Genomic DNA, 102,345 nt, shown 5'->3' on the forward strand with positions numbered 1-102,345 from the left:
CCACCTGACACCAGCTATTTAGCATGTAAGTAGCTCTAAGGAATTGGAGCCGGAGCTCCTCCAACTCCTTACCGATTTGTGAGAGGAAGGAGAAGAAGAGAAAAAAGAAGCGTGACAGTAAATAAACAGTGATGATTAGGAACCCATCATAAGGAGCCGCAGGCAGGAGCCTGGTTGTTTCCGAACCACGCGTTTCCTCAGCTCCTTTGCCTCGTTTCCTGTCCATGGCTGCTTCGCCCAACCTGCACTGGAAAATATAAAAAATTACCCACGCATGGATCGGCACCGCACTATCCGCCAAATAGGAAGGTGAGCTTGTCGACTTCCTGTGTGAAAATCGAGACGTCTTCGCATGAAAGCCCTCTGACGTGCCGGGGATCCCGAGGGAAGTCGCCTAGCACGCCCTCGACATCAGGCTGGATGCCAAACCTTTGAAGCAACGCCTGCACTGCTTCGACAATGAGAAGCGGAAGGCCATTGGCGAAGAGATTGCCCGGCTCCTAACAGCCTTTCATCAAGGAGGTCTTCCACCCCAAGTGGTTGGCCAACCCCGTGCTAGTGAAGAAAAAGAACGGCTCCTGGCGCATGTGCGTGGACTACACGAGCCTGAACAAGGCGTGCCCAAAGGTCCCGTACCCATTGCCCCACATCGACCTGGTGGTCGACTCGACCATGGGGTACGAGGTCCTCTGGTTCCTTGACACCTACTCGGGCTACCATCAGATCGCGATGAAGGAGTCTGACTAGCTCACGACCTCCATCATCACTCCGTTTGGTGTGTATTGCTATGCCACGATGCCGTTTAGACTTAAGAACGTGGGCTCCACATACCAGAGGTGCATGAATCGCTGCCTCGACTACCTGGTCAGGGACACGGTAGAGGTCTACATCGATGACATCGTCATCAAATTTCGCAAGACGGAGCAGCTCATCACCAACCTGAGAGACACATTTGAGTGTCTTCGCCGCTACAACATAAAGCTCAACCTGGAGAAGTGTGTCTTCGGGGTGCCTAAGGGCAAGCTTTCAGGCTTCATCGTCTCCGAGCGTGGCATCAAGGCCAACCTGGAGGAAATTGCCGCCATCAGTAACTTGGGGCTGATCACCAACCTCAAGGGCGCTCAGAAGCTAATGGGGTGCCTAGCCTCCCAAAGCCGCTTCATCTCGCGGCTCAGGGAGCGCGACATGCCTCTATACAAGTTACTAAAGAAATCCGACCAGTTCCGCTGGAACGATGAGGCTCAGGAGGCTTTTGACAAGCTCAAAGCCTTCCTAGCCACCCCACGACCTTGGTCTCACCAACCCCGGAAGAGCCCCTGCTACTCTAAATCGCCGCGACCACACAAGTGGTCAGCGCGATGCTCGTCGTGGAGCACGAGGAGTCGTGGAGTGCAGAGGCCGGTGTAGTTCATCAGCGGAGTACAAGTCCAAGGCCATTTCATATGGTGAAGATGAAGACCAACAGGTCAAAGATGGGCTTGACATCGCCCGGTGCTAGCCAATCCTTGGCTTGCCAGAACTTCAGTTCAACTCCAACCAACTTAAAAGACCGCATCTTCACCAGAACCTTCTAGAAGATGGAAGTACCATTAAGTTAATTCATGGCAGAGCTCGTTGCCCACACCCAGCCTAGGGATCAGCACCCCCAGCCGAACCACCAGCCACACCAGCTTACTGCCGAGCAGCGGGAGGATTACCTCCGCGAGAAGGCGGAATGCCTCGCCGCTGAGGCGGCAGAGCTGGACAACCACCGTGCGCAGTTCGAGCGCGATCATGCCAAGCTGAGCAAACAATGAGGTGAGCCAGTGTGCGGCGCAGCCCGCAACCGCTCATGCCACGTGCATGAGCAAATCATGCGCGACGGGGGCGGTGTCCACCACTTTGTGCGGGCCAGCCAGAACGTGGCCGCCGTGGCGATGATCCTGTGCTCGATCCCTGACCTGCAGGACCCTGAGGGCTTCCATAGTCGTCGTGAGCTCAAGGGGTGGCTTGAGACTGCAGTAGTCCAGCAGGCGGAGAGCTCCCTCTAGCGAAGGCAGGAGGCGAGTAGCAGCCACCGCACACGAAGCACGGGCGGCCCCAGGCTTCGTCCCACATAAAAAATTATATTTTCTAAAAAATTACCCACCACTGTCATTGTGAAAAATATTAAAAAATGAGCTCTAAACCTATATCTAAATTACCGAGCTCAGCTATTATAAAAAATAATCTAAAGTAACCCTGTAATCTTCATCTAATTTAATACACATCATTATAAAGCATAACTTAAAATGTCATTCTAAAATTTTATCTATGTTACCCACGATGTGTCGTTATTAAAAATAACCTAAAATAAACACCTAAATATCAATCTAATATCTTCGTGTGCATCATATAGAAATGTCAAAAAGTAAACTAATATATGATTCTAAATTACCTATTTATGTCATTGTTAATATGAAAATACTAAGTTAAAGTATATACACATGATGAGTGCCACCATTTAGACCATTTATACATGTATGTGAGGAATCGATGAAAAATATTGATTTGTATGCTAAACATAATATATGGAGGATTGGAGGTGTGATACAAAATGGAAAAAGTACGAATATGGGTGAAAACGTGCATAGAGTAATTATTAATTAAAAATCAATCACAACTGGACAAAGATAGGTACATATCTATATAAGTATTATATTGAAGTATTGAAAAATAAGAGAGTAGTAGGTAAACAATTTTGATTATTAGCCCGTGCGGGAGCATGGGTTGATGGACTAGTGTATCTAATAAGAGATTACAGAAGTACGTACTTCTCAAGACAAATACATGCACATGCCTTTTATGTTTGTTGACGCCAGATTTTGACACGTATGGGATCGGCGTCAAAGGAGGAAAGGATTGGCCGATGTTGCGGATTAAAAGGTTATGACTGGGAATTGGTCGATTGGTGCTACAATTGGGAATCGGCCGATTGGCGCTATAGTGTTTTGGGTGGACGGAGTTGGTGGAGATCGGTCAATTGGAAGGCTGGAGCGATTGGGCCAATATGGGCTTAAAGTGGGTTAGACAAAGAATATAGAGGAAGTTTGACCCGTGGGAGTATAATAACCAACTCCGATACGAGTTGTGTTTGTAAATATTCATTTTCATTTAAAATTAGAGATAGATCCTAGTCGGTTAAGAAATCAGTTGTAACATGCTATAAATAGCCATCTTTAGAGATTTGTAAAGAACACATCAATCAATACAAACAACCTACTTTTTCATCATACTTTACTTCAAGTCGGCGACTTCGCCAATACTTCTTCTTTTTCACGAGTTCGTACGGATTGGCTGGGCTGCATCGACACGATCTCCGGCTGATTGGTAAGTTCCGTTTATCGAGTAACATCTAAGCTTTAACTTCAGGCGCATCACTGTCGTTTCATTTAGATTTATTCACAAGTTATCGATATTAACTAGAACTGTAGGTTCTATCTCTTGTTCTAAGTTTTATCACCAGTTATCCAGCTTGAGATTTGAACTATCGGCTTTGTCACTCTTATTTTTATTTATTATTATCGTATAGCCGATTGGATCTATTTCAAGTGCTGCATTCGTAGCTGTGTCTAGTTTACTCTAGTAGTTCTCTTCACAATCGCTACGTGATTATCGGTTGTATCATAACCGTTCATCTTTATAGCAAATCGGTCAATTCGCTGATACGCTTTTCGAGACAGATCGGAACTTTAGCCAATCGAAACCCTGGAATTTAACAGGTTTCTTTTCTTGTCAATCAACAGGTTAGATTGACTGGCACGCCACGTGAATCGCACCAGGGCGATCACCCGAACAGGAGCTAACCAGATTCTCCCGGGTCGTGTGTCCGACGCTGAAGGCCATCGGCCGATTTCTAGCGCCAACAATGTTCTTATAACTAAATACTTTGAAAACTATTGGCGGCAAAAGAATTTAAAAGTTTAACCATATTTTGGTCGAAGCAACAAACATTTTTAACCGGAGCAGAGTGCCTTGGCTATTGGTGGTTAAAGAGTCAAAAGTCTGACATATTTACGCACTATGCCACTACAAACATAAGAACATTACCTTGTTTGCTCGTCGTCTCAGCTAGTACCAAGTCAAATTTCAGAAGAAAAATAATCGTGGAGCCTGAAACTTACAGGAGAGATTACTATCCAATCAATAGTTTCAGACTCGGACACTACACCATTTCTCCAGGAGGAGAAAACGTGTAGAAGTTGTAAGCATTTGCTCATGGTGTGGAATACTCCCGACTATGCTGCTTAGTAAATTGTGGAGCCACGCTTTCAGTTATGGTTGTTGGCCTTGCTCCAACGCTGGACTCATTCACTGCCCATCGGCACGCTTTGCCACTGTACACGACGCTGCAGCTCTCTGGCAGCTCCATGGAGGCAACAATGCGCCGCTTGCCGCCGGGGTGCTCCAACGCCTTGTGCAACAAATTCGTCGTGGGGGCAGGGCAACGACTCAATGTGTAGAAATCGATCGAACCGTGCCCATCCTTAGCAGTGAGAAAAATATATATTGGGGTACTTGTGGCGGTCTATAGCTCATCCGGTGAAACAGGGACTCCCCTTGCTCGAACTTATCAACCATTAGATGTAAAATCGGCGGCTCGGATACTTCATCTCTCTTTACCTTTTCTTCTTCTCCTCTCCCCCCACTCCCCCCCCCCCCCGACTCCCACCGACTCTACCTTCCATCTCCTACCGCCGCCCCATCGTGCCCACACCCATCCAATGTGGGCAGGCTAGGGTCCCGCCGGAGCTCTGCATCGGCCGCCTTTCCTACCCCTTCCGCCGCCGCCGTCGCTGCCATCATCGCCCCCGTCCCGACCCTACCCAACCGCCCTCCACCCCCGCTCGGCTGACAGCGCCCCCGCCGCCGTGCCTCACCGCGCCCGCCACCTCCGCCGCCGCTGCCGTCCCTCCCTCTAGGTCCGCCGGTGAGTTCCTAACCCCGAAAACCCCGAAACCTAACCCCGGCTCCCCTAATCTCGTCGGAATTTGACCAGAGTTGGAGAAGAAATGGTGCACATGGGGGTAGAAAAATTTGGGTGAAGAGGGGTTCTATTTCACCCAGGTGAGCTATAGCTTTCCCTATATAAAATACGGAAGCACACATGGTCCAGTTACTTAATTGGGCATACGGTAATGGCCACTTGGCCTGAACAATTTGCTGCATGCAGGGACTGGGTGCTCTGAACTCTGAAGCCATTTTTTTACCTTTTATTTTGGAATTGTGAGTGCAATAAAGTCTGAATTCTTCTCTTCACGTTGGAACAGTTGTGCTGCCTACGCAGTGCTTCGGCCACGGACAACTTGGCCCGAACGACACTATTGACTGCGCGCCTTCAGCAAACGCTGCGCCCAGCGCAAAACGAAGGAGAAGGGACAAGAAGCCAACGCTGACTCGATCGATCGCTTCTGCCCATTTTATCCCTGCATCGCTCACTTTCAGTTTCAGGACAAGGTGCATCCCCATATCACGATCATTTTCCAGATGCCCCTGTCACAACTGGCACGAAGGTAGCCAACCCAAGGCAAACCTTCCTCCAGAGCCACTAGCACATGTGCTTGCTATGCCCTTACTCTTGATGGGCTTCCAGTGGGGTAGGTTGAGCCAACCTATAGCTATTCTGACCATTGCAGCTGCGGCCATGGACCATCTCCGACTCACCACCTGCGGTTGCCATTTTGCCAAGGGTTGGTGGCGCTAGCGTCCTTCATCGGAGTCTAATGACCACATCGACTTCATGCAAATGGCTTTGCCAATACAGCCATAGTGTAGGTTCCTAGCTAGGAGATGATCCCATAGATAAAGCAGGATTAATATACGCCGATACCAGTTGCTTGAATTTCTGTGGCTACCGCGTGCCCATATTTTGCTTGACGTTCTTGTTCTTTCTAGCACTAGTACGTACTCTCCATTTTTTATTATACAACGCGTACGGAAACTGTCATGCTAGACAAAAAAAAAATGTGTTTGAACTTTGAATCAAATGCACATCAAGGGCTACTTTGGAAGGACGTGGCTGATTAGCTCAGGACAGATATGCCCCTGCGGGGTATTTTGAACTTTTCGAATCCATTCCATGGCCATTCCACCAGAGAGATTTGCTGCCCCCTCTCCTCAGTTGCCGTTTGGAAGCTCTGACGCGGGGCATGCAGCACAGGGAGGGAATATATATCCAGCGGGAGGAATAATAATAGCAAGAGATACAAATAGTAGTGGACTTTGATGATTCAGTTCACACAAATGGTACAATATCATAATACATCCAGCTCATGCAAAACATAAAGAGTTGCATATTTCTCGACATTTTAGTCACAAAACTACACTCTTTAACTTAACCAATACGAGTTTTTTTAAGTAAAAGAAGCCAAGGGCCTTCCCCAATCACTCTCTTCATGCCTTTTGGTTCTCAACACTCATAAATTCTATCAAAATAAACAATAAAACAAAAATTGAGATCAGTGTTAAGGAGATGCAACTAGGTGCAAAGTAAGTTACACATATTTCTTATTCAACGCTCCATCAGTTTCTGCAAAACCATGTGGAGCTATCAAAGTCACAAAACTAGGCGGTACAAAAGGTTCCATGCTTCTTGAATAGCATAAGTACCACAATAGAAGGTGAAGCAATACATGCTTTGAATCTATAGATTAGAAGGAGTAGCAAAACTAGAATAAAAGGTTGGTCATGGATGGCTAGGCTGATATTAGAAAGCAGATAGCAGATTACCAAAGAAAAAACATGTGAATCATCTCTAATCTATGCAGAATTGTCCGGTATGGTAGTGCAGCCACTAAATAACAATTATGGTAGTGTAGAATAGAGAAAAGTGCAACAATTCACCAAAGTATTCAAGCAAAGCACAAACAAGTCATTAGAATACGGCTAACTTACCTTGTTGAATATAAACAGTGGCTAACATCTGGAAACAAAGGCCATTTTGGGCAAAAGAAAATATGAATTATTTGCACACACAAAATATGTATTGGAATTCAAGCATACAAAGAAAATATGTCTAAGTTCAGGCTCAAAAGTCACGAAATGTCATGGCTGTTGTTGGCACTATAGTTCCTTTCATTCTTCAAAAGTTCTGTTTTGTTTCTTCCAAATGAAAGTTTTCTCCCGCCAAAAAAAAGAGAGTTTTCCCAAGGACTAAGTATACTTTCTCAGAACTGACAAAAGAGAAAGCAGTACTCTCTCACAGAGGATAAAAGGATGCATACCAATTGTCATGAGCCATCTATGTTCAGAGTTAATATTAAGGATGCATACCAATTGTCATGAGCCATCTATGTTCAGAGTTAATATTTGATTCAATAACTAAGAAAGAACTTGTTTGACAATATAGTGATTAGTGAGAGTGAGTGTAAATAAGATCACAAGCCAACATCACAAAGATAGCTACTATAATTACAAGCAGGTTTACAACAGTGTACTCACAGTCATTGCTTATCTAGCAACATAGTTACCGTGTCAGATCTAGTATACTGTCAGATTTGGTGGCCCGGCAGTCCACCAGGGGGTTACCCAAGTGGTTTATTTGTAGGAAGAGAGGATCGCGAGACCAAGAACTCGAAGGTGATCACAAGAACACGAGGGACACGAGGGGTTTTAGACAGGTTCGGACCTTCGAAGAGTAATACCCTACGTCCTGTATGCTGGTTGCTTGTATTGCTTGAGAGTTGAGATCGTTGGGTTGCCCTCGGGAGGCGCTCTTGGCCACCTTATATAGGCTGACAACCTAGGGTTATTAGTCGGTTTGAATCTAATCTACTCGGTTGTTACATGGAAGGTAATATGAGTCGGATTATAATACCTATCCCGCAATATCCGGGTTGATTTGAATCGCTCGGCCTCCTTGGCGTGTACTCCAAATATCTTCAAATCCTTGGCCCGCATGTTCTGGTCAGGCGAGCCCACTTGTTAGGACCGAATAGTATCCTAATCGGTGGGGATCCATGGAGTACCCATATCTCTCATATACTAATCTGCAAAGAAAGAATTCCATATTATACACTCCAACTGCTTGGATTTTTTATGTAATCAGTAGAACATCCAGCTGGAGGTCTATTCAAATTACTTGAGCACTTGGATGTACCTATGCTTAATCAGTAGAACAGTGTGCTCTGGATGTACCTATGTTCCAGAGAATAATTTAACCAACAAGTGGCAATAGGTTAAGAGGACTGACATGAGCATCCAAATTAAAAGATTGATGCTTGCAGACAAGTAAACATGGTTTATACATACTGCAAGATTACACATAATTCAAAAATAGGTGGCAATAGATTATACGCTTGCAAGATAATGGGTAGAGCAGCCACATAATTAAAAAATCCAATAACAAGTATATGAAGCAGACAAGGAAATGATTTATACATACTGCAAGATTATACAATTTTTGAGAATAGCTTCAAAAAATGAATAGCCACATGCAACATTCATAGGCTGACCTAAGTATCTTCAAATTACCTAAGCAGATAAAAAATGTTGACTTCAAGTATGAGCTAAAGTGACAAACCATTAAAGCACTTGGATATACTGATTACTGAACCATTAAAGAAGTCGCATGTGAAATGGATGGAATCTGCCTGCGCCACAGGTGAATAATGGAGATGTACGGAAAATCTGAACTTCTACTAAAATAATTGCACATTCAAACTGTTATAATACTTTAGTTTGCAGTAATTTGTGGAGCTGAATTCCTTCTAGAATCGGTGGCACACATATATGGAAGTGTAATGGAAGTCTGAACTTCTGCTAAAATGACATTCAAACTAGTAATACTTTGCATCAGTTTGCATACATTGAAATGCGCTCTTGAACAGAAGTAAGCTTCTTTTTCAAGTAACCCTTGAGAGCAGAAGTAAGCTTCTTTTTCAAGTAACCCTCTACATGCATGTGAAACAAATAAGACCATGCAAACTCAAATCATAGTGACACAAGTTAAGAAACATCACAACAGATGTGCATTCCCATCTGCGAATGCAAGTGGTCTCTACATTAGGGAGGTGCAGCACAACTAGAATTCAAATCAAAGATCTGGCACAGGAATGGAGATGCTAACTTCAAGAAGTCGCATTGTAGGCACGACGAGTACAAATCCTAGGCAAACCCTAGGCAACAGTTGAGGAGGAAGCGGAGAGAACTCATGTTATGGATGTGGAGGCGGCGGTCGAGCTAGAGATCTCGTAGGTCGAGATGTCCAAGATGGCCGGAGATGAAGCGGCGTGGCCGGGATGGAGGCATGGATGACGGAGGATGCACGGAGCGGCTAGGACGAAGACGGAGCGCACGGTCGGGATGGAGATGGAGTGCACGGTCGGGATAGAGATGAGGCGGGACGATGGAGGCGGAGCGGTGCGGCCGGGACATAGCGGCGCCGAGGTGGAGCAGAAGGAAGCCACTCGGGGAAGAGACACCCGAACTCAAGAAGCCACTCGGGGAAGAGACACCCGAACTCGAGAGGTGGGAAAGCGCTGCCCCGAGAAAAAACGCGTGGATAGGATTCTCGTAGCCCCGGGCGCGGACTTCTAAAGGGCATGTTGATTTAGCCCAGTGCCCAGTTTTCCGCGTGGGCTTTCAGCCCAGGGAAAAGGCCAGGTTTCCCGCGGGATTTGGGGTTGACCCAAGTGAGCACGCTCAGCACCTCCTGGTTCCTAATCTTGTGACAAAGTCCACTCCTGTGATTCCGTCATGATAGTATGCAGAAGCGCGCGGCTGCCGGCTGGTACCTGATGTGTGAGTAGGAAAAGAAAAGGTAGGAAATCAAAAAAACAAACAAACTTGGAACCAGGCAGCGCCCGTGAATTCTTCACTAAGCTTAAGCTATTAGCTGCTGCCGTATGATGTGGATAGAATCCTGAACCCTCTCTTATCTGTCAGAAACAATCTAGAAGTACAAATGAGCAAATGCAACCGCTCAAATCACGTCCTGGAGGCCAGCAAAAGAATTGACTGCTTCTCGCACGGAAAATGCGCATCTTTCCTCGATCCAAGCTTTCAGTTTAGGAGCTAGGAAAACGCGAAAAGAACGGGGACAGGATGAACAAAGGAGCTAGGAAAAGTCGCAAGGTGCGCAGCAAATCCCGTGATCCCATCAATCAACACTTCAAGTCCGGGTGACGCGAGGGATGAAACGGTGGATATCAGTACAAACGCACACAACAATTACTAGTATTTGTCTACTGGTAAGTGGTACGGAGTAACTCTTAACTCTAACTCCGACGATCCGTCCACAAAAAAAGCACGAGGAGGAAAATTAACCTACAACTAGCTGGAGTAATACTGTGACCGGGCTTGGTTTAGTGAGGTCGTCGTCTTCGAGGCCCTCCCCTGCCGCTTTCCTCCCCTGGAGAATCGAGAGAGAATATAGCCTGCGGTTTTCCCTGTGCCGCAGTGCGCCCATCCCGCTGGTTTTCGACAGGTCACCAGCAGAGAGCAGAGGCGAGCGAGCGGCCGCCCGGCCGGCTCCAGGGCCTTCGACCCTTCCTTGGGAGATGTACATACACATATCGGAAGGCGATGCTACTGGTACCGTACCAAATCTTGTCAAGCGCGCGCAAAAAATCGCAATTGAGGCATCTCTTTCTCCTTGTCGATCTCCATCCTCCTCCAACAAAAGCATCGGTTTCTGCCATACATTCACAAGGATTACGAACTAATTAACTTACAAGCAGCTGCGCTGGCTACTCCACAGCCGCTGTTCGTCCAAACGAATAGTGCCATGAAGCACCCACAGCAACCGCACCTATAAGCAACCGGCGACAATGATATCCCAAATCAGGCATGCACGACGACAAATGATTGGAGATTTGCGTAGGCCCTGCACGATCGGTGGTTCAAGTGGTCCAAAAAGTGGAGGCCGTGCGGAAAATATGGGATAGACACAGTAGATCCGTGCGTATCAGTGTCTTGACCCAGGGTTATATGCTGGTGGCACCATGGCCTACATGTCGCTGAAGAGCCCATCAACGGTCATAAACTAAGGTTACGGGTAGTAAGCTAGAGCGTGCGCACGGTATTTCTCTTCGCTTTTAGCTTATCCACGTGACGAACAGACCTAATCAACAGATCAGGGTTGCCTCTCTTAGCAAACACAGGTGTTTGCGATGATGATCTACTTCCAAACAACAGCAGGGCAAAAACCTATGATGTAGTGGTACAGAAAACAGAATAGCAACTCTATATGTCTAAATAATGCTTGAAAAGTTGTAATGTCATAACTTACAAACTGTATAATTGCCAAGCAAGAACTCAAGGAACAATGAAAACCTACAATGTCGCGATTTAGGAATGCTCTTTAAGAAAAATATTGAAAATATGAAAGGCCAAGGCTTAAAGATGGTGTATATGAATAGAGTGATAGCTCAATTTTATAAAGTAACAATAAAAAGTTATAATGTCAAAGTAATATTGTAAACCAACACGTAATGGTATAAACTCTTGCTTAGAATGTACGGTTGAACTTGTCAGTTCATGTGGTTTTACAACTTCCACGTCTCATTAAATCTGTAACCACCGTATATTTAATGGCAGTAGTATATTTTTAATGTGTACATGCTCATAAAGTATTTTTGATAAAAAAGATCCACATTTGGAAAGATAACTTGACAGCTCACGTCAGATTCGAGGCTCTGCTCTCCCATTTAATAAGGGAGCAAGTGGTGTGCTGCGACGACCATATTTCTTTTTAAAAAATTAAAATCCTGACAAAACTGTCGTGGCATCTTTAAAGCACACAAAATTGTGCTGAGCGCGCGGTAGATAGGCCTTCCCTTATTGAACCGTTTGTGTGGTCCACGCGGTCCACGCTTCATAAAGGACTGCTACAGCAATGCCTCAGGAAAGCACCACTTCCAAGACATGGGCCCCACGGGAGGACTCGGGCACGCCATTTCCTTCGCTCATTTGATTTCTTGGCTAATGGCTGGCTTCCTTCTACTTGCACGTGAAACGGCCGCCGACCCTTCACCCTGGTTGGCTGATTCGCCGAATGCGGCCCCCACACGTCAGTGGCGTCGCACAGAGGTAAGGGGAGGCGGGTAAGGCATGGCGGGCGGTGATGAAGAATTAAGGGGGGAAATAGCACGTCATGGTGGGACCCATAGCTGACGCAGGCCCACCCTCTGAAGGCTCGCCACGTCGTGAACGTAATCGGCGTCGGGTTGGGCACCGTATGCTGCCTCTGCTGCCTCACCTTTTGCATTAACCTCCTCGTAGACAGGACCTGCTTTCCCGTTACAACCTCTCGAAAATGCTAGCGCCACCCAATATATTATTATTATTTAATTGATATTAGCAGAAGAAAAAAGAACCCGAACTTGTTTTTGCAAGTGGCAGCTCAAAGTATGATTTGAGAGATTACTGCTAATGTTAGCCTTCATGTTTGCTAAGAGACGTATTGAATAAAATAATGTCAAAATAAATATGAACAAAAATAATACCTCTTATTCCTTTGAATAAACCTAGGAATGTGCTAGCGCACATGCCAAGTCTAGATTTTGAATCCGAATGAAAAGGTTTCAACACAAGAAATGTAACCAATTGAGTTACGCTAATTCTAATTTGAATAGTTAGTGATCATAATATATACCCTTGGCTTCAAAATATTTTATATTTGGACAAGATAATTAGTTAAAATAAAGTAATTATCTTGCTCTAAATTAATATATTCAAATATGGATAAGTATTATCCACTAAAGATTAAAGCGATTGACTATTGGAAACACCTTTGCCTGGTGTATAGTGTACCAAAACATAAAAATATTCTCAAATCACTTAAAAAGTAACTGTGTTTACGAAACTAGGGAAGTATAAATGGTGTGCACCAAGTACCTTGCCTTTTTGTTGAGTGGCCATATTTGCACAAGACTCCCACAACACATGGCTAGATGAAGTTCCAAAACTGATATTTTCTATGCACAGAGAGTACATATATATTTTATCGGTTTAAGACTAATTAACCATTCACTTTTAAATACAATATATGCTTTGAAACCGTTCTTAGTTTGCTATAATCCTACGGGCATCTCTTTCTTGATAGGAGAGATTTGTGGTGTACTATCAGCTAATAGTTTTCTTCCCCAATGCTCCTTTTGAAAAACATGTTGTTCTTATCGAAGTAAAATTTTAAAAATGTAATTTTGTTTTGACATTAATTTTTTAATGCATCTCCAGAGCATAATAACCTATAGTGATATAAAAATATTTTCAGCCTTTATATGTATAATATAAACATAATGATTTAAAAAGATTTAATAGTCATAAATTTACAATGTTTGGCTCTACTACATTTTCTAAAATAATATGTATCCACGACTAAAAGCAGTTTCACCATTCACAAATATACGTATTTTTAACATTTAAAAATTTATCTAGAAATATAAATGCTCCTCGACTCCTTCTACATTAGTTTATTTTGGTGATTTTTTGATCGAAGTTAGTAGGGGAATCCCATATCTATTTTTTTATAATTTTTATATTCTAAGCCGTTTAATTCGCTCTCACATGGAGTCGAACCCGAGCCTGCTGGGTGCTACTCAGATGCTCTAACCACTAGGCAGAGGCCCTTTGCTATATGTTGAGGGGTACTGTAATATTGCTTATCCTAAAATTTTATAAATATTTATATTAGTGGACAAATAGAGTAGAAGTAGATTTCAGTTGCAAGAGGCTACTATGATATAGAGACAATATTAACAACTGAGTACATATCATCCTCTCTTCGCAAGATGAACTTATTAAACTGCTAAAATCTCGGTCGACAACCTTACAATCAGTGATTTGACTGATCCAAACGAAAAAACCAGTGGACTGATTGTTTGTCTTGAATGGGTTAAACTATTGTTTTGGTGGACGTAGCCAATAGCCTCCTTACCCGTCTCGCCTTTTTCTCTCCAGATCACATGCCTGCCCCCGTCTCTCTCCCCAAAACGGGGACAGCCCCTTCCCCCCTCACCGAGCCCAGGCCTCCGTGCCATTACTCCTCCACGACGCCAGCGCCCACCTCCGTCGCCCAGCTAAAAATCCCCCGTTCCTCAACACCCGTTTCCGTTTGTCCTTACATGGCCGGTGCTAGACGTCGTAGCAGTCCTCGCCCCCGCTCGCGCATTCCGAATTCCCGCTTCCTTCTCCCCAGATCGCCGCGTCTCCACTAGAGCTGAGCCGATCGATGGATCACGAGCAGCGGCGCCAGCGGCAGCAGCGCAGTCCCAGGGGCAATGCTCCTGGGAGCGGCGGCGGCAGCGCCTCGTCGGGGAAGCACAAGGGGGCCGGCGGCAAGGGCGGGGGCAAGAAGCCGATCAAGGTGTTGTACATCTCCAACCCCATGCGCGTCAAGACCAGCGCTGCCGGCTTCCGCGCCCTCGTGCAGGAGCTCACCGGCCGCGACGCCGACCCCTCCAAGTACAGCCCCGACGAGCTCGCCGGCGTGGGTGGCGCGGGCGCCGAGAACCCCACCGCGGCCGCTGACATCGACTGCGGCGCCGCGCATGGGTTCAGCCCCGGGGGCGCGGCCGCGTCGTGCGACACCGTTGTTGCCAGCCCCAGCCCTGCCGCGGCGGACCACCATCCCGACGACGCCTCCGCCGTGGCCGCGCCGTACGGCGGGGACTACGACGACGACGAGGAGGACGAGGACGGCTTCGGGTCGTCGGAGCTGCTGGAGCACAACTACGCGGTGTTCTCGCCGCCGACGCTGCTCTACGACCACCACCCGCACAGCAAGGTGTGATACCCCGATCAATCGATCCCCCTCGCCACTGCTTGACGCGTGCCCCCCTCTTTGCATGACATGAGCATCTCTTTGTATTGCATGTGCGGCGTGTTATTAGTTAACTGCTAGCTCCAATCCAACTCACAATTCACACTGCATACCGTATGCCAAAGAGCAACCAGCACCGAGGGTGTGTATGGTACTGTGTGGTAATTTGTCTGTGCTTTTGTGTTCTTTTCTTCTGGCTGCTAGTATTCCATAGTTTGTCAAGAACAAGAGCAACTTGATGGGCCTGGGCGTTGTCAATTCACTGTGTTGCAACTTGCAAGTGATGATTTTGGATGTGTTCTATCATCGCCGTCGATCGACCTGCAAGTGTGATTCTCCTTCCTGGATTTCTTTTGTTTTGAAAAATGTTCTCTGATTTTATGGTGGGGATTGCAAGGGGAGGCTTGAGAGGACGCCTTTTTCATGTAGTGCTCACTTTGGGATGGTCAGCTGGCAAGTGCCCGGATCATCAGTATTGCGCACCAGCACTTGGTGTAAGTGAGAGTAGACTAGATGGTGTAGAACTGGCTTTGCTTTGTACACGTTGGTTCAGCAGTAATGCGCGACCCAGTCACACCAGTGTTTAAAAGAATCAGAATTTTCACTAGTGATCAGGCCTTAGGAAATGAGAGTCAGCAGCAAACTGAAACGACTGTAAAGATCAGCCTCTTCTTTTTTCTCACTCGCACTGATTTGGAATCTGAATTCCGTTACGAATAAAGGATGTTACTACATTATTCTCTCTTTTGCCTTCCATTTGTGATGGCCTGCAAATGATTGGGGCCTAATAAGCTGCTACAAGCAAACATCATATTCCTGTATAGTAGTATCATCACGAGTACCGGTCAGGCCCAAACCATAACAAACACCTTCCATCCAGCACAAAGACGATATAGAATTCGGCCCAATACATGTCGTGAAAGACTAGATGATTTCATTAGGAATAGTGGATACAGTTGAACACACTCTTCTGTTTGCCTTCATTTGTTCTTCCTTGGATGATCAAGAGCACTACAAGCAAATTTAGTGTTAGTCTATAGTTTTGGTCGGTCTTTAGCATCCTAAACAACTTGTGATCCTGGCACAACGATATCAATTTCAAGCTAAGTCACACTCAAGTTTATTAGTTTTGCCAATTCACTTTTTATTTTTGATTACTCCTTTTTGGTTTTCCACCACTATTTGATTGAACTTGGGCTGGGGATTGTTACTCATGTTCTCTGATTATTTCGCTTTCATGTTTTTAACATTGCTTCATGCAATTGCCTTTTGTTATTTGATTCTTTCCATCTTTGTTGATTTGTGCTGTACTTTTGTTTTTGTTGGTTCAATTATATTTGATTGATACTGGGTCCGGAATATTGCATAGTGGTGGATCTTTTAAGATCACAGTGGTCCAAGTAATTAGCATTACCTAGGACATGGGTCTCAGCTAGCATAAGTACACTGTTACAGGTACACGGTGATGACACGAATTGATATGCAGTACCCAGAGATTAAACTTTATAAAACTTTCCAGATGGCTTCAATCATTCTGGCCAACTAAGAGTACTGTTCTGTGGTCCTCAATCGTATATGCTGCTGCTTTTCCATTTTAATGATCCATTTGCACCAAGTTGAAAATTGCTCTCTCTCTCTCTCTCTCTCTCTCTCTCTCTCTCTCTCTCTCTCTCTCTCAGATCCATAATGGCTCTATTTTCTTTTCAAATAGAGATCTGTGCAAACGTAACAAATATAGGAAGTACAATACTTCATAATGCATGTACTACACATATGTTTGGACTATAACACCGAATTGCAATTACTAAATACGTTATTTGAAGTCACTGTTCAAAAACTGCTTTGCTGCTTTAGCAGTAAGTAGCTGGCGTGTAGCTTTCTAAAACAACCCACTTTGTTATTTAATCCATCATGTGATATATACTTGCACCCTTTGTTTCAAAAAGAAATCATGCTGATTTGATGCTGAAATTGAAATGTATCTTTTCTACACAGTTGAAATGAACTACCAGGTCCTATGCAGCTTTACTTCATTTCCTTTTTAAAATAAGACAATATAGATTCTGAGGAAAAAGTCTGTGGCAGCTAACTAACTTTTAGGTCTAAAATTCATGACTTATTTGGTAAAAACAGGAACTATTCTTTAAGTAGATATTTCACCCATCCTTTCTTTTAAATTTGTTTCCTTCTGCATTGGCATACGCTTTCAATTGTCTAGTATAACATCATGTGATGCAAATCGATTGGAATGACTTCCCTGATATAAATGGTGTCGGAATTAGGTGCTTTTTATTATCTATTTTAATCTGTTCAAATAGTAGATAAATCATGACAAATTCACTAAACAGAGAAGGCATCTAACCAGGAATATGAACAGTATAATACAACTTGAGTAAGCTATTCTAGATGTACACATACATATGTGTAGCATTCACAATTGTGATTATTGTAATAAAAAAGAACCTGAGCAACAAAGGCATTGTTATGCACACCAGTCAATATTCTAGTGAGAGCTTGTTGATGTAGTTATACAAAGCTCGGTGCATTGCAATGATTTGGCATACTGCAGATGATTGATGCACCTTGGTTGATGTAGTACACGATTGTCGTCACAGAATAATTAGCGAGCAGTAGCGTGATCCCTCCCCATAAACATTATCGGTCTCCTATCCCAGTGCTTATGAGGCCTTCTTGCCTCGGTTATGCACACACGGGGTGCAAGGGCAAAGATTCTGAAGTGTTGGGATGTGCTATGGGCTCAGGTGCGCTGGGTGTCTAACCTTTCGTAGAGAGAAGAGATCCCTCGGCGCCAAGGGAGAAGGGGTTAGAACTTGGATCATTATTGATGCCGCGTAATGGTATGATAGAATCACTCTGTATCGATTACAAGTAAAAATTCAGAGTGAATCGATATGTTGATTGTGTTCTGAATCCTCGTAAATGGCAAAACACCATCTCCATGCACCACATTGTGTCATGTCCCGTACCTATCTTGCCACGTCACGTCAAATTTGAATACAACATGGCACGTGCGCACGTGTGTGGCACACCTTTCTCACTTTAAGACTCTCAATAGGTGCACAACAAATCCATCCATATAATAAGTTGGTTCACCTTCCTCTTAACCTCCCATGTAGGGTTCATACACAAGTACTCTCAACTTTAAACTTGGATGTTGAGATTTTATTGATATAATTAATAAATAATGGGCCAAGCCTAATTAAATCTAACAACCCCTACAAAATTCTAAGGCACATGAAAAATGCTCTTAGTTTCTATGTTGTTTTGATATACCAGCGTTTCAACTAGAGCAGAAGGTACACTTGTGATATACCAATTATCAAATTCCAAGACCTTGTTAGGGTTGAACATCCACCTAGAGCTCAAGCTATACTTTGATCATAAATGGATAATCGACTTAGCCTTGAATTGAAAGTTTGTGCTACCAAGCTTCACTCATGCCCTAACCAGCACTAGGCTTTTGAAAGCAGCTTATAAGTGCTACTCAAGGGCTTTTCCATGAGCTTTTTATAGATCACCTCACCCAATCTCGTAGGTTGTGTGCATGGTAGTTAATTCATACATGTGTGCTATTTAAAGATGCTATGTCGGATAATTTGAAGGCTTAAGCAAGCCAATTAGAGCACATTGAGGTAAAACCAACATGTCATATAGATTAAGAGAGAATTGCATCTCCAATGGAGAGGGACTTTACAATGGTACCCTCCTTCCAGTTAGCCAATAGCGTTTCGTCATCCTACTTTATGAGATCTCCGATCACATAGGATTGATTATCACAATTGCATAACTTACTAAGGTCTCAAGCCATCTCCTTTGATGGCTCATCTATCATATTCCACGTAGGAACTTTTGTGAAAGGACGTGCAAGGTTATACCTATGTAGACATAGTCCAATTCTATTACTCTAGAATATTTTATTTTCTTGCAAACTTTTAACCGTCTTTTGATATGACCAGATGACTTCATTTTGTCTTGAGAATTGTTCACCTTAACAATCATAATTTAAGATGACCTGCTTGCAAAATGTCCATGAATCTGTGCAACCTCCAAGAGTGAATACATATCCACTCAGGGCTTTTATCTCATCTGCATCACTATCAGAAAACTCACCGATCTTTCAAGAGCACTGCAATGATCATCATTCAGATTAGGCTTGAACTGGCTTAGTTTGCTCACAACAAATGAGATATTAGACCTCATAGTGCTAGCTAAATACATTAAGAAGCCAACGATATGGTAATTATCACAACAATGACAGTCTCTTGAATTAGATAAAACTGGCTTAGCTTGCTCACAACAAATGCCAATATCAGGCCTCGTAACGCTAACTGAATCAATTGATCCAATGTGATCCTTCGGTTCTTCCTCAATATCACACTGAAATTACACAATGTTTGAGTCAGCTTGAGGGCACTGCTAAAGCAATTTAAGACCTTCTCAACATATTGGGATTGCATGAGGGTAACCTCACCATTACCTTATCTCTTAAGCTTAATGTTCAAGGTAACATCAACCACTCCTTGATCCTTCATTTCATTATTTTGAGGAAAAAAATTCTTTAACCTCCTTAAATCATATTAAGATTAGTCCCAAATATCAGTATGTCATTGACATATATACACAAGACCCCTCCCAACCCCCACCATAGTAAGTGTTGTCGGCTTCGTTCACATTAAAGCCCACACATGTTAAATTATGTCGCACTTTTTATGCCATTGATTGGGTGCTTGTTTAATACCATACAAATACTTCAATGAATTACACGTATTTCCTGATTAACCTATCACTACAAATCCATGTGGTTGTTCAATGTAAATTTTCTAGTTAACTCTCTATTAAGAAAAGCCATATTAACGTCCATTTGGTTAACCATAAGACCTTGTATAGATATAGTGAGAGTAGTACTCGAATGGTGGTCAATTTGACAACATGCGAGTACTGAGTAGGTAATAAAAAAATACTTGTCTTCCTTCTAGGTGTTACCCTTGGCTATAGGTCCCGCCTTGTGCTTCTCAATCGTATCAAAGCTTCACAAACACCCACTCAACTCCTACGGGTTTCCATCAATCAACATTATTCCAAGTTGCAATAGACGTAATGGAATCCATTTCACTCGGGACCGCTTCATTCCAATGCTCAAGTTCTGGATATGCATAAGCCTTCACAATGGTTCTATGGCTATCATCTACGAGGTACACAATGGAGTCATCACCAAAAGACTTTGCAAGCCATTGTTTCTTGCTCTTTTGAGGCCCTTCATTGTCTTAATCATTTTGATTTTCCTCAAGTGGGGTTGTTCAAAGTGTTCTATCAAGCATGTTGTTCAAGGGTTAAGATGGGTTCTTGACTAGATGAGCTAGGTGTCTCCATTGGAAAACTATTCTCTAATAATGTGACATATCCATGCGACCAACACGCATGCTAGTTACTCCAAATTTCATTATATAGAACTTATTTCCAATGTTATGAAAGGCGTAACCTAGAATGATACAAGCAATGATTTTCTATCCAAACTTACACTTTGAAGTGTAAGTTGACCTTTGCCGAACAAGCCAAGTGCGTAAATACGAAAGTGTTAGCCTTTCTTTTTTTCCATTTCTCAAATAGGCTCTCTTTATTCTTTGTGGGAACCTTATGTAGTCAACATAACCTCAACCATCCATTTGTAGGAAAGAACCGCAATTTCTAACATGGTGTTAACCATCTCAGTTAAGTGTCATTATTCTTTTTAGCCACACTGTTTGGCTTGGGAAAATAGGACGGCATCATCTCATGGATTATACCATGTTCCTCACATAATGAAGTTTACTTATTCGAAAAGTACTCAATGATCCAATCTAACACGTTTGATCTTTCTCTCAAGTTGGTTTTCCACCTCAACCTTAGAGATTTTGAAATAGTGTAATGTCTCATTGTTCCTCTTTAGAAGTTACACGTAACACAACCTAGTCGAATCATATAGCGTAGTGAGCTATGTATTTCCATCACCGTTCATCTAGCATAGACCCGTATGAACTAGTTCTAACGATGCCAAGTTCCTCACTTATGCAGTCTTGTGAGGCTTACGAGGTTGCTTTAATTGCACATATATTTGACATTTAGAACCTTTAAGTATGATGAACTTTGGGATTAAACGCATCCTGGCTAGGCAGATCATAAACCAAGATACAGATGAAAAAGTCAAGAATGCCACACATTAGGCTCATTATCATTACATGCATGATTAACCACTTTATTGCACATGGCTGACACAGATAAGTAGAACAAGCATTTGAACTCATAGCCTTTACCAATAAAAGATCCTAATTTGGATACAATATATTTATTGAACGGACAATACTAATTTATCACCATCTTAACTTAGGAGTTACACGCCGATGAGATTCTGCTTGATGGATAGTGCATGTTACACATTCCTCGGCCACACAACGTTTCATGAAGTGAACATTAGATCAACTGTGTCGACTCCTCGAACAATAGCAAGAGACCTGTTCCCCATCAACGGGAGAACACCCTTGCGACCTGCTAAGAAGGAAATAGGGACTTGTCACCACACATGTTTGTATTGGACCGGTGTCGAACCACAAATTAGGTGAATAATAGCGCTTTCATTTTTTCCTTTTCCTTCTTCTATAATTGGGTTGTTTTAGTTGGCTTTATTTTTTCTTATCAAACTTGATCTTGTTTTTCTTGTGAGATCAGAAGTCCCTTTTACACTAGATCGGCTTTAGAACTCCTTTCGCCACCTCAAGCGCATGTGTCTTTCGTCCTTACCTTCTCTTCGTAGAAACCCAATGAGATCCACCAAAGTCAGTCTCTTGTGTTTTAGAGAAGTGACAAAGTTCCTCCACAGATGAGGATGTTTGGTAATGATGGCACGGGCCATGAATTTATCCTGTAACACACAAGACATTTTGGAGTTTCGACCGAACTAGGAAACAAGTGGGCCAAGCCCAATTAAATTTAACAAATGGTGCAATATCATTGTACTTTATATCAAACTAAGCTTTTTTGGATGTACTATAAACCAAATTGCCAAAATTGGCAGGCTAATTTGTTAAGAGAATGTGCTAGGAGGACACGATGCATCTTAACTACTAAGCTTTGACATAAAATCTATTTGATCTTTTTAAACCAAAACGAAATGCTAACCTTCGATCTTGAGCCAAATAAAGTCAACATTCAAAATAATCTTATTGCATGGTACCTTGTATATAGTCTAAAAATATATTATCTAAATGGTTTATTAATATAGAGTCAAGTGATCAACATTTTCTAAAAAGTAGAGTTTTAAGTGATAAGTTGAAGTAAAAAAAGGGGAGCCAAGCAGGATAGGATTTACCCATACTCAGTAAGTTGGTAACTACTCCCTCCGTTCCAAATTGTAGGTCGTTTTGACTTTTCTAGGTGCATAGATGTTTGTATGCACCTAAATATAGTGTATGTCTAGATGCATACTGAACGGATCTTGATGTCGCCTAGAGGGGGGTTGAATAGGCGTACCCTGAAATTATCGCAACTTAAAACAAGTTTATTAGCAACTTCCGGTATTTCCGGAGATGTTTTCGGAAATTCCGCAACCTACGGAATTTCCGAAGAAATCTACAAAAATATCCGAAGCTGGGACACGACACTTATGCAACGGAATAAAACTCTCTCAGTCAGAAACCGGTACCTCCGGTTTCCAAAACCGGAACCTCCGATTTTGGCTCGGACAAAGAAGACCCCAAACCTATGAGGTGAAACTGAGCTCAATATCAAACCAAACTTGGAGAGTATGCTCACAGGGTGTTTCTCAGCAGGTTCACAAATTTCCTGCACTCCACAAACACTCATACCCGAGTAGATCAACCAAATTCACAAGTTTAATAATGAATGCAAATGAGATCAAACCAGCAAAGAGACACGAGGGTTTGTTTCACCGAAGTTCCGATTCACCGCTGTGAATCCTACATCACCGTTGAGGAGCCCATTGGAATACGAGTCTACTCAACTCCCTTCCAATATGCCGGGTCTCTTATGACTTTTTTCCTTATGGAGGCAAGGCCGCAACCTTCACAAACTTGCCGCTGCTCACCACACCTTTGGGAGCCAGCCGGCGATGCCTAGCAGTGTAGGAGGTACACCTCCAAGAATAACAAATGCTTCACTTGAAACTTGACAAAGCAAACTAGTGCTCAAGGACTGAGTGTTCTACTAATGCTCACGAATGGCTCCTCTCTACTACCCAACTCACAGGATCTAGCAAAAATTGCACAACCTCACAAAGAGGGGTTGGGAAGAACTATTTTGGCTTTAGTTTAGCTTAGAACAGGCAGGAAGCACACAAGCAAGAACTACTGGTTTCCCAAAACTACAACCTCCATTTTTTCAAACCAACTAGCCGTTAGAGACACGTGGCACTCAAAACTGGAGCCTCTTGTTCCCAAAACTGGAACTTTCTGTTTTGCCACTGCTTGACTGGTCGTGTACGTGTGGCTTTTGTGTCTCTCATCAACTCACGTAGGAAACTTCAGAACTGAGACTTTATCAAATAACCATGTGATACATCCCTCTTGATAGTACGGCATACCTATACTCAAGATCAAAATATAAACACAACATTCCTTTACTTGAGCTTTATCATCATGAACCATGCCATACTTGATTAATATATCCACTTGAGAGCTGCATCTATTTTTATCTCTTTGGTTTGAGAACGTCAACCTTGAGCTAGGGACTTGGACCAATATTCAACACATATGAATGAAATCCAATTCTAGATCACAAGTCATCCTTTTATATGACTCAATAAACATTTGATGCATCCTATTGCTATACTCAGTAAGGCTTGACTTCATACCTCAAAATCCTCCAAGCACTAGCCACTTCACCCTAGCAAAGCTCGTGGCTCAAGCCACCACTTGACCAAACCTCGCTTAGTACTTCGTTGCTAATCCCTTGCTTGATTTCTTCATCCAACCGTTGCCACATTGAGTCTAGCTTTGTTTTGACATCAATAAAGAAAACCACTTGAGATCGTATCTTCTTTTGACTTCAATATCCCATTTGTTGCTAACAAGCTTCTCATTTTATTTAGAGATCGAAGAATAACCCAATGCCATCATGCCTTTATCTTCACCTTTATTTGCTTGTCAGATATCATATATAAACATCATGGGATCACACATAATATTCCTTCTTGTGACATTCTAACTTCAACACAAGCAATCTTGCAATATGAGGCTATCAACCAAGCCTCAAACTCATCTTTAACACCATTGCTTGCTTTTCATGCTTAGATGAACAATGTCATGTATCACACTTATTCTTTTCACCATATGAGCCATTTAATAGAATCTTTCCCATAAAGATTATTCATTAATAACATTACACCTGCTCACATGCTTCACAAGTTCATTGGACCTTTAATCTAGTTGTCATTCAACACACCAAAACCCACTAGGGGCCTAGATGCTCTTTCAAATACAAACATCTATAAACCTAGAAATGCCAAAATGACCTACAATTTGAAACAGAGGGAGTAATTATGCTAAAGATGAGGTTAGAGTCCAGTGCGAAATTGTGCCCTGCAATCTTCATGTGAAAGCGATATGTATCTACTTAGGTGAACATCCAAGATCACATATGATATCAGAGATCTAACGAAGTTTGTAGATGAGATTTAGCTTCAGTCATCCCTGAGGCATCACTACATAAGCTCCTACCCAGAATTGCAACACTAGCTCAGGCAAAGTGCGCTGACTCTGTAATAAGACCAATTAGATTACTTTTTTTAATAAAGAATCATCCCTACTTTTATGTAAGCAAATAATAGTTCGGTACATGCACACACCAGTCATCTTGCTAGGGTTACCAACTGACGCTGGAGCGCAGACAAAAATGACAACAAAAGCCTGAAGCTATCCGAAGATCCAGAATCTAAAACTTATGAAAACATGTAGGAAATCTATACAACGGCGAGGTGAATGATGCTACATGAAGTCATCTTCGTGTACTCAGCCTCCTAAGGTCCCCCAAAATTCCTCTAGTCATGTTCGCATCCTCCCCCAGTATTCGTCGAGTGTCTCTTTGTCTAAATCCCGCAAGTGCAAACGCTATTTCTATAGACAAGCATGCATTTTGCAAAAAACTTCATTAGTTGATTTTGGAAAGATCTTATCAATAGCCATCTTGTTTCTTGTATTCCACGACACCCACACCATTCTAGAAGCAACAAACAGCTTGAAATCTTAGTTTCTGCACCCTAATGGGAGCCAGACTTTGATGAAGTCTTTCAAGGTATCTCGGACCCTATCCCACCCAAGTGCTTCCTTGAAGCAAACCCACACAAACTTAGCTATAATACATTGAAAAAGGATGTAATCTACACCCTTTAGCACCCTACATAAAATACACTTTCGATTGCCCTTTTCCAGTTCTTTCTTCGCAACCTCTGTTTGCGGTCTATTTTGTGAAGTGTGCCACAAGGAGATCGCTCCGATTGGAAGTAGAGATCTTCCTAGTCTATAATCCTTTCAATTTAGTCCATGAAGCCCTTTTTTGCAATCTCCACATTTGTAATCTCTACTTGCCCCATCTTAGTCCTTGAAGATTTTTCATGCCATTTTATACACATTCTAGAAACCTAAAATTTAAATTGATTCGTGCCTTTGTTGATTTGGAAATGCGCAAGTCATAAACTCCTCCAATATAAACATACAAATTCCTTTAGGGTCACATAGTTGTGTGCAATGGCGTCATGGGCATACTTTAGATGAACCCAAAACCCAACAATTGTTCGACCATACCCATGCGCAATACCCGCACCACAAGGGTAGGTATTGGCGAGGGTACTAATAATCATGATATATTATTTGCTTAAAAGAGGCAATAAGTCTACTTAACCCCTGAAGTATCGAGGCTCGGCTGCTTAATTCCCTCAGCTATGAAATGAAGAATTCAACACCCTAAAGTAATCAATACTATTTAAATCACCCCTTGGAGTGGTTTTCAAGATAGCTTTGCTAATATGGCGTGTTACCTTGAGGAAGATGTGGTGCAAGTTTTATGCTAATCAATCAAGCTCACTACTCAATTTAGCAAGGACATATCAACTCATATTTGCAAAATTTACCAAATTTTGGCATGCTGCTCTAGTTGAACGATAAAATCAAATAAAATTTTCCATGAATTGTCTTTTCGCAGTGTCGCCGCTCGTCGGCTCATACTTGCGCAACATGTTGATTGTCTTTCTTGCCCGTCCATTGTGCTCATATGGTTGTGGGCCTAACATGCCATCGATTTAGCTTGACTAACATCCTCTCACTTGTTTGGTGCATATCATGTGAGGGGTGCTCATGGCCACACGCCTCCACCACTTTTGTGCCATTTTCTTGGGTGCTATTGCTCGAAGAACGGAAAGGAGGAAAGAAAGAGATGACATGTCGGGCCATATACCACACAAAGGAAGAGAAGTAATAAGAGAGGGGTAACATGTGAATCATTAGCGCATCATCTGTCACATAGCCTGACACATTAGCAAAACCACTTATAAAAACCACCATAGGGAGTGATCTAGACAGCGGTGAATATTTTGAGGGGTCAAATACCTAGTTTTAGAGTTAAGGGGCTAAAGAAACCAGACCTCAATACTTTGGTGGGGGTTAGTTAGACTTACTCCTTAAAAGAGATACAATCGCATCCTAATATACGTAGGGAGACTTGACCTTGAAGAGACTAATCTCTAAAATTAAGAAAACAACTCAACCTAATCTTGTATCGGACTAAAATGGCATGCCCTAGGGCAATCATGAAACATACTATGAGGTTATCGACTTGCTTAACTTGATCAACACCTAGTTGAAAGTGTGATCGCATGAGAAGTAACCATGCATGAATAGTGCAACAACATATAGTGGAGATTGTCGTGTTTACGCCCACATCAAAAATTGATGGTAGTGATGTCAACTTATGCAGTTGAGGCATCAATCACTCGTTAGGCTAGTCTTTTCTATTGAGAAGGCCAAATAGATTAGTAAGGTTGTTGCTCTAGTTACATAGCTTGTGTTTGATTTGGGATAAGGTGATATGGGGTGACCCCATCCCTATTTTTAGGATCAAATTGTTCCATCCTGTGTTTAGTTGAGGGGATGGATCCATAGTTTTTTGTTTGGTATGAGGCATTGGACCGGATGAGATGCATGGCGTTTTCCACACCATTAGGCGTCGTTAGCCCAGTGAACCACATGTTAGCCTACCATTCCTATCTTCTTTCTTCTAGTATGTGAATCCTAGCATTACATGGCGCAACCACACTTCTTTATCGAAGATGGAGGTCCGTTCGACCTTGTGGCCCGCACCAGCAACAGCTGCCCCTCCTTGCCCTCGCTTGGATGGAGCTTTTGATCTTCCTATCCAGAGCTCAAGCTTGCTCACCAGCACTACCACAACTACCCTCACTCTCACTGGCCTTCCCTGTCAATGCTCAAGATCAAGGTTGCTTGCATGGCACTTGCCTTACTAGAGTAGCTTAGGCTTGAGATCACCCACAACGCTCTCGCGCTAGAGCAGCCTATGTGAGGGACAGAGGAACACAACATTTGCGTGAGACGTAGTGGGATGCCCCCATCCAATTGTTTTGGATGGATTGATCCATCCTGCATCTGGGGGGAATAATCCACTACATGGACGGACTCGTCCTACAAGGACCCACTAAAGTTAAATTAATTATGTGTAATCGTAAAATGAATTACCAGTTCGGCTTAACTAATTTAACCTCGTGTATCCCTAGGATGCACCAAGTACAACCCACTAGCATAATTATAATAAGGATCATGGTCGTGTTGTGTACACAAATATGAGCGAGGACACCAGAATACGCACAACAAAAAGCTGATATAGGTATATATATGAACAACTTGTTCTAGTCTAGTTACACACTATGGTAGTCATGTCCAACCCATGCACTAACGCCCCCGCGTGCAACCCTCAATGGCCTTCGAGGAATGTGCAAAACAACTTACATCAACACCATTAGTGTATTTTATACTAGCAAGACTTACCCATAGTACTATACATTTGGTGGATGCATATGGCAAATTTCAATTTAAAGTAAGTTCTAAAATGCGAGCAATTTGTCAAGTGATTAAGCAAAAGACATAGTATCTAGAATTTACTAATTCAAGCATCATCCAGAGGTATGACTAAGCTTGCAAGTAGTGGTGCGGTGCCACCCTTGCCACAAATCGACTTCTACAGCCTAAGTATGACTAAGCATAAGTGTAATCGTGTAAACATTAAGTCCAACAACCATACTCATCCTAGAATAGGTAAGTTAACCAGAGGTATTCATGCCTAATAGGTTCTACTCATCGCATATGCCTAAACATTGTTATACCCATACACAAACTTTACTCTAATTATAAGACATTCACATTTGAAAAATAGAGTGAGATACATAGGTGCTTGCATGGTATGTGAGAAGCACCACAATGGCTCCAGGCTTGCTTGCTGTTATAGATTCCTGAGGTGGAACCTATATGAACGTACTTACAAATAACAGTGCAAAGACAGATGGCATGGAAGGATGCTCATGGAACCGTACAAGTTTAGACGAGCATCGATGATGTGTGCAAGAAACTAGGGCATAGATTATGTGTATTCATGTTGGTTGAATAGTCCCAAGCACTGATCCAACCGAGAATATCTTAGTTGCTTAGTCACAATAGACTTTAGTTCTACTCGAGGCTTGCGGTCCAACAACGAAAGGTGGTGGTTCAACTGCGGGTTGTGGGAAGTTGTTCATGGTTATGTGTAATTAGATTGAGGGTCCCGGTTTGATTGATCTAGGGAGCGGTCTAACGGATAGCCTCAAGGATGAAGGCTGAAATCTGAACTAAATTGTAGATAATTCAATCTTGGATTTTGAGGAAGATATACTCGTAAGTCCTATGGCATCCTAGAGGTGATCGGAGCTAGTTTGGGAAACTAATTTTGACACGCATCAAGAGATACAATTTTCATAGCATGCATGATAGGGCAAAACTAAGGCTTGGAGCTAGTGTCAATTTGGAATGAAATTGGATTGATTTGAGAGAAATGGAGGCTAATCATGACCAAGCCAAACACAAGTGAGAGCCTCAAATCGGAGTAGAGGGGTGGGGATGAAGATGCTTGCTCATGCCCTCTTCATGGTTCTTAAGATCGATGAGAAAAGTTGGTGAAGGGAATGGTGTTGATGAAGCTTGCTTCCTTCAACCAATGGAGAATATGAAGTTGAAGCCATCAAGGGGAGCCTCCATGATGATCTCCAATGACTTCTTGAGCTTGATCAATGGGGGATAAGGTGAATTTGGCCCTAGGGTTCGTCCCGCATGGTTTCTTATTCTTGAGCTTGAAGGATGTGAGAGAGTGCAAAGGAGTGAGATACAAGTGCCCTGGTTAGGAGAAAGGCTTAGGGTGGGAAAGAGCTCGGGTTGACATGTGGGCCCCAAGGGATGTAAGAGAGGGCAACTGTCTTATGCATGTGAGTAGTGTCTGGTGCGATCGTGGGGTGTGTTGGTCCGCCCGCGTGTGGGTTTGAAGATGACATGGCAGAATTTGACTAAGCAGCGGGGTCGGTCAACAAGTAACGCCACCGGAGGCAAAAAACTTAGAGTTTAGGTCCCTTTTATTAGGCTTTTGCAATGACGTTTTTTTGGACACTAAAGTTCAGCCCCCCCCCCAACCCCCACCACCGCACACACACAATTGTGATGCTAAACATCCCTAATTGGGGTTTTGGTTCCTTAGGCCTCCAAGGCCATGTCAGCTAGGTCTTAGGTAATATATGTCATTAATTGTCCTATGTGGAGGAGAGATAAAAAGTTGCTCGTACTCAAGAGATAGTCTCAAGCACACTTCCCAATTTTGGCAGCTCCAACCATCTTTCTTTATTTTGGGACACAGGTTTGTTTTGAGAAGTGTTTTAGAGTTAGATCGTTGAAGAAATTGTCTCTTATACTATCTCTTTAGATAAATTGATAATGACATGGCAAATAAGAGTTAGCAACTGATGGAGGAGGTCAAGACTCACTTGTCTCCAACCCTCCTTAAAAGTGAACTTGCCCTATCCCTCCTAGTGACTGAAAAAATGCAAGCAATGAAATTTCATAATTTAAATTAAGAATAGTATTGTAGTCTAAATTCAATTCTCATGGCACACATTCGCATTGCTACAGTACATCTGGCAGATGTACACTTTAATTGAAGCATTGGTCCCATCTTGTCATTGGTTACCCTCACACTGGTTGGTTCATTTGAACAAGTAGCCCACTTGCTGCATGAAGTGCTATCAACTGATATATTTTGTTTCAGTTTTTTATACAGTCTCATCTTTTTGTTCCCTGCTGTAGTGCTGTTCAATAGTTACCAAGAGTAACGTTTCTGATGAAATTACACTTTACTGATATCGTTCATAAAAATAAACGCAAAGTGGTAGTTCTAGCATACTGTACATAACACTGTAGCATCCAGTATGTACTACTTGTACATAACACTGTAGCATCCAGTATGTACTACTGTTGTATTTTTGTCTTATTCAGTTGTGTACGTATGTGAAACAAATGTTCCTGAGCAGGTTTTAGAGGGACATGTATTGCCATTTGGTGCTCTCAGGTAGGTAGCTAGGATACTTTGGCAACATCCAAACTAGCTCAAAAGCTGGACTTGTTCCTGATGAAACCAAATTAAAAATATCTGAAATAGTGCTACTTATCAGCAATTTTTTGGGTACGTTGAAAAAACAATAGAAGCCTTAATGGAACATTCTCTGCAAAATCGGCATTACTTTTACTAACTTTTAAAGCTAGGCAATGCTCATAATGATCAATTCGTTAACTCAATTCAGAAAATTCTTGAGCTCACTTGAAAATGCTGAACAGCTAGTGATCATTGGCTCGTTCATCTTGAGTTTTTTGTTTGAAGATACATGCACTTTCATTGAATTGTACATCTTGCTATTCGCTATTTTATTTGCATATACATGTAATATAGGATATAGCAAAGAAAAAAAAAGTGCAAGAGCGAGGGGGCCTCTGCTGATCTGATTTCCAACTGAATGATTATTACTAACCATTAGCCATTTTCCATGTCTTTGCAGTTCCCATTCTGCTAACGGCAGCAGCGAGGTCCGTGCCTTTGAACTTTTACTACACAATACTGGAATGAACCCGTAGGTGAAAATTGGTAGCATAAGTCATGTGTGTTGGGTGTAGTTGGTGGTGCATGTGCACCTTATCTATCTATGTAGTAACTATTTATTCCTAAATTATCCTTGCTTATCTCTGTATGTACCCCAAACTGCTATATACGTGTAGTTAATGAGAAAGGGATCATTTGGGCCAACAAATATACGAGGGTTCTGGTCTGCAATCGGTCGATCGTGTTATTTGTTGCCGGTCGGAGTAGGAATCTCTGGAGTTTTTCCCGCTGTGTCGTTTTGGTTGATAAGCTGATTGTTCGGCCCTCTGATCTGAGCTTTCAGTAATCAACCAGATTTGTCTATGTGGATTCACTGACGAAAAGATAAATGGTTGCAGACATGAGAACCCTTAATTAGATGAAGGGAATTAGCATTACTGTTGCTGTGAACCTTCTCCGTTGCGCTCTTATTAATTCTACGTTTCCATGCATGCGTATGATTGGTTTCGTATTCATAGGTTTACAGCAGCCCCATCTTAATGAAAACCTACATTTTTTTCGGAAACAGAATGGTTTACAGCAGGTGCCGTTGGCAGGTTCAGAAGCTGACCGATGTTGGTTTACCTGCTTTCAGGTTAGAATTAGGACCTGTTTGGTTCCCATCTCCTAAAATTTTTAGCTTCTAACATTTTTAGTCAGTTTTAGGAGCCTTCTAAGAGCTCCTAAAATACTGTTTGGTTCCACCTTCTAAAACTGACTAAAACCAATAAGTACTGCAGCAAAAGAACCAAAATGCCTTCTCCCCTGTACCCCTGCTCCTTCTCCTTCTCCCATCCACCCCCACGCTGCAGGCTCTCCTCTCCTCTCCCATCCGCGCACTTCCCTCCTGCTCCAGCTCGAAGCTTCCGCCATGGGCGAGGGAGAGGACGAGGCCTAGAGCTCCGCCGCGGCGGCGAGCGCGGCAACGAGCAGCGGCCCCAAGGACCCGGGGAAGATCGCGCACAAGTAAGCACTCTCCCTCCTCGCACTCTGCCCCAAGGCGACAAACAAGACTCGCTCCCCACCACCAGCCCAGCCGATGGCGTCCAAGGGGAGCAACGGGCCGCCGGCGTCAGGGGAGCGGGAGGGTGGCCTGGGGCTGGGGGCGGCGGATTCGGTAGCGGGAGCCTCGGTGCTCCGGCAGGTCCAGCAGCTGGAGCCCCGGCGCCGTCGCTGCCTCTGCCGGGTTTGGGCGCGAAGGGCGGCGGATCCGACGGGGGGAGGGCGCGGACGGGGGGCGGAGCTGGGGGGATCCGGCGACGCGAGGGAGCTCCGGGTCCATGCCGCTGCTGTTGCCGATGATGTCGCGGATCCGGTGGCGGACCGGAGCGGGAGGAGGAAGACAGGCCGGGGCTACCTCCGCCGCCGGTCCCGCTCACTAGGGCCTCGTCCTCCAGTCCCGCCGACGGAAGGTCGGGGTGGTGGGGCGCGCGAATGCGGCGGATGGAGTGACGGGGTGGCCGCTAGAGGTTGGAGCGAAGCCGGCAACGCCAGGGAGCGAGGGCGCCAGATCCGACGGCGCGAGGAAGCGAGGCTGGCGAATCCGGCGGGTGGCGTGGAGGAAGGAGGGAGCGGTCGGGATAGACGCGGGGGTGGGGTTACGTGCTGTTGGGAGGGGTAGTGGGGTCCAGAGGGACTTTAGGAGCCTTTAGGAGGGGGTTGAACTCCAAAATTTTTTTACCCCTCCTAAACTTTTTAGGAGCTTCTAGGAGGTGGTGTTTGGTTCTTTAGCTAAATTCTATCCAGATTTTAGCTCCTAAAATACTTTTAGGAGGGTAATCGGGCCTTAAAACTCTCGCCGGTGAAAGGGGAGCTTTATTTTGTTGTGCTTTTGGACCTCCTGTCCTCCTGATACCTTTCTTTGCATGCGTAACACGCCGTGGGGACTCGTGTAATTGCGTTCGTAATCACCGAGGATTTTTCTTTTTGAGAGTGCCGCAGAGATGTTGAGAGTGAGAAACGGTCGAGCTACGTCGACGAACAACGGTCATCCTTCACCGATCCTTTGCCAGGCCTGCCATCGCTAGCTGGTTACTCGGAAGGCGCCACCGGGAAGAAGAGACATCGCATGCGTAGCTTGGCCGGCCGGTCGCTCGGCTCCTCCGGTCCTTGCTCGAATGATGAATTCCATCCCAACAGGTCGCTCCCGTTGACCGTTGTCCCACCGGCGCCACGTCACGCGCGCCTCGCGTACGGTCGCGCCGGTGGGCTGCGCGCGACCGGTTGGGCCACGATCCAGCAGTGGGCCAGCAGGTGAACAGAAAAGAAGTGAATATGGGCTGGAAACGGACCGCGCGTCCCCCCGCCCACGGGCCTTGTTTATGCATCCGCATAGATTCTCTCTCACTCAAAAGAAGAAGAAGAAAAGAGTTTATCGCCAGTGATCATGCTTGAAGCTCTTGATGCTCCGAGCCGACAACAGAAACGGGGCTTTTTGCAAAAAGCCAATTTTCAGTCGAGGTTCTCGTGTTAGGTCGAATAATCGGCTTTTCCCAAGTGCGCAGCTCCGAGCCGACGACGGAAACGGGGATTGTCGCACAAAGCCAGGTTACGCGAAAACACCGATAGCATTTAAGTAAATCGGGAAAGCAGAGACCCTCAAACCTTTTGACATTTTGCGCGAGCTAAAAAAGCCTAAAACCTCTGACCGACTAGAAAAGAAAGAGCAGCAAAGCTGCAGGCGGAAGTGGAGGGACATTATTGACGTCTGGCGCCTCTGCGTGCTGTGCAAAGTGGGCGCAAAAGCGACGGGACAAGGCCCGCGAAACCAGCGGCAAGCTTGCAGGCGAAGTGGACACTGACGTCGACGCCTCTCAGTGCCGGCGCGCCTAGTTGCCGCGGAATCTTCTTCTTTGTTTATGTCTCTCCTTCCTCCTCAGCTGCACTTCCTCGTCGGCTCCTCCTCTGCTTTTTTCGAAGGTAGTGGAGGGAGGAACCTCTTGTAATGCAAGCCATTTCACAAGATAATAATCTAAAATTAGAGGCAAGAGAGTATCTCTCACTTAACAAACACAAACAAGCGACTCTCTTCCTAGTGCATTTTTCTTTTCATTTTAAATAGACCAAGTGCTCTTCTTCAATCTCTGGATAGTGGGTCTGTGAGAGAGAGTAGTAGTAGTATGGAATCATAGAAAACGACCGAGGGGCAGACTCGGGTCAACCTGCACCTATCCCCTCTCGCTTTCCACTCGATTCCAGCAGGCGTGCGTGGCCCAAGTACCCAACCCACCACCTCCACCGGGTGGGCCTCTGCTCCGCCCCACTCCACCACTTTACTAGCACAACAGCCTCGCCGCTCCGGCGCCCCCGCCCCACACGACACGACGCGACGCGAGACGCGGAGCAATACAAAAGTGGACTAGCCGGTTCAACTTCTACCAGCCAACCCCACCAGCGTCAGACCGGGCAGGGCAGGGCAGGCAGAGAAAAAAAGCAAACCAGACGAGACGTCTCGCGTCCCGTCCCCCCGCTGCCGTTCCCCTTCTTCCGCTACCGCTACCGCTGCTGCTGCTGCTTCTACTGCGCTCCGTCGTCCGCGTCCCAGATCCGGCAACCAACCGATCTAGCGGCCTCCAGCATGATGGCGGCGGGGGCGGGGGTGAGGGCGGCGGGAGCCCTGGCGCTTGCGCTCGTGCTCGCGCTGGCGGGGGCCAACTCCGAGGGGGACGCGCTCTCGGCGCTGCGCCGCAGCCTCAGGGACCCCGGCGGCGTGCTCCAGAGCTGGGACCCCACGCTCGTCAACCCCTGCACCTGGTTCCACGTCACCTGCGACAGCGGCAACCGCGTCACGCGCCTGTGAGCCTCCTCCTCCCTCCTCCTCCTCCGAGCTATCACTCGTTCACGCTCTTTGCCCCCTCTACGGTCCCTTCTGAGTTGGGGCCGTGGCTTGTGGGCGGGAACTGGGGAGTTTGATTGGATGCCTGCGCTTGTGTCCTTGTAGGAGCTACCGGTCGCGTTTTAGTTGTGTTGATTGATTGATTCCCATGTCCCAACTTCAGTAAATCGTTGATTGTGAAAACTGTCGTAAATGTGACCAATTAATTCGTGGATTTCTTACCATGCCTGGACTCTCTGAGCTAGAGGTTTGTTTTGATGGGAAAATGGGCGTTGAATTGATGAGTTCCTCAAGTTAGTTTGTGGCTGCAAAAGGAATGACAGCTAGCTAGGTAGATTCACTGCAAAAGGACAAGTAGGAATTAGACATAGAGCTTAATTTGCGAACTGATTTGTGCAGTTAGTGAAGTTGAGTTTGGATGTGTAGTCTAGATTATCCTAAACTAGTCAGAAAATGTTAGTTTGCCAAGTTTATGTGGCTCGTGAAGTTTAGTAAGCAAATTAGAGGACTGTCAATGTTGAGTGGCATTTATGTAGATAACTTGACACAAAGGAAAACTCCATAGATAACGCACTAATCAGAATTACATAGAGGTATTATATATCTCTTTCAATTTCAGAATAATACTCTTTTCTGATTGTTGCTTGGACACCTCTTCAACAGAGATCTTGGTAATTTGAACTTATCTGGTCATCTGGTGCCTGAGCTTGGAAAATTGGAGCATCTGCAGTATCTGTAAGTTCTTACCCAAATGGTATATATCTTGCTAGTTGTACTCAGTAGGAAGCTGGAACTTACCGTCATTATTTTGTTCAACTGCTTTGGTCATATAGTTCTCTATCATTTATAAATACCATTATGCCTATTGAAATGGCTCATGAATCAATTTACTTGCAAACACCAATAACTGGACTAGTGATTAAACTAGCTTTTTCCCACCCTTGATCAATTTTTAGTTTCGATTGTGACTGATATACAGCACATGTGCTCGTCAAATAATGGGTTCTCTGCACATTGGCAGTACCTACTTTATAATAGATGCTTTCATGAAAGCAACTTGTAAGAGCTTTCTTAGAGTTAAGGCGCCTTTGTACCCAGAAAGGCCCATTTTTATATTCTAAGTTCCGTAGTCAGTTTTGAATTTGGCAGTCCGGACTTTGTAATCAAACATCATATTACCACAACCTAAACTATTAAAGCTAACAACTTTGTGAACCTTATCTTTTTTTTCCAGTACTTTTACCAAGCTGGTAGTGGTAGATGTAAACGTTAATTATAGACATATCTTTACTCCTGATGAGCAACATACCTTTATATTTAGAGTAAACGAAGATATATCATGCCTTAAGTTATACTATATAAAACTATAAGTAGATAAAATCCCATTTTTCATACCTCCCTAGTAGGCTAGTATTCTACTGAAACCTGTTTATGATTTATGCTTTTAATGCCTAATTTTCAATTTTAAAATGTAAGTAGGGATCAATTTTCTATGACCTGCAATTTTGTTCATGTTCTATTTGGTTACAGTTATGACATAGAGGATTGGTACAGTTGACTTTTTTCACATAGTTTGACATGTGCCTGTCAATTATTCATCTCCATGAACTATACTAGTATTGACCATTAGCATTGAAACAGGGAGCTTTACAAGAATAACATTCAAGGAACAATCCCGTCTGAGCTTGGTAACTTGAAGAACCTAATAAGCTTGGACTTGTACAAGAACAACATTTCAGGGACAATACCTCCTGCCCTTGGAAATTTGAAGTCCCTCGTATTCTTGTGAGTTTATCTAATCAAATGCTGTTTAAATATTGTGAAATATCTGTCATAGCAAGTAAACATGGATTTGATACTAGTTCTGTTGAAGATAAACGATCCGTCTTTTTTAAATTGTGTCGGGCTGTAGTAGTTCAGGCACTGTGCCTGTGCTGTTCATAATTAGGGATAGTTATACATACGCTGAGCTTTAACTGCAGCTTTGACGTTTATGGTCATTAGTCCAGCAAAGGTTTGCTACGGTTTCCACATCAGTATGCCTTGCTAATACATGGCTGTGCTTTGTAGGCGGCTCAATGGCAATCGTTTGACTGGGCCGATCCCAAGGGAACTGGCTGGAATTTCTAGTCTGAAAGTTGTGTAAGTACAGATCACCTTCAAATGTTTAGTGCTCTATTCGCTCCACATGAATGTTATAGTTGATGATCTACCTTGTTCTTTCAGTGATGTTTCAAGTAATGACCTGTGCGGGACAATTCCAACTTCTGGACCATTTGAACACATTCCTCTGAGCAAGTAAGTTTGATTGCCAATTTCTGTATCTTGTTGGCACACTTTGTATAGATAAATTACACCTCAAAATATCCTTCTTCCAGTTTGAGTGCACTAAGTTCACCCATTAGATAGGTTTCATGTCTGCACCTGCTGGTTCAGCATCATTAATGGCATTTCATTTGTCTTTTGCACTCATTCGTATGTATATGTAATTAATCCTTAAATAACTGATTCAAGATTTACTCCGTGTTGTATTGTTGCAAACATGCCCGAATAATCTGTTTTACCAAAAAAAAAAATAGAGGCCCTTTACTTCCCCTATTACTTTTAGATGATTGATTCGAGAAAATCAAAATGATATGCCTAGAATCTTATCTTATCAATCTGAAAGGGCATCCAGGTCCACAAAAAATATTAGTCTATATCTTGTCTAATTGGATGAGTCCTAGTGCCCTGCACTCGACCTAGTGGCTTCCTGGAATTTGAGAATAATTTACTTGGTCAATCCAAGTTCCAGGCACTTGTTTTTGTCCCTTGTTTGTGCAGTGTTATCATGACATTATTTTATAGTATACATTTTCTTTGATTGGAAGGTCTCTTTTTCTTTTCTGATCATAAGAACAGTAGAACAGGAGTGCTTCTCTGTCCTGGAGAAAGTTGTAGTCTCCAGCATGCATGTTTTATTTTTACTATGGTGCATGTTTTACAAATTAAGCTTATTTTGAGAAACTAATCCAAATGCTTTCCAAAAGAAGTAACTTGTCTGTGTTATGCTTCCCCCCACAGCTTTGAGAAGAACCCACGCTTGGAAGGTCCAGAACTACAAGGCCTGGCCGTATATGACACCAACTGCTAGAAGGCAACATGAACAGAAGACTGGCTAGAGAAAGTAATGGGCGTACAAGGTTACTGAAAATCGGGTGATATAGATTATGTTAGGTCTGGTTCTGCTGCCACTATGTAATCCTTCCTGCATAGCTCTTATTTGCAACTTGCTTTCTGCAAGAAAGTTGCTGTATGTTTTAGCAGAATGCTTTCTGTCCGTGAAAGTACACTTGAAACTGCTTATGACTGAAATGATATTGTCATTTTCCCTGCCACGAGTTTTTGCTTCCTTGTGTTGTATTGACCAAATTTTTGGGAAGTACAACTCATTGTGAATTAGCCTATATCTGACTACCTGTTGTGGCAAATTCATGGAAAGATGTCTTGGTATTGATTGAACATTAAGGTAGTAGATCTTGAAGTTTAAGAGGAGCTGCTGTCTACTGCAAGCTAAACACCATCTACTCTTGTTGGCTTGACTTCACAGTCCAAACAAAGTTTGGCAAACATAGGAAGCTGCACTTGTACAGTGCATAATCATTGAATTGCTGGTAGGTATACAATGTACATTGAAATTGAATTGGTCTGCCAGCAGCTTGAATTGTTCGTCTTCCTTGACCCGAAGTAGATCGAGTTGGTGAATCAAGTCAATACCAGTGTACTCCTGTCCAGTATACTACACTGATGGTGCCAACCTAAGTACCTAACCTGCCAACCGAGTTAATTTTAGGAAACGGAGGAGGAACAGGAGCATTCCCTTCATGCTAACATGCGATGAAAAGGTACGCTGTCATTGTTGGTGGCCGCCGTGACTCCGACCCAGTGTTTGCAACGATCAGGCTGAGGTGTGTGATTTCTACAGCCACCGCAGCCGCGCCGGAACGCAGACAAGAGACAAGCGGCGACGAGGGCGGTGGCGTTGACAGAGGAAGAGGTTTGTCCGAAGAAGAAGAGGAACAGAAGCTACAGAAGCCAACAGGACCCTCACCGTCTCCGTTGGTGCTTCTCTGCGAAAGGCAGGCCCGTAGCCCGGCGAAGGGCGCTGTGGTCCGGAGGAATCTTCTGGGGGCGTGGAATCGGTGGAGGGTAACGCGGGACGCACGCCGGCGAAGGTAGCGGTGGTCTTCGGGCAGCAGCGCAGCGTCGCCGGTCGCCGGATGCATTTGCCGCCGCCGCCGAATGTTTTTGCAGAACAGCCCCTGCTGGTTGCAAATACCACCCTGGTTTGGATCGCAATTAATAATCGCGATCCGGTTGTTTTCAAATTGCCCCCGAGTATTTAAAAAAAAACCCTAATTTGGATCGCGATTAATATTCGCGAAACGATTATTTGCATATTGCCCCAGTTAGTTTCAAATAACCCCCTAATTTGGATCACGATTAATAGTCGCGATCCGATTATTTACACATTGACCCCTAATATTTACAAATGTACCCCTAGTTTGCATCACGATCATTAATCGCGATCCAAATATTTTGCAAATGGCCCCCTGTCTTGGTATGTCTTACTGGCCGTCCACCGCCGGCCGCCGCCGCCGTGCTCGCGGCCGGAATCGGGAAGCTCCTCCGTCACCCTCCCAAACCCCAGCTCAAGCGCTCCGCTCCGTCCCTCTTTGTCTCCCTCAGCAAAAAGACCGGAGGCGCTCGCTTCGTCGGCAGCCGAAGCCGAGGACCTGAGACGAGCGAGCAGCCACAGCTTTGAGCTCGCGCGGAGGCAAGGAATGTCCGCCGGCCGTCGGCCGCCGCGGCCCGCAGGTGCGCACTGCATCTTATCCTTCACATAGCCGACGGCTTCTCGAGCGTGAGCTTAACCTTGCCCTTATTAGGGACGACGGCATCGAGCCCGAAATGAATTCGGCCGTGCTGAGCCACCTCGAGCCCGAAAGGACACGAGGCCGTGGCCGTGCCAGTACGAGCCGAGCGCGGTCGCCAGGCTCTCCACCTGGCAACTAGCCAGCCAACCAACCAGCATCCCCACACCCCCACGGAGCAGCGAGGCATGCTCCTGCTGCGGCGCCTGGCCGGGGCGGCCCGCCGGCGGGGACTCGCGGCGCGAGGCCTCGCGTCGGGGGCCCCGCGAGAGGCGGCGGACGCCGTGGTGGTGGGCGCGGGCGTCGTCGGCCTCGCGGTGGCGCGCGCGCTGGCGATGGCCGGCCGCGAGGTGGTCGTGGTCGAGGCGGGCCCCAGCTTCGGCACCGGCACAAGCTCCCGCAACAGCGAGGTCATCCACGCCGGCATCTACTACCCGCCGCGCAGCCTCAAGGTGCGCGCGCCTCCTTCGTTGCCTCGCCGAATTCAGCACACCGCAGGCTGCAGTGCGCACGGATCCTAATTTTTAGCGCAGCTTCGACTTGAATTGTGAGTATGATTGTGTATGAGTACCGCAAGGTATCATTTCTACCGCACAGAGTTGCAAACTCAGGTGTTAGTAGTATCACTTCCACTTCAGTCAATTGGAAGAGTGTTGCGCAGTGGTGGGGCCACAGGTAACATTTAGTGATGCACCATGGAAATATGGATGTAATGTAGCTATGAAATTCGGTTCCAGATGGCACCTTACCTGACACATTCTTATTCGCGGGTTGAACCTTTTTGTGCTTGGTAGAAATTGGGGCTTGTACGGGTTGCAACACTGGAATCACAGAAATGTGTTGAATTTAGTGATTTGCAGTTGAGCTGTATGAATCATGTCTTCTCTGGAAAGTGCTAGGCTAGGTCTTATTCTGCAGAAAACTAAGATCAGTTCTCACCATGTTAGACAATTGTCAGTGGTCAGAGCGTTTGCACAGGTGCTGTGCTTTGGAATTTTAGACTGTTCCATGAATATCAACATAAGAACTTATGCATCTATTGCTAAATAAATATAACTTCAAAGTGCACAAAAAAAAATTATGCAGAGCCCTATCACATTAGTGTGTTACTGATTCTACCTGCGGGTTGCTTCTTGTAGGCTAGGCTTTGTGTAAGGGGAAAGGAAATGCTCTACAAGTACTGTGCAGAACGAGGGGTTGCACACAAACAACTCGGTAAACTCATTGTTGCAACTGGTGCTGCAGAGACCGGAAAGCTGGATATGCTCCTCAGGAATGCTAATGAAAATGGGGTCAATGATCTCCAGTTGATGGAGGGTTCTCAAGCTATGGAGCTGGAACCTGAGCTTCGTTGTCTTAAAGCTTTACTGTCACCTAGTACTGGGATAGTTGACTCTCATTCATTCATGCTCTCCCTTTTGGTACTTGACCGTCAGATAAATCAGTTCTTGAATTTGAAGTAAAAGCTTTGTTATCACTCTAAATTTGCTCGCGCTGTTATTTATTTTGATTGTTTCTGTGATGCAGGCTGATGCTGAAAACTTGGGAACAACCATATCCTATAACACTGCAGTTATCGGTGGGCAGGTTGGATATGAAGGCCTCGAACTCCATATTTGTGAAAGCAAAGAACTGCAGAACCATCCTGTAGGGTCACATGTGACCCCACAGCTTGTTTTGCTCCCAAAGCTTCTGATAAACTCAGCAGGTTTGAGTGCAGTTCCACTTGCCAAACAATTTCATGGTCTTGACCAAGCATTTGTGCCCAACCCTCATTATGCTCGTGGATGTTACTTCACCCTCTCTCAAACGAAGAGTCCTTTCAGCCACTTGATATATCCTCTACCAGAGGATGGTGGTATAGGGGTCCATGTCACAATTGACTTGAATGGCCAAGTTAGATTTGGCCCAGATGTTGAATGGCTAGATGGTGGAGAGGATCCTGTGTCATGTTTTCTAAATAGGTAAGCCACTGCAAACGTGTCTATGCTTGATATTAAACCATGCCACTGTTTTGAAGCAAGAGTAACCCAAGAAGTGGAATTATGTTTCCTATTCCTTTTCATGCCGGTGAAATTTTCAGGCTCTGTTTAGGCACACACACTTGGTTTCTCAGTCCATAACCAAAGAAGGCTGTAATAAGTTATTCTAGATGCCACCAGTAACTGGCATGCACAGAAGGCCAAAGCTAGTATTCTTAATTTGCCAATACTAGTAGTGCATGATAAAATTTGCAGCAACTAACTAGTGATGGTAAGTTATAGGTATCTGTGCACATAATTGAACCTGTGTTTTCAGTGGAAATTTCAAAATGCAATTGGTTGCAGTATAATGTTTCTAGTGTGTATTACTATTAGCATGATTTATGGAGCCAACACAGTAGAGCTTTTTCGAAATTATTAGGCTGTTTATAACTTGGTCTGTCTTCATCAGATTTGATTACTCAGTCAACCCCACCCGATGTTCTGTATTTTACCCTGTGGTAAGGAAGTATTTCCCAAATCTCAAGGACGGGTCATTGGAACCTGGTTATTCTGGGATTAGACCAAAGCTTTCTGGTCCTGGACAGCCTCCTTCGGATTTTGTCATTCAGGTGCTTTTCTGGTAGCATACGTTTGGAATTTTGATTGGCATCTTCTCTAGATCAGCTCCAAAAAAAAAAAAAAATTCTCGTGCTTTCATGCCCATTCATGACTGATTAAGTTGAACGACTGCAGGGGCAGGATATCCATGGTATTACTGGGCTGGTTAACTTGTTCGGAATAGAATCCCCTGGTTTGACATCAAGCTTGTCCATTGCAGAACACATTGTTTCGAGATATTTGTGATGGGAGTCTCCTAAGTCCTAGATAACACTTCATTGTTGCATTGAAGAATGATGAACCTGGCGTATCAGGACTAGGGTTCACCTTATAAAGTGATCCAGTAAAGAGTATTTTGAGCTGTTTTCTTTTGATCTTTTGGATTCTTGTTGCTGTGTACATGTTGGAATTTGAAATTCGTTGGAAGTTTCAAAGAAAAATCAATACGATCAGGATTGAAGTGGCACGACACTTTTTGGGTATGCAAACCTGACCGATATGTGGTGTTTGTTCGGCAAAATGTAATGTAATCGAATTACGGATGGTAATTAATCATGTTACAGCTGTTTGTTTTCACCCATCCGTAATCAGCTAACGCTGTAATCAAATCTCCATGCTATACAAGCTTCTTACCACCCCTTCCCTCTGTAATCAGAAAACAAAAGTTGTTTTTGCAAATTAGAAGAAACATATTATTTGATTACGTTACCGTAGTTGAACCATCCCATACTATTGTAATAGCTCATTCCATACTTGAAAGCATTGCAATCCCATTCCATTTGCATTTGCATTGCCGTTCTACGAACCAAACACCATGTTCTTATCAGATTAGCTTGCATTTTCAAGAGCGCTTTCAGAATGATAAATAAACAATGCAATGCAATAGCTCTCTTTTGGGTTGTGTAAATTCTGTTAAATCCTCATATTTTGTTATACTTCGATTTGAGCTCTACGATAGACGGGACAACTCCACTTCTAGTCGTGCAACAGAAAATGCGATCAAGCCAACAATTAGGTAGTATTGCCTCTGCGTTGCTTGCTGATCTCCAAATACAGGTCAAGAAACTACAGTTCAAACGTGCAAATTTGGCAGCACCGCAGAATAAAGAACAATGAATGAAGACATGGCCCATTGAATTGAACCATACAGAATCCAATTCCTCATATATATCAAAGTTACTCTTACAGCATATCCTACTTCTGTTTGCCCGACAATTTAACAAAGAGATCTAGTAGCTCTTGCAGAGGGCTAAGAATACAGGCAAGTATTTTAGGATTCAAGAAGAGCTGTCCAACCGCCAGTTTCCAAGTGTTTTAGTTTCCATTTTACCGCCAGTTGCAGTACTTCACTTTTTCTCCCTTTGTCAATCATTCATATCATCTGAAGTTTGAAGAATGAGGGTAAGCAAAAATTAATAGGTCAACACAACAGAAAGGGTTGTGGGCACATTATTACCTCACCGCTTCCTTTGTGCTCGCCACTTATAAACAGGCTGTGATGTTGGATTCACTGTCTCATCTTCACGGAGTTTCCTCTTGTGTCCAGGTTTCTGCCAAGTATTAGATAAGTCGTGAAGAGTGAAACAGTACAAATATTTCTGCACATTCTAAATAAGTAGCAAACAACATTTCAAGAACCATCACAAGCTGCCTGTAAATTGACCCAAAGTAGTTGGTTTATAGATCCCAAAATAGGCCAGTTTAGGCAAACAGCTGCCAAAGCCCAAAATATGAAAGAGACCAACTGATTGACTGGAGTTCAAATTTTATTTTACTTGTAAAGACAGAATATGAAATTTATTCAACAGAGCACAAAAGTACATACAGCAACAACCATTGCCATGTTAAGATGGAAAAAAGCCAAATTCCAACTGACATTCATTGCGTTGTTTTTGTTCCCTTTGATCTAGCAGAGTGAGCAACTAGATTTTTTGGTCTATTCATGGTAACTTGAGGCTGCCAGTGACTTGAAAACAAAGCCCATATGATAGTGAAAGTTCCTTTCAGAAACATGCTGGAAAATGGAGCTAAGACTAAAACTAGTAACCTAGTAGCAAATCATTCAGCCAGCCTCTACAGAATTATCATTTCTTTCCCAAGCGAGTTGAGTGACTGAGTGAGCAACTTAGATCATAATACACCAATAGCATTTTGTCAGACTTGTGGCTACCACCAACTAAAGGAAGGTTACATTCTACTGATACTAAAGAATTTTAGTTCCAAATTGACTGGTAGCATCAACCCGGTCACATATTGTTTCAATTAAACCCTTAAAAAGTAAAACTCAAGCAAACTAAAAATTCAAAATATAACTGATGCAATACCTTCAATTCTTTTTGCAAGGCCATGTCTCCATACAATTTCTCAAGCTTTTGAAGCCTCTGCTTCCTCTCATCTAACTCCCTGTATGAAGAAGCTGTTTTCCTAGAGGGGTGAGGGGAAAAGGCAAGTATTAGACAAGAGCAGATAAGTCTACCATGTAGCCGTCAATGAAATAAACTGCACAATATCATAATCCCATGTCACATATAGAATATGACAACTGATTAGTTTACTGGTTAAATGGACACAAATATGAATAAGACGGACTAAAAAGTGAAAAATGACTCTCCATAAGCATGATGCAAGTAAGTGCAGCTATAAAGGTAACAGTGTAACACATATGCCCTATTAAAAAGAGAAGTGTGTATTACTTCTTTATACGAGAAGGGATGTTGTCAAAACTAGGCATGTTGCTGCTTTCTCCTATCCTGGATCGTATTTCTTTGGCTTCTTCTCTGATACAAAAGAGCAAGCCATCTCAATACTGACACAAGCTTAAATAGCAGACAATTCCAAAATGGTAAGCAAAACGAACACATTAATTATACCTGTCTTCAGCAAAATAAACATGCTTGTTTGGACGCTTGGTATCCAATTCATGAAGTGTTGAGCTTAACTTCTCGATTTTCTATGAAGTGGTCCCATCCAAATTAAAACAGAATACAGCTTCAGCAACAAGAACAAAACTGTAGTTATTTGCTATGAATACTATAGAAGTCATCACAAACCTTTTTTTCACTTTGAATACTCTGAAAGATATATCCCATATCTTTATTTTTCAACAATAGAAGTTCCTCTTCGGTATACTTATTATCTTCAGGCCTAACAAAACGTACAGCAAAGTCAAAATTGAAACATAGGTCCAGACCAAACCTTTACAATAGTGAGTCTGACCGAGGGCAGAGGGACTGCATTGTACATACTTTGGCCTATGAACTCCACCAACAGTCCTATTGTTGATCATCTTAAAGTAGAACTCATCTGGATTCCTGAATGCTGCCTTCTCCCTCAGTTTCTGCAATCAATCACAAACAACAGGCACCTTAGATGATGACAGTTACAGCATCTTAACCATGAACTACCATAAGTACAGTAGAGAGTAGACTAAAGCTGCAGATATTTAAACAGCTAATAACATGCTAAAGGTATCTAAACCTGATACAACACGCAAATTCTCCACTTCCTAAGCACTAGACACAAGCATAAAAAGAAGCAATACCGCGATAATTTTCTCCTTGCGGTGGTAAGCTGTCGCCCGGACGACATAGTCCTTGTGCTTCTCAAGAATCCCAAACTTTTTCCTCGCCTCCCTGCAAAACCCCACCCAGACCCCCAATTCAGCTCCCAAATTTCGACGGACGGCGGCGCCATGCCGCTCAAATTCGAATTACAAAATAGGGAGCATCTGCGGGCGGAGAAACTTACGGCTGTGCACGCTCCTTGTGAGCCCGCCGCGGAATCGCGTTCCGCAGCGACGACATCTTCCTCTCTCTCCTGTTGCTTCCGATGGAGCACGAGGGATCGGCGGAGGAGAGGATTTGGGGGAAGAGCTGCCGGGGAGGAATCAGCCGCAGCCGAGCTAGGGTTCGGGGGGTTTGGCTTTGGGTTACGGTCTGAACCGGCCCATTAAAGGCCCATTTGTATGTCTATTGGTCCTTTTTACACTGCGCGAGCCGTTCGCTCAATTCACAAATCTCGATGTGTCCATGGTTTAATGGAATTTTCTATTCCTTTCAAAAAACCACAAAAAAAGTCTTCCAATAAAATGACAGTTCAGTTTGGTGACGAAATAAATCATAGCCGCAACTGAATTATCTGCATAAATACACGCACAAAAAATGGCCGATGAAACTGTATGCGTGTATTATCCTTCTCTCTGCGCTCTGCTTCTCGGTTACAAATTAAAATTCTGACAGGAAACGAATCTGTCATGTTGCTGATGCTGCTCCTATTTGCATTCCTGATCAAATAATATTTTACAACCAATTTTCAAAGCTGCAACTCCAAAATGCTGCAGTCGATTCGCAACATCTCTATTCTAACCATCTCAGACGGACAATTGGCTGGGAAGTGACGGATTCAGCTCAGGAGACCAGATCCCCACTGGCTCATCTGCCGTTCTAGGCTCCCAGCTCGAGTCTCAGGCTTCAGAATGGAAAGATCTCCTGTTGAGGCTGCAGTATTTTTACCCCTGCCACTGGCGGTGTTGTTGGTCAGCAACTCGGCATCAATACCATGGCGACCATCCTCATACTGCTTTCGGCTGAACCTGTTCGAAGTCAAACACCTCAAACATCAAGCGCCGCACGTCAGGTTTGCCATACACGCAGTATGCAAGCCCGTGTAACGCTTGCTGGACAGAGGTTGTTGAAGGATTCCTGAGACGTCGGTTGTGTTCAAATTTCTCTTGCACCGATTCCCCATAGATAACGTAGTGGTGCAGGTGCTTGTCCCGCAGGTATCGTCCGCAATACTTGTTCATCAACATCCTCCTATGCTTCTCCGCCAACCACCTGCCTGGTGCATCTAGATGCTTCATGAGCAGCCTCTCAGCCAGCACAAGATCCTGGCAACAAAGATGCTCAGATCTTCAGTATGACGTTGGCCCATTGGACAGCGGTAAGATGCTGCAAACGTTATAAGAAGACACAACATACCTGAATCTTCTGGCCAACATATTCGAGTCGCTCAAAACAGAATCTTGGATGCTCAAACTTATGTTTTGACGGGTGCAAAAAGCAGAGCTGCAAGAAAACAAGTCACCATGATGGTATCACTTCTCATATTGCAAAATTAGTGTAAACAACACATATTAAATAATTAAATTTTGACATAATTCTTCCTTGCAAATGAAATCTAAACATAGCTCTCTTAGTTACTAGGTACTACAGAGCTTATCTGTGAACTGAGCTGTGACACTAGAATTCGTAATTTTTCTCTTGAAAACAACACACTAATTGAAGTGGCCAGGCAGGTTTCTCTATTCTATTTTATGAAGAGAATATGGAGAACCATTTGTTTACTACAGTCTACAGAACAGCAACATCTTCCACTCGATGCTCAAGAATTATCAGCCTTTTGATTTCCTTTTCTGATTTATGGTTCATGTTAATTGTTGCAGGAAACAGAGTTTGCAGACATGCTTTGCACATAGTCAAAGGAACGTGAAAGGAATGACACAAGGGAAGAAAAAAATATGGACTAGGAACATCAAATTACCTGTAGACCAAGTCCAAGCTCTATATTCCTTGCTTCTGTGATTTCAGGAATTCTGTCATTCATGGGCAAGGGATATCCTAGGGTGTTCATGACCTTGGGTCTACTGTCAAAATCCCAAATGTTTCCTCTGAAACGATGCATGCCTGGTGGCACACAAGCTCGGAAAAGCCTCGGATGAGCGAAAAGGGCATCTGGTGGTGGCTGCATGAAATTTAACAATTCAAGAACAAAGTAAAGGGTGATGATAAGGAACCAACAATTGTAAGAGCCATTACCCTGTAGGCAGCAACATCCTGCCATGTGAGTTGTCTCTTTTCAAACTCCACTGAGACATAATCAACATCTTCTAGTTGGCGCCTCAATTTTGGCTGACAGCTCTCATCATCAGGGTCCATCCCAAATGCCTCAAAAAGGACTCGATAGACTTCGGGCATCCCAAAGCACAAATATATAGCCCCAAATAATGCCCAGAATACAGCCCTGAGACACAAATAGACATTTTAATAAAATGTACTCAAACAAGCAACGCAGATTGCGGTAAGAAATCCTAAACTCATAAAGAATGTGCAATACAATGCATGGAATCAGCGTGAAGATGTGAAGATAAGACTATGAGCTCCATATTCTCATGGTACTCCGTTTTCTATAGTGGAAAGAGTACATAGCAATACACTATAAGGGATGGAATATAGCAAATAGTGTATTAGTATTATAACATTTAGGCATGCATAGAGACAGCTCCACCATGAAGGCTGCAGACATAGTATTGGACAGGTAACACTGAATTATACAGTGACACAGAGGGGAAATGACTAATCCTTTTCATCCTCCTGTTCATGCTACCATGCTTCAAAGCTAACAAAATACATTCAGAAAGTCGATTACCAATTTGTAAAGAGGTTAACAAGACATAAAGCACTGACAAGATACAGCTATCAGGATATTGTTTTCACTAATTTTGAAGATGCACGACTGTATTTTTTAGGTGGGTGTAGCTAAGCCCAATCTCACTCAAATCTTTACCACTAATATTGTTGTCTCCTGTAAATCGCAATGTAACTACTCAGAAAAAATATGGCTGCTTCATCATGCACACACCGACCAGTAACAAATCAAATTATCTTAGCTTATAGTCAGATACAAGATTCCAATTTCTATGCTTCCAGTAGCACATTTTCAGCATAACAAAGAAACCCACACTTTCAGTAAATGGATAAGAAGACAGAACACTCACTTGGATGGCGGCTCCCGGTCCTTGCGTATCATCTTATCCAAATCATCATAAGGGAACACCAAGTTGTGCAGGCTGGCCGCCTTGAGCCATTTGGGCAACACCTTCTTCCCAATCAGAGCGAACACCCGCTCCCTCATCGGCCCGGGTGATTCCCTGGGGTACCTCTGCAAGAAGAACTCACAGAACGCGAGCTCCAGGACGTACTGGCCCAGGAACCAGAGCCTGGAGTGGCCGTTCCGGACGTGCCGCGTCCGCGTGCGCTCGCAGGAGGGGTCCAGATGCTGGAACGCGAGGTAGAGCAGCACATCGAAATGACGGGCGGGGCAGTCATCACCTTCGCCGAGCGTCTCCGAGGGCGCGAGCGGGTACCCGAGCGCCTGCTTGGCCTCGAGGAGGTACTCGTCCATCCAGGTCCTGTCGGCGGTGGAGAGCGGCGCGGAGGGGAGGCATGAGGAGAGCAGCGGGAGCGCCTTGAGTGACAACTGCGGGCTGCTGAGGAAACGCCGGGTGAGGCGCTCGTCGTCGAGCGGAGGCTTGAGGATGAACCGGCGCGGCGGGTGCTTCTTCTTGGGGGATACGGCCTTCTTCCGCTGCGCGAGCTCCCGGAGGAGGCGGCTAGGGCTGTTCGCCGGCTCCGAAGGGGGCACCGGCGGCGGCGGAGGGGTCTGGTCGGCCGCGACGGCGAGGACGCGGACGCGAAATCGGCGGTTCGAGCTGGGGAGAGAGAGGGGGAGTGGCGTGAGGGTGAGGACTTGGAACGCCATGGCGGGTGGCGCCATTGGTGGTGGCGACCGGCGACCGCGAGCTCCGGCTGGGGTTTTGCGGGGGAATTGGGGCTGGGGAAGAGGAGGAAGAGGATAAGCGGAGGAGAAATACGAGCTGTCCGTTTTGCGATCGATGGCTGTGATGGCTTGGATCAGGGAGCGCTCTGGGAAAAAATATCTCGAGCTAGCCTTCGAAATGACGTGGCAAAGCACACCACTGCTGCAGTGTGATGGCAAAGGAGAGTGCGCATCTGGGCCGTCCATCCCAGGACCAACGGACCTTTCCGCCGTATATCTGCGGCCCAAATTACACACCGTAAACGGATCGTGGATAATAATTCATTTCAGCCCAATAGTTAGCCTCCCTGGGCCCCAGCTGCACCCGTGGGCTGAGCCCTTTGCGGCCGCCGCACTCCTCCCCGTCTTCCCCATTCCACCAGCAGTTCGCCACCGCCACCGCCGATCCACCGGGCGGCGTCCGTCCATGGCGAACCCAAGGAGAGCTATCGCGCTGCACATCCAGACCCAACCGCCGCCTCTCCCCACCACCACCCCACTGCCGCCGCACTCCTCCCTGGGGTCGTCGCTGCTGCATTTCCTGAAGCGGCCGGCGTCCTTCCCGTTCCTCCTTTCCCTCTTCGTCCTCCTCACCTGGCTCTCGCTCCGCTTCCACCGCCCCTCCCCGCCCCCGTCGCTCGGAGGCCGCCCCGCCGTCGTGCACGAACCCCAGGCCAACCTCGTCCGCTTCCCCGCCGAGCTTCACCCCACCCCCATCGCCCGCGACGGGCGCGGGTGGCTGCTCGACCCCGTCGCCGCAGCCCGCGACGCCGGCCTTCCAGGTGAGCTCCCCCTCGACTGAAGCCCCCTTGCTCCTGTGTTTTTTTGTTTGGAGGTGCGCTCCAGTGTGTGTTACAGTCTGAGGACAGCGATTAGATTGGTGATGAGGCAAATCGCCTCCTGCTGATTTGGTAACGAGTGATGGATAATGTGATTGAATGCAGTAAATTGGATTACAATTGAAGTCGATCTGGCTGGATTATAATTGGAATAGATACCACTTTTCTGCAAAACGAGTTCATGTTTATTCTTTGGTATTTAGTGGTGAAAGGAAGAACTGATTTCTGATCATGAGGCTATTGAAACTTGCAGCTAACAGAGATATCATGTGTGGTTTTGAACCTTCCGGAGCCTCTTTGCTATGTCGCTCATAAAACAAGGATATTGGCAGTACACTATTCAGCTTTTGAACTTGTATTTTGAGGGAGCACATGAAATCAATTGCTGAACCTTAGTTTTAGACTTCTAGCATGGTTTTTGGCTGCTATAATGCCATCGAATCCCATTCGTTTTTTGGATGCTATAATGCCATCAAATCCCATTCTAATTGCATTGCGCTGATATCCAAATTTCAAATCAGTTGGATTGCCTATGGATGTCCTAACTCAGTTGTAGGCATGGTCCTAACTGAAGGGATTTTTATGTCAGTTGCCATACTGTCCACATGGTACACTGTGTTCCGTATAGATGTTCTGGAGACTGCCTTGAACCCTTTCCATCTCATCAATTTTATACTAGTTATTGAGAATATAATGTGCACATTATTGGACCAACGGATATGTGAGTTGCTTATTTGACATGCAACTAATTAGAAACATTTACTCAGAATTAAATATATCTGTTTGCTTTGCCCTCAAGTGCCCTATTTGTCCTATTGAATACTGGTTTGCATCCTTTAGACCTAAGTGAGGAAGTGAAGAAAAAGAGAAATTATGCCGTAAAGATTTAGTAACCAGAACTTGATTGTTTTAGCTAACCAAGTTGAAGAACATTTTTCTATACAATGTATTTTCTTCTGTTTCATTTATGCTTTCCTCATATTAGTTTGTGCTATCTCTTGATGTCATTTTTTTGGCCAAGCGGAGGGCCATCAAATGCGCTAATATTGTTTGTTACTGCTTACTACTGTGTCAAACTTGAGACTTTTCTCCCGTGCATGATTGGTAGTCAGAACAAGTTCCTTGTATAAACCGACAACATCCATCACTCCAAAAAGCTTAGCTCATAATCTTGGAGGCAACTATGTTCAGCTCAACTTGACTTCTGTTAAATGCTTATTCTGAATATTTCTATTGATTATATTAGAGATTTTGTTGAAGTTAAACGTAGATATCAATCTTCCACAAGTGTAGAAAAAGTGTGGAACCAAATTCCCTTAGGATAGTTGAGGCATCAATCAATTAAAGAACTTGTGGAGCCTTTTCATTTTGGAAAGCCACTATGACTATCCATGTATTGGAATTTAGAAAATTCACTTAATGTTCATCCAGTAGCTGCGGAGGTCCGTTTTTTTCTTCATGATTATCATGGGCGAATGCATATTTAATTTCAGCGAAAGACCTGTCTACTCACTTAATAGTTATGCTGTTTATGATCGCATGGAATGTGCTTAAAGGAGCATATATGTGAATAAAACATAGATAATTTTGTTGAATCCTTTGATAGACACTATTGATGTCAATTTTTAGGTGGTGCATTTGCTTGTTTATCGCTGCACGTAGGACAGATCCAGCCAGGTGGTTTGCGTGGCAATCATCGTCACCATACGTGCAATGAGACATTCGTCATCTGGGGTGCAAAGACAAAATTCAGGGTAATGATCTTCCCCTTTTGCAATTCCTGAGAATTGTATGTCTTCCAGTTTTGAATGTTTGTTTCCCATAATCAACAGTTAGAAAATGCTGACGTAAAAGATAAGGGATATGGAGAGGCCATAATTGCAGCTGACGAGGTCGGCATTGTTGCAAGTACAAGATCGACTGCGCATGCCTTGATCAATATGGATGTGCAACCTACCTTCTTCATTGGATGTCAGGATACACTGATAAATCCTAACAGCTCAAATACTGACTACAAGGTCTGGAAAGATCTATGACACACACATTGTTTGTATAATCCGATGGTGAGCAATTGTCTGTCCAGATATGATGGGTAGAAAGTAGAAACGGAAAGCAACTTGGTGGAAAAAATCATTTTGGTACAATCATAGTTCATTCTACGGTCAGATATTCATGTATAGTTGCTAGGACGAAAGCAGTTGGCTATTTGTTCTTTTGGCTATCATGGCATTCGTTTCGGTAGCAAGGGTTATTTTTATAACTTTTTTCCTCTGCTGAGTATGATCCCCCGGTATCTCATTATGATCAGCTTTCTTAAATGGTGGTTGCTAACTTTCTGTTTGGAGATTCACTGGAAAATAGACAATCTCTTCGAGGTTCAGTTTGGCTGCTACTTGAGCTACATTTATTCCTTTTCAGTTTTCCGCTGTCATTGAGTAGATAGTAATAGTATGCAGGGTAAAGATGTGTAATAGCCTTTTGTAATCACAAAGGACAAGGATGCTCGTGCTGCTGGCATGAATCTGTGATGTGATTTCGTTGATGAATCAATGATTGTGCGCTGTTTGCCCTGCTCAATATGCATCGTGGCTTTCGACAATCGTCATCATCTTTTCATCTTGCTTAATTTGTGCGCATAAAAAATATAATGAGTTATATGGTAGTGGCATCTTGCATGGCCCTAAATATAGCTTGAGGCTGTTGTTTTGCGAAAAACAAACATTTTTCTCTCACCTCGTGCGCTCTCACTCTTCATATCACCAAATATCCTACGTGGTATTGTACGAGACCAACATTCCACACACACTTGTCCTAGAACACAGATATTCTCAAGCAATATGCAGCTTAGGATATAATTTCTTTGTTTTGAGGGGATAATAAAGAAAAAGTCCTTGAATGGAAGAAATATTTTTTTAGTAGAGTGGAAGGTGAAGAACCAGATTCTGCCACCACGGCCCACAGACTACAGTTGAATACCCAATCGTCTACTGCTGCTAGGTGGGGCCCTTCTTCCGAATAAAACCCCAGCTCGCGCACGCCAGTAGCCATTAACGCGCGCCCGTAGCCTCCTTCCCTGCTTCTGCTTCCCTCGTCCTCTCGAAGCTTCATCGCCATGGCGGACCAGCTCAGCGACGACCAGATTGCAGAGTTCAAGGAGGCCTTCAGCCTCTTCGACAAGGATGGCGACGGTATCAATCTCCTCCCCTCTCCCTGCTCTCCGATCCTTTACTTCCCCTGACTTACCTCTCACGGCCACACCGATCGAGCTATTTTTTTTATCGCCTGATCCAGCCCACTCCTCGTCCTCCTATAGTCCTATTGGTTTCCATCCGATGGGGCGCTGGCCGGCTATGGCTGTTTCATGCTAGATCTATTATGCGCCTCGGGCTTAGGATTAGTGTCCAAAGCTCTTGTTTTATCTAGTTCAGTGTTCTTGATGCACGGGTGCTAGGCATAGCGATCAGACCACGAAATCAAATAGCGGATTGGCTAGTAATGACGGTAAAGATCAATACGTGGAAGTGAGGACGATCGATCGTGTTGCATTTTTTTTCATTTTTGTTAGTCATACTGATTTTGTAACAGTATTCTGCTAATGGTGAATGCCATGCTTTTCATCTAAGGTAAAGTGGTAAACAGATTCTTTTAGAACTTAGTCGGGTTTTTTTCTCGAACCTGGAGAGATATGCTCTAAGAGCATTTCCAGCAGATCTAAGAGCTTTCTAAGTTCGTCGAGATACGATCTTAGTTGTCAGTAGCTACGCGGTGTTGAATAGCTGTATAGGGAAGCAATAAGGTTTACTTTGTTACTTGATCCGTGGAACCAGATTCTGATTCTCTCATATCACGAACAGGAAAAAAGGTTGAAGAATAAAGTGATGTTGGAAGAGAATTGGAACCTAACATGAACCGGCGAGCCATGTTGGCATACAATAGAACGTACAACACTTGTAGTTAATTGATGGTAGAACAGTGGACTAGTCATCAATGTATTCTTAAGTATATTCTGACTATCCAAAAATGCTCCCACTGCTATTTACTTCAATATGCAATGTTAATTCCTTTTTTAGATTACTCAAAGGTTTATGGTGTAATCTCAAACAAAGTTGAACTTTGAAGCCCGGGATGTGTTTTTCTGTTGTCGGCAATCCATCGATTCTTTTTTTCTTCTTTACTGAAAGTGCCTACGGAATGCGTATGTAGTGTTCAATACACATATGTTCCTTTTTAAGAACATTTTATCTAGATCTGTGATAATCTGGTCAACAATTTAGCACATAAAATGAGATCAGTTAGTTTAATTTGGGTGTGTGATAAAACATGGACAATACCATATCCTCCGTGTTGTCATGATGGGATAAGATGCAATTAACTCTTAATCAAATTGTTGCATACTAGTAGCAATTAATTATCATGTTGCCTGGTTGATGGAAACGGCCTATTCTGTGTGACTACGCTGAGCGTTTCTTTCGTTTTGAGTCTGAATTGTGCTACTAGCAATAGACTGCTAAGATCTCTGAAAGGTAGGATCAGAATTGTGGTTAGGAGCGAAACGGTGGTTTAGTTGTTTTAAAGCGGCTAAGGGGTTTAGCGGCAGCACTATAAAATAGCTAATAGTGGAGCTAATCGGGCTATAGCAGACTATAGCGGCTAAATTGTACATAAGTGCAAATAGCTGCACCCTACCTTGAATTCAAGCTAGAGCAGACGATAGTGGAACTATAGCGGGAGATTTAAAACTTTTTACTGAAGAACAATATTCCATTTCCCTGTCGCCTTCATTTTCATTTACTGTACTTTGCTTTGGGTAATAATGCCTCAATTTAATCTCATCTCTTTGTAATGGCTAATGAGCTCGGTCGTGGCCTAATATATTTAACTTGGCGGCAGGCTGCATCACCACCAAGGAGCTTGGAGCGGTGATGCGTTCCCTGGGTCAGAACCCGACGGAGGCGGAGCTGCAGGACATGATCACGGAGGTGGACTCCGACGGCAACGGCACCGTGGACTTCCCGGAGTTCCTGGGGCTGATGGCGCGAAAGATGAGGGACAGCGACTCGGAGGAGGAGCTCAGGGAGGCGTTCCGCGTGTTCGACAAGGACCAGAACGGCTTCATCTCGGCGGCGGAGCTCCGGCACGTGATGGCCAACCTCGGGGAGAGGCTGGCCGACGCGGAGGTCGACGAGATGGTCCGCGAGGCCGACGTCGACGGCGACGGGAGCATCAACTACGACGAGTTCGTCAAGGTCATGATGGCCAAGTGAGTGAACTGAAATTTAACGTAACCCTCTGAAAAGTATCCTTTTTTTTTCCCACGTACTCTCTGAGGAAACAGATGGAGCTGTTGCCTGATGGGATGATGAGATCTCTACGCAGACGGAGGAGCAAGAGGACGGAGGAGAAGCCGGTGCGCGGCGGCAAGAAGAAGCCGGGGACGTCCGACGCCGGCAAGCGCCCCCAGAAATGCGTCATCCTGTGAAACGCAGCCTCGATCGCCTTCTTCGCGCGTCTCGTGTTCCATGTCCCGTTCAACCGCCCGAAGCTGGACTGCGCTGCAGGTGAATGCAGCTGCTGTGTAACGTATCAGACGATCCGCAGTGTATAATGCTCGCTCCAGAGAAATAACACTCCGAGACTGCAACCTCGGCGTTGCAACTTGCATTGGTGTGACTTGTGAGGCGACCAGGTCGTGCTCGTGCAATGGATGGTTGGCTGGTTGCGGGCCGGTGCACCGGGCAACCCCCCGGTCCCCGGCCAAAGTCATGCCCCGTCTGCAGCAGCTATACATCAGCTAAAAAACAGGATGAAAACACGTGCGCGGGTCTAAACTAAATTTCAGGTTCAGTTCCTATAAACACGTTCGCGGCTTGGCATGACCAAGTCAAACGACAATTTTAGCACTCTGTCTAAACTGAATTAGGGGCCTTCGATGGCTGCAGCCTGCAGGAACAACGGCAGATTACAAAAATTGCATTTTCACAAACAAATGAAGGGCCGGTATACTCTCGATGAAAAAGAGTGCATTTCACGTTCTCGATTTTAAAAAAAAAATCTTTCTGCACAACAGCTTCGAAACATATAACATATAGCAACACAGAGACCGACCATGATTAAGAACGAAAAATTGAGCCCATGGGTAACTTTGCCCACTTGAAACGGCCCAGACGAATCCCAACCCTCGAACCGGACCACGCGCAATCTGGACCGTTACCCTGACTCGTCCAGTCGGGCCCCAGTCGAACGTAACACGCACGAACCGTATCGCCTTCGTGTTCTCGGCCCCGCCCGCCCGTCTCGTAGGTCTCGGCTTGGGCCGGAAGAAAGAAAGGGGACGCACTTACTCACGCCCCTCTCTCATCGATCTCGTCTTCCCCAAACCCATCCCAAGCCGCCGAGCTCAGCGAACCCCCCGCCGCTCCACCTTGCTCGCCGGCCGGTCCAGATCCAGGTAATTGCTCCTCCCTCCCTTTGCCCATCGGCGTACCCGCCGCCCCATCCCCGCTCCACTGGCGGGTGGCGGAGAGATCCACCCCGTCGCTTTAGTCGATCCGTGCTTTCGTCGGTTAGGGTACCCTAGTTTGGTCGCACTGGTTCCCCGTTTAGTTCTTCACTGCGGAATTTACCCCTTCCTTTGTGGTGAGCCCTGGAATCCCGATATGTTTCACCCAACCCACCGGATTTAGGGTTTGCGGATTTGTTTATGGAGTGGCGTGACTACTGAATACGGATATATGTTTGTAGTACGATTTTTTTTTCGACGAAACATTGCGCCTCCTCGCATCAAATCGACCGCTGTGTGCTGTAACTAATCCTGTGGGGTTTTGTGTTACAGGAGTGATCTGTACTAGCAGTGTTGAGGTGACACAAACAAGTCGACAATGAGCAGCATAGGCACAGGTTACGATCTGTCAGTTACCACCTTCTCTCCGGATGGCCGTGTCTTCCAGGTCGAGTACGCCACCAAGGCTGTCGACAACAGCGGGTTCGATTCCGCCTCCCATTCTGTTTTGTTTCACTTGTTCCCTTTTGCTATGTGATCTTACGGTGATGCCCTGATATTTGTCAATAGGACTGTTGTTGGAATCAAGTGCAAAGATGGCATTGTCCTGGTAAGATTGGGCTTTTTGAGTTTTACTCTGTTCAGCTTTTAATCTGGTGAGCCCCTCTTGTGTCTTGACTGGATTGCGATTTTGTGTTTGGTCCTTTAGGGTGTTGAGAAGCTGGTAACTTCAAAGATGATGCTGGAGGGGTCCAACCAGAGGATCCATTCAGTGCACCGGCACTCTGGCTTGGTAATGCATTTACTTGACTACAATTTGATAGTAGTTTTGACGTAAAAATTAAAACCAAGATGAATGAATATAGGAGCAAGATTGCATTTCTGATTTGGCCTTCTGACATGCACTATTAACGACTGAATATAGGAGCAAGACTGTAAATGCATGCTCTATTATCTTTTTTCCTATACAACTAATTGTTGATGTAAAGCAGTAAAGATGTTTTTCTATTGAGATTTTTCTTGCAGTGATGCCTTTCCTATTGTTGCAAAGGTTCATGAACTAGCTATTTTTATCAAGTGTGCGTTGTAATCACGGACTACTTTATTGTCATTTGCAGTCTGTTGCTGGTTTGGCAGCAGATGGCAGGCAAATTGTTTCAAGGGCCAAATCAGAAGCTGCCAGCTACGAAAAGTAAGCACTTAGTCCTTTTAGACAATTAGACCATATGAGCATCTTTATAAGACTATGTTCTAAAACTGTAATGCACCAGGGTCTATGGGGAACCCATTTCTGTGAAGGAATTGGCAGATCGTGTGGCAAGTTATGTTCATCTTTGCACGCTGTACTGGTGGCTGAGGTAATATATTCAACAGTAGTGGCCCATGATTACTGGAGTTTTCATTACTTGTGTTTTTCAATACATTTTCTGGCAATCCTAACTTGGTTTCTGTTGTGTCAGGCCTTTTGGTTGTGGTGTTATTCTTGGAGGTTATGATAGGGATGGGCCACAGCTGTACATGATAGAGCCCTCAGGAGTCTCCTACGTAAGTTGTTACTGTATTACATTAAGAGTTGTATCAATGCAAGTGCAAAGGCTCATCATCTTAGGTTTTACATGAATTATGTGTTCCATCAGTCGTGCATTCATGTTCAGTAGATGAACTTGTTTTTAGTACCATTAAATATTAGGAGTCTTGTGAATTTGAAATACATGATGTTTATTGACTTTACAAACTTGAACAGAAATACTTCGGTGCTGCATTGGGGAAGGGTAGACAGGCTGCAAAAACGTAAGTTTTTTCAGTTACTTTGTTTCATTACCAATGCTCTCTTTGTTTCTTCTTCTATCGCAATCAATTGCCGGTACATAAAACATAGCCAATAAATATTTATTGCCTTGTAGTATAAACCACATATTATAACCTAGCTTACTGAGAAGGAAAGGACATGAGAAAGGAGTGGCATCCAAATATCATCTTAACATTCAATAGTAACTGTTTGATAGCTACAATGTTTGTGCTGCTTTATGAATGGGACCATTGAACCAATCTTAGCGTATTGATATAATAGCTAGTATACCATTACATTTGTCAAATGATCTTTCCTGCGTATGCTTCCTTTTTATTGCCATTGGTAGTTCACCAGAAATGCTACTGGCAGGATTCTTGTACATAATTGGAGCTCAAATTTTATGTACATCTACCCTTATTTCCAATAAAATATTGACTTCTAAAATAATCTGATCGAGATAACTATTGACTTTAGCTTTTGTGTTCCACAATCTTTGTTTTTGCATTTACTTATAAATTACCTCTGGAATTTTTCTTGTAACTCTGTTCCAACTTCTTTTATTAAGCATATGGATCTTAGAATTATTCTAAACCCAAGTGTTTAATTATTGTCTGCAGTGAGATAGAGAAGTTGAAGCTTTCAGAGCTTACCTGCCGGGAAGGCATTGTTGAAGTTGCAAAGATGTACGTCTGAGTTTCTTTCCCATAATAGTGCAATTTTGCCACTTCACAAATTGTTAGTTTTATTTTTTCCTTGCATGTTATTGTCTATAGCTTTGCTGTAATTTGTTTTGATTTGGTTTAATTGGCTTCATTCATCGTTCCACATTCCTCCATGTCATTCTAGATTTTCTATATTTATACAATGCCTGGCAGGGTGTACCCAGTTATCCATGTTTAGTCATTAGGAACTTCTGTGGGTGCATTCCCTTTATACTATACCTTTTGAGATTAAAAGTTTGCTGGTAGGACTGTTATCGCTAGAGAACTGCTTATGAATATCGTGATTGCACTGTATTATTACTGTGATAATACTGCAAACTATTCTCATAGACAATCTTAAAAGCCACTTTTGTTGCAGTAGAGGTGTTGTTTACAACTAATGTATGATGATGATAGTGAAAACAAGTTAGGTGTGGGTGTTTTAACTTCGATATTTAAAGATATTGCCAAATTTCTTGTATATTTTCCTGCTTATTTGATGCCAATGAACCTGAAAATGCTACTGCTGTTCAAGATTTGTATCCTCACAGTATGCCCAATGCAGAATTTATGGAGTGCATGACGAAGCAAAGGACAAAGCTTTCGAGTTGGAGTTGAGCTGGGTCTGTGACGAATCAAACCGCCAGCATCAGAAGGTACTGGGATATTCACCTGAAAAATGGCCTCTGTTCATCCTTCTGTGTGAATTTGAAGCTAAACTTGTTTGCTCACCTGTGGTACAGGTACCAAATGATCTGTTGGAGCAGGCCAAGGCTGCTGCTCAGGCAGCTCTGGAGGAAATGGATGCTGACTAAGAAACACCGACCATAGTCTGAACTTATTTCATCTTCTGGTGCTGTTGAAATCTTTGATCCCTTTGGGGTGACAGACTGGACATGGCCAATTTGTCGGATTTTATTTCAGTGTCCTGTAAACTTCATACGTACTTAATGGAACTATGCTTTCGTGGAAGTTTGAAGCTCTACAGCGAATGATATCCGAGCAGTGGCATTTGCATTCTGGTGAAATCAAGGCACTTGCGTTCTTCATGAATTTGCCCATAGACAATACTTGTTTTCTTCACTTAGCACCACGCCGTCTCTTCAACCTGGATGAGTTGCTTCTGCTGTACTTTTGGTCGCACCAGGGCAAATGCGCATGTCTTCCAACTGTTTTCTTGATGTTATGACCACTCCTTTCCTATAATCCTATTTGCCATATGGTTAGCAGACTTTTTTTGGGGGGGTAATGTGATCACAAAGCTCGCACCAGGCCTAGATTTGAATAATCAAAGGAAGATTTAGGAAATCCATGAGAAGAAAGCGAAAGCGAAGAAAGCACGACTAAAGAAAGGTATCGCTTGCCGGTGCATGGTAAAGTAATTCCCATCGCTTTCTCTTCCAGAGGAGGCAATCTACCTCAATTCCTCAGCTGGCAACTTCCAGAATGACAGATGGAAATTATCCTTAACACCATAAAAAACACTTCAAAAATCACAACGTCTCCAAGTTATGTATTTTTTTTACAAAAAATGGAAATCTACAAATATATCTTCACGTTGCAATTCGCGTGCCTTAATTAACTCGGCGGAAACGAGCGACCAAAATTCGGCAAATGCTATTCTTGGGCAAGGCGAAACGGGACAAGAGCAGGCGGCCAACCCAACGCCAACGCGGTCCAGCCAAGTCCAAGCCAACCCACCCCACCCACCACCACGCCGAGTCGCCGACCGACCGGCCGACGCGTCGCCAACGCCCAACGGGAACTTCCCAACCCGCCGACGGGTTCCACCGCGCCCGCAATCCCACCCCTTTTCCCCACCGCCGCGGCCGCGTCCTCCCGCGCCCCGGAGACCGCCGTGACTCCCGCCCCGCCCCTCGCCGGCGACCATCGGCCGCCGGCGACGCCCGGCATGCCGCCCTCACGCCTCGTCCACCTCATCCTCCTCGCCACGCTCTCGCTCCTCCTCGCGCAAACCCTAGCCTCCTCCTCCCCGGCGCCCGCCGCGGCGACGGCGGCGGGGGCGGCTGCGGAGCCCGGGGACCCATGCGCCGCGGCGGACGCGGACGGCGACGTCGCGCTGTGCCCCGTGCGGTGCTTCCGCCCGGACCCGGTCTGCGGCGCCGACGGGGTCACGTACTGGTGCGGCTGCCCCGAGGCGGCCTGCGCGGGGGCCCGCGTCGCGCGGCGCGGCTACTGCGAGGTCGGCGCCGGCTCCGCGCCCGTCTCCGGCCAGGCGCTGCTGCTCGTCCACATCGTCTGGCTCTTCGTGCTCGGCGCCGCCGTCCTCCTCGGCTTCCTCTGACGCGCGCGCGCGCCCCCCACCGCCCCTCCCGTTCCCCCGCAGTCGTGCTCCCCTCTCCGGATGTAAGGCTGCTCATTCTTTTCCCCGATTTTTTGCTGGTTCGTGCCTTCTTGCTGTGCTGTCGAGCGCTGAGGAATGGTCGTGTGACGATTTCGTCGTAATTTTCGGAGGATTCGGCTAGAGTGGTAACCCAATTCTTTCGTAGATCTGTTGGATTCGTCTGTGCTCTAGGCTTCGGAGCAGAGCTGTGATGATTGGTTGTGAGATGTTGTAGGTTGAGATCATGTAAACAGTTGTAAATTCCGCTCTAACATTTCCGTTGATCAGGTTGCTTTTGTCCAGAAATTTGAGATTGGTGGTAAATTCGATTTGTATGGTTCGATATTTAAGTACATATATGAATTCAGGTTGACATCTGAGAGCTGCTCAAGCCACTAAATCAAATGAATTGTTGGTAAATTTGATTCGTAGTATGGCTCAACGTATGTGTATGGTGATTGACACCTGAGACCTGCTTAAGGTTTCATCAAAGGAATTTGAAACCTTCTGCTACTATTCCATTGTTCGCACGGCAATCATCTTGTTTCATATAGAAGGACAATGTTTTCCTGCTAGCCGTTGATCTTACAGGAAATGAAGCTGCATCTTCCGTTTCCTTCGTGTCGGAACTTTGGTCCAAATTTCCCTTCTTTCACAACAATACGAGATGTGAACGACGAGCTGCGTGTCCTGTACTCCTGTGAAGATGGCTTGAGACTTGATAGCTTTTTATTCCTGTTCTTCACATTCGATAACATTCATGCATTTAGGCCTGGTTTTGGTGTACTCTGCATTCAACATTCAACCATTTGACTGGCACACTGCTTTTGCAGTTGCTTCAATGTTCTTACGGAACCATCGTATTTCAATTGGAGCCTCGCCATAAAAGCGCTCGCCCTTTCTCGATTTGCTTCAGAGAAAACTATTGCACAACAGAGAAAATTAATTCATTTTTCACTTCAATCAACACGTATCAGTCCATTTTTCACTCCAATTCACACATCTTGCACTTCAAAACGATCCATTATTATTATGTTATACACCGAAATTCACAGTTCACGGATCGCAGAGTCCGAGACTTGTCTGGAAGGAACGGAGGCACTCCGAACACAAAGCTGTTAACCCACCGACTAACCCGCACCATCTAGTAGCTACTACCCTACTATACTACCCAGACTCCCACCATCCACGGATCCACTCGCCACGCCACCCACGGCGATCAAGTGAAGACCCTGGCGGCGCCGGCGGTCGTGGTCGCCGGGATGTCCACCTCACGGATCTCGGTCTTGAGTCCCTTACCGGCGGCGTTCGCCAGCGGGTGGATTCCGTGCTCCAGCCCGCTCATGTACGCCCGGTTCTCCCTCTCCTTCTGGAACGACACGCCGAACTTCTTCTCCACACCTGCACGCCGTTCCAACAAGCAGCCGATCAGAAACACACAAAAAAGGCCACCAAACAAAACAACAAGCTACGAGAGCTCGCGTACAGTCAGCCAGGTCCTGCCGGAGCTGCCCCTCTCGCGTGAGCGCCATCATGATCTGCGGGAGCCCGAGCGGGAGCGCGTCGCCGCGGTCCACCTGCCAGAAGTGGACGGTCTTGCCGTAGGTCCTGCACACCTTCTCCAGGTCCCGGCGCTCCACCACCCCGGGCACGCCCGGCATGAAGAGCACCCCGCCCTTCACCTCGAACTCGTGGGTGTGCCACAGCGGCTTCTCGGTGTCGGGCAGCGTCAGGAACACCGGCTCCGAGACGATGTACTCCACGCCGATGAGCCGCGCGCCGGCGCCGGGCCCGTCGAAGACGAGGCACTGGCGGACGTCCTCGTTGAGGTGCGCGCAGAAGTGGTGCGCCTCCACCTGCCGGGACATGTCGTCGGCGTAGAAGTGGAACGCACACAGGTGTTGGTGGATCTGATTCACCGGCGCGAACCCCTGGATCGTGCCCGTCGCCGTCTCCAGCAGCGCCGTCCCAACCTCCGTCGGCTTGCCGGGAACCTCCACGTCGTGGCATGATTCCGCCATCGGAGCTCTCTCTTCCTCCTCCCCTGCTTTCCTCTTCCTCGACGAGACAGTTGCGCGTTGAGCTGTTGTTAAAAGGGAGTGAGCTGGGCTCATGCAGCTGCACACGTGTGACTCTGGAAGAGATACGTGTCTGCGGGGATCCATCTGGTGCGGTCGTAGGTGTTGAGATCGGCCGTGGCCACGTTGTGTTGCGGAGACTGCTGACTGCTGAGCATGCAGCTGAGGAAGCGGAGGGAAGGGGCGGTGCCTGGCCGGCTGGCCCCTGTCATCAGAGTTTTTTTGGTTTGAAAACATGGACCCTCTCCGATGAAGCGTTCAGCAATTAGGCTCAACGATCTGAGAAGCAATTAGCCTCCGGTAGTCCATTTCCTAGAGTTCGCGACAGCAGCTGCAGCGAAGACACCGTTACACGCTACTACTCTCTCAAATCTTTTAAGGATGTTTGGTCGCCGGACACTAAATGCCCCCATCAAGCCAGTAGCAGCCAAAAATACAGGGATTTAATATGGGGGTGAAAAAAATCACCAATAACCGGTTAACTTTTTTTTGCGTGGCAACCAACCAAACAGAGAGAGGTAATTTAATCTGGCATCCCGCAATTCGAGGTGACGTGTAATGATCAGAAATCAAATACGCTCATAGCAATCGGATGATGAGATTAATGGTGATATATCTAATTTTTCTATTATCTACATTGTTTCAAAATGCAACATTACTTATTAACCAAATAATAAACATCTTAAAATTTCATAAATCTTCGTTTTGAAATGTTATATCACTAAAATAGGCCTAGCACCTAAACGAATAGCCAGTTGTCCTATCGCAACTTAACTCCTATGTCTAAAATTCATATGTCTGTCTCTTGCACTATCCTGTCCGTGCAGCATGACGTCAAGATCGATCCAAAATTATTTCACACATCTTTTAATGTTTCTTTTTTTATCAATCTAAAACTCAAAATTGTTATTATTAGTTGGATCAACCAAAAGTCCAAAATAAACTAGAAATAAGGATAGACCACGTCATTATTTGAACCGTTGTGTCATCTGTTTGTTCTTACTAATACTGCATCATGAAAATTTATTTAATAATTGATGGTACTAAATCACGATATATATTTCATTGTTTATGTATAAAGTTCGTCATTGAGATAGTCTAAATTAGAATAAATCTAAAAATAGTTCACATTATATTTGGGGACGAAAAAAATAGCTCCGGGATGAATTACCGCACCAAGGGAAGGGTCTCTCTGCAACGAGCATCCAGAGGGCGTTCCAGCGATCGACGCGCTCCCCGTCCGATCGGTCCGAAAAACCAAACGCCTGAGTGGCTGAGATGAGACGACCACCGGACTGCGAACCGGCTGAGTGAGAGAGATGCGAGAGCGTTGGGCAGGAAGAAAAACCCCAACGCATCCTGCCCTCCCCCTTGAGCAGAGCGGCCAGTCAGACCGCCACTCAACTCTCCGCCCAGCAGATCACTCGCTCATCCATGGCGTCCGTCTCCTAGCTTCCGCTCCCGCCCCCAAGCAGCCGCAGCCGCAGCCGCAGCCGCAGCTGCGAGGATTCTGATCAGGTGAGGGGTCGTTTCCCTCCCACTGAACTCAGTCGGTGCGCGACTTCTCGATACCGCCGCCGCCGGTTTCTGGCCCCTCTCCCTTCCACGCATCGATCCGGTCGCTTGTCCTTGTTCCCCTTGTCACACACTGGCGCCTGGCGGCGGGGAGACGCGCTCGATGCCTCGCGGTTCGCCTAATCGCCTCTCCTCTCTCGCCCCCGCCCGCGGCGGAAGCTAGGGGGCCAGGCCGAGGTGTTTCTCGGCTCCACCATTAACCGCGGCACCTGCTCGCGCTCATCGCCGCGCACCTCTTCGTTCCCCTTCCCGTTCCCACTAAACCCTAGTAGTTGTGGAAGTTCCGAAATTTGCCTGCGAAAACCCCACTTCCCGTCGTGGTGTTCTGTACTGGGAAAATTGATAATTTTCCAGGCTATCTGCCACATTCGAGTTAGGAGTTATGCCGTTCTTGAGCCCAAAGCATTCTATTGAAAGTCGAATTTTTTTTCCTTTCGTAGTTGAAAGTTGAATATGTTCTACGGGGTACTTTGATTTGACTTTTTTTTGGCCAAATTGAGGGTTTGATTCGCCTATTGAAGGTCGTACTTATCTTGGTTTTGGGGAGGGTATGCACGATAGAGTGGACGAGGAATCTTGCTACCGGGCTTGAAATGGGTTTAGTGAATCAGCAGAGGTGACTCAGACGAGGTGACCACTGTTTGAGGATTGGGAATCCAGCAGACCTTACCATCAGCCATCTCCAATTGATGATTTATTCGGAATTGCTAGCAAATCAGAATGCAGTTAGTCTTGTCCTGGATTTTCTGTCATTGCTAAACTAATAGGTTCTGTTATTAGGCGACTGCAACTCGGCTAGTTATGCAGTTATCCTTAATACATGTTTCTACTGCAATCTATTGTCCATGATCCATCATAGTCTGATGCTCTACACTCTTGCTTAGTGAAGTGTACATATATAATTTATAGAAGTCACTTGCAAATTCTAAATGCTGCCTAAATCCTTACCATTTTGTTAATGAGGTAGGTGATGACATGATCATTAACTGTGCTTTGTTCACACAGGAACTCAATTGCTGCAAGTTCAGATGAATCGGCCATCAAATTTCATGCCTACTCCTGATCAGGATGTTCTGGATATCAAGCCCTTGAGGACATTGGCTCCAATGTTCCCTGCGCCCTTGGGTGTCAATACATCTAACCAGTCAACCACCCCACCGTTGATATTCGTCACTCCTGCTGAGCAGTTTCAAGGGGGGTTTGGTGCTTGGAACAAATCTTCTGCCCAGTCATTTTTCGCTTTCGGCGGCAAGGATGCTTGTGGAGGCAAGGCTCATACTTTTGGTGATCAGAATGTTGATGGTGGCAAGGCTGCCACTTTTTGTGATCAGGATACTGTTGGCAGTGAGAATGCTGCAGTTGGTGATCAGGGTTGTGCTGGAGGGCAGTCTGCTGCACATTGGACTTCAGATGTGAGTGCCAATGCTAATGGCCCCATTGACGCCACTCCCATTTCAGCTTACAGGGCAACACGGCCTAATGTTATATCACTGGACGATGATGATGACGATGACGAGAATTATATTGCTAACCAGACATCAGCATCTGGAAGGAAGATTAAGAGGCCATCCCGCCTAAGCGGATATAATATGAACGATGGTATGGGCAGCGATAGCTCCAATAGCATGAAGACTAAACGCCCCAAGCCCTCTCACAAGAAAGCTTCTGCTAACAATGAGCTTGCTGTGGTGCCTCCATCTGGTGATCCCAGGGAAATTGTGGAGGCAGTTCTCATGACATTTGAGGCACTGCGGCGTAGGCATCTTCAAATGGATGAGGAACAAGAGACTAGCAAACGTGCAGACCTGAAGGCTGGCGCCATCATGATGGCCAGGAATCTTAGGGCCAACACGGGGAAAAGGATAGGGGTTGTTCCTGGCGTTGAAATAGGGGATATTTTCTACTTCAGGATGGAGCTATGTATTATCGGTCTGCATGCTCCTAGCATGGCCGGAATTGATTATATGACTGCCAAGTTTGGTGATGAGGATGATTCCATTGCAATATGTATTGTTGCTGCAGGTGGATATGACAACAAGGATGATGATACAGATGTTCTGGTTTACAGCGGTTCAGGAGGCAATAGCAGGAACAACGAGGAGCGGCATGACCAGAAGCTTGAGAGGGGCAACCTGGCTCTTGAGAGGAGCCTGTCCAGAAAAAATTTAATCCGGGTAGTACGGGGCTATAAGGATCCAGGCTGCTTGACTGGGAAGGTTTATATTTATGATGGCCTCTACAGGATTCATGAGTCATGGAAGGAGAAAACAAAGAGTGGAACATTTTGTTTCAAGTACAAGCTGCTGAGAGAGCCAGGACAACCTGATGGGGTTGCAATTTGGAAGATGTCCCAGAAATGGCTAGAGAATCCAACAACTAGAGGCAGTGTTTTACACCCCGATCTATCTTCTGGTGCAGAAAATCTCCCAGTGTTTCTTGTTAATGACATTGACAATGATGAAGGACCGCATCATTTCACCTATATTACTCAGATCAAACACTTGAAACCACCCAGCTCTATAAAACCTGTACAGGGTTGCACATGTCTTAGTGTTTGTCTGCCTGGTGATGCCAACTGCAGTTGTGCACAGCGTAATGGAGGCAACTTACCGTATGGCTCATCAGGATTGCTAGTCTGCCGCAAGCCTATGGTTTATGAATGTGGTGAATCCTGTCGGTGTTCATTCAACTGCCGTAACAAGGTGACCCAAAAAGGAGTTAGGATCCACTTTGAGGTCTTTAAGACCGGAAATCGAGGCTGGGGTCTTCGTTCATGGGACCCCATACGAGCTGGTTCATTTTTATGCGAGTATGTTGGTGAGGCTATTGATGATGCTAAATGTGATTTGAATAGTCATGAGGATGATTATATGTTTCAAACATTGTGTCCTGGTGAGAAGACTTTAAAATGGAATTACGGACCTGAATTGATAGGGGAGCAAAGCACAAATATTTCAGCTGATACCTTTGAGCCTCTGCCTCTTAAGATAAGTGCAAAAAAAATGGGAAACGTCTCGCGTTTCATGAACCATAGTTGTGCTCCTAATGTCTTCTGGCAACCAGTTCAGTTTGACCATGAAGATGATCATCGCCCGCATATCATGTTCTTTGCATTGAAGCACATTCCTCCCATGACAGAGTTGACTTATGACTATGGTGATATTGGAACTGATTCTAGTGGTGTTCCTAGAGCTAAGAACTGCCTTTGTGGATCCTCGAACTGCCGGGGGTTCTTTATCTGACTACAGAAGATGTGCATTCTATCTACCAACATTACCATCAGTTAGGTAAAAACTTCTGAATTTTTTTCCAGTTCTAAGCACCAGCCATACTTATAGTTACTGTTGAACTTTCCTTCTTGTTTCTGAGGGATGGAGTTATTTCACAAACAGCCAGTTTGCTTTGGTATCCTGTTTAGTTTCTTACAGTAAATCCATACTTTGCTACAGTACTATTTAATTTTGTTTCCTATTTATTTTACTGCTGGCTATCTGACAATGTATCACATAAGTTTTATATCCATACGTTATCAGGGTGTGTTTAGTTTGAGGAATCAAGTATTTTAGAATAGAGTGGTCCATCATGCTTGAGTAATGAGGTGGGATGGATCAACTCATTGTATCCATATCCAGCCTACTCAAACCAAACACTATATACGGCATCCCATGATGAACAGTGTGGAACCATTTCCATTGTTTCATATCCAGCTTTTGATTTCGTTATTAGCAAATTCTTGGCGATGTGGACTTTGAGTCCCAATTGTTGTCTTAATTCTACAGCTGATATTGCAAGACAGTATCAGATTTAAATGTTCTTAAATTGCCACTCAGCATTTGGAAGTGTTTTACGTGATACTCCTTCAATCAAGTCTCTATATTTGTGCATACATGTCAATGGAATTATCTCTTACCAATGGTCATACATGCCTTTTGCAGATCTTTTTGGGCGTTACAGAAGTAAAAGCAGGACCGGTTCAAACGGCTTACGCCAAGACTGCCATTGTGGAATCATTAATTTAACTAATGTTCTGCTTTTATAAATACCCATTCCCGCACAACTGTTCCTTTTGTGGGGAAGAACGTAGGTCTTGCAGTTGCAGGATCAATTTTGTATAGTTTCTAGTAGTGCGCTAACCATGTGGACACTTCAGTCTTGCGGCCGTTCAAAGAATAAGTGATCCCTTGGCGGTCAATTATGTGAATTCAAGTATGCAAGATATTCGGAATTACTGCTGGTATGCTGACATATGGTTTAATGGTTATTTGCACTCGCTCACTCCCATTATTTGCAGTTAAGTACTTAAGTAGTTTTCTGGATGTATACACGAGGGCATTATGATGGTGTTTTGATTGTTTTCCCTGTTCTCTCTTCCAAAATAATTTGCCACTTCTTTTGCGACACGTTATCAAATACTCCCTCCATCTCTAAAAATATACTCCCTTCATTCCAAATTGTATAATAATATCTATGAACCTAGAAAAATCAAAACGACGGAATTGGAACGGAGGGAGTAGCATATAAATTTGGACCTTTAATAGTGCATGTAGCAGCTGTTGTATGCAAATAAAATTGGGCCTTTAATAGCGCATGTAACAGGTTTTTCATGCTGAAGAGATTGACATGCAATAAGGACTTCGACGTTGGGACGACGGTTGGCGCCACCGTTTATGCCCTGAATTCTTGAAATACAATGGTACACGTTGGGTCTCCATCTGATAGTTTCCTGTCTAACTAGACAGAGAAGCTCTAGATAACCAAATGCATTGACGATTCAATATGGTTCATTTGTTTCATGGTAGGTTGAAGTTGAACTAGAAAACAACAGCTTGAATCGTAGATATGCTCACAATCGGTTAAAGTGGGCCTTTACGTTAAGCCTGGGCAAAGGGCACCCGAGTAGAATCTCGGCCACGATAGGATTTCACATTTCGCAAATCATAGCGTGCGTTTGGTTTTGGGACGACGTGGGTCGGGTCCAACTCGTGTTTGGATGAGAGGGATGGGTTGGACCAGTCTTTTATTTGATCGAAGAGGTTGATTGGTTGAAGAGGTTGAGAGGGTTGGGATGGATGTCCTTTTAACACCGTTAATTGTGAACCCCACCTGTCAGCTGCGGGACCCACCTGTCATCCTCTTCTTTTTTGTCCCTCACTCCCTCTTTCTTCTTCCTCCTGGCGCCGCCCGGCCTCCTCTCCTCCATGGCGCCGCCGGCTTCTCCCCGACGCCCGCGCGCCCCCTGCTCCTCCACAACGCCGCCAACCTCCTCCCCCGCCGCCGATCTCCTGCTCCCTGCGCCGCCTGACTCCTCCCTCTGCGCCGGCCTCCGCCTCCACCGGCGGGCGAAGCTCCCTTGGCCGCCTCATCCCCGCTCAGCTCCTGCTCTCCCCTCCCTACCCACTACCACCTCCTCCCCGCCGCCACCCTCTCCTCCCCACCCGGCGACGCCGCCTCCTCCCCACCACCACCCTCTCCTCCCCGCCCAGCAACGCCGGTTCCTCCCCGCACACCGACGGCGACCGAGGAAGGCAGCGACCACACGGGCGAGCGCGAAGATGGAGCCACATAGCGTCCATCTGGGTTCGCGCGGTCCGTTGATTTTGGAGGAATTCGCTGGACCCGGATCTTGTGGGAATATTCCCATGTGGTTGAACCCAACCCAGACCTCTTTTGAACCAAACGCAGGATGAAGGGGGTCGAACCCGTTCCGGACCCCTCCCAGTAACCAAACACACGGGTAGTATCACAACTTTTCCCAGTTCGAACTTCAAACTCATACATTGGTTACAGAACTACGGTTAGGTTTACATACATTGGCTAAAATTGCCTAACTCAAAGCTCGCACTATTGGCAACTGAAAATTGGCTATGTTACAGAAGTTTGAAATTTTAAAAACACAAAGGGAAAGATTGGTTCAAAGCATCCTCGTGGTGTTCCCGACTCTGCATTCACATGTACATATGCTCCTTGACTCTCTAACCACACGTTGAGAACGTCGGATGTGCAACTTGATGTTTAACAGTTTACCAGCAATCTGCATTTTGGTTTTGGAATGTCAAAATGGTCAGACTAGGCCATGTGTTTCGTAAGTAGAAGTAACAAGATTCATGAGAAATATAAATGCCACTGCAATGAAACAATTAACCTAAGATCCTTATAACTAAATAGCACTAAAGTAACAGGAATGTTCATGAAGCTGAACAGAGTACTAGACAACCTATTTCGTGATACAACTGCAAGAATAATGTCAGCGAAATTACCATTCTCCATGTAAGGTCTTCTGGTCCAAGAGGTTGAGCAGGACTTGAATACAGAAAATGCCTTGAAAACTGTGAACGAATCACAGGTAAATTATTAATCATCAATACTGAATGTTCCCAGGCTGTATGTACAAAAGGAGTTGGATAAAGTGATCACCTTCACAAGATTAGATTGCATTTCTCTGATCCTTTTGGCATCGATTCTTCTTAGGTAATTCATGAGCCAGCCAGGTTGCAAAGCATCAGTTGATGAAACAAATAATGCTATCTGCACAATAAAGCATATCATTGAGCACTGCAGATTCACACTAAAGTGAAAAGTAGTTTTGAACAGCAGCAACTTAAATGGAACATTAGAAACAGTGAGATGCAATGATATATCATCATGGTATAGTCAGTTAGCCACAGGGTTGAAAGAAACCTTGACACTATATGATAATGCAGTTCCGGCAGACTGCAACCATATTCTGCTGCATGGTTCCACATAGCACACAGTAGTTTGGTGTACATCCGAGTAGCAGGCATGTTCTCTTCAGTTAACAGTACCATTATAACCAAGCCACCTCCATTCTATCAGAAGTTCACGATGCAGTACATACCAAGCAGACAAGCTTGAGGTTAAATGATTTTGACGCACCGGCTACAATATTAGTGTCATGTAGCAACTGCACTACAACAGGCGCAAGAAGAGGAGCGACAAGGAGCAGAATGGCACCAATGCTTTGCTGTAGCCACGGATGGCGTGTATCTTCGGTTTGGCTTAGTCGGTTTGTTAGGAGTCGGTTAGGTTTGTTACATCGATCGGTTTGGTTTGTTGAGAGGATCAAGGAGATTAACTGGGAACGTCTTGGCATATATAAGCCAGTGTACAGCGTGCTTAAAAGCAATAGATTGATCTCTCTTTACCCTTCCTCTTCTCTACGCCCTGTCTCAAAGCGTGACGAGCTGATCATGGCTCCAGTGTCACTGTCAAGGTCCAACCTCACATGACTATGCTCACCGCAATCCACCTTCCACCAATATCCCACTGCCATCACAGTTAGAGAAGCTTCAAGAACTTATTGGAGCTGAAAACCAAGGGGTACTTTTTTTTAATCTCAGGCTAGGCATTTGGATGATCCTAAAAGGAAAGCTTCTAAGGTTGGCTCGACAGGGAGCCAAATAAGCTCATTATCAGTGGCAAGACACTTCAAAAGCAAAACAACTCCAATTTCCCATGATTCCAGTGTTAATTTCTCTATTCCAAATAATTAGCTAGTAAAGCTTCCCATTGAACCAATTAAATAATGAGCCTAGGCAAGCACAGCATAGATAAGATGAGGCTGGTTTGTCCCATTGAGGTCTATATCTCAGCTTATCAAATAACTGTCAATCAATCAGTACCCATTGAGAATATAATACCAGAACCGTCCATTATGAACAAATGTGCAACTAGCTGTTCTACTGTTGACAATACAAATGTATTCGTTGATATTAAGGGAATGCAACTACCAAGATATCCTTCATTTTCTGGAGGGAAAAATAAATTTTAGACTCATGCCTACCTTGAATAACCTTACCACTACGGATTAAGAGAGATTGGTAAAGGCATGTGAAATTAGCATAAAGATATTAAAAGCTGTCTGGATCTCCATGTTTACCTCCCTATAGTCAAGTATTCCTTCAAAAGGAAGCTCCAGTTCATCACTTATTATAACTGGGATACATCCACTAACAATTGCATCAAACAGGCGAGCAGAAGATGGGGTATCTCCAGCTGGACTCAGGCAAAAGAGAGACTTGCGCATGCCATCCTGAGCTGCTGTTTTTCCCTGAGCTCCAGCAGAACCTTCTTCTATAACTATGCCTTCTGCACCTTTTAGTTCCTCCACAAGCTTACTGCGGATCTTCCCTCCCTAGAGATAAAAATTTCAATGAAATAGATGCATAAAAACCATATAAGGCACGCACAAGCGGAAATTTTGCGTGCGTATATTCTGAACCTGAACTGTCAAAACCTGAAAAGTGGTACCAAGAGACTTACAGCATTTCTCTTTAGCCTTCCTCGAAAGAACAGCAATATACTTCTTTTGGATTGAGTTTCGGATACACACTTCGAATCACAAAGATCAACATTTGGAACATATGGAAGGATGACATCCTTTTCCAGATACACCTGTCCTGGTTTATACCTGAAATAAGACAGTGAGAGTTGTATTGCTCAACTGAAGTATGCAAGCAGTTTTCCAAGGTAAAGTGGCAACTGGGAAACAATGATACCGTACCAGTTGCCGGTTGAATCCATATCAGGTAGAAGCCATATTGCCTTCTTCACAAAACTCCGTACTGACTTAAATGACCATGGGTGGTGAACAGGAATGACATGATCTCTGCCTTCTGAACGTTGCCAAGCTGGCTGATTAGTCACCCACTTTAAAGCTTCCTGAAATCAAGGAGTAATGTTGATAAGGCCCTCTTGGAATAAAAAGAGATGACTAAACAACAAAATAATTTCCATCAATATAGGTAAATATTTTAAATGGTGTCCTACTGTTAATAGAACCAGAATCAGACAATGTTGTCGGTCACTATAATTTAGATATACTTGGGGGGGGGGGGGGGGGGGGGGGGGGGGATCCAACAACCTTCACTGGTTAGATCCAGACTACCAACAAGAAGGACTAAATTTTAGTTTCATCAATAAATTTGCCTACATAAACACTAGTTTGTGTGTGTGGATGTCCTAAAACAAACATTTTTCGAAAATTAAACCTTAAGAGATGCTCCCACACCCTATAAAGTGCTTTGCATTCTTGTTTCTCCAGCAAGAAGTAACTGATTGTTGTGAAGAATGGCACATAGAAAATGTCTGCTGCTTCTTGCCGCTGAACCCTGAGGACATTCTTCAAAAGTCTTCGTGATTCAGGCGCAATGAGATCCGCCCATAGCCAGTAGTCAATAGAATGCTGCAAATGTGAATGAAGAAATAATTTGATTATGTAGACAGATGGAATAAAGTTCAATATCTTAAAAAGTATGCGATATTTGTTACATAATTACATACACAATTATTAGCTGAACAGAGATGTATTGAAAACTATGCCCAATAATTGTTACATAATTACACATATGATTCTGTAGCTAGAATTGTGGTATCAACATTCATTGCTTTTGGTATGATTCACCTCACCACCCAAAACAATGCCAAGAGTCATTTATACGTGTAAATTTGATAGTGTTCAAAAGAAATTCTGAAACTGCTTTAAGAATAAGATGCGATACTCTAGTGTGAATCACATTCACCTCACAACAGAAACTTTGTATGATGAAAATTCTACCAGCCCTCTTGGGATCTACTCCCTCCGTCCCAAATTATAGTTCGTTTTGGCTTTTCTAGATTCATAGCTTTTGCTATGCATTTAAACATAGTGTATATCTAAGTGCGTAGCAAAATCAATGAATCTAAAAAAGCCAAAACGACCTATAATTTGGGACGGAGGGAGTAGCGTACAAGCATACAGCCCAGTTCAGCAACATCAAGCTTTCCAAAGCATCAGCGAGCAGGTGTATCATAAAGGAGGCTAGGAGAGTATAATTATCCCACTTCCAACCAGGAAGCAATCCACGTGAATCAATGTGCTACGATTCTCAGTTTTTCACAATAAGGACAAAATTCCCCACTGTCATGAACTTAACTAGTACCACACACAACCAAATCTACAGCCAGGCGCCTCGTATCATCTCGACAAGATAAACAGAACAAAATTGCAGTTCGATCTCACCGCACGCCCACCTGCTCGATGAGCCGGTGCACGGGGCTCCCATTGGACGTGAGATTGTCCGTCTCCCGGTACGAGTCCCTGAACAGCCTCAGCAGATCGTAGGTGAACTTGCTCGGCATCTCGTACACGTAGACCCTGAGCGGACCCGCGGCGGGCGCGGGCCACGCGGGGTCCCCGTAGAGCCGGGCCTCCTCCTGGGCCCGGATCGCGGCATCAAGGTCTCCGGGAGCGGGCGCTGAGTCGGAGGGGTGCGGTGCGGCGAGGAAGCTTTCGAGGGAGGCGAGGAAGGAGGTGGTGGTGGAGGAGCTAGGGCTCGCGAGGACGGCGGCGGTGGGGCGGGGCGAGGAGGGGGAGAGGAGGAGGAAGTAGGCTGCGGAGAGGAGGATGAGGACGCCCGCGGCGGCGAGGAGCCGGCGGGAGGAGGCAGAGGCGGGGCGCGCGTGCGCCAGGGAGGCGAACTGCTTCCCCGCCATGGTGGTGCCTCGCTTCGCTGGAGACGCACCGGAGCGTGGAGAACTGTGGAGACTGAGAAGAACAGCAGCTCTGTGTTCCTGTCGAGGAAACAGTGTGTGGGCCGCGGCGACTGCACTGTGCTCATTGGCCCAAAAGTGGCGATCTTTGTAGGCTGGACAGCCTGTGGGCTGAATTGAAATAGCCCGTCCAGCCCATTTACATATTTACGCATAGCCGGTTTCTCTTTTTCTGTGTACCATTTTTTTCTATATATGAAAAAAGATTTGTGCGGCATGCCATATGCTTAAGGGTCCTCACATTTCTTAGGCTTTAGTTGCCCAACTTTGGGCAACCAAAATTACTGTAGCAACATTGTAGCGTTTCGTTTGTATTTGTGAATTATTGTCTAAATATTGACTAATTAGGCTTAAAAGATTCGTCTCGCAAAGTACAACAAAACTGTGCAATTAGTATTTGATTTTGTCTACATTCAGTACTCCATGCATGTACCGCAAGTTTGATGTGATGGGGAAACTTCTTTTTGCATAGTGCTAAAGTTGGAATTTTGGAGTGAACTAAACATGACCTTATACAAAATTTAACATGACCTTATACAAAATTTTCAGCTCCAGGCTTCTAGCAAACCATCCGTACTACCATTTCTGTTACTGTGTATTGTTGACTGTCTCCGTATATATCTGATGGCAACTGGTGAGCCGCCCACTTGGCAATTGGCATGCATGACGAGGCACAGGTCGCCGTCAGAGAAATTATTGATGCATGGCGTAAGAAAAAGAAAACGGGGCCTCACTCACAGCAGGCAGGATCATGCGCGCACCATACCATACGCGCGACGCGAAGGATGTGCATGCATGCTTGCGTACGTAGACCAAGCTAAACGCGCAGCTCGTCACTTGCGATCGCGTCAAGGTCATCTATCCTTTATGTCAGCCGAAGAAGGCCAATAAGAGAAGTGTGTGCCAGCGCCCAGCGTTGCGTTCGTTTGCGCATAACCCCCCGCCCAACTCTAACGACGTACAAGATGGCACTCGTATCGTTTACTTTCGTGGTCTAGCTAGCCAGATGGCTGTATGATACTGCATCATCATCGATCGCCAATGCTTGTGCCAAACTCTTCGCTTACTGTCAACCTAAAAACGTGCATGATTTTCGCTGGAAATTTCACGTTGTGATTCTTTTTGCCGTGCTAGTTATAAACTCGGCAGGTCACGACGGATGCGTGCTCTTCTATGGTCTGGGTACGTTTCCGGCCATATACGTACACATGTGATGAGTTGCGTGCTGCTTTCCTCTCTCTCCTTTTCCAGTTTGAGGATTCAGACGATGAGATGCATCTGCACGATCTCGTCTGGTGAACTTCATCCTTTCTGAACTTCATCTAACTTCAAAGCTTATCAGGCCGCACACGGCTAGTTCTAGCTCCAAAAAATGGTTCATAGACACATTAGATCGCAGTTCTACTGAGTTGTCGTGCAGTTTTTTCTTCTTCTTCTTTCTGTAGGGGTTCCTTGTTGGCCTTTGGTATCTTGGCACGTACAATCATTTGAGTTGCTGCAACTTTGCAGGACTTTCGGGGGCTTACCAGACGGATCGATCGATCCACTTGATTTGCATGCGTCGCCAGTGGCCTACGTAATAGGCGTACATACATCAATGCATGCATGTATGTATGGCGCACGCCGGGATGCCGGCCGCCGTATATACGCGCGCGCCGTTGCGCGACGTCCGCAGCCAATGCAATCCCTTCTTGTCGCACCCACCAAAACCACGTACGCGTCTCCACGCCCTTCGTCGACGCCATTTTGTCCGCTCGATGATCAGATCCGGGCAGCCGCGGGCGCCTGCGCTGAGCTCATCGGCCGGCCGGCGGCCGGCCATCGATCGATGCGCACAAGCAAACGCGCGATTGGCCACGGCACGACCCTCGGCCCCCTGGCCGGCCGGCCACCTTTTTTCCTCGGCGCGGCGGCTTGCTTCAGCAAATCATCCAAACGACCCAGCCGACCGCGTGTGCAAACGCAACGAGATCATGAGCTGCGTACAAGATCGATCGATTGCATTTACGTCCCTGCACCATCGTTCAGTCGTTCACATGCACGCAGATGGTGGATCAATGAGATTTCAGCGTGTCGGTCAATGGAGAAGTACGAATAAACCGTGGACTACCACGACTTTGACCTTGGAAACGCGTATACGTAGGTACACCTACACACACCAGAAATTGACCCAGCGCAGTGCTTCGTTCCAACACAGCAGTGCAGTACGTCAGTATACAGCACTACAACTGTACCAGTGAGATTTGGTCGAGCAAGCTAGGTTGGGTGCGCACGCGGATGCACGAGTAGCAGTGTAGCGCTAGGCCTTGTTGGAAATTCAGCGTCTGGAAACCCGACGGTTTGTTCGCAGCAAAGTTCAGGGAAATGCCTGCTCTCCTCCGCTGTCTGCTTTTGTTACGGTTCTCTACGCTTTTTCAGGACAGGAGCTGCCGGGTAAGTAACTGCGCGAACCTTGACGTAGCCATCTATCTGATTGAAGAATCTACGCGCGCATCAGCTGATTAACGGCCGCGCTGCGAACCCTGACGCGGTAGTATCTTTCTTTCCTGCTGCCACACCTAGCGCCCTGTACGCGTACGGTGTACCCGCGGATTCCTGTGCTGTGGCCGGCGCAAGCACGATCAGACCGCCACATGCGAGGTCGGGCGGGCCGAAGGGCAGCGCCCGCCGCCGATGTCACGGCGACTGCACCGACTCTGCTGCTGCGTTGTTCACAGTACTAGTGCTGCTGCAACCTGCAGTGCAGCCACGAAGAAGAACTGAAGAACCCGGCACGAACGCATCGAGGGCTTTGCTCGTTTTCCTTTTCTTACAAGAGTTGGTGAGCGCGCACGCGCACACTATTTTCTCATAAGAACGGAAATGAATGCGGCGGGCACCGTACGCGCGTGCCGTCCCTGTCCACCTCCAAACCCATGCATCCATCGCCGACCGATGGATCGACCGTGCAACCCAGCCCGCCGGTGGCGGATGGAGCAACGCCAACAACTTAACCTTGTGGGATTTATTTCATGGTGGTACGCGCGCCGGCGATTGGAGCAACGGCGATGCGTGCGTCGGCGTGTCGGCGTCTTCGATCACTGTGTTTTCGGCCCGTGCGTGCCGTGCCGCCATCCGATCCATTTCTAGATGAACGCAACGCGCAGGTCGTCCGCCCGCCCGAACATCTCCGCGGCACGCACGTCCCCGGGCCGGAGAAAACGGTGTGATCTCTGAGCCCGGGCGCACGCGCTCTCGGCCACCCCCCCCCCCCCCCCCCCCCACCCCCCACCCCACCCCAGGGATGGCAGCATTATTCGGAGCGCCACGAAAGGCAGCGACCGCGCTTGCCCCAAGCGGGGAGGACTAGGGCCACGGACGCCACCGCCTGCCTGCTGTGTCGATGCCTCCGGGCTCCGGCCTCCACGGATGGACCCAAGACTCGCAGAGGCCTCCCGGTTCCGGGGCGCCAGAGCGTCGTGGTACAACGAGGGCCACCGATTGCCCCGCGCAACGTGGGCGGGCGGGCGGGACCACGCGACCCCCTCCCGCGGGGGGGCGGTGGGGCCCGCGCGCGCCTCCCACGAGGCCTGCATGTTCGCCCCGGTTGCTTGCTCGCCTCGCCCAGTGCTGTGCCCGCCTGACTCGTCCGGGTGGGGGTCCGCACCGCAGGTCCGGTCTATGGTTGGAGCCGCGAGCTAGGGGCCCACGCCATCCCGCGCCCGGGACATCCGGACCCACCGGTGGGCCCCCTCCCGTGGTAGGCGCCCACGCAGGGTTGCCGGGAAAAAGGAAGGGGACGCTGGCGCGTCACCCCGTGGGCCCGCATCCTTCCCCTTTCCTCGCCAACTCGCCGCCGTGGCGTGCGGGCGCGCGGCGGCCAAAACTGCGCGCTGGCGGTGGCGGCTGATCAGATTCAGGGCTCTCTGATTGGCGTGGCGCCCGCCGGCCGCCGGTGATCGATCGGGTCGGAACGGTCCAGACTCGAGAGCCCTTCACAGGAAACCAGAGCGGCGGTGACGACTGGTGAGGCCGGAAGAGCAAAGCAAACGATGGCACGAAACCCGTGCACCGTTCTCTCGTCTCTCCTCTCCCCTTTTTGCGTAGGTTTCTTGTTCCGGGGGACGGTGTACCGTAAGCAGGACTGGATTTTCGGGTCAATCCTGCGCGGCTGGCGCCCAAAAGCCTTTTGCTTCCGTGCCTGTTGCGTGCGCGTCCGGTTTGCTAGCTAGCGAGCGACCCATTTCCGCATGCACGGCTCTTCCCAAACCAAATCTGATTTCTGGCCGTGTCTATCGAAGCGTGATGATGGCCGGATGGCCCTCGCCCCTCCTCCTTTTCCTTTCCTTTTTTTCGAACTGATGTTTCCGTCGAGTTTGATTGCTGAGGATGTCTGCTGAACTGTGCGGATGTAACTATTTGGCGGCAGAAAAAGGACCTATAGCTACTAGCAAGCGATATGGTGGTGACGGAGGATGACCGACGACGACGAATACAATATATTCACACGCAAAAAAAAATATTCCAGTTTTTCTTTAAACATTTCCTCTAATAAGAAAGCTTTTCATTTAAAAATTTACACAGCAATATACGTACGTGGGGCAGCATGACCATTACGGCCACAGTACAGCGACAGTAAAAGCCCTGCAGTACTTGTAGATTGCGCGAAGATCCGTGGGCTACGGCTCTGATGAATCGCTCGTGTCCTGCCGTAAAAGTGGCTCTCGATCATAGCTAGGCCTTGGCTCATCAACCCTGCGCCGGTCGTACAAGAAATTACGCGCCTGTCCTCGCCAGTCGCCACTCACTGACCAACCATTGTAGCAGAATTTAATACGGATCGAGTACCCTTGAAGTGAGCACAGACCGAGTAGTGTCTCCACGTACCTTACCCTGTCCTCGCTTTCCTTTTCCAGAACTGTCCGAGTTACCGGTCTCTGCTAGAGGGCTAGAGGCTAGAGGAGGAGCAGGAAAATTACCGGCCGACACATGCCTGCGCTTGTGCTAGGTACGTACAGGTACACAGTACTACTGGGGATGGTATACCGTATACTCTGCTTCTTTGTACTGTACCGGTAACTTTTCTTTTCCAGAGGATCTAATGCTGCAGCTCTTTTACAGCATGATCGCGTCGCATGCACGTACGTGAAATCATATTACCTTTATTTACCACTTTCTTTGTGGGAGTGTTTTGACGGGGAATAAATGCCAGCAGGTCCATGTGAAGAAAGCAAATTTGCGTTCCAGAATTGATGTGAAGGACGAAAGGAAGCCATATGTTGGTGCATCTACGATGCTACTGGTAGACTACACCAAAGTGTTTGCAACATTATTCTACCTACTACATGTTGCATTTCCATTGCACGGAACTCTTTTCACGGGAAAAGCGCATTTATTTTACAGCATATATGCAGGTCCCCATGCATGTAAACTAGCATGGTTTTTTATCTTCACGTATTATCGTCCTCCCATATAGTGATTCTTTTTTTAAAAAAGAGAGACGTTGCATCTGATGCAAGTTTTACGTCAACGTTAAACTCTTCAATCAATCAGCTTTCAATAAAAAAAGTCGGTTAAAGAAAAAGCTATTGCATAGGAGTAGGTACCCCTTTTTTTGCATGAGATCTCAAAAAGGTGTCACTTGAGTCTTCTCGATAAAAATCAAGCCTAGGATATGTTTCAAATGCAAGAATTTTATTAGAATCCTGAAAAAGAAATCAAAGTACAGCTGAAGTCCATCACCTACCGTTCAGTAATAAATTTCCACGGTGCACGCAGAGCCTTAATTTCAATATGAGATATGCGAAAAAAATCCTTCGTAAGATTCGCTCCCCCATACATAAATTCAAGAAGTTTCACACATGTGCATGCCTATGCTAAACCAATGCTGCATGTATAAATTAGTAAATTACATTGAGTGTTTCTGTGCTTGTACGTGAAGCACTTCTCTTTGTGTTTCTACAATTAGTAAGTTGCTAAGCGGGCACGTAAACGCGACTTTATTTTCAAAATAGATTGAGGCCCTATTTAGGAGGACTTCTCCCAAAAACGGCTTCACCAGTGAAGCCAAAAATAGTGAGTTTTACCCGGCTTCTAGTTCATTTTAGCCTCAACTTTGCGCTACAATGCCCTCTTTTACGTAAAACAGGTGAAGCCGAAGCCAGAATAAGCTCTACCAAACAGGACCTGAATATGCAATCCTTAAAAAAAAAAGCATCCACACTTGTATGTGTATAAGAAGTACAGTACAAGTAAGCTGGCTTGTACTAAAAGGTGGCTCCACATAAAAAGCACCGAGAGCTGATCGATCGACTCCAATGACTGTGTTCACAATAATGTATCCTAGGTCAATTCCTATTTTATGCCTGCGCCACTCCTAATCAGACCTAGCGTCTTTTGTTAGAACACGAACTGAGCCGCCGCAGGCAGGCAAGATACGATGAGAGACAAATTTATGGACCGGGGCATGTGCGGTTTCCCCTCCGGGCCTCACACGCAGGGACAAGCGCCCGATCGCCTCACCACGTGCGCCCCCCGATTTAGCAACCGCGACCGCTGAGGCTTCCTCTCCTCTCCTCCTCTCCATCGCCCACCGAACACCACGCCGGCCTGCTGTTCCCGTCGTCCCCGTGTACTCGATCCCCCGCCGCGCAAACGCAAAGCCAAGGCCCAAAGGGGGCGGTGTCTTTGCCCTGGAAGCAACCGGTGGGGGACGCGCGATCCGGCAGGGGGGTTGCCGCGCCGGCACTGCACCCGGCCTCTCCTTTTGGATCAGCTTTCGCCGCGGATTTTTGGTGGCCGGCGCTGGCTTCTCTCGCCGTGCGCGGCGAGAGAAGTAGATTTGGCATGCCGCGCGCGCACGGGCTCGGGCTCGGGCCGCGGGTCGATCGCCTGGTGATGGTGGTGGTGGGTAAAAGCTGGCGCCTGAGGAGGGAGGGATGCGTGCATGCAAATTGCAACGGTTGACTTGTCGTCCGGGAGAACTGGCATGCGGAGCGTTACTCGGAGCGGCAAAGTTTCGAGGCTTTGAGCAGCGGGGAGGAGTGACACGATCGTCACCGTGAGTGTTAGTGCACCCCCGCTAAAATTAGCGTTCGTTCGTTCCACGTGAAACCTTGAGGTTTTACTTTTTGTTCTCCTTTTTCAATAAAACCCCTGGGGACATATCATATTGTATATGGGGTATAAAATGACCTACAAGACTGTTTTATTAGCAAAAAATGGACAAATTAATATTTGAAATGACATGCCAGCTAGTGAGAGTGGGAAAAATGTGTGAGAAGTCATAGTCTCATAGATATGTTTCATGATCGTTGCTGTCACGTGGAACCATGTAAATGTAATGCTCGATTTGCATACACAACATTGATGAATGCATTGATGTATCCGGGCATGAACCTAGGACCGTTCTTTTGTCTTTTGTTTATCTATCTGAATGGGAGAGATCATGGTCTAATACTCTAATGTTTGGAAGAAAGAAACCACAGATGGGGGGAAAGTAGTAGCACAATGGATTTGAGTTATAAACAGCAACCGAGAAAGGCTCTACCATTACTATGAAAGGGAAAAATTCTCTAGATTTGGTATAAAGGCCACCTTTGCTTTGAGCAAGTTGGAATTATTTTGGGCGTTTAACCAAAGGTATCTTCTCATTCACAAGGTATATTCATCATTTCATCTAAGTTCTACACACATAAAAAGGAGATTCCATAAATGGAACTTGACTATTTTCTTTTACCAAGTGGAGCAATCCCGAGTAACCCAATAGCCTTCATGTAAAGTTGCCAACTCCTCACAAATTTACAAAGGAAGTAGTTCACAACAACAAATTGGTATGTGTTTGCAATTTTAATGCTAGCACCGAGAAAAATCATATGAATCTTGTGGTGACTTACACGAAAACATTGTAGCCTCTAAATATAGGATAATGATATGACCTATGATCTTCTTTTTTGGAGACCTCCTATGAGAACATGAAACACGTCGAAAAAAGAAAAATGCTATACGTTAGACGGTTGAAAAGATCCAAACGGTCAATTAATGTCCCTAACGTAGGATTGAGATTGAGAGGTCAGGATTGTGTCTTCTACCTCTCGGCAAATTTCTTCTTCCTCGCGTGTTTTCCCGCCTCTCATTCACTTTCTATCATGGCGGCTCTCCGCCACAACTGCCGTGCTAACATCTCGTTCTTACGCTCCATGGGTGCCCCGCTTGCCGCATGCAGGCACCTGCGACGGCCGGCGATGCTGCATTCACAAACATGTATGTGTGAAAACACTTTGCAATTTCAGTCGCCTAGAGCATAGGACTTGTTGTGAATAAAGATGTATTCTGCAATAGTTAAAAGAGAAGAAACAATTTTGAAGAAAATAGGGGGGCTAGAGAGAAAATAGGTGCCCATGCGCTCACGCCCAATACCATGGCTTCTCTGGCGCTGTACCTTTCAGCTTTATAGTCTGCCCCCAAGCAAATCCTCCACTCGCGCAGCCAGGCTCGCCCACTCTCTCTCTCTCCTCCGCCTCCTCTCTCACTCCTCAAAACTCTCTCCCTCCCCTGAAAATTCTCCACATACTCTGGTTCTAAGTGGTGGTGGCATCTCGCTTAGGCGAGATCCTCCTCCCCCGGTTTTCACTCCTCTGCTCCACACAAGTCGCCTACTTTCCTGCAATCCTCTGCTGAGCTCACAGGAGCAGGGGGGCCATTGGAGGAGCTCAACTCAGCACCACCTCGGACTCGATCGGCACCGGCTGCTGCGAGATCGGCCAGGTAGCTCCGGTTCTTGCTGAATTCCGATTTGTTCTGGGTGACCTGGTGTGATCTGAGGGGGAAACCGGGAAAGTGCTGAATTTGGTTCCCTTATCCTTCTCCGTCCCAATTCTGCCGTTCGAGAATTGCCGTTCACGGCATGTGGTGCTTTGATCTGTGAATTATGATAAACGAAAACACCTTTCTTTCTCTTCTGTTAACCGGAAATCTCGGCTGAACTGTAGTTATGACACTGCTTCGAGTTCTTAAGCTGAACATGGTTTAGCCGTTAATCAGTCCTTATTTCCTTTTCTCTCTGATGATGAATTTGGGAATTAGGCACTAGTTTTCATCTAGTGATACTGCTCTTTTCATTATTTTCTGGAATAACCCAATTGCTAATCTAATACTGCTTCCACACTGTTTTGCGCGCATAATTCAGGCGCCCTGACCGCGCCGCGATGTATCGGGTGAAGAGCGAGAGCGACTGCGACATGATGCTGCAGGACCAGATGGACTCACCGGTGGCCGACGATGTGAGCAGCGGCGAGGGGTCGCCTCACAGGGGTAGCGGGCCGCCCCTGAAGAAAGGCCCGTGGACGTCGGCGGAGGACGCCATCCTGGTGGACTACGTGAAGAAGCACGGCGAGGGGAACTGGAACGCGGTGCAGAAGAACACCGGGCTGTTCCGCTGCGGCAAGAGCTGCCGCCTCCGGTGGGCGAACCACCTCAGGCCCAACCTCAAGAAGGGGGCCTTCACCCCCGAGGAGGAGCGCCTCATCATCCAGCTCCACGCCAAGATGGGGAACAAGTGGGCGAGGATGGCTGCTAATGTAAGTTCTATGCCGATTCCTTCCTCTGCACATGACCATGCAGTTCTTTACCGAGTTTCCAGAATTGATTTCGTTCTTTGGGTCCGCACGTACGTGCAGTTTTTAATTCAAGATGTGGATTTCTGTACTTAGGAATTACCGTTTCGTGAAAAGTAGTAATGGTTTAGTTTGCGTACTATTTCGTTTCATGCATTCGGACTGCACTAGCATGTTCATGTTGCTTTACCGTTACTGTTCGGTATTAACTTAGATGGTTTTATAGTTTAGTTCAGTAAATGCCATCTTCTGGTTTAAAAATTAGACCTGGTAACTTTCGTGCAGCAACCTGCTCAAATCATCCTGGTATCAAGATCCTGGTCCACAAAATTAGTTCACTCCTGATCTGGGGCACCAAGAAAATGATCGCTTTCAAATATCTTTTTTGGTTTGGTTTTCAATTCTATATGACTTGTCATTGTTACTCTTTTATGGATAAAGACATTGTTGGTAGTCATATTCAAAGGTAGGAATACTTCACCTAAGCAGCAAAGATAGCTACCGCAGAGGCTGACTCTACTTTCTTTGTCACTAAAAGCATGTTGACCTTGCTACTAGTTTTTCTTTGAATTTCAACAATCAACTGGAAGGGACACTCAACACGGCAATTGTGTCTTATCTCTTATCAAACCTACATCTTGAGACTTAGGTAACTCATATTCTCATGTTAGCTAACTCTACCAATACTAGCCAGACTGTCTTTGTCTGAAATACAAGGTGCCTAAATTTAGAACTTGAGAGTTCTCATGTTCTTGTGTTTTGGAAAATACGCTATTGTGTTTTGAAACATTTCATATGCCTTATCATGTGTGCATGTCTCTAGTAAGTTCCTATTTTCATCCTGAATAATTTTAGCCTTTATTTTTTCTATTTGTCATCATTAACCTTGAGCACCCTTCTCAGTTGCCAGGGCGTACTGACAATGAAATTAAGAATTACTGGAACACTCGAATAAAGAGATGCCAACGAGCTGGTCTTCCTATCTATCCTGCTAGTGTATGCAATCAATCTTCAAGTGAAGATCAGCAAGTCTCTGGTGATTTTAACTGCAGCGAGAATATATCGAATGATCTTCTGAGTGGGAACGGTCTTTATCTACCAGATTTTACCAGTGACAATTTCATTGCTAATCCAGATGCTTTATCCTATGCACCACACCTTTCAGCAGTTTCAATAGGCAATTTGCTCGGCCAGAGTTTTGCATCAAAGAATTGTAGCTTCATGGATCAGGTAGACCACTCAGGGATGCTGAAACAATCTGGCTGTGTGCTCCCTGCATTGAGCGACACCATTGATGGCGTGCTTTCCTCGGTGGACCAATTTTCAAATGGCTCTGAGAAGCTCAAGCAGGCTCTAGGTTTTGATTATCTCAATGAAGCCAATGCTAGCAGCAAGACTATTGCACCTTTTGGGGTTGCACTTTCTGGCAGCCATGCCTTTTTAAATGGCAACTTCTCTGCTTCTAGGCCCATCAATGGTCCTTTGAAGAGGGAGCTCCCTTCACTCCAAGATACTGAATCTGATCCAAATAGCTGGCTCAAGTATACTTTGGCTCCTGCAATGCAGCCTACCGAGTTAGTTGATCCTTACCTGCACTCTCCAATAGCAACCCCATCAGTGAAATCTGAGTGTGCATCACCAAGAAACAGTGGGCTTCTGGAAGAGCTGCTTCATGAAGCTCAGGGACGATCCGGGAAGAACCGACAACCATCTGTCAGAAGTTCAAGTTCCTCTGCTAATACACCATGTGAGACTACTACGGTGGTTAGCCCAGAGTTTGATCTCTGCCCGGAATATTGGGACGATCATCACAGTTCTTTCATCAATGAATGCGCTCCTTTCAGTGGATATTCATTCACTGAATCCACTCCTGTTAGTGCCGCATCACCTGATATCTTTCAGCTCTCCAAAATTTCTCCTGGTGAGTACATATAATTCGCTGACCCTTTCTAGTCATTGACACCCTTTCTTTCAGTTAATCACTTATTCATTATCTAAAAAAAATTGCAGCACAAAGTCCTTCAATGGGCTCTGGTGAGCAGGCAGTAGAGCCTAGACATGAGTCGGCAGGTTCACCTCATCGTGAAAACCTGAGGCCAGATGCACTATTCTCTGGTAACTCAGCTGATCCTTCCACTTTCAACAATGCCATCGCAATTCTACTGGGCAACGACATGAACGCCGAGTGCAAACCTGTCCTCGGTGGTGGCATCACGTTTGGTTCTTCCTCATGGAGCAACATGCCAAATGCATGTGAAATTTCGGAATTCAAATGAATTCCCTGCTGCTCCTTGTAACGCTGAACGAAGTTCTCTTCTTGCCGACGTTCTTGCCTATTGGATTGAGGTCAATGCCTGGGAACGCTTCATTGATTGTGACGCTGCATTACTGACAGAGACCCTTTGAGGGCGTGCAGGTGCAGCAGCTACCAGATGTGATGTTCTTCATGCGACTAGTCCTTTTGTCGAATAAAGCGCATGGAGATAAGCCGGATATTTACTTTTGTTGCTTTCTATTAGAGAACCGTTTTTGTCATCCCTGTGAACTGGATTCTGTTGGAAATGCTTCATGATTTTTGTTTGAACAATTTAATATCAGTTATTTGATATTGTTTCCGTGTACTATCTCTAGGATACATTTGCATGTGGTAGCAATTTACTGAAACATACATTGCTGCTAGCATATCATTTTCTGCAGCTTGCATAAATTGATGGTTTTTTAGATGTGCATTAATTTGCAATGTGAAATCGAAAAATAAATGCCTGTATAATATTTATGCTCCAGATTCAGTGAAAGCACCAATCTTGCACCGCCAGTTTTGGCTTTCGCTGCCTTTGCAAATCTGCTAGCTTTAGCTGGTGGCTGGAGAAAAAAAGCGAGGATAAGACGCCACGTGACGAATGATTAGGGTTGCGACATTGTGGCTTCAGAGTTGGAACCCAAAAGATGTATCATCCATGGCACGAGGAGGTCGCGACACTGCACGGTCGCAAACGCCATGTACCTAACTTCTCTGATATCAGTTCTTGCGTTGGATTCGTCCTTTTAGGTGCACAAGATCAGTTTCTTTTATTCTTCGTTCATTCTGTGTGCTGCACATCGATCATTTGGGCATCCTCGTACTTAGTACTTACTAATTTTATTGCACTTTTCTTGTCATTGCGCCTCCGAGCCATACCTAAGTTTTTTCTTTTCATCATGCAAGCACTAACTTTTCTTCAGCTACTACCCTTCGCACACTTGTCAAAGTCGCGAAGACTTGTATTTCTCCTTATTTAGATGAGAAGGATTACTCCAAGCATTTTAGTACTTATTTCCCCTGCAGATTTAGATCCATCTTCCCTATATAGAAACAGCCCTAGCTAGTACTTCATCGTGAAGACACCAACCCAAACCCTCTCAGAATCCATTCAGCAAAGGCGCTCGATTGCCTCAGAATTGGTGAAGGCTAGTTGTGCACAACAAAACGTCACTGAATTTTAAAAAATAATGATTTCAGTTGAATAACATTAGCACCCTCCCTGTGACTATTTAAGCTCTGATCGTCAAGCACAGAGAGTGTGCACAGCAAAACGGCAATGCATTTAATAAATGTTATTAAACTGTGAGCTCGGATTGTTGAGACAGAAAGGTACATTGGCAAACTTTTGTATAGTTAGCACTGCAATTATTTTGTAATCTCGGAAGACGGGAAGAGAAATGAAAAAGGGGTCTTATTAGTTATTTTATTTTATTTTTTCATGGAAAGGAAATAAAAAATCAATAGACATTCGAGGAAAGAAATCGAATAGAATGATGTTCTACTAATTGACGTCACAACTTTTGCTTAGTTCTGCACTAGATTTATTATGTTTTTATATATTTTTGTTACGGAAGAGAAATTTTTTTTTGGAGATGCAAGGAATTGAACCTCATACCTTTAACGTGCACTTATAATGCTCTACCAATTGAGCTAGATCCCCAACTTCTGATTAATTTTTTTATTGTAAATATTTTATATTTTTTTTACGAAAGAGAAATAAAATATATTGCACATGAAATAGAAATAATTTTTTTTGCTGGTAATCTATGAAATTGAACCCTACCTTACGTATGATAATTATCTACTAGTCGAGCTGCATCCCAACTTTCATTTTTTTCACCCTCTAATATTTACATTTTTGTAAAAGAAAAAAAATGCAATCAAATAAGTTTTATTGAGGATGCAAGGAATCCAAACCCATACCTTTATCATACATCATATCAATATCTACCAATTGATAGCTAACTTTTTATTTGATTTCGAGAAATAAATATTTTCATACTTTTCCTATATGGGAGAGAAATTAAAAAGAGAGAGAGACGCGGGGGATCGAACCTACCTTTGTTTCAAGCTTCAAGAATGGCAGCAGCGGCCTACGAGACTCGCGCGCCATGGATGGGTGGATGCAATGCCCCGCCGCCTCCGGACGCACGGTACGCACCAACCGCATCGCATCCGTCGTCAGGCCGTCACGCGATGCGCGTGGCATGATTTCGGCGTGAGCGAGGCCGCCCAGCGCCCACGACGGGCGCCACCGCCGCGCACGCCGGCTCCGTGCACGCGCACGCAACGCACCCGTCCCTGCGGCGCACCGCACCGCGCGGCCCGTCGATTTCCCCGCGCGCGGCGGCGGACGGCGCCCCGACGTGCCGTGGCGGAGGTACTGCGGCAACAGCGAAGATGCCTGCTGCCCGCGATGCTGGCGTCTGTCCGAGCCCTGATCAGCAATGAATCGATCAGCTTCTTCGGCTGTTTGGAGGTAGGGGGTTAAATTTTAGCTCCCGTCACATCGAATGTTTGGATACTATACAAAACTAATTACACAACCCCTAGGCTAAATCGCGAGACGAATCTATTAAGCCTAATTAGTCCATGATTTGACAATGTGGTGCTACAATAACCATTCACTAATGATGGATTAATTAGGCTTAATAGATTCGTCTCGCGATTTAGCCTAGGGGTTCTGCAATTAGTTTTGTAATTAGCTTATGTTTAATCCTCCTAATTAGTATCCGAACATCCGATGTGACAGGGCTAAAGTTTAGCCCCTCCCTCCCAAACACCCCCGAAATGTACAGTACAGGCGGTTGATCGTTGCTCTCTGCAGCTTCTTGAAGATGTCCTTGAACGGGCAGAGATGTCAGGTTCCAGGATCTCCTTTTTTTATATTAATATATGTTTCTTAATAAAAATGGATTCATGAAATATTTTTATAAAAAAATTCTGAAACTTTGGTACCGTGTTCAGTCAATGCACGCATGTGGCTTGTCTCCTTCACAGTTTCAGGCTCTCAGCGACACGCGACACCCACTCCCTGACTCTCTTGAGGTCCAGTTTTTCTCAAGGACGACGGAATCACGCGTGGTTTGGTTGGCCCTGTCTCTAGCCTAACTGCGTGCTTGCATGCATACTAGTACATGTATAGCTCTTTTTTGAAGACAAACATGCACGAAAAGTCTGCGCTCTTGCTCGAATTGTTGGCATCAACGTGTGCAGAAATATAGCAACGGTGCTTTCTGCTTACGAATTTCTCTGTTTATTTATAATATACGCGTGGGTTACTAGGCATGCCACTGGTGGATAAGGTATGGGCAAACCCACTCCTGTTCACACCCAAATTCATATAATTATTATCCACTCCTTACCCTCCCAACCCCACCCGTATCCAATGGATAATTAACTTTGTGCTATATATATATATATATCCAATTGATTAATTGTAACCTTTCCATTTCTAATGGGTATATAATTTTCTACCCATCCCCTTTCCATTTGAAGTAGGTATGGAGAAGAGGGTATGGATACCCAATGATAGACCTGGGTTATTCTGCCTGGAGAGATCAAGCAGGTTTTGACTTGTGCACCTGCACCTGGTCGGATTTAGGGGGTGTTTAGATTTTTAGTCCGAACTAAAATTCATATCACATCGAATATTCGGAGGTTAATTAGGAGGACTAAACATGAGCTAATTATAAAACTAATTACACAGATGGAGGCTAATTCCCGAGACGAATCTATTAAGCCTATTTAATCCATCATTAACACATGTTTACTGCAACACCACATTGTCAAATCATAGACTAATTAGGTTTAATAGACTCGTCTCGCAAATTAGCTTCCATCTGTGCAATTGATTTTGCAATTAGTCTATATTTAATACTCCAAAATAGTATCTAAATATTCACCACATTGTCAAATCATAGACTAATTAGGTTTAATAGACTCGTCTCGCAAATTAGCTTCCATCTGTGCAATTGATTTTGCAATTAGTCTATATTTAATACTCCAAAATAGTATCTAAATATTCACCACATTGTCAAATCATAGACTAATTAGGTTTAATAGACTCGTCTCGCTAGCTTCCATCTATGCAATTGATTTTGCAATTAATCTATATTTAATACTCCAAAATAGTATCTAAATATTTAATGTGATAGAAATTTTACCGGATCGCTGCACGGTGACAGAGACAGTTCTCTGGTCAGATCGATCACCGGAAGGCTGCCGTCAGCCCCCAAGTTTCGAGCTCTAATTTCCGATTTTTCGACCGCACGTCCATATATGTCAACGAACGGGTGAAGTACTGAACCACCGGCCGTTCAGACTGATTCAACCCTTACGGCCATGAAAGCAGGGCCACGAGATTTCCTGACTAGTGACTACCAACCAGTACGTCACGTATGGATGATGAATTCAAACAATTTTTTTTTTTGGAATCGACGTGCAGTACAATGCTTGGCTTAAGCACAACTGGAGGTGCCACTTTGCCGGGCAGATTTGTCCGCCAGCAGCAGCTGATTCAGGCAACCATACCCGGCATCTGTCGCTGTGCGGTGTGCAGTGCCGCTAAAGCGAGCGAGATCGCGAGATGCGAAGCACAGTGACCTTGCCGCCGGCCTCCGACAGCGGGAGCCTGCGCCAGCGCACCCCCGAAAATTCTCACCGCTGTCGTGGTGTCTCATCGCTCCTCGGCGGCCCGCGCAGGCAGTGGGCCCTACCTGGCCCACCTTCTGTGACTCTGTCGCTGGGCCCCGCGTGCCAGGGGGCCACCACCGTCAGCCGCACGGAACCGTCACCGTCGCCCCGGGGCCCGAGCGGCGAAGCGCGGAAGCCACCCGCGCGACAACTGTGCCAACGCAGACGCAATAGCGGGGCCCACCACTCCCCCGCCCCCCGCTTTCTGCTGCTGCTACTGCCGCCGCTTTCCCTTTCCCACCCCCCCTCTTCTCTCCCCTCTTCGGGCGATCACCATCGCCATCGCCGCCGCCGCCCACCCCGTCCCGCCGCGACCGCAGCCGAAAGTGGCGGGGCGGTAGTCCAAGGCCCCCCACTACTCCCTGACCTCCCTGTCCGCCTGCTGCTGCTTCTCTAGTATCCCGCCGCACGGATACGCGCGCACGTTTCGCGCATACGCCACCTGCTGCTGGCTGGCTTTGACCTCGGGGGCGATCCCTTGCTCTCCTTGACCCGGCCCTCGCTTCCGTTCCTGCCTCAGCTGCCGGCGCTGGGTCGCTGTACGTCGCCACAGGGCTCCGGTTGTCCGTTTCTTCCGCTCCTTCTTGGAGTTTTCTCCGGCTTCCGCTCGCAGCTGCTGGCTGCTGCCGAGCTTCCTGAAAGGTACGTTACGCTCCTTATTACCATCTGATTCAACTGGTGGGTTGTAGTTGATGAGCCTGGGATGGACTATGGGTTAGTCGATCTCGCTTCGCTGATATGGGGATTTGGGCCATGGTGCTGAGTTGTCGGCAGTGAAGATCTGTTTGCCCCTTGCTTGATCGGCGGTGAAGGTGGCGATGTCTCGGCTGTTTGAGGGCCAAGATCGGGTTTCTTTACCCCTCGCCCTCGGATTGGGGATTAGGTTTTGATCTCAGAACTAGGATCGTGCCCGTGCATTGCCACGAGCAGCAAAATATTTATATTACAAAACATAGAGTATTTAATAAGATAATAATAGTGTGAAAATAAATTTAAAGACATATTTAATCTAAAAACGTAGTCACTGTATTAAACAAAGCTAGATGGCACGGAGGGCAAGCAGTGTTATCCAATAACCTTTGAAAGAATGCACACCACATCCAAATTGGATCAGCCAGAAAGTAATTTTACAAAAACTTTGAAAGAATGCACATCACATACCGTTTGGATCAGCCAGAAAGTAAAGTTTAAACAAAAAACCTTTGAAAGAATGCACAGCACATCACATTTGGTTAATGGTCATTTGCTCTTGTCCAAACATTTCATTAATCACATGTTCTGCAAATAATCATATGAATCAGGACAACAAACTTCAATCATATTTTATTTGCAATCCTTAAAAGTCTAGTAATAATGTAAAATTGTCCCATCAAACAGAAAGAGGGCAGGGAATATGTCAAGGACTGTAACTCAACTAAAACATTGCAAAAATTAGCATATTCATTTTTTATACTGCGAAGAAACAAGTGTAAGTAAAAGCAAAGATAATGAGCTAATAAAAGTTCAAGCTACCTGCCTAAATCAAAGAGGAAATACGAAGTATATGGGATGGGGATAGCCAAGTTGAATGTCAGGTAGGCAGCACCGGTCATTGGTCGGCAAAGAAGCCTATACATGTGTATGACTCATGAAAGACCTGTTGTTGAGCACTCCATCATCATGGGCCTGCCTGCCTAGACACATTGCTTCTTAACAAGCTGCAAAAAGATGTATGGAGTAATGTTTTAGAATCTACCTTAATGCAACCATAATATGTAACCATGGTTTCATTTCTAAAACCACTACACAAGATCAAGTAAACATGTGTATCATGCATGGTTGTTCGGTAGAAAAATGGCTAGTCATATTTACATGGAGGGTAAAAGAATGTAAGAACCAATAAGAGATAGAAATTAGCTAATGATTTCTTAGTGATTCCTAGAGTTTCATTAGAATGTTGCTTTTTCTGATGCAAATACATTTCTTAATGAGCAGAAAAAATGACATAGTTGGACAATGATCCATTTCCCCAGGTAGATAGATCATTGTTGCTTCTTCTGAAAACTGAATAACCATTTTGCATGATGATCCATGGTAGTCTAAGAAGGAATACCGCAGCTGCAAAAGAAGATATGTGCATACTAAAAATTGTAGATTCTGAAAAAAAGGAAGAATTATAAAAAATATTTGGATAAGCAGACATGATAACATTTTTTTTGTCAAAGTTGCTATCTCCCAATTTCCACTCCATGGCTTCACCCATGCCTGACAGAACAAATAAAAACCATTACACATAACAAACCAAGGGATGCACTTATGAGTAATTGAAGCTAAGAGTGAAAAACCAAAACAAAGAAACATCACCTGGAAGCTGACTGACAGGAATCATTTGAGTTAATGAGTTAAAAACATTCTAGACAAAAATTTTCAAATCAGTGCTTTCCATAGGAAGATCATATATCAGGAACCTTTTTTTTGCGAGAAATATATAACAGGAACTTGAAAGATGCATCTACTGATTTTTCTATACAAGTTGTACCATAAATTTTTAGAATGATAACTCAACAAAAATAGACATCTAAATCGAATCTATATGTCCAACCAGAATTTTTTCAACAACTCCAATATACACTATCTAAGTTTTCTAAACAATATTGCGAACAGGGCAATGCTGGAACAAATAAACAGAGGAACAAACCTCCCATATCTGGTCGACAAAGCATTATCTTGGCCCATGATGACCATCTCCAACAGCAATTTTTAGAGTGTCTTGTCAATCTCGAATATCACTACAAAGAAAAAAAGATTCTCATCAATACAAAATAAATTCAGCTTAATACATCCGAAGTAACCTGATAGGTCCATTTCTGCCATGTGAATTCTCTTCTGCCCCATTCAGGCCATCCAGTGTCACGGAACCTAGAATTCCTGCATTCCAAGTCTCAAAATGTTCTCCCACATTCTGCAGCGAACGCTAACAGAATGAATCTCAAGACACTAAGTCAGATAAATGAAAAGAATTTCCCCACATCCTCCCTGCTGTAACCAAATGATACCTATGTGAGCTCATATATGTAACCAAATTATCAGCATTATTATTGTAATATAACTGGCTTTTGGACATAATTATTGTGATTAATAATTCAAAAGCTGTGTATAATTGATAAATTGGAATTGTGCATATACAGTCCTATTGAACTGAAATAAAGGCTCTAAAATTCTTTTAAGCAATATGGACATGTTGCAACCATGGCAAAAGGTTTCCAACTTGCATGATAGTCGCACACCACCATACAGTTCATGTTTCAATGAAAAATAAAAGAAATGGTGGGAAAAAAGAGGGGCAAAAATATGAACTGTACCAGAACTAATTAATAATTAGAATGCCTTGAACTGAACAAATTACCCAATAAATTAGTGCATCCTGAAGCAGCCATTGGCTTAAATCTAACATACAAACATTAAGCTGTTGATCAATGCTGCAAACAAATATATATGCTACATTTGTAATCATGTCAAAATTACATATGATGGCCAGATTAAGAAGCAGGATGAATAGTGTACCTAAGCTTCGGGCCTAATCTCTACCTCAACAAGCAGAATCATGGAGCCCACATCATTTCCCTACTGTTCCGTGGAGGCCGGGGCAGGCAGCGCTCGCTGGGCACCTCTGACGCGGATCCAGGCAGAGGAGTCCGCCCTCCATGGATCCACGCAGAGAAGATCGCCCTCCTTGGATCCAAGCTGTAGAGCTCCATGGCTTCACACGCTGCAGCCGACTTTGGCCCCTTCGTCGTCGTGTGCTGTTGGCAGTTCAGGAGCGGAGAAAAAAAAAGAAAAAAATCAGCTAAAAAAGAATAATGCAGAGAAAAGAAAACAGCACATATATGGAATAGCTTAAAATTGTGTAGTACTGTTTAAGTGATAGATTAACCAAGGCATTATCCAAATTCCACTGATAAAGATCAGATGATCGTGTGTTGTTTAGTACCACTCATCCTATCAGGTACACAGTGGTTGAAGCCTGCAAACCTTATTATCCAACCATGACCAAATAATACAATATGACCTCCTACAGCTTCGCTGGCTAGGGGAATATGTCAGGGGTGAACTTCTGCGCGGCACTTATGCTCCCCTTGATCTTAATAGCTCCTCTGCAGAGCAACAGAACTCATCAGCAAAAAACTCCCAATTCCCAAATATCCTGAACCTGAATGAAAAAGCAATGGCATATTTTTTGTTCCCCTAACCGGATAAATGCAATCTGCGGGTTCGTCTTGCTGCTGGTGATTACAAGGAAATCGTTGTCGGTGAAGGAGATGGTAGCATCCGGCTTCCCCTAGTTCAGACCTACATATCAGAATCAAATCTTTCAGAATACCGATCCGGCAAAGGACGACGCAAAAGGACAGACCTTTGGTGACCTCGCCCTTCTTAAGGACGCCCACGAAGATCTCCTAGTCAACGCCAAGCTTCTGCAACGCACAGCACCGAACATGAATTCACGAATCAGGAAGCCCGTCGATCTGGCCGGGGCCAGCGAGGGCAGCCGATTAGTTGAGGGCTCCTCTTCTACAGGCTTTTCTCGTGCTTGGCCTTGTGGAGCTCCATGGCCTAGTCAACCAACATCTCGGCGGTGAGGCCGAAGCACTGCTCCTTCCAGTAGGTGCTCTGATAGATCTTGGAGTGCACAATCTGCTCCACCAGGAGGATGCCGGGGACGCCACCGTGAGGAGGTGCGGCGGGCACAGCGCCGCCACCGCGGCCGACGGCGCGGACCCGTGCAGGCGCGTGGTGGCCGTCGCCGTCGCCGCCGCGGACGTCGAGTGGTGGTGCGCCGGCGTGAAGTGCGCCCGCTTGGACACTCGCAGCGGTCCCAGTCCTCCCGCGCCGCGACCACGACGCGGCAGCGGCGTAGACAACCGATGGGTCATCGATCGAGGAGGGAGCGGAGGAGGACGGCTTGGAGGCGACGGACGACGGGGTTGGAGATGACGGCGCCGGCGGGGTTCAAGGCTACGGACATTGGCTTGTTTTGGGGGGGGATGCTAGGGTCGGCGGCGCAGGCGAGGCGGCGGAGGCGTGGATGCGTGTGGGATGGTGGCGTTGGCGGAGGCGATGGCGGCGTGGAACTGGGGAGGCAGGCAGAGGGACGGCTCGGAGGGGTGGAGGGGGATTGGACGGAAGGAGATGCTCGGGCGAGGGCCACGGATCGGAGGCGCACGACGTACGGCGAAAAAGTCTGAATCGGACGGCGCCAATTGCCTCTAGCGCGGGACGAAGTCTAGCGGAAGGAATGACGTACGAAAAAATTGTCTTCCTTTTGCTTTTTTTAGGAGTAGAGATATGAAGCTATCAGCGATGATCACCAGAATACCAGATCATCGCTGATGATCTGGTGATCAGTTTGCAAGGCTGGACTTGTGCTGTTTTGTCGACAGTGATCTAGTAATCAGCCTGTAAATTCAAGGTCTGACTTGTGCTGTTCTGTCAACAAGTGCGAGCTAATTGCGGTGGACATGCCTTATGCTTGTGCTGGGCTATTCCTGTTCGGCTGTTCCTGTTTGATGAGTCTCTGTGGATCTATTTGTGAGGGTGGTGGATAGCAAATGTGTGTGACTAGTTTCATTAGATCAAATGAATAGCGAGCATCTGCGTTAAGTTTTGAGATGTGATTAGTTTCATTAGATCAAATGAATAGTGCCATCTGCGTTAACTCTTGGAGAAAAAAAGAGAGCCTGAATCAGCTTGGTTTTAACTTGCAGGGTAATTTAAACTTGGGTTTATTAAATTAGCATAGCTTCCAAGTTCCTTTGTATCTATCAATTAATCGAAACACAGCCACTTTGTTCTACTCAACTAACAACTTCTTTTTCATTATGCTTTTGGTAGGTTTGTGTTGGAGGCTAAGGGGTTTACATGCCATGGCCCTTGAGGCAAAACAAGCAGCTCTATGTATCAAGAAAGTTTTGAGGTTGTCTATTAGAAAGGGCTATAGATTTGTTTCCGAACACCCAATCCTCTTCGGTTTTGGTGTTTTGCTCTATTTATTGTATAGATCTTCACCAGGGTTCTTTGCGTTCCTGCTTTCTTCTTCACCTGTAATTATATGTACTACTATTCTTCTCGGAGCTCTATTGAGTTATGGTGAAATTAATCTACCTGAGGCTAGTGAAGATCACAAGGGCACTCCAGAAATCTCAGCTTTCAAGGTTGGAAATTCGTCCAGTGATATTCACTTTGAAGCAAATCAGAGACTTTCAGTGCCTGAATTTAGGGAGGATACATCAAACTTCAAAGAGAGGGGAATTAAACAGACAGTTTCCTTCGGAGAGAGGGCTAGTGAGCATATTGATCTGGATGATGATGTCCCTCTTTTGAGGAAAGCTGATGAAGAAGATGAGAGAGGTGACCTGCGAAACATACCTAGAACACTAACACCATTTCCTTCTATGGTCAATCTTCGCCAAGAGTCTGGGATCAGGGAGGACTTGATCTTTAATAAGAAAAGGGAACCAGAAGGTTCATTTTTCATACAAGATAGGGCTGATGGGCATACTAGCTTATTTGATGTTGCCCATCTAAGTGTTCTGAATGACAAAGATACATCCTTTGGTTTGTTTTCATCCAGTGAGAATGCTCATAAACATGTTGACATGGAGGAAAATCTGAATCAGGATAGAGTTACAGCAGCAGCTAGCAAAGAGCGAGATGTCTCTGAGAAGAACCAAACTGAAGAGCTTGCTGAAACTAGTAAATCAGCCTTTTCTATTTCTATTCACCAATGGGAAAAGACTGACAGGCTTAATGTTGATACTAGCAATGCTGTTGAGGACAACTTGCTTGATTCCTCTCTTGGCTCACCATGGGCAAGAGTTAGCAGTCAGGATGGTTCATCTGGTTTTGACTCTGATGGGGCTGAGAGTTCTTCTCCGGATGCTTCTATGACTGACATTGCTCCAGTTCTTGATGAGATTGACCCACTTTTGGGTGCTGATTCTGCTCGTCCTGATCCCATTCCCAAGGATGATTCTGACACTGATTCTCATGCCTCAGAGGATCATCAAATTGATGATGATAGTAACGATGAGGGTGGTGACAATGATGCTAAAGATAATGTGGAGGGGAAGAAGGATGATGGGAGAGAAGCTGCATTTCTTTGGACAGCTGATGATGAAAAAAATCTGATGGATCTTGGGTATTCTGAGATGGAAAGGAACCGCAGGTTGGAAATTTTGATGGCTAGGCGGAGATCAAGGAAGAGCATAAGATTTGAAATCGACAATAACCTGATTGATGTCGACAGTAATGGTGCTGGTAGGAGTTTAGATGATTTGTCACGCTTCCGTGCACAAGTACCTCCTATTGCAGTGCCAAGAAGGAACCCTTTTGATCTTCCTTATGATTCTGAAGAAGCAGCAATTCCTGGCTCAGCTCCCTCAATTCTGCATGCACGGAAAAACCCATTTGATCTTCCCCTTGAACAGCCTCATGACAGTGGTGTCCCTGTGCATGATAATTTAAATGCTGGAGAATCTGGGACGTCACCTCGTCGTGACATGATCTTCAGAAGGCACGAAAGCTTCAACTTTGGAAGGACGGATGCAATCCAGGAGAGGCGTTTTTCTAGACTCAGGCCATATTTTGTCCCTGAAACTGTGGAATGGAATGCGAGCAATTTCCAAAGACAGTTCAGCGATAAGAGTGAGTCTAAATTGAGCTCTGTAACTGAATCTGATGTGGCTTCTTCAGTTGCTGATCAGGAGGATCACAAGGACCATGATGAAAAGGATTTACACATGGAACACGAGTCACCTGCTCTTGTGAGACAGGATAGTGACCTTGCGGATGTTGGAAGTGACTGCTCAGATGGAATCAACTCCATAGATGTTGAATTAGACAACAGTGACATCGATGACCGTGAGATTGCTTTACATCATTTTGTCTTTGAAAGATCGCAAGAAAGGGAAGCACATCTTGCCTCAACGAAAGGAAAGGGTCATGAAGAAGATTATTCCAAGATGCCATTTCATCCAGTTCCTGACTTGCTTAGCTGGGAAGATGGAGATGGTAAGCAAGTTTGATTGGACTACTTTATACTAATAGCTCAATACTTGTTTTTTTCAAATTTTTATTTGAACAACCTCCCGTTATGCAGGTGACAGCATCCTTGGTGCTAAACCTTCTTTCCAACTTAACACAGAAGAGAAATGCTCAGAATGGATTTCATCCTCCAGGCCAACTGTGGAGGGTGAATCACATTCCAGGGACCTTCCGAAGTACCTTGACACTGATGTGGCATCAAGCTCAAATACAGTTGTACTTGGTGCAAGCAATACAGCTGAGAAAGATGGAAATGTTGATCCCATATCCTATTCAAACAATGAAATGCCATTGGATAACCTGATTCATGGGTCTGTGGAGCTGCCTTCTGAACTTGTCACAGAAACATTGCCAGTCATATCTAGGGATCTGCACCCTATCCCTGAGGAGAGAGTTGTTGAGAACTTCAGCATGCAAGAAAAGCATGAAACAGCAATATTTACTGAATCAGATGCTTCCTTGACTGGCTTGCATGTAATTGAAGAACACTTTGATGTTGGATTTGACAAAAGCCTGAGCTCTGTTTCCTCATATCCTCGAGCTAGTGATGCCATCCAGTCTCCATCAAGTGAACATGCAGAAGTCTTGAATCCCTTTGTTTCCATGGCTGCTGAACCAAACAAGGTGGATATAGGTGACATGACCGACGAAACAACTGTAGGATATCTACTTGATTCTGATGACGAGGCTGGTAAAATCTATCCCGAGCCTATGGAAGAAAGTGGAATTGATGAAAGTTTCCTGTCTGAATTGGACACAGTGGGAGACTTTGGAGTAGAACCAATGAGACTGGATCAGCGGGTTCCAGATCAGGGTTCCCATGATGAAAACCTGACCAATGGTGTTGCTGCAGATTCCATGATTAGCCCTCAGACTTCTGACAATGTCAGCTTGACCATGTCAGAACCCAGTGCTGAAGACTCCAGGGAGCAGTCTCCAGTGGTTGATGACCTAAATGGCCCTGAATTTAGTTGGTCCTTTGGAGCATCTCATGGTGACCCTGAGCAGACTGTCTACAATCCTCGGAGACGGATCCTTGAAGCAAGCCCATCTGAAGCAATAAACATGGAGTTGAAGCCACCACGCAATGAGTCAGAAGTGCCTTCTGATGATACACCATCAGCAGCAATCTTAGCAGCTGCATCAAGTGAACCGGAGATCGCTACAAATGAGTTAGTGACAACTACAACCAATCCTGAGATGACGATTCTAGATGCGAAATCTCTGGAGGATATTGAGACTGCCTTTAAACTAGTTAGTGATGGTGTGGTTTCTGAGCCCACCATGGACACTGAAATTTTACACACCTCAGGTGTTAATGTTGATTCGGAGCCCAAAGAGAGTGGAGAGCTCCATGTCATTGATGCA

At 45.4% G+C, this 102,345-nt stretch overlaps 14 protein-coding genes across 14 annotated transcripts in view; 10 read left to right on the plus strand and 4 right to left on the minus strand.

The window, feature by feature from the left end:
• The first annotated feature begins 13,930 nt into the window (after positions 1-13,930).
• Positions 13,931-31,172, plus strand: LOC117856754 (uncharacterized). Its single transcript, XM_034739138.2, has 2 exons — positions 13,931-14,746; positions 30,924-31,172. The coding sequence occupies exons 1-2, from the start codon at positions 14,192-14,194 to the stop codon at positions 30,936-30,938; spliced, it is 570 nt and encodes a 189-aa protein (XP_034595029.1). The 5' UTR covers positions 13,931-14,191; the 3' UTR covers positions 30,939-31,172.
• A 3,189-nt stretch (positions 31,173-34,361) lies between these two features.
• Positions 34,362-38,215, plus strand: LOC117855087 (leucine-rich repeat protein 1). The gene is made up of 6 exons (XM_034737362.2): positions 34,362-34,798; positions 35,502-35,573; positions 36,480-36,623; positions 36,909-36,980; positions 37,065-37,136; positions 37,902-38,215. Exons 1-6 carry the CDS (start codon positions 34,581-34,583, stop codon positions 37,969-37,971), a joined length of 648 nt encoding a protein of 215 aa, XP_034593253.1. The 5' UTR covers positions 34,362-34,580; the 3' UTR covers positions 37,972-38,215.
• Positions 38,216-39,484: 1,269 nt separating this feature from the next.
• On the plus strand, positions 39,485-42,909 carry LOC117855082 (L-2-hydroxyglutarate dehydrogenase, mitochondrial). Its single transcript, XM_034737357.2, has 6 exons — positions 39,485-39,695; positions 39,767-40,203; positions 40,891-41,172; positions 41,279-41,715; positions 42,185-42,344; positions 42,469-42,909. The coding sequence occupies exons 2-6, from the start codon at positions 39,940-39,942 to the stop codon at positions 42,577-42,579; spliced, it is 1,254 nt and encodes a 417-aa protein (XP_034593248.1). The 5' UTR covers positions 39,485-39,695; positions 39,767-39,939; the 3' UTR covers positions 42,580-42,909.
• Positions 42,910-43,450: 541 nt separating this feature from the next.
• LOC117855086 (probable U3 small nucleolar RNA-associated protein 11) lies at positions 43,451-46,276 on the minus strand. Its single transcript, XM_034737361.2, has 9 exons — positions 46,081-46,276; positions 45,875-45,965; positions 45,579-45,670; positions 45,384-45,477; positions 45,204-45,283; positions 45,027-45,110; positions 44,658-44,757; positions 43,790-43,883; positions 43,451-43,714 (listed from the first exon to the last, which is right to left on the minus strand). Exons 1-8 carry the CDS (start codon positions 46,134-46,136, stop codon positions 43,791-43,793), a joined length of 690 nt encoding a protein of 229 aa, XP_034593252.1. The 5' UTR covers positions 46,137-46,276; the 3' UTR covers positions 43,451-43,714; position 43,790.
• A 218-nt stretch (positions 46,277-46,494) lies between these two features.
• Positions 46,495-49,940, minus strand: LOC117855081 (ribonuclease III domain-containing protein RNC1, chloroplastic). Its single transcript, XM_034737356.2, has 5 exons — positions 49,109-49,940; positions 48,150-48,354; positions 47,875-48,075; positions 47,313-47,399; positions 46,495-47,221 (listed from the first exon to the last, which is right to left on the minus strand). The coding sequence occupies exons 1-5, from the start codon at positions 49,885-49,887 to the stop codon at positions 46,904-46,906; spliced, it is 1,590 nt and encodes a 529-aa protein (XP_034593247.1). The 5' UTR covers positions 49,888-49,940; the 3' UTR covers positions 46,495-46,903.
• A 291-nt stretch (positions 49,941-50,231) lies between these two features.
• On the plus strand, positions 50,232-53,345 carry LOC117855083 (uncharacterized). The gene is made up of 3 exons (XM_034737358.2): positions 50,232-50,711; positions 52,398-52,522; positions 52,601-53,345. Exons 1-3 carry the CDS (start codon positions 50,357-50,359, stop codon positions 52,802-52,804), a joined length of 684 nt encoding a protein of 227 aa, XP_034593249.1. The 5' UTR covers positions 50,232-50,356; the 3' UTR covers positions 52,805-53,345.
• Positions 53,346-53,796: 451 nt separating this feature from the next.
• On the plus strand, positions 53,797-56,429 carry LOC117855088 (calmodulin-3). Its single transcript, XM_034737363.2, has 3 exons — positions 53,797-53,956; positions 55,659-56,028; positions 56,145-56,429. The coding sequence occupies exons 1-3, from the start codon at positions 53,881-53,883 to the stop codon at positions 56,245-56,247; spliced, it is 549 nt and encodes a 182-aa protein (XP_034593254.1). The 5' UTR covers positions 53,797-53,880; the 3' UTR covers positions 56,248-56,429.
• A 626-nt stretch (positions 56,430-57,055) lies between these two features.
• On the plus strand, positions 57,056-60,732 carry LOC117855085 (proteasome subunit alpha type-3). The gene is made up of 11 exons (XM_034737360.2): positions 57,056-57,216; positions 57,601-57,750; positions 57,838-57,877; positions 57,977-58,060; positions 58,386-58,459; positions 58,539-58,625; positions 58,728-58,812; positions 59,012-59,058; positions 59,677-59,742; positions 60,326-60,416; positions 60,504-60,732. Exons 2-11 carry the CDS (start codon positions 57,647-57,649, stop codon positions 60,573-60,575), a joined length of 750 nt encoding a protein of 249 aa, XP_034593251.1. The 5' UTR covers positions 57,056-57,216; positions 57,601-57,646; the 3' UTR covers positions 60,576-60,732.
• Positions 60,733-61,456: 724 nt separating this feature from the next.
• Positions 61,457-62,524, plus strand: LOC117855089 (uncharacterized). Its single transcript, XM_034737364.2, has one exon. The coding sequence runs from the start codon at positions 61,673-61,675 to the stop codon at positions 62,063-62,065; it is 393 nt and encodes a 130-aa protein (XP_034593255.1). The 5' UTR covers positions 61,457-61,672; the 3' UTR covers positions 62,066-62,524.
• Positions 62,525-63,108: 584 nt separating this feature from the next.
• On the minus strand, positions 63,109-64,681 carry LOC117855084 (oil body-associated protein 1A). Its single transcript, XM_034737359.2, has 2 exons — positions 63,591-64,681; positions 63,109-63,505 (listed from the first exon to the last, which is right to left on the minus strand). The coding sequence occupies exons 1-2, from the start codon at positions 64,417-64,419 to the stop codon at positions 63,324-63,326; spliced, it is 1,011 nt and encodes a 336-aa protein (XP_034593250.2). The 5' UTR covers positions 64,420-64,681; the 3' UTR covers positions 63,109-63,323.
• An 813-nt stretch (positions 64,682-65,494) lies between these two features.
• Positions 65,495-70,032, plus strand: LOC117857961 (histone-lysine N-methyltransferase, H3 lysine-9 specific SUVH3). The gene is made up of 3 exons (XM_034740901.2): positions 65,495-65,700; positions 66,763-69,044; positions 69,693-70,032. Exon 2 carries the CDS (start codon positions 66,786-66,788, stop codon positions 68,997-68,999), a length of 2,214 nt encoding a protein of 737 aa, XP_034596792.1. The 5' UTR covers positions 65,495-65,700; positions 66,763-66,785; the 3' UTR covers positions 69,000-69,044; positions 69,693-70,032.
• Positions 70,033-71,492: 1,460 nt separating this feature from the next.
• Positions 71,493-76,297, minus strand: LOC117858607 (probable arabinosyltransferase ARAD1). Its single transcript, XM_034741709.2, has 8 exons — positions 75,787-76,297; positions 74,786-74,959; positions 74,279-74,436; positions 74,038-74,185; positions 73,655-73,909; positions 72,172-72,282; positions 72,015-72,083; positions 71,493-71,788 (listed from the first exon to the last, which is right to left on the minus strand). Exons 1-8 carry the CDS (start codon positions 76,246-76,248, stop codon positions 71,669-71,671), a joined length of 1,497 nt encoding a protein of 498 aa, XP_034597600.1. The 5' UTR covers positions 76,249-76,297; the 3' UTR covers positions 71,493-71,668.
• An 8,447-nt stretch (positions 76,298-84,744) lies between these two features.
• On the plus strand, positions 84,745-88,506 carry LOC117858789 (transcription factor GAMYB). The gene is made up of 4 exons (XM_034741920.2): positions 84,745-85,050; positions 85,472-85,862; positions 86,802-87,819; positions 87,909-88,506. Exons 2-4 carry the CDS (start codon positions 85,491-85,493, stop codon positions 88,172-88,174), a joined length of 1,656 nt encoding a protein of 551 aa, XP_034597811.1. The 5' UTR covers positions 84,745-85,050; positions 85,472-85,490; the 3' UTR covers positions 88,175-88,506.
• A 4,620-nt stretch (positions 88,507-93,126) lies between these two features.
• The window catches only part of LOC117854995 (uncharacterized), a 9,988-nt gene continuing 769 nt past the window's right edge, over positions 93,127-102,345 (plus strand). Inside the window, exons 1-3 of the mRNA XM_034737262.2 lie at positions 93,127-93,537; positions 98,767-100,944; positions 101,033-102,345. The exon at positions 101,033-102,345 is cut by the window's right edge and continues 769 nt beyond it. Coding sequence (XP_034593153.1) covers positions 98,799-100,944; positions 101,033-102,345 — 3,459 coding nt within the window. The 5' untranslated portion in view covers positions 93,127-93,537; positions 98,767-98,798. The remainder of the gene's footprint in view (positions 93,538-98,766; positions 100,945-101,032) is intronic.

Source organism: Setaria viridis, chromosome 5 (genome assembly GCF_005286985.2).
Source record: "Setaria viridis chromosome 5, Setaria_viridis_v4.0, whole genome shotgun sequence".
Lineage (NCBI taxonomy): Eukaryota > Viridiplantae > Streptophyta > Magnoliopsida > Poales > Poaceae > Setaria > Setaria viridis.

Bases quoted from the DNA above. Each gene is read 5' to 3' on its own strand.
- LOC117856754 (XM_034739138.2), top strand. From the start codon at position 14,192: ATGGATCACGAGCAGCGGCGCCAGCGGCAGCAGCGCAGTCCCAGGGGC.
- LOC117855089 (XM_034737364.2), top strand. From the start codon at position 61,673: ATGCCGCCCTCACGCCTCGTCCACCTCATCCTCCTCGCCACGCTCTCG.
- LOC117855087 (XM_034737362.2), top strand. From the start codon at position 34,581: ATGATGGCGGCGGGGGCGGGGGTGAGGGCGGCGGGAGCCCTGGCGCTT. The intron at 35,574-36,479 runs GTAAGTTCTTAC...GCATTGAAACAG, and splicing joins TTGGAGCATCTGCAGTATCT to GGAGCTTTACAAGAATAACA. The intron at 36,981-37,064 runs GTAAGTACAGAT...TTGTTCTTTCAG, and splicing joins ATTTCTAGTCTGAAAGTTGT to TGATGTTTCAAGTAATGACC.
- LOC117855083 (XM_034737358.2), top strand. From the start codon at position 50,357: ATGGCGAACCCAAGGAGAGCTATCGCGCTGCACATCCAGACCCAACCG. The intron at 50,712-52,397 runs GTGAGCTCCCCC...GTCAATTTTTAG, and splicing joins CCGCGACGCCGGCCTTCCAG to GTGGTGCATTTGCTTGTTTA. The intron at 52,523-52,600 runs GTAATGATCTTC...CATAATCAACAG, and splicing joins GTGCAAAGACAAAATTCAGG to TTAGAAAATGCTGACGTAAA.
- LOC117855088 (XM_034737363.2), top strand. From the start codon at position 53,881: ATGGCGGACCAGCTCAGCGACGACCAGATTGCAGAGTTCAAGGAGGCC. The intron at 53,957-55,658 runs GTATCAATCTCC...ACTTGGCGGCAG, and splicing joins CTTCGACAAGGATGGCGACG to GCTGCATCACCACCAAGGAG. The intron at 56,029-56,144 runs GTGAGTGAACTG...ATCTCTACGCAG, and splicing joins GTCAAGGTCATGATGGCCAA to ACGGAGGAGCAAGAGGACGG.
- LOC117855081 (XM_034737356.2), bottom strand. From the start codon at position 49,887: ATGGCGCCACCCGCCATGGCGTTCCAAGTCCTCACCCTCACGCCACTC. The intron at 48,076-48,149 runs GTAATGGCTCTT...AATTTCATGCAG, and splicing joins AGGATGTTGCTGCCTACAGG to CCACCACCAGATGCCCTTTT. The intron at 47,400-47,874 runs GTAATTTGATGT...GTTTTCTTGCAG, and splicing joins AGCTTGGACTTGGTCTACAG to CTCTGCTTTTTGCACCCGTC.
- LOC117855086 (XM_034737361.2), bottom strand. From the start codon at position 46,136: ATGTCGTCGCTGCGGAACGCGATTCCGCGGCGGGCTCACAAGGAGCGT. The intron at 45,966-46,080 runs GTAAGTTTCTCC...GGGGTTTTGCAG, and splicing joins CACAAGGAGCGTGCACAGCC to GGAGGCGAGGAAAAAGTTTG. The intron at 45,478-45,578 runs GTATGTACAATG...ACGTTTTGTTAG, and splicing joins GGTGGAGTTCATAGGCCAAA to GCCTGAAGATAATAAGTATA.
- LOC117857961 (XM_034740901.2), top strand. From the start codon at position 66,786: ATGAATCGGCCATCAAATTTCATGCCTACTCCTGATCAGGATGTTCTG.
- LOC117858789 (XM_034741920.2), top strand. From the start codon at position 85,491: ATGTATCGGGTGAAGAGCGAGAGCGACTGCGACATGATGCTGCAGGAC. The intron at 85,863-86,801 runs GTAAGTTCTATG...CACCCTTCTCAG, and splicing joins GGGCGAGGATGGCTGCTAAT to TTGCCAGGGCGTACTGACAA. The intron at 87,820-87,908 runs GTGAGTACATAT...AAAAAATTGCAG, and splicing joins GCTCTCCAAAATTTCTCCTG to CACAAAGTCCTTCAATGGGC.
- LOC117858607 (XM_034741709.2), bottom strand. From the start codon at position 76,248: ATGGCGGGGAAGCAGTTCGCCTCCCTGGCGCACGCGCGCCCCGCCTCT. The intron at 74,437-74,785 runs GTGTGGGAGCAT...CCTTGATTTCAG, and splicing joins AATGCAAAGCACTTTATAGG to GAAGCTTTAAAGTGGGTGAC. The intron at 74,186-74,278 runs GTACGGTATCAT...GTCTTATTTCAG, and splicing joins ATGGATTCAACCGGCAACTG to GTATAAACCAGGACAGGTGT.
- LOC117855084 (XM_034737359.2), bottom strand. From the start codon at position 64,419: ATGTTTTCAAACCAAAAAAACTCTGATGACAGGGGCCAGCCGGCCAGG. The intron at 63,506-63,590 runs GTACGCGAGCTC...AACGGCGTGCAG, and splicing joins CCGGCAGGACCTGGCTGACT to GTGTGGAGAAGAAGTTCGGC.
- LOC117855085 (XM_034737360.2), top strand. From the start codon at position 57,647: ATGAGCAGCATAGGCACAGGTTACGATCTGTCAGTTACCACCTTCTCT. The intron at 57,751-57,837 runs GTTCGATTCCGC...ATTTGTCAATAG, and splicing joins AAGGCTGTCGACAACAGCGG to GACTGTTGTTGGAATCAAGT. The intron at 58,460-58,538 runs GTAAGCACTTAG...GTAATGCACCAG, and splicing joins GAAGCTGCCAGCTACGAAAA to GGTCTATGGGGAACCCATTT.
- LOC117855082 (XM_034737357.2), top strand. From the start codon at position 39,940: ATGCTCCTGCTGCGGCGCCTGGCCGGGGCGGCCCGCCGGCGGGGACTC. The intron at 40,204-40,890 runs GTGCGCGCGCCT...TGCTTCTTGTAG, and splicing joins ACCCGCCGCGCAGCCTCAAG to GCTAGGCTTTGTGTAAGGGG. The intron at 41,716-42,184 runs GTAAGCCACTGC...TGTCTTCATCAG, and splicing joins GTGTCATGTTTTCTAAATAG to ATTTGATTACTCAGTCAACC.